At 42.4% G+C, this 120,956-nt stretch overlaps 2 protein-coding genes and 1 pseudogene across 8 annotated transcripts; 2 read left to right on the top strand and 1 right to left on the bottom strand.

The window, feature by feature from the left end:
- Nucleotides 1-21,407: 21,407 nt before the first annotated feature.
- On the bottom strand, nucleotides 21,408-79,530 carry TAF4B (TATA-box binding protein associated factor 4b). 4 transcript variants are annotated; one of them, XM_082234804.1, is made up of 15 exons: nucleotides 79,326-79,530; nucleotides 62,270-62,418; nucleotides 61,196-61,300; nucleotides 59,995-60,162; nucleotides 59,784-59,906; nucleotides 58,309-58,398; nucleotides 57,012-57,668; nucleotides 54,558-54,690; nucleotides 52,521-52,626; nucleotides 47,576-47,745; nucleotides 44,580-44,710; nucleotides 43,341-43,466; nucleotides 41,206-41,262; nucleotides 32,448-32,555; nucleotides 21,408-23,023 (listed from the first exon to the last, which is right to left on the bottom strand). In XM_082234804.1, the coding sequence occupies exons 2-15, from the start codon at nucleotides 62,381-62,383 to the stop codon at nucleotides 22,880-22,882; spliced, it is 2,232 nt and encodes a 743-aa protein (XP_082090930.1). In that variant the 5' UTR covers nucleotides 62,384-62,418; nucleotides 79,326-79,530; the 3' UTR covers nucleotides 21,408-22,879. The 4 variants fall into 4 exon arrangements, with proteins under 4 accessions (XP_082090930.1, XP_082090929.1, XP_082090928.1 ...); XM_082234803.1 differs by lacking the exon at nucleotides 79,326-79,530 and adding an exon at nucleotides 74,164-74,521; XM_082234802.1 differs by lacking the exon at nucleotides 79,326-79,530 and adding an exon at nucleotides 71,603-71,970.
- LOC309539059 (malignant T-cell-amplified sequence 1 pseudogene) lies at nucleotides 72,436-75,349 on the top strand (annotated as a pseudogene). Its single transcript, XR_014224541.1, has 2 exons — nucleotides 72,436-72,593; nucleotides 74,544-75,349. The product of XR_014224541.1 is annotated as a malignant T-cell-amplified sequence 1 pseudogene (transcript).
- A 5,922-nt stretch (nucleotides 79,531-85,452) lies between the features above and the next one.
- SS18 (SS18 subunit of BAF chromatin remodeling complex) lies at nucleotides 85,453-109,110 on the top strand. 3 transcript variants are annotated; one of them, XM_082234840.1, is made up of 11 exons: nucleotides 85,453-85,590; nucleotides 88,413-88,489; nucleotides 89,771-89,855; nucleotides 95,376-95,529; nucleotides 96,847-97,068; nucleotides 97,961-98,128; nucleotides 98,954-99,058; nucleotides 101,315-101,407; nucleotides 102,113-102,229; nucleotides 105,938-106,071; nucleotides 107,485-109,110. In XM_082234840.1, exons 1-11 carry the CDS (start codon nucleotides 85,522-85,524, stop codon nucleotides 107,509-107,511), a joined length of 1,251 nt encoding a protein of 416 aa, XP_082090966.1. In that variant the 5' UTR covers nucleotides 85,453-85,521; the 3' UTR covers nucleotides 107,512-109,110. The 3 variants fall into 3 exon arrangements, with proteins under 3 accessions (XP_082090966.1, XP_082090964.1, XP_082090965.1); XM_082234838.1 differs by lacking the exon at nucleotides 101,315-101,407; XM_082234839.1 differs by lacking the exons at nucleotides 98,954-99,058; nucleotides 101,315-101,407.
- The last annotated feature ends 11,846 nt before the right edge of the window (nucleotides 109,111-120,956 follow it).

Genomic DNA, 120,956 nt, shown 5'->3' with positions numbered 1-120,956 from the left:
CTACATCAGGTGTCAGGAACCTTTGGTCCTACAAATGTCACATCAATGGCTACTAGCCACAATGACTACATCCTGCTTTCAGTATGTCAGATTCTCCTTCCAATATTTCTGATACACCTTTAAGTACCAGCTTCTGGTAATCGCAAGTAGGTAGAGTGTTGTCATGCTCCTGTCCTGCTCGAGGGCAGCCATTGCGAGAAAAGGATGCTGGATTAAGTAAGCCTTTGGTTGCTACTATGTTCTTATGCTAGAAGCAGCCCAGGTAGGTTTTGGGTAGGTTCTTGTTTGACGGCACTGATGCCAGTGGGTCAAGCAGCAACAGTCACTTGGGTGTGCTGTTAAGGGTGAGTGTGTGAATGCAGAACCTGGAGATTATAATACGTTGAAGCTTGGAGGATGAAGTGAGGAGCCTTTAACGTGTTTTACTAATGCGCAAGCAGTAAACTTATCCACACTGGGTTGCTACCTGACAGGTCTAGTAAGTATGTAGTTGGGAAGAAGCACCAATTGCACATGAAACCAACAGATGGAACCAGCATTCACTGCTGAAGTTGTATCAAAGAACAGCTTGATTCTTCAAGGAAACGTAGTTATTGCTGGTCTCCTTTTAATGTTATACTAAGTTTGGTTTTGCATTTGCAAGCAGATGCTAAATAGTTTTGAATACACCTTCTTAAAAGTTGCCTTTGTAGTATATATTTTTGTCTTATGATGACCAGTTCGCCAAAAAGAGTGCGTGCTTTGAATTGGATTAAATATGGGGGAGAAACCCCCATGACTGCAATATTGACAATTGTTCAAATTATATTTTTATTTTTGTTTAGAAGCTAAAACCAATTACTTCATTCTGTCATTCCTGTCCTGGAGAATTCTATATTATGAATTATTTCTATTGGACAACTGGTATTTGAATGCAGACATTCTTGCTGCCTGAGGTTTATTTACAGTGGAAATGAAACCAAGAAACCTTCAAGGCCCTCAGGCCAGTTGATTTTCTCAGACTTCAATGTGAGTGGTTTATTATTTCTTGAGGGACTGGAGGGATCACCAGTACCAAGATCAATACTTTGCATTAAGGTTTTCTGTTATCTTTGGCTATTTCCTCACTGATCTGGTTACCCAGGCCTCAAAAAAACAAACAAGCACAAACCTGGACATGTTGGATCAGATGTTCTGTATTTAAGGCTGAAACTGTTTCTGCTTCAAATACAGTCTCATTCTTGCATTTGCAATGCAAGATGTCATGGGAAGAGGTGGGGAAGCTGGCTGGTTTGTTGTTTGTAAGGGAAGAGAATCCATAGCCCAGGGCACAGCATCTATCTACATTTTCCTACAAACTAACAGCTAGCCTTTGTTGATTTGTATGCTAGCTATTATTTAACATCAGGTTGCATAATTGTATTGTGTGACTTTTGCAGGGACCATGTGTGCTCTTCAACAAAAGGGAGAGCGAATGGTTGTGTGTAATTAACTCTTGGACTTACAATCAGGAATCAAAAAGTCAGGGATATTGAATGCCAGACTGAGTACTCTCTGGCATTTAAGGTAGAACTATGTTTTATATATGGGATGTGGGTGGCGCTGTGGGTTAAACCACAGAGCCTAGGGCTTGCCAATCAGAAGGTTGGCGGTTCGAATCCCCGTGACGAGGTGAGCTCCTGTTGCTCGGTTCCTGCTCCTGCCAACCTAGCAGTTCGAAAGCATGTCAAAGTGCAAGTAGATAAATAGGTACTGCTCTGGCGGGAAGGTAAATGGCATTTCCGTGCGCTGCTCTGGTTCGCCAGAAGTGGCTTAGTCATGCTGGCCACATGACCCGGAAGCTGTACGCCAGCTCCCTTGGCCAATAAAGGGAGATGAGTGTCACAACCCCAGAGTCGGCCACGACTGGACCTAATGGTCAGGGGTCCCTTTACCTTTACGTTTTATATGAGAACACAGGAAGCTGCCTTATAGACTCAGATAAGCCGTTAATCTAGTTTGGTATTGTCTACACTGACTGGCTGTGGTCCTCCATGCCAGGAATTGAACTTTGGTTCTTTCATGTGCAAAGTTTACCCTCCTCCTCCTTAAATTCTAGTTCAACTTACTGATGCCTTGACCTCATAAAGGTTTATATTTCCCTGCCGCTGCTTCTTATCATTGTCCTACTGCCTACAGGAAAATGCATACCATTATAGTGTCAAGGCTAAGTTGAACTAGACTGGAGGAAGGGAAATTCTCAGCAAGGCTGCTGTTCAGGATGCCAGCTCATCTCTTTGCAGTGTGTACTTGTGCCACATGTGTCCCTACGATTTAATGTAATGACTTGTGGTGTGTAGCGTTGTTGTTTTTACCATACCATGTTCAGGGGAGTTTTTAATATTTAACACTGTATTGTTTTTAACACTTGATTGGGAGCTGCCCAGAGTGGCTGGGGAAACTCAGCCAGATGGGCAGGGTATAAATAATAAATTATTATTATTATATCCCAAATTTCAGAAACTAGTGCTCCCCTAAAAGATGGACTACATGCTCAGTATACTTGTTTGGAAAGAACCCTCAGTGGGTCTAGTCTCTATGCATCATAAATATTGCATTCTTGAGGCCACTCTTGTTTGGGGGCTTGCGCTAGGATGGAAAATTTGTCCTGAAGATTTATCATAACAGGGGTGAGTTCTTGTCTGCAAGCACCAAGCCAGTGGGCAACTATATTAGAGTTGCTATCCTGAGCAGATGGTGGACTGGAGCAAGAGAGCTATGTAAAAATAAAAAAGAAAGAAAAGTCTCTGTAGTCTGAGCCGGGGAAGATGACAAATGAGCTACCCTGTAATACAAAAAGGGTACTCTATTATGTTGTTTGTCAGCATTAGTTTTCCAGAGGAAAATCTGGACTGTTGGGATGCCTGGTCTTGCCTAGTCACTGGTACAAACAGCCTGTGATTTATAGGCTTACAACATGTTAATTGTCTTTCCTAGCACATTCTGCATGTGGCCAGCGGTTCATTTAAAGGCGAGCTGGGCACATCAGTTCTGTGCAGGGCCAGATTTAGGTTTGATGAGGCCCTAAGCTACTGAAGGTAATTGGGCCCTTTATATGTCCGGCTGTCCTTTGTCAACAACAAATTGTCGCTGTTTTTGTGTTGAATATATATGGTAATTTATGGACCTAATAGGTATCTAAAGCCATTTGCACACACAGAATGTAGGCACCCTATATATATAGCAATGAGCAAACCAGTGATATTTTAGGGAGCAGGCTAGCAGGCGGGGCCCATTGCTTACATCATAGGAGCCTACACAACACAAAACATTGTTGCTGTATGTAGGTTTTTATTTGTTTTTTATCTTATATTTTGGAAATGTACATCGTTTTTTCCCTTTAAATTTTTTTGGGGGCCCCCAAGAGAGTGGGGCCCTAAGCTATAGCTTGTTTAGCTTATACGTAAATCCGGCACTGGTTCTGTGCAACACTCTCATTTTTTGTTGTTTTTTATTTGAGGAATATGTTTTCCTTCATGTGGTTGATAGAGCAGAATTGAACATGATGCAAGAATAGCTATCTGGTGGGGTTCCTTCTTTCCCAAAGACCTACATCTGCTACAGTCCTTCCTAATAATCATTTATTTGACCTTATTGAGCAAAATAGAACAAAATAGAACTGGAGTGACTCTGCATGCCCACGTTATCACTGAATGCGTTACGCGGCTTCCTGTTTATGTCTTAATAATAAATTAATTAATAAATACACTGGTCTACAGACCATTGCGGAAACAGTGGCTTCAACTGGAACCAAAGACTGAAATCCAAGTGCCTCTCCTAAGGCTGCCGAGATGGTCATAGCAGTGTCTGGATTAGAGTCTGGCAAGCTACTTGGCTGCTTTGATTGCTTTTGGGAAGCATGTATTAGCACATTTGCTCCTGTTTTACTCCCTTTTCAGCATAGTATATTTTAAAACAGGTAGTATTTGCAGGTCCAAGTCAAAAGATCAAGAAATGGTAACACAAAGGGAGTTGCTTCATAATTAGCATTAATACCAAGTGCATTTTTGCATAACAGAAATTTAGAAAAGGATTGTCATTTCATGGGTGTGGGGTTTAATCGTGGTGTGTGAGGGGATGTGTTGAGTGCAATATGTTTTGTTCTTTAGACATTTGATTCTTCAAATCCGTATTCAAGTTGCACTCTTAAGAAGGTATCTATTACTCCTGTACTGGGAGAATTCTCATTTCAAGGCCCAGCCAGTGAACATTTTACTTAGTAGTATTTTTTTTTTAATAAATAGATGTAGTTTACATGACCCACATTAAAATACTATTCAAGAAGCAAACCATTTTTGTCTTAGAGACAAGACTACTACCACACACACAAACACAAAAAGACCCTCTCCTGGTGCATTATTGATCATTAAAAGTTAAAGCCACAAAGCTTGCAGCGTTATCAAGCAATATCTACTAAATCCTGGAAGCATGGAAGATAACTGAAATGTAATCTACTGCAAAGCAGCTCCGCTAGTGATGGATAGCGAAACAGAAGCAGGACTAATGAAAAATTAATGAAAACAGTTAGTTCCATAAGAAAAATGATCTGTTTTCTCCCACCTTTGTATCGATTTTAACTGCCCCTGTAATTGGAAGTGTATAATTTTGTCCTAAGGTAAATATGAAAGGGATTGGGGTGGGGGTGTTAGGTGAGCATATCATTCTGGATGCATTGCTGACATACTTTCAGCTAGAAAAACAAAGCATTTTCCTTAGGATGTTGAGGCCTCATGTGACTTGAGTCTTCAAGCGCCTTTCCCCCACCCCTCCGCCCCTGTTCAGGCAAACTGCCATGTGTTTGCCTGAAGCCACTTACTGCTTGATCAGTGGACTCTGAACATTTTGTGAGTATGTAGAAAAATATTTAGCAGAAATCTATTCCATGTAATGTTTGTGTGTCTGTGTCCAACATGTCTTGTGCATTGGGGGGTTAGTTTCCGATTGATCTTCATAATGCCACAAATGTTCCCTCAAGTCATGTTTACATTTCAAAATGTTGCACAAGATGGATGAATGTACAATAAACAGGTTGCAGAAAGACATCAGGACCTAGAAAAGACTTGCAGTAGCTCAGCATCATTGCTGGAGTACAGAAAATGTCCTAGGGTGAGGGCAGAATCTTGGCCACATCAATTTTCAGGGGTGGACTTGGGTAATATAGCAGCCTGAGCAAGGACAAAAGTGACTTCTGGTCCCCCCCCCCCCCGGTTCTTAAATTCCCTTTCACTGCACACTTACGGTAATTTTATCTCTCCTAGATTCTCTATCATTTTTGCTCTGTAACAATCTCTTGTTTTCAAGCAGAAACTCAATCTAAGCCTGCCAATGAATTGGTAATATTACAATGTTCATATAAGTAGTCTCTATAAATATTCTACTCTCTTGAATATTTGATCTGTATAGTCTTGGAATCTTGCTGTTAATCTTGCTAGTTCAGCATATTCTGACATTTTACTTGGCTAGTCTAGCTTTGTGGGCGTGGAGTCCCCTTTCCATATTTTAGCAATAACGATCCTAGCTGCTTCTACCACATACATATTTTCCTTAATCTTTTTGGGATTTCATTATTAATTATGCCTAGTAGGAAGGCTTCAGTCTCCAAGGAGCTCGAACGCATGACCTGTTTCAAGACGCAGCTAAACCAGAAGTCCGAAACTGTCTTTTAGTCCAACACTCCACCCTAATATTTCTTATTTTCATGCGCCCCCCCCCCACTTGCAGCAACTCAATTGCCCATCTGACTGGGGCTTAACTTTGAGTAGGTACCTGTAAATAGGGTTTAAAAACTTATTTTGTGCCCCCTTGGCTCACGTCATGTGGGGAAACCACCTTCACTGTCCTAAATCCAGCACTGCCATATTACATAGAATGCTGCTATAATCCATATATTGCTTCATCTTTATTTAAGATCACTTTTGAGAGTAGATGCACATGGCTCTTAATGAACATCAGCCATTGGGGGGGGGGGATTGCGCACCATGGCTCAAATTGTGTTTACTCTTTGAAAAATGAGATTATCCAGCACATATTTTCTTGCTGCGTCTTCTTATATGTAGGGTGCAAAACTTTGCTAGCCTCATGTGAAGCCATATAACTGAATGAGTAACATTACATTCCAATGTATTAAAACATACCCTGGGAATGCACGGGTCTATGAATTTAAAAGGGGGCAAATAACTTTTTCCATTTGTAATATTCCAGTTAGCTTCACTCTGGGTGCTTTTTGATAGACTTTAATATTTGGTTTAAACACTATCTCAGCCTATGCAAGGGTATCTCGTAGCTTTGCAAGGAGAACCGTTTCTTAATCTTAAAAATGAATTGCCTCAATCTGGCAATTTGACACAAATTGTTTTACAAGAATGCTACCAGCCCCAAACATCCCTTCCTGGGGAGAGGCCTGATGAAAATCCAGTTAAAGCGCACACTAAATCCGTGAGTAATTAATTCATTAATCACACAAGACAATTAGTGCTTTCACCCCGAGTATATGCTTATTCTTTGCAAGCCCAGGAAGGAACAAGACGGATCCATCTACAGCTAGAGGTATGTGACACGTCTCTAAACTATGGTCTAAACCTGTGGCCTTATTTACACTTCTGCTTTAATTCAACGATGAGCTGTTTCCCTAATCATGCTGCTTTGTCAAAAGTTTGTTTGCTTTTCCAAATGTCACCACGCTTGAGGCTAGTCAGTAGGTAGAGGCTTTGCTGAAACACCAGCATACCCTGGATGCAGCTGTGCCTCAGATTCCTGCAAGCTACTCCACCTGTTCTTGAGAGCCCTCCCTAACTCCTCTGTTAAGTGAGGGGTGGGCACCTGCACCTTGAGATGGATGACACCACAGGTTTATTTCTACTCAGTGTCAAATTTTCTCAGGTGCTTTTATGAGTCTCTTCTGTCCTGTTTCTGCATTAGTTTTCAGATCCATTTTTTTAAAAAAGTATTTAGATAATGTATGTTATTTCTAAATGTATTTTATTTCAAAATATGCATTTTTACATATGCTTCCTACCTGCCTTAGTTTCGTACTGTATTGGAAAATTTGGAAACTGAAGGATAGTTGTGTTCCATTCAATGTAACAATAGTCTGAAAGATGTGGATTAGTTTATTTGCTTAAAAATGCAGACTGAACTAATTTTCTTCCACTCCTACTTACCTAACTCATAGGCTCTGCCATAGAGACTCCTCTAATTCCAGGACCAGCGTGATGTAACAGGTCTTCCCTAATGACTACATTTGGGGTGATGTTGGGCCAGCCACTATGTATCAATGCTATTGTGAAGATAAAGGAGGCAGGGGGAGAGAGATGTCCTGTGATCCTTGGAGGAAGACTGGGATCTCAATCCATGAGGGCCTGTGATTTCTCATTTATTGGGGGAAATGCCCCATTCAGCCATTCTTTGAAATACTTTTCCTGTTACTGTTTAATAAATAAAATGGCTTTCAGGTACATCCAGGTGTTCAAACAAGTTCTGGATCAAATTAAGCTCTGTTCCGAGGGGGGGGGAGCGATAGTAATTTGGTATGTGTCCTCAAAAGGACTTTTCCATCCCACATGGACCAACAATGCATCAAAATAAAATGGCAGTAGGAAATGTCAAAAGGTGAAATATGTCACCTCAGGATAAATGACGGCAACACATAAATTGTACGTATTCCTTCACTATACTCTGCAATCTGGAAATTGTATCAATATCATCTGATCCTTTTCAGGAGAGATGCCAGGACCTGAAACCAGGACAGATGCTCTCCAAACTGCGACAGGTCAAAAAATAAGTTACCTTTAATTACAACACACAGAGAGAGATGAATTAATGTGTTATATGACAAATACCATGCTTTTCTCCCAAAGAAAATATTGCGCTTGGTTTTGTCACAAAAGGGATATTTGTTTTGCTGCCATCTACCAGAGCTGGTTGGATAGTGTTCTCGAAGCTACCAGCATGGGTTTGACCAAACTGCGGGAGGCAGTGGAAGACAGGAGGGCCTGGCGTGCTCTAGTCCATGGGGTCACGAAGAGTCAGACACGACTAAACGACTAAACAACAGCAACAACCAGAGCTTGACTTTAAAGGCTGAAGTATGGGCTGAGTGCAAGAAACAATGCAGGGGGAAAGGCTCTTGAATCTGATGCCACACCTCCAAACTCTTTTTTTTTTAAAGCGTATGTGACGATCTTTAAGCAGAGGCTTGACAACCATATGTCAGGAGTGCTCTGATGGTGTTTCCTGCTTGGCAGGGGGTTGGACTCGATGGCCCTTGTGGTCTCTTCCAACTCTATGATTCTATGATTCTATGACTCCTGCTCTCACCTTCATCTCCACCCTGCATGCATCTCTGCCATCTCCCAGTCATTGCAGCTCTCTCTCCACCACTCCTTTTTCCTGCATCACTCCATCTCTCTCTTCCCACTCTTGCCTTTGGGCTCTTTTTCCACACCACTCCCTCTGCATGGAATGACCTGCCCGTCTTGCTCCACAAAGCTTCCCTTCCTCAATCACTCCTCAGGCATCTCTCCCAGCCTTCTTTGCCCCCATCTGCTTCTATATAATCAGGGCTGCTCAACCTCTTAAAAAAAAGTAAAGGGGGAGAAACCCCAAAGATTTTCTTTTAATGAGAACCATGTTTTGCTTGCTACATCAATGAAGGCCCAGGATTGTCTAACATGGGTTTCATTTACATTTCTTTGTTGACAGATTGCAGCTGTAACCCAGACTTCATGGTCTGAGTTGTTGTATTTGAAATATATTGTAAGCCATTGCAAGGGTACAAATTCTCCCATCAAACAATACAGGGCTGAGTAGTGTTGGCTTCTACATTGTCAGTGGCAACCGAGCCACATCTGCAGCTTCTACTTAAAGTACTTTTATGCTGCTTTAACTGAGAGAATTCTGGGAGCTGTTGTTCCTTAAGGGTCAAGACTTTTTCCACATGTAAGGGGATTTTTTTAATTAAAAAAGGAAGAAAACAGGAAAGATCTCTACAATTAAGTAGTATATAAAGTTTATTATTAAAAAAATCAAATGGCAAACAAAGGCTTGCAGAGGAAAAAACAAGTCAGGATTCTAGATTTCATTCATTACGTGTTGACATCAAAGCATTGTCCTCATGGGCTGGCTATGGCTCTCTAGGGTTGCAGCCAGCCTTCCTCAGCCGCACCAGAGATTCTCTATTCCTGAGCTACAACCCTGCCACCTCAAAGAGGACTTTGGCTCCATGTCCAACATACTACATAATACCAAAGAAATCAGATGCTTTTTCTTTCACTGTAAGAAATACAGATTGTTGTCTGTGGTTCATGATCTTCTGAATATTTGAATATACTCAGGGCTTTTTTTTAAAAGCCATAATTTGCTGGAACTTGGGTCTGACACCTCTCAGGTGTGTGCCATTGCCATGATAAGAGACCAAGGGAAGCATTCATAGTGAGCTCCGGCCCCTCTTTTTCTAGAGAAATAACACTGGGTATACTGTGTCTTTTCATAAGTAAAGGCAGATGTGTTGGGTTCTCAGAAAACAATCCACAAAGTTTCTATGATGGCACCATACCTTGTTCAGGGTATTCACAAGTGTGTGCCAGCTTTGGCACTCTCCAGGGCTCTTCCTCAACTAGATGAGAAACAAAGGAGGGGTTTGCTTGTGGGCAACAGGGACAGAAAACCTGGTGTCCAAATCTGGATCTCGTAATAGTCTTAAGATAGAATGTGGGTGGAGGCAGCAGACATTCAAATAAGGCCCTTTTACATGCTCTGCAGGTATCAGCTTGCACCAAGGCCTACTGGCAAGCAGCACGGCTGATGGTTCTTTCAGAGCACTTTATCCGTTATGCTGAAAAAAGTAATATTAAATGAGTTAGCAGCAGCATCTGCGTTTTCTCCATCTGGCTTTCCACAGAGCAGACTGAATTGACCCCCGTGTGGAAAACTTGTAGCCTGACATGCTTCCTGGCCAGGGTTTGGTCTCCACGCCAATTATTGTAGCAGCTCCTTTAGGCTAGGCTTGTTTCATGAAGCTTCATCTCTTTAAAAGGCCCTCGTTGCACAAACAAAGCAGCGCTCCTGTTCCCGGATCATTTTGAAACCTCTAACAGTACATCTGAAATAATCCAGGAACACCAATTTGCTGCAGAGCTGAGAATTTGCATCTTGCTAATAAAACATTTACAGTGGGGGGGGGACAAACAAACAAACAAACGGCTGGAGAAGGAGAGGTTTGGAGAGAGGAGGGGGAGAATATATCAGCCTGAGATAAGAAATCTGGGGCAGAAAAGGACACACACCAATTACTGCAGCTTGCACATGCATCTGCCAGCTGAAACCGGTTTCACTGGCAGTTGCCCAAGGACAAACGCCACAGGGCTGCTGACTCTCTGATGCCCTTTGGTGGTATGCCTGGGTAAACCAGACTTTAAAAAAAAAACTCCAAAAAGGGGGTTTGGCATGAAGGGAAGATAGAGCTGTGCTCTTTAATGCCAGCTTCAGATCCTTGTGTTCTCCAAGCATCAATTAAAAATGCCTCAGTCTTGTTCTGCTTGCTTGCCAGAGGACAGGGTGGAATTTGCTTTCTTTCCATAACTCCTCAGATTGCTTTTTACAAGAGCAAAAGTTAGCATTTGCCTGCAGCATGGTAGAGAGAGGGAGAGAAAGGCGGGGGACCCCTGTTTTCCCTCGTTCTTTCAGGCTATTTACCCCCCTCTCTGTTTCTCCTTACAGAGAAGTAAAGGTATTTGATGTGTTGGCTTGGAGAGGCACTGCAAAGGGCGGGAAGTGCGGTTAATTTGCAGTGTTTTTCTCAACAGCACCAGCTCTTTCCTGAGGAGTTTGCTCTAATAGCTGAGGCATGTCTGTGGGAATCACGCTGAAGCTGTGAACTAAAGTGTAGGTGTGGGGTGTGGGGGCCTCTTCCAACCTGCCCTCAAAAATCATATCTCATTAACCGTGCATAACAGAGGAAGCTCTACACTGCCGTCATTTTACATATTTTGGGCTACAGCTGCCCGAGGCAAATGTTTTTAGGCTATTTCATAAAGCTGTCAGGCCAACATGCCTGCTTTTGTTTGAAGGAGGAATGCAAAAATAATCTCTGGTGCATCTCTATTTTGCTAAAGGAGAGGGGGGGAGCAGGGAGGCAAAAGAACATCATGCTTTAAAAAAAAAGTTGCTTAAAAAGGTTGTCGGTATTTTGGTTCTGTTCATTAAACCATACATTTGTGGTATGCCAAGCTCAGTAAGCCTGGCCTCAAGAGTTTTACACACAAACACACACACACATGTACGTGTGTGTGTTGTCTACAGTGGCACCTCAGTTACAGACACTTCAGGTTACAGACGCTTCAGGTTACAGACTCCGCTAACCCGGAAGTAGTACCTCAGATTAAAAACTTTGCTTCAGGATGAGAACAGAAATCACACAGTGATGGTGTGGTGGCCGTGGGAGGCCCCATTAGCTAAAGTGGTACCTCAGGTTAAGAACAGTTTCAGGTTAAGAAAGGACCTCCAGAATAAATTAAGTTCTTAACCTGAGGTACCACTGTATATCTTTTTTCTCTCTTTTCTGCTTCACGCCATGACATCTGCATTCACAGTGTAAAAGGTGAGGAGGGACATAGGGTGGCCTGTTAATTTCCTCACTTTAGTATCATTTAGGAAAGAGAAAATGGTTTGCTAATAACAATGCACACAAGTATATTCCTCGAGTTTCTCCTGCTAAGCACAGGTCAGTTATTGCCACTGCTAGGCTCACCACCGCTCTTGTTACTAAGTGGTTACACTAGAACACAGTGGGCCAACGTATAGCCGAAGGGCTGCATGTAGCTTTCAAGGTCTTTTGGGCGCCCCTCAGCAACATGTGACATACCCTCATGCCACCTTCCCAAAGCTAGTTGGAGACATAAGATGAAGGAGCCTCAGGTTGCTTGGGAAGGACCTGAGGGAGGAGGAACCTTAGAGAGCTGTGGGAAGGAGGACTTTCAGTCCTCGCAACTGCCAGATGGGAAGAGTTACTGTACTCACTAGGCTTGAGTGGTTTTGTTTCTTTAAATAAACACCTTGTGAGTTCTTCCTGACCTGCTGATACCCGCCCTGACATGAACATACCTAATTTGATTTTTCTGGTAAAAAAACAAAACGTCAACAGTAACAGCTATCTTTCAATTCCCCAAATGCAATTCTCCAGCCCCAAATGCATGAAAATAAAATAAAAATGCATTGCATTGGGCAAAATTGCATACAAATGTATGTATATTAGGAGGAATTTGCAGTAAAAATTCTGATGAATTTTCATGAGGACTCAGGTTAAAAAAACAAAACCTGATATGAAAATATGAAGACCTGAAATTACATTTGGAAAAAGGAGAAAGCAAAATGGACATTTGCCTATTCCAGGCTACAAATTAACACTTATCACAAAGGTTTTCAGGGAGGTGGGTAAGAAAATAGATTTGATGGAAAAGAGCAGAGAGGAAGGTTTAAAAGACCTAACAATGGCAATAGCCTCAGGGTTCTATTGTAAGGAGTGGGGCCTACCTACAACAAAATGTTGCTTTGTGGTGTTGTCTTGGTTTAGAATGCCAGCCAGCCATGCTCACTCCTAGTCTACTCCATTACAATTCCTGTTATTTGTTTTCACCTCTCTGGCTGGCTCTGCGCACTCATTGGCCTGTTTAATTCTAACCCCCTTCCCAAAGGTGGTGTTTTAGTCAGTTAGCTAGTCAGTTAGTCAGTTTTTGGTACTTCTGCAAAACCCTGAGTCCACCCCAAAAAAACCCTCCCTCTTCTGTATGGGTGGTGCCATTTTGGCTCCATGAATGGTCCACACTCAACGTAAGTGTGCTATTCATGTGTGGCAAGGCTAGGCAACACAGGGTGCTCCAGCAAGCTATAGGCACCTCATTCCTGAGGGAAAGGATTGAACCTTACCTCTTGCTTAAGAGGGCAACTGGCATGTTAAGAGTTTGCAGGTTGCTTACCTTTTTTACGGTAACAGAGCCAGGATCACGCTTTCCTCTTCCGAGTTCTCACACCCTGCATCCCCAACTGGATTGTGCTGGCTCTTCCCCACGACTGGTTCCCAGCAAGGCTTAGGGCTACCCTGTGTTCCTGCTTGCTGTCCTTTTCTGTCTGATGGGTTGCAAAGACAGCGGGCCCAGGGGCTTGCCTCAGGCTTTCCTTCTTAGGGGAAACAGCTCCTACCACTTTAATGATAGCTTTCTACCTTACAGCTCTTCTCTCTCCCACCCCACGCCCCACTTTGAAGTTGCACATCATGCACAGCCATTTAAATTAGCTGGAGGAAGAGCTGAAACAATTCAATATTTTAGGGCCTTGCAGACAATTCACGGGTCTGTTGGGCTTGTGGGCATTAGCACTGGTGCCCACTATTAAGTATTATGTCTGCTATGAAGAGGGACCTTTAGCCACTGCCCACAAAACAGGATTACGACAGGGACATGGAACCTCTCACCCTCTGGATGTTGTGGGATTAAACCTGCCATTGGCCATGCTGGCTGCCTCTGATTGGATATGGAGTTCAACATCTGGAGGACCACAGCTTCCCCACCCCTCTCATAATACATAAGTGCAGGTGGTGGCTGGATTTGGCCCTAGCCTTCACAGACTCTAGCTAAAAGTGCTCCCCAGAAAGAAGATCTATTGGAGCGCTTGGCATTATTTCAGCTTCTCTCTTTTCTTTCCTCCATCTCTCATTTTTCCACACTTTCCTTTAATGGTGGCACTTCTCATGCCAAAAATCAAGCGAGCGTATATCTAATCGACTTATTAAAAGTAAACCTAAAGCAGCACTCAATGTGGCACAGTTTCCCTAAAATGTTGGCAGCTGTTTTTCTTGGGGGGTGGGGGTGGATTTGAACTGAACCATACAAAAATATTAGACGTGCACTTTGGAATGTTGGATGATAACATTGTTAATGTATATGTTAAAGGGAACGCAAGTTGATGTACATAACAACCAGCCATTGTGCACATTCACCCGACCTCATGGACATGCACATTTGCGATCTGCAATCATCATCTGAGGCCCTTCTTTGTGTTGCCCCCCCCAGAGTTCCAGAGGGTAGCAACACAAGAACAGGCCTTTACCGCAGTGGCCCCCCACTTGTGGAATGCTCATCCCAGGCAACAGGCAAAAACATTTCTCTTCAACCAGGCCTTTGGCTGATTAATACTCTACAGCCTTTTAAATGTGTTTGGAGGAGTGGGCATTTTTGTTTTATTTTTGTACTATCTCTGCTTATATTCTGAATTTTTATCTTGTGAACTTCCCTGAGATCTTCAGATGAAGGGTGGTATATGAATTTAATTTATATATAATTTGCTAGCCATTCAGTAGACTTCAGTAAGAGCAATCATGAACACTGCATGTTTACAGAGGGGACCATAACAAGAACAGCCAGGTACACAAATACAGCATCTCTGCAATTAAAACGGCTGGGAAAGCCATCAGTCCCCATTCCCAGCTGCTCAGCTACAGCCACAGTTCATACCTCGTTTCCCAACCTGAGTGCATATGCAACAAAGGGCAGCCATTAATCTCTTGGCAACATTTTCCACACAGAAAGTGACAGCTCTTGCTGGCACAAAGCCAAGGGAAGGCCTACATACAAATATGCTTTATTTACAACCCTTAAGCATAAATAGAGATCAGTCTCCTATCACCTCTTGCAAAAGCAACCTTGCACCTACTTCCAGACTGCATAAGACTAAAAGCATGCTACCACCTTCAAAATCTATATAAAGTCATCAGCTGGAAACATGCATCAGTACATAGGAACATGCTAAATGATTTGGGTGGAGATTGTTAAGAAGGGAATGTTGGCAAACATCCTGCTGTATCTGTACATCTGCACTTCTGCTTCTGTACATCATTCCATATGTATCACTAACTAAGGACATGGGAGAAATTAGATTCAGTTCACATTTGAAGATGAGTTTATCCAATTGGCACTTCCCAAAACAATATGTGGACAGCAACACACCTATCCCTCGAAACTCACACTTCTCTGAATTTTGCAATTCAGTTCTCCAGCTGAATCATGTTTAAAAACGCATATATTAGGGGGAAAGTGTGCATAAAGATGACTATAGTCACAAAAATAACATATTAAAATGCACTGTATTGGAGAAAATGGCTTGAAAAAATATGTCATCAAAATGGAAAGATTTGTTTGAGTAGAAAATTGCACTAAAATCCATCAGTATACACACACACACAAATTGCTAATTGCTGCAGGAATGTGGAAAACTGGGTTTAAGATGAGCAAAATAAGAAATGGAGAGAACCAAAATTGGATAGATCCTTCCATCTCTGTTCACTACTTTTCTGGATGCTTTCTATTCTCAGTGTGTTGCACAGTGTTTCCCCAACACAGCAGGAGGCAGAGTGAAACAGAGACAAGCGATAAAACGGTCCCCATCTTCTTCCAACTGAGGTTGCTAACACCTAGGAAAGATGCCACCCCACATCCCTTTATGCTGCTTTTTAAGCGCTCGCGGCCCATGGATGCCTTGCTAGCCACTATCACATCCATGATAGCGAACATTCACCTTGTATACCAACATTCCTCTAGCATACAAGGACACCTATAAATATGAGTCTAATCAAGATTGCAGAAGTACGTTTATGTCACTAGGGTGGGAGGGAATCTAGTTTTTTCTCATTGCTTATCTAGGTTGCTGGCTACATACAGAGCTACTTGGAAAAAACGTACATCATGTGATGGTCCATCTAATGCCCAATATATGTACAGTGGTACCTCCGGTTGTGCACGGGATCCATTCTGGAGCTCCAGTTGGATACCGAGGAGTTTGCAACTGGAGGTGCCTCTTCTGCGCATGCAGCGAAACCTGGAAAAATACTTCCAGGTTTGCAGCATTCACATCCTGAAGGATACACAACCAGAGATGTACGTATCCAGAGTGTATCCAGACTGTAGCATCCTTGCTTCACAAATTCCTTAGAGCTATGGAGAATCCTTGTTGCTGAACTCCAACTCCCATCATCCCCAGCAAGCTTGGCCAATGGCCTGGGGGTGATAGGACTTGTAGTCAACAATAATTGGCTGCCCACCCCTTGCCATAGTAGGTCATGATCAGCCCCATTTTACAGACTAGAAGAGGGAGCTGGACCGTGATTTGCCCAAGACCGTGGCAGAGTCATGTGCACATTAACTACAATAGCTGCACCGCGTTCTCACAGCTGAATTTGCTTGGTGAGGCTCAGCCCCTCAAAGCTCTAGCAGAGCAGTGCTCTCGCACAACCCAGAGTGTGCAAATTAAAATGTGCTCCCACAGAAGAATCATTAACTTTGTGTCGTTAGGGACCTGAGGGAGATAGGAAAAGATTTTTGCTGGTGGCAAAGTTTCCAGCGTTAGCTAATGAATGTTTATAAAGTACTTTGCATATATAGTACCTTTTATCAGAGGATCTCCAAGTATTAGATTTATCTAGGAGGCCTCAGGCCTAGGCACACTCACACACAAGCTGCACACAGCTAAGGTGGTTCACACCGGGTTTTAAATTTTGATCACATCTTTGTATTATATGCAAAGGGCATTTCGTTGTAGTTGAGAGGCAAGCCGTACTAACAGGACGACAAAAAAAATGGAACAAAAGCATTTTGCCAAGGAAGTGAAAGGAAGAGGAAGAGAGTGATAAGTGGCTGTATCAGGTGTGCTGATAGCTGGAGCAGAGGGTCAGATAGCACAGGAATGCTGAAGCTCCTCTTCCCCCCAAAGCACTTCTTTGCCAAAGGGGAGGAGAGCAACACACCTGATTTGTCCTTCAAATAGTCACACGCTGCAGACTCGGCTCCTGCCTTGCAGACTAGCAAGTCAGGCATTTCTTTCCCAATGACCCTGTGTAATGGCAGAGATGCAGTGCTCTCTGTTCTAGAGTCAATATGCTGCTACATTAAAGAACCATCAGCGGGAAATGCAGAAACAAGAAGATGGAAGGTAGAAACACCCTGCAGGATTAATGCTGGAAGGTTCCAGCAAAACAGAATCACCAGCAGCTACAGAATTCAGTTTTAAAGGGCCATGCCTTACTGCCTCCAACTGTGAAGGCAGAACACAGCCACCGTGGCTAGTAGCCATTGTTTTGGGGAATATGCTTCTGTGCTTCATTAACTTTGATATTACTGTAGCCTCAATTTAGGGCTAAGAATTTGGTTAAAACAAATTGGTTATATAAATTTTAATATGCCAATAGTGTGTATTACTAGCTTTATTCTATGTGCGACTTTTGAGGGCCAAACTAGATTTTTGGTTTTTTTTGTTTAAATACCTTCATCCTTAAAAAGAAAGAAAAACAGAATCCTAAGGCAGCTTTCAGCCTGTTAAACTAAATTAAAATGCATCCCTTATCTCGGTTGTTATTAGTGAAGAAGCCACCACGTTCCTTTATGAAAATCCCCCATAAAACAGTAGTTTGACCACAAGTTGTGCAGAAATGTAGTAAGACACAAAACACTTAGCATTTCCTCATGGCATATCATACTCAAAATGGTAAAAATATAAATAAATGCAACTGCATGTGGGACAGCAGCGAGGATGATCAGTTTGGATGTGGGAAACCCAGGTTCCGTTCAGACCACATAGAACCTAAGCTAAGCTACTTTACAAGACAGAAAGTGGCTGAGAAACTAAGAGGCAGCTCAGAGCTCCTGGAGGATGGGCAGAATTACAAGTTAAGAAAAATAAAGCTCCCAGAATGAGGTCTAGCTTGGCATGCTTACATTCTGGAAGCTGCCTCTGGGTGCTCTTTGCCTTTGTGCTTCTCATTCAGGCAATAAGCAGTCTTTATACAAATGCTTGTCCCCTTCCAGGCCATCAACACCTCGGCTGTACCTTACCTGTGACAGAGGAAGAGAGTGGTTGGCACACAAGTGAAACTTCTGCTGGTCCCCTTCCTTTACAGCATCCAGAATCTTGGAGGAAGCAGATGCTGAAGTCTTGTGTCATAGGCTGCTACAATAAATCTGGCTGGGAATGAGCTACCACCAGGGCCGTCTTAAGCATATCCCGTGCCATGGTGCAAAGATCTCTCTGGTGCCCCCCCCTTCCCAGAGTTGACCATTTTTTAGGGCTGGAGGAGGCAGGCAGCGGCTGGAGGGCAGCTCCTCTGGCAGGGAAGAGGCAGAGGCTGGACGCAGCACCTCCTGGCTCAACCAGCTGCTGTAGGAAGCACACCGAGCGAGTGGCCTGCGCTGAGCAAGTGAGCGAGGGCACGTGCGCCGCTCTCGCCAAGCATCGGCTCAATTTTTTTCCCTTTTAACCTTCTGGCACCCTGCAGAATTCGGCACCTGCAGGCTAAAAGGGAAAAAACCGAGCCAACGCTCGCTCAGCGCGCTCATTCGGTGTTCCCCGGACTCACACCTGGCGCCCTCCTGAACTTGGCACCCTGGCGCCTCGCACCACTAGCCTCAATGGGTAAGACGGGCCTGGCTACTACACTATTAGCCTTGCCACTGTCAAAGCTCAGCTGCTGGAGATTTCTGAGGCAATGGCAAGTAAGGAATACTTTGCATAAAGACTAGAGCCTAGCAATGCTTGGAAGACACTCCATTTTGGAGAGGCATGGTGCACCCCACATTGCAGTCTGTATTTTTGAGCTTATTCTGCACTCCTCAATCCCAAGCTTCTTCTTCAAAGGTCACCTCAATGACTACAACAGATCTCAGTAGCTTTAACTGTTTCCCCACGTGAGTTCCCCAGATTAACCCCCTTTGTACATTTTTCCAGCCAAGATACTACCTCTGCTGTCTTCATCTCCTACTAGTGGGTAGGCTTCCCTTGCTTGTAAGGGGATTTTCAAACCTCTTTCTTGAGTTAACCAGGGTTGGGGACCAGTCCTCAACTAGGAACACCAGGTTTTTACTGTAGTTTCAGTAGCATCAGAAGTATTTAAATGTTCCACTCAGCTCCACTCAAAGAGCTTTCCGCAAGTCTGAGGAGGAGAGGAAAAAAAACAATATTTGACTTGGAATTTAAAGCAACCATTTCCAAGTTTGGTAGCAATATGCCACTTCTTCCTAAGGGATAGGTTTATAGAGTCCCCAAGGGCTTCACATAAAAAAAACCAAAAACTGCAGCAATAGTTGTTTTCGGATATCCATCATTGGGTATCCTCAGGCAATGAAAACACCAAGATGTTTTGCAGAAGAAGAAAGGTCACAGGAATCAGAAAACAAGTCCCTTTAAATAGGATTTTATGCATTCAGAGCTATTCCTGCACAAACCTAGTACCATATTTAGGACAAAGGTTGCAAGCCTACACATATAATTTGCTCATTCATTCATACCTTGCCTTTCCCACCTGTAAAGAAGGGCTCAAAGTGGTTCACAGAAAGCATAGATTTAATGAGCAACCTATTTTTAAAAAAATACAAAAGCAGGTGAGAGAAATAGAAACATACTAGGGAACACATCCTATTGAGCACTGGGATTTTCTGAGTACCAAGGCATAGGATTCTGCTGCAACTGTTAAACTTGGGCATGAACAAATTAAGCTGACACCACAAAATGGTTGATTCAAAGGGCCAAGTGTAGGATCTTCCAAGTTCATCCAGCTGCTCTCCCATTAAAGAAACAAATCTCAGCTGCTGGACTATCCAATCGAAGCAAGCAAGCTCATTTTCTCATCTAACAGTTCCCTTTTCAAAACTTGTTTTATATCTACACCTAATGGATTTGTAGAAGCTCCTAACATTAAGAAACACTAGCTGACCACAGGACCAACCCTCTGGCTATAGCAAGGAACCCATAACAATGTCAGCTAATAAAGAGATTTTGGGAATCTTTGTAGTCATCCTATTCAGACCCAAGCAAATCAAGTCCCAGGACCTCCAAATGAAAGTTACTGTTGTTATTGGAGGTAAGTTTAGCTGCTTAAATTGCAGCATCAAGGAGTAAACTAGTTATCCCTATCTGAACAACCTGTCAGTCCACAATTTAAAAGGTTTGATAATTAACAAAATTACCACCAGGAAAGGACTTGGACCAAGCCCAAACATAATCAGTGGAAACAACTGGTGTTTTGAGATACACCTCTGACCCAAGATGATTGGTTTCCTCCAATATCTGGTAGTTACGCTACATTAAAATCAGAGTCACAGAGGCTTTTTGCACTGGTGGTACCAGTGTTGTGGAATGTCCTCCTTTCAGAAATACAGGCGGCCTTATTGGTAGGGGCATTTTTCTGAATCTTGAAGACAGACCTGTTTTGATAAACATTCCCCTGAACTTGAACATTATGATCTTGTTTTAACCCCTATACTTTTAGCAGGTTTGTTTCACTGTATATTGTGGGTGCTTTTAATGCTTTGATGGAACTGTATCCATATGTAATTTAAATACGGTCCCACCAAAACGTTAAGAACATCCACAAGAAGAATTTAAAAAACTAGATCAGAATGTTCACGTTCAGGGGAATGATATCCCTAGGAGTACAGAGTTGGGAGTCAAGAAGAATTTGGAGGATCGCTGATTCCCCGTCCCTGACATAATGGATTACCTACTCACAAAGAACAACTGGAAGGTTAGAAGGGCCAATAGTGCAGAGCTGCAGCAAACAGCCTTTGTCAATGAGTACCTTCAGGGCTCACAGGGCACAATTTCACACAGCACACTTGCCCACCTCTATTGCAATGTTTGGGGATTACTGGCTTGGCTTACGATGTGATAAGGTGACAGAAGACATGCTTAATTCCTCCTTTCTCTTGGGCTTCCATGGGAGGAAGGCTATGATATACACCGGTTCTCATTAATAATGACAAATCAAACTAGATGTGTGGGGCAGTCATATAAGTTCACAAATGGCAACACTCATCTACCCTTATCTTACGGTGTTCTGCTGCTTTCAAGCCATTTTTCTGCAGCTCAGTTCCAATACCAAAGGTGAGCTAGGTAAAGAGATAATTGCATAAAGCCCTTACAGGCCTAGTTTGAGGGTACATGGTGCAGTTACCTTGCAGAAGCTAAGCAGGTCTGAGTCTGGTCAGGGCCTGGATGAGAGACTGCCTGGGGGAGAGGGAGTTCCTTGATGAGAGGCAGGATATAAATGTAATTAAATGGGATGGGGGAGAGGGAAGAAAGGCCGGTTTCACTTCTCACACATGCACTTGAGGAAAAAGACCCCAACTCCCACCTTACATGTGAACAGTGCAGACAAAAATGCTTAACACAAGCTATATGCAAATATTGAGCTATATTCTTGAAGTATTCTCTGCTATTGCGGACATTCTGCTTTGATGTGCTGACAGCTAGCTCTTCATGACAACAGTGCTGGATGCAATAATGCCATCTCTGGTGTTTGATGGAGTAAATACTCATTAACATTTTTAATAAAATAGTTATTTTAATGCAGTATTTAAAATAATTTTAAACATCTGTCAGTAAGACTGAATACACAACCAGGGAAATGCTGTACTTTACATAAATAGTAAAGCTATGCATTTTATTATATAATTATCTTTCTTCTTCTTTCTGCCTTATCCCACCAGTATCTTGCTGACATTTCACACACACAAATAATTCACTGTGTAGGTTTAACTAACTTAGTTCAGTTTTTCTAACAGAGAAACTAACTAGATTAGAGCCTCTCAACATTCTGCAGTAGTCCTGGTGTCTTAAGTTAGACGGTTTCCCCAATTTGTAAGGTGGCATACCCAAAAGCTTTGAAAGCCTTTAAAAATAAAGACTTTAATGGTAAAGACATTCAGCTGCTATCTCTTACCCATCCCAGTATACACCCAATGTTATACATTATGTGCACAGGGTAGTGCAGAATTTGTAGAAAAGTGCAAAAGGTGTCTTCATATGGCTCTCCACAACCAACTTCTTCTGGAGTGATTCACTGCAGGCAAACAAGCAGGCTCTCTTTAAAGTCCACCAGAACTATCACTTCAGCTCCTGGCAGAGTTTTGTGCTTTCCCACAAAATGCCACAGCAGAATTTTTCTATTAATCAGATTTCCGAATCGCATCCAAACTTCCAGTTTAAGATCAAATCCCTGATAATTATATGTCTGCTCTTCGATTCCCATAATGTAGGAAGCAGGAGATCAAATAGTTATATTCTATACTTTACATAAAGCAGTGCAAGAGCCTCCAAGATAGTTCCCTGCTTTAAAGTCTTGCACAGATGCAAAACCGAACGCATCCAAAGTCATTGTTATGCTGGAAATGGAATGGAAAGGGCAATCGGCCTGTGTTAAGTGTTCCACCGGATTTGCCTTTCAGATTTTGGCAACTACATTTCCAAAAGCTGCTCGCCCGAACTCTTACAGTTCCAGCTTGCTTCATCCGTCCAGTAGTACTGGCAGCACAAGCCATGCCACTGGGAAGTCCCCCTTTCTTTGGAGGCAATAGATTGCAGATCTCACTTTGGCACTTCTTTGGCTTGCTCCCAAGTGGTTTCTCTTCCAGCTAGCTATAGCGAACTCTAAAAACTAGGACAGCTAGCAAGGTTGAATCCTGTAGGCAACACACTAGCAAGCTGCTTGCTTGCTGGTTTGTGATTAAATACATTCGTCATACCACCCTTCCCCAACTGCAGCATTACAAGGCACAATATTCATGGGATAATATTGCAGATTGAAATACTGACGCAAGTGTCGCTTTTACTGAACTTTGCAGGCTCCTGAAGCCTTCTGTCTCCAGTGCATTCAGGCAGCATACATATTTCTAGTAACCACCCAGTAGACTGTTCTAGGTGGTTCCCTTCGTTTAAGAAAAAAGGAAAAGGAAACAGGTGATCACTGTAAACCAAGGTTTCAAGATAGTGCAAACAGGTGTTCTTTGGCAACAAATGCTGGCAAGCCAAAACGCAAACTGCCTAGCCGTTACTTCAGAAGAGCTCGGTACAAGGCTAGAGAGTGCTTCAGCTCTTTTTCTTGTTCCATACAGAATATCAAGTCCCTGAGGCAGATGCGTGTTATTCGTGGATGAAGATTTGGTTTCGCAAGGCCGGGTGATCTGTTTAAGCCCTAGAACAGGAGAAAGGAGAGAAAAGGTGAGTAGTCATTAAAAATAAATAAAACTCACTGTACAACGTGCAACCACAATAGGATCTTATACTGCATGAGCTTCACCCCTCATTATTTGCCCTAACTTTAGAGGTCTCCCATGCAAGCGATTGCTTGATGGGGCACAGCTGTCTTTGAAGGAAACACATGCAATTCAGTATGCTGAGACCCGTTTCTCAAAGAATTGTGTTCAGAGTCTTCAGGAAAAAATAGGATAAAGCTCTGAAATGGCCTTGTCCCGAATATCCGAAAGGAGACCTCAAAAAATTCCACCCCAGCCTTAAGATAATAATAATAATGATGATGATAAATTTTATTTGTATGCCGCCCTCCCCAGCTGAAGCCGGGCTCAGAGCAGCTAACAACAGTAAAACGATAAAACATTCTAAAATCATTTCATTATAAAATTAATTCCAAACAAATTAATGGCAATCATTGGGTTAGAAGGTCTGTGAGGATTGCCAAAGGAGGGAGTCAGGCTGTGCCCTGGCCAAAGGCCTGGTGGAACAGCTCTGTCTTGCAGGCCCTGCGGAAAGATGTCAAGTTCCGCAGGGCCCTGGTCTCTCGTGACAAAGCGTTCCCCCAGATCGGAGCTACAGCCGAAAAAGACCTGGCTCTGGTTGAGCCCAGCCTAACCTCTCTGTGGCCTGGGACCTTCAAGATGTTTTCGTTTGAAGACCGTAAGTTCCTCTATTGGATCTATTGGAGAGGTCCCATTATCAATACCCAGATGTTTAAGGCGTGACAGCCCATGTGCTGCTCCTCCATTGGTAGCATATGGAACTTTCCTAGGGGTCATGGGGTAGCCAGAGCCTCTTTCATTTTTAGGAGAACAGCAAACACCTTCTTAGGCTTCATGTCAAGCTATCTCACACTGCTTTTAAAACTGACCATATAACCTTAGTATATGGTTTCATTATTGCTTGTCTGGGACAACCCTGTCAGATGGGCAGCATATAAAATGTTATTATTAACATTAGCCGCTTTAAGTGGGACAGAAATATTTTTTTATTTAATCCAAACCACCTTAAGGATATAGAACAAAAGAATTTTAGACTTGTTTAGAAAGTAGGGAAACAATACAAGCCAACACATTTAAACACTTGGCAATTGCCATGAAGTATACCCATAGGAAGTGCTACGGCTACTACTTTGACATCAGCAAACAGACTTAAGTTGATACCTGCTTTCTCTCCCAAAAGAAAGACTATTTCTCCCACTAACATGATAAAAGACAACACCAGCTGAAAACTGAAATAAGAATGCCATCGTTTTGAAGCTTTCCATTTGTTCAGTAGCTTGGAACAAAATAGGCATGGGAGAAATATCGTAGCCATGTACAGGGAGAGAGAGAGGTCCCTCTTGTCTTGGTAAGACACAAAAGGGTCACAGTTCAAAGTAAGACAACCCCTTATGGGGAGGGGAAGCGGGGGGGGCTAGCTTTGTAGCACAGCTGCCACTACAGGGTTGAAGAGGAGGTCACTCCAACAGGATGCAGCAGAAAGCTCAAGGCATTATTACAAATGAAACAAGCCTCAGGGGATTCCTCAGCAATCCAATAGCCATGTCCTTCAGAAGTCAAATAACTTTAGGGAGGGGAAAGTATTTACTTTCTAAACAGAGACCAGTTTAGAGGGCTTAAAACTGAGCATTCACACACAAACCTGTTCATTCTCATGTAGCCCTTTGAAAAACAAAGTGTAAAGGACAAAAACCTCAAAATTCCCCATGAGCAATCTCCATATCTGGATCCATCTCTCCACCCTTGAGAACAGTCATAGCTTGAGCCCATGTAAGGTTTACTCAAGATGTTCGAGATCAGTGGGGCTTCCTTGTGGGTTAGTGTGCAATGCAAGGATGGGGAATCTTTTCAACCTGAGGGCAAGCATGAGGGGGTTGTTTTCGATTTTCTTAAACCAGTACAACGTATGTGGATTATGGGTTTTGCCATATTCACAAAAGAGCACACATATTTATGTATGCTTATAATCATATGCAAATCTACATCCTCCCTTGCGTGGGGTGAAGGTGACAAACATAAATTAGAAGCCAAGTGCAAGCAAGCAATGTTTCTGACAAAACAGTAATAATTGCATTTCCAGACTAGAAAGGACTTCACCTGTTCAATTTCTGCCTGCCACACAGCGGTTCAAAGCACAAGAGACCTGCTCTCCCCCAATGCCAACCCTAAACCATGCAAACAATTCTCTTGATTTTCTCTGTAGATTAAGATAATGGAGAAAGACTGCCTGCCCTAGTTCTTCGCAGTTACTCAATACACGGCATAATTTCTGAAGCATATGTTACACCATTTGCTCCGAAACCTCTTCCACTGCTTCCATGTTTGAAGGTGCTGGCTGCAATTACTTAGGGATTAAAATAAGTCACTCTGTTGTAAATCTGAGGAGAGTGTCTGAACATGTACATACATGCCGTAAACCAGTCCCAGCATAATTTAACTTGACTCTCCCTGTCATCTCAAGTTTTTACTGACCATATAACCCTTGGTTATTATATCTGTCCTGCTTTTTGTGTTGCCTTCATTTTAACCTCTCTTTCACAGGCCCAATAAGTAGACTACTCATACCACTGGAGACAAGGTTGCCCAGTAATTTACATATCTTCCCCATGTATTCTCTTCTGTTCAAAGTACAGTGGTACCTCGAGATAAGAACTTAATTAGTTCCGGAGGTCCGTTCTTAACCTGAAACTGTTCTTAACCTGAAGCACCACTTTAGCTAATGGGGCCTCCTGCTGTGGCCGCACCACTGCTGCACGATTTCTGTTCTCATCCTGAAGCAAAGTTCTTAACCAGAGATAATATTTCTGGGTTAGTGGTGTCTGTAACCTGAAACTTATGTAACCTGAAACTTATGTAACCCGAGGTACCACTGTACTGAATTTGTAGCATTCACGTGTTGTCTCACAAAGCACAAATATAAGCAGCGTCTTTTTTGTGATGAAACAGAGTACCATCGCCTCTTTTTTTACTGGCCATGAGTGTCGGTTAAGGTTAAGTGAAGTTTTCCTCCAACATCTATTTAACCAAGCAACACTTGAGTCTTAGGGAACTTTCCCAAGGCAACAGATTTGAGCTTCTCCCACACTGGGTGTGGAGTTGTTTAAACTTTGTCAGGATGAGCCGGTCATTTTTATGATTATTTTGTATTGTCTTTCTTTTATATTATGTTTTATTGTACTTCTAAATGTTGATGCATACACCCCCAATATTTTATATGAGTGGCAGTCTAGAAATATTTTTATGAAATAGATAAATATGATAACTTAATCAAATGCACACAATAGCCCATATAGCTTTTAGCTTACATGTAGAATTTGGAAACAGATGTTCAAACTGAACTCTAAATGGAAGATTGGCATAAAATCTGGGAGACTTATCCAAGCCTTTCATTATGTGCCAAAATAAAAGAACTGTCATGCAAAATCCTATCTAGGGCTCCCCCCCCCCCAATAATATACAAAACCAGATTGGTCTCTGGTTTAAGCTGGTATGCGTGTTATGTTTTTTAGATGCTTTAATTGCTTTAAAATGTTTTTAGATTGTTTAAAGTATGTTTTCATTTCACTTTAAATTGTATTGTTTAACATTTTGATGTTTGTTGCTCTGGCCTCCTTTGGGCGGCAGGGTAGGATACAAATTTAATAAATAAAAGTGTACTTTTCCACATTGTGAGAATGTGAAGCTGTAGCAAGGTTTTCGTTTTTCCTGCTGCTGTATATGAAAGCTGATGAGTCGTATCACAGACACCATCCTCCCTTGAATCCAGCCTACAATTTGCTGCATTCTTTTAATAGTTAGCATGACAAATACAAAGTTAACTGACGTTAGTAATAATGTTACATGGTTGATGGACTAAGCTAATCATCACTGGTCCAAGAAATACTCAAGGGGCAGAAATGAAGGGGAAATCTGGGGGCGTCCTATGGGGCGAATGCAGGCTTTCGCTGAAGCTTGGTGAGCGAGAGGGGTCTGTGCGCACCGACCCCTCTTGCTCTCCAGGCTTCAGGAAGACATCCGCAGCCTAGGCAGCCCTGCAGGAGGTTCCGCAGGGCTGTCTAGGCTGTGGATAGCAGCCTGCTTCCCGGAGCACTGGGCGCGCTGAAAGCAGAGCGCCCGGCGCTACGGGAACGCATCCGCAGCCTAGGCAACCCTGCGGGAGATCCCACAGGGCTGTCTAGGCTGCGGATAGCAGCCTGCCGCCCGGCACGAGGGGCGCCCTGAAGCAGAGCGCCCCTCGCGCCGGGCAGACATCCGCAGGGTGGGGAGCCCTGCAGGAGTTCCCCGCAGAGCTCCCCACGGTTTGGATAGCAGCCTGCCACCCGGTGCACGAGGCGCAGAGCGCCCCACGCGCTGGGCAGACATCGGCCAGCCCCAAAAGCTTGGGGGACAGCAGGAAGGCGCAGCGCCGCCATCCTGCTGTTCCTCAACCTGTTTCGGTTTCCCCGACCTGGTTTTGGGGGGGGAAATAAAGGGAATTTTTTTTCCCTTTATTTCCCCCAAAAAAACTAGGTGTGTCCTATGGGACGGAGCGTCCTATGGGATGAAAAATATGGTATATAATGTTTTCTTATGCATGTACAATACGTACATGTAATGAAGTCACGCCAGGTAAGAGATCCACCTTTGTTTCTCATTTACCGTTGGCAGATAAGCTTGAGTTAGCCAAACAGTGGAATTTCTTTCACTCTCCCCATCAAGTCAATTGAAGAATATTCTCATGAGAAATCTATGCAGCAAGCTTTGGCCAAATGAAACAATACAAAAAAAGCTCAACAGCTTTTGTGTCTGGATTTTTAACTTTTTGAAATATGACAACCTTATGCTGTGCTGCATTTTGTTTTTTGAAAAAGTTTTAAACCTACACTGGCTTTTTAAAAATATAAAATAAAACCAGTAGAAATCACATGTAAGACAACTCCCTTTAAGGTTTTTATTAGCCAATGCATGGTTAGGAATTCACAATGAAACCAGCCCGCAGCACCACTGTGAGATGCTCCATCAATGTGCCATATTGAACACTTTGAAAGAACTTCAGTTGACCTTCTATTTCTTACTGGGATGAAAAAGTCTCCAAGACAGCTCTCTGACAGTAAAATAAGTAAATTAAAATACTATACAGCACTTTTGATTTTTAAAAAGGAGAATGAGAACTCTTGGGACACCTCATGGCATGACAGACATGTTTTCACTTGAACAATTTAGGAATAAATGTGTATGTTTATGATCCAATTATCTTCACTCATGCTGGAACTTCACTAAACTGTCAAAGATCTGCAAGAGACTAGGTATTAATATTCTGTTGTGTAGCTTTCCTCCCCCAACTTACATTGTGACATTTCTACAAGTCCTTTCAAATGTAACCAACAGAGTGTTTTACATATTGAGACAAATTACTGGAAATGTAGTGTCAGTTTACTCATGATTATGCCCAAGATTCATGCTTACATGTCACTATCTGTGGCTGCATCAGATCCTTAATCTGTACCTGGAGGTAACAAATACTGTACAAAATGTGTCATGTTAACTTAATAGATGATTATTAAACTGAAATATTCTGGCTCTTTGCCACATCATTTTAGGCAATATATCATCAACTAAATTATAAAACTCTTGACCCTTCACATGTCATCAACGTTTGTGTTATCAATATGTTTAGCCCAGAGCTACAATACAATTAGTCATTTAAATTGCAGATATCTTTCACACAAGAAAATAATTAAGTTCATCTCTGTACAGGAATGGCATTCTATGGGCCTGTGAGCTGCACTGCTTAAACCTATAAATGGCAGCCTAGAATATTTTAGCCAATTTACAGGCAAACATCTGACGTCGTGAGTGTGGCCCAAACTGACAACCTTCTACGAAATTCAGAGATAAAACTGAAACTCCACCATCCACTGACAGATGTGACATACAACACATTTGTTGCTTCCTAGTCTCTTCCAATGAGACCACCGTGTCTCAGTTACAGAGAGTCCCAAGATGCACAAAGCACTTACAATTGAGGGGGCTCAGTCAGAATGCAAGTCAAGGCAGCTGACAAGCTTCTGAACCAGGAGTAAGGAATCTGCAATCCTCCAGCAGCTGTTGGACTACGATTCCTATCAGCCCAGCCAGCATGCCCTACGGTCAAGGATGATGGAGCAGCAGTAGGTTCCTGCCCTAGAATATACATTTGTCTGCACAATTAGCTGAAAGTCAGTCAATTTGTGCATTATTCCACAACCACGAGAGTCAGCACTCAAGGGGGCTCGAACTGTTACGAAGACACAAGTTTCTTTCTAGCTACCCTGTGCCTGTGTTAAGGAGTACAGAACATTAGCTCCACAATCATGGCAACAACCTGGTTGTCCCCATAGTTTTTGCCAAGGCACCAGTAGTGTCAGGTATGGTGCACACACTGGTACCGAAGAGATAGCTATCAACCCTATTTCACATAGATATGAACAACTAGGCACAGTGCTGCAAATGTAATTTTTGAAGAATCAAATCGAAAGGTAAATCTTGCATCAAACCTCTAATCTTCAGGAGAAGAGTGTCCAGGCTTATGCAGTCAATATGGCAGCATCAAGACAGAACAGGGTACTCATAGGAACCCTGGGATTGGAACGTCACCACCAACTAATGTTCTATATGTGGCAATGAATGGCAAGACTTCCTTGGACAGAGTTTAATTGCTTTCACAGGAAAGTGCCAAAGAGAAGTCTGGAAAAAGTGACCTGGCCCTCAGGTAATAATGGCAGCCTTCCCAGGAGATGTCCACCCAAAACACTTGGCACGTTGGGAAGGGCATGAGCCACATAAACTAGTTCACTCCCCCCCCCCAAAAAAAAGATGCTTTAGCTATCCATATAACTGTATATATATGAATTAAATGCATGCTTCTGGTGCATTACCACTAGTTTTATTTAATACTTCTAGAAAGATAAATAACTGGAAACGGTCAGATGTGTGTCAAACTGCTTAAGCTCTTTGACATTTAACAGCTTTAGAAAATAAGTATCTTTGCACTCGATGGATATAGTTCTACATATTTAAATTAGACATGTTTTCTCAAAATATGCTTTTGGTGATTCCTAGTGTGTACAGGCCCCCAAGCCATATTCTTCCATTTCAAGGCCATCCTTTCATCTCTGAACAGAACACTGTTTACTCATCAGGATGTTTTGCTTTCCTTGTTATGCGTATACTGCAAGCATTCTGCTTCTATAAAAAAAAAGATTTCTCAGAGATTATTTGATTTAAAAACGACTTTATAGTCATAACTCTTCAGATCCATTTACAATACACCTCACCATTTCTAAACCCCAGCAAAGAACCAGAGCACTTCAACACTGGTTGGAAAAAACTGCTTAGCGGCTGGACCCTTTAGCACTCTAATATCCGACAAACAAAAAAGGAATTTGCACAGGAAGTCCCAGCATCTATGTAAAAGATTAAGGCTCCCAGTGATTTGTGTACTGTAAATAATGTTACAACACATGCCACTCTTCCTCTCATGGTTAGAAATCTAAGCCTCTGCAGCATGGGCTGGCAAATATTGGTGGCAATATTCTCCCACTCCCATATCTAGTGATATTAAAGTTATGGCCTGTCTCAAATTACTTGGCAAAATTATATTCAAGAAAGCAGGCCCCATCACTCTCAAATATTCACCTTGGGTCATGTTACTTTTTTTGTAGGTAAATACCAAAATATATTCTTCATGCACCTAAAACTGTTAAGTCTTAATGCAACATTGTGAGCTGCAGTTGGTTGTCTCTCCCTGTTGAAAGTCCACTCTGGCCAACCTGGATTAATTTCTGTAGTGCAGGGATAGGGGTCCTGCATGCCTCCAGATGTTGTTGGACTCCAGCTCCCATAGGTCCTTTCCAGTGTGACCAAAGGCCAGGATGGTGGGAGTTGGAGTCCATCAACATCTACAGGTCCCCCACCTCTGCTATGTTTGGAGCATCACTCATAGGTGCTTAGAAACCAAATGTGACTTGCTACATATTTTATAGACACCCTTATAAAGATGCAAAGTGTAGGCATAGCATGCCTTAATGAGTGCTTCCCTTTATGTTGCACAAAATGTTGGATGCTATTGTTCTGATGTATAACTCTATTGCCACTGGCATTTTCATCTAGTGTTATGTAGGGTTACAGCACAAGTGTTTAATAAGGTAGGAACAGCATCAGTGACAGCAAGAATATGTCTAAGGGGCAGCCATTATATTATCCTCTAGAATTATAGAAAAGTAAAAGCTAAGAATAATTACTACCTTGCTCTGCTGTAGCCTTCACCTACTTAATAGTAAACACCATGATTTACCTAATGAAAGCCGAATGGTTAAGGGAGGGACCTGGGAAAGTTGTTATACCAAGCTCATGATTTTAAATCTTTTAGCAGTAATTAAGGTAGATAAAAGCTCATTCTACAGGCTGCAAGAAGATAGCCACTAATTTATTAAAATTTCAAGGCACACACCCAAGCTCAAAGGCAAGATAATATCCCTGTTGGTGGACTGATTCACTTTTGTTGGCTAGTCAAAATTTTATTCCACCATACTTGCCCTGAGAAGCAAAGTATCATACCAGAGCTCACTTGTCCCCTGAACATCCTTAAAATTCTGGGCAACATTGTTAGGGAACAGCCATTGGTTTTGAACATCCCGCGTGGGTGTCCTCCATTCGCAGTCCAACCTCATCGGGAGTACGCCATGTTAGCAAAGGCAAATAGGTATTTCAATTTAACTTTCTTTGAAATAGCTGGCTAGTTTTATAATGGGGGGGAATGTATTCAGATGATCATTCTTGCTTTTTTTAAATATCCATTTTATATCAAGACTTAACAGCAACCAAAATAGTTAGGCAGAAGAAGAGTTCTCAACTGACGGAAACCCAGGAACTTTCCATTCACCATCATGCAGAAGCAGGTGGGATAACAAGAGCAAATGGATTTTCTTTCATTATTCGGGAACTTAGAGAGAGAGAGAGAGAGAGAGAGAGAGAGAGAGAGAGAGATGAGATTCAGGATGAGAGTTCTGAAATGCTGAGAGACATCCAAGATAGGTGGGAAAAGACTTGAGGCTTGCCTTAGCTATCATCCAAATGATGCCCATGACATTTGCACAACCACAGCCAACGGAAAAGACACTAGCCACCCTTGTCCTCATGCTACGTTTTACTACAGGAGTAGTAAAAGACCATTCCTTTTCAGAACACAACTCATAATCATGCAGAACTTCTCTGGATGCCAAGAGGCTGCTTCATTGCCGATAAAACTGATAAATATCAAGTCGCATGAAATTCCAACAATATACAAAACAGAAACACAGTTCAGCTGGAAGCTATTAAACCAAGAAGGGTTACTGCATGTACCTCCAGTCCGGATGAATCCAGTGGCCTCTTTTTTCTTGGCCCAATGGCTGCCAGAGCTGCATGGTTAGCCTCCATTTGCTGCATTTGTGCAAGTTCTAATTGCTGCAACTAATTTAGGAAGAAAAGAGGAAGTTATGAGTAGGTTGGTCTGCAGTACCCTGAAAGTCACCGCTCAACTTGAGTCAGTTAGTCTTAGCCTTGGCCAGTCTTCTACAATTAGAAATTCATGAACCGAGCGTGTTTTTGTTTGCTTGTTCTCCCATTTGTATAGCAATTAAAAGGTTCAACAAGAAGCATATTTAGGGACATCATTCTATAGGTCAGTATACATTTGTTTTGAAAAAAACCCATACTTCATTGGGACATTTGCCATTTAAGAAAGTATGTAATAATCTCTTTAAAATTAACCATCCCATTCTCCATTTCCTTTATTAAAAATACAATTTATTCTGAAAGAATCTATAATACTATTTTAGCTTATGTTTCCTCCGTCTTGCAGGAAGCAGTTTTGATTTATGAATATTTACCTAAACCTCATTCTGGCTGCTATTTGTAATAGGCTGAGATGGCTAGAGGTTGGTACTCTGTAGCCACCGCATACATCTCTTAGCACCAGGTCACAAATACATACATGCAAGATACTTGAGAACTCTGCACTGTGACAAGATCCAAATATATGAATCACTTCTACTGAGAAGTATTGCACAGGAGGTATCAAGTTCCAACCTGTTAAATCTGCCATGGCCAATTCATAAAAATAAGTTTACTGCATGTTGCAGACAGTCAGTTGTGCTATGTGAACCAGCCCCCATATGCCTTTACACCCCAAACAACTGCCTTGAGGGATTAATTCAGCTATAGCAGCTTACAGCAGGAATAGCTACATGCACTCCCGATGTTGTTGCAACTGCCATCAGCCCTGGCCAACATGGCCAATTGCCAGCGAGTATGGGAGCTGGGAATCCAAAACATCTGGAGAACCACAGGATAGATATGTTACTTATCCCTTAACCAGATGAAGCAATGTCCCACCAAGTCTCAAGACTAGTACTCTATAGACTTCTCAACACTACTATATATTTGCTCAGAAGGGACAAGTCTTGAGATCAGAAGCCAGCCAGAAAGCATTTCAAGCCCATTTTCCCTTCTTCGATTTTTCCATCTGCTACAAGTACAAAGATTTTTTAAAAAAACCTGTGTAAAGATCAAATTGCTATGAAAACGTTGCAGAAATTGTAAAATGGTCTTTGTTGCTGCTGGCCTTTTTAATAATAATATATAGGTTTTTTAAAAGTCTGGTCTTGAAGCAGTCAGGAGTTTCTAGGTGACACAATAACCATTTTAGTTAATCTGACCTGAAGCACAAATAAAGTGGAGGCACATTTTTTTTAAGCCCTTCCCAATGGTGAAATGGCATTTGCAGCATAGCTGTAATCACATGAAGCAATTTTTAAGAAGGGGAAACTGCTCTGTTCTCCTGTTCAGTTTTAAGAAAAGATTTCCTTACCATCTCACAGAAATTGGATTTTTCCACTTTCATAAAACTTGCAGACACACACACACCACCACCACATTTCAGTACAAGTAGGAATAGCAAGTATTTTAGTTTAGGAAGAAGTACATTGACTTGTTGCTTTTGACGGTGCATGCTTAAACTCTCCAGATGCTAGACAGTCGATGGTCACTTGAACTATTGTTTTATTTTGCCCATGCACCAGGGCATTCTGAATACTTAATGTGCTTTAATAAACAGAAAACATTATTTACTTCACTATGGTACAGAGAAAGCATTATCCACCTGATAGGTACAGAAATAATATATTCCAGAGGGCAGTGAAGGCCCCAAACAGCCTTCAAGTGCCATTTTACATTCAGGGGAAGCTTGTTTGAAACCTTTTGCCCTCATAGGCTCAAAATTTAGCCAGCAGAATTCCTCTCCATGTTGCCCTTCCAACAGGAGATGCAAATGCAACTAAATTATCCAATGACTGTTGCACCTATTGCCACCTGTCATGCCATTTGATAGGTAAAACGAGTGACATTAGTTCAGGTCAGATGCAATGGGAAACTAATCTCTCATGGCATGAATGAGACATGGAAAGTTTCAGGCTTGTATGCGCTTCCCTCTTGTCTCATCTACTTGAACTTTCAATCCCGATTTTGAACTGTGCAGTTTTACATGGTGTGCAAATCTGACTTGGTGCATTCTCATGTGGGACAGCAAACAGCCCACAAAAAGAACAACTGCAGTTGAGAGTTTATAGAAACAAAGGCTACTATGTGGCTTTCATGGACTGATGGAAGGTTTTATTGTAACATGTATACCTACTTTATTCTCCAAACTGAGAACTGTGTTAAGTCTGGGTGTCACATTTTAAGGAGGCCTTGGGGGAAGTACCTGTAGTGTGTCCAATAGGCAACCAGGACAAAAGGCTTGGAAACCATGTCCATAATGAACTGTTCAAAGAACTGAGTATGTTTAGCTTGAAGAGAGTATAACGGAGAAACAGGATAGTGGCCTTCAAATATATCAGGCACGTCCAACCTAAAGTTGGTTGCAATCTACCAACAAGTATCAAAAACTGGCAGTGATCTACCACCCTCCAAAGTCATTTAAGTTAAATAAATAAATGGATCTTTATTTCACAAATATAGTAGCTATGTTTGGATATCATTACGACAGATCCAAATAGTTACTAGATGGACAAGTAACTAAACAAGTGAGAAAAGTCAAACTATATTTTTATATTAGTTTGCACAGATCTGAGGAGCCAGGTTCTCTCTCTCTCTCCCTCTCTCTCTCTCTCTCTGTGTGTGTGTGTTAACTCTTTCCCTTCTGAGTTGCTTCCTTCCTTGCTCCGTGATTCTCCTTCGCTGCTTCTCTCCCCGCCCCCATCAAAGGGAGCCTTCCCAAGCAGCTCCTCCTTGTGGCTCTGGCAGCCGCCCCCTTCCCCCATCAAGAAAGCCAGGCTAAACCCACCTCCCCTCTTCCAGCAGCATCACACAGACCTCCCCCCACCTCCCTCATGCCTCCCTCCATCTCCCCACATGCGCTGCTCAGAGAAAGGCCCTGCGATCGACCAGAAACAACCTCGCGGTCCACCGAGGTCTCGCAATTGACGTGTTGTACATGGCTGAAATATATGAAGACCTGTCACACAGAAGATTGAGCAGACTTGTTCTCTGGTGCTCCAGAAGAGCAGTGCTAGAAATAATAGGTGGAAATTGCAGGGAAGGTGATTTTGGCTAAGCGTTAGGAGAAACTTCCTAATAGCAACAGCTGCCCCACTAACAGTGGAACAAACTGTCTTGGGAGTTGGTGGGCTCTCCTTTGCTGGAGGTGCTTAAGGCAAAAGTGGGCAGGCATCCATCAGGGATGCTGTAGGTCCTGCTTTTAGGCAGGGGGTTGGACTAGATCTCCAAAGTCCCTTCTAGCTCAACCATTCTTAAAAAAAAACAAAACACCACACACAAAAAAACCAAACAAATACACAAGATGAAAAATGCAATAAAACCAAACACCATTTTACAGCCTATAGTATTCACGTATGGACTCTGCAATCTTCCTGCTCTCTTTTAGACCTTTGTTGTCAAAAAGTTCAACTTACTGTCTAGCACAGTGTTTCCCAAACTTGGGTCTCCAGCTGTTTTTGGACTACAGTTCCCATCATCCCTGACCACTGGGTCCTGCTAGGTAGGGGTGGTGGGAGTTGTAATCCAAAAACAGCTGGAGACCCAAGTTTGGGAAACACTGGCTTAGCAGCTTTTCCTGTTCCTGGTTTATTTTTAAAAAATGATGTATTCAGCCACCAGCTTCTCAAATTACTTCTTTGCTTGCTTCAGTTTATGCTCATTTATGAGAATTTCCCCCCTCATTTGGATAAGACTTTATTTTTTAAGGAACCCTTCTTCCCATTTATAGCTTCCTTGACCTTGGCATTTATGCCTGCTTGAATCCTCTTGGCAGTTGTTCATCACCATTCTAGTCTGTAGTACTACTGCAGTGATTTAAAAGAAACTTCAAAGCTGCCTGAAGAGGTCTGACCCACCTGACCCACCCCTTCAACTTCCTTTTAACTAATCCCCTTATTTGAGAAGTTTCATCTTTTGAAGGCAGATGCAAGTGCTGAAATTTCCAAGCAACTTTCCCCTTACATATTGTGGCCACTTTTCCCAAGTGGTCCAGCAACACTTAAACACTGTATCATGGGTAGGCAAACAAAGGCCTGGGGGCTGGATCCGGCCTAATCACCTTCTAAATCCAGCCTGCGGATGGTCTGGGAATCAGCGTGTTTTTACATGAGTAGAATGTGTGATTTTATTTAAAATGCATCTCTGGGTTATTTGTGGGGTATAGGAATTTGTTCTCTCATATATATATATGTGTGTGTGTGTGTGTGTGTGTGTGTATGTATATGTATATATGTATATATATATATATGGTAAAGGTACCCCTGCCCGTACGGGAGAGTCTTGCCAGACTCTAGGGTTGTGCGCTCATCTCACTCTATAGGCCGGGAGCCAGCGCTGTCCGCAGACACTTCCGGGTCACGTGGCCAGCGTGACAAGCTGCATCTGGCGAGCCAGCGCAGCACATGGAACGCCGTTTACCTTCCCGCTTGTAAGCGGTCCCTATTTATCTACTTGCACTTTGACGTGCTTTCGAACTGCTAGGTTGGCAGGCGCTGGGACCGAACGACGGGAGCGCACCCCGCCGTGGGGATTCGAACCGCCGGCCATGCGATCGGCAAGTCCTAGGCGCTGAGGTTTTACCCACAGCGCCACCCGCGTCCCATATATATATATATATATATATATATATATATATATATATATATGCTTTCGTAGATTTTCACGGGTACAGGAATGCAGGTTCTGGTGTCTTCGGGTGTCTTCCCGTGTAAGAGTCGGGGTGTCTGGGCGACGTTTCGACGAGGTCTCACTCGTCATCTTCAGGCTGGTGCTTTCGGCTTCTTGTTACTGGAACAGAGCAGAATCTGGTGTTTGAGTTTCTATAAATACTGTTGAGGGGTGTGGTGTATAGCCTCCAACGTTCTGGGCAGAGAGGAAGTTCCTAGATTAGTGTGCCTTTTCTTCTTTTGTTCCTTAATTACTTGAGGGATATCTTGAGTGATTTCATGAGTGATATTCTGAATACCACTGGGTGGGTCATTAAGTGTAGATTAGTTGCTAAAGCTTTCGTGTCTTGACCTCTTGAGCTTGTGAAGAGTTTTTCTGAGAAGATGGCTGTGCTGCATTTAGTTGTGCTCTGGCTTGGCTTCGTGTATAGGGGCGAGCTGTGATTTTGTGCCTTGTGCCAGCCAGATCTGTGTAGGGATTGCAGGGGGGTGCAGCATCCGGAGGTGCCACTATAGTTTGGCTACTGGATGGAGTCTGTAATATGTCTGTGGAGAGGGTCTGGGTTTGGGTCTGGTGTGGTTGATTGGTGACGGCGTTCTGTGTGCCTCTGGTTCTGGTGTCGGTTTTTGTGGGGAGGGCTAATTTCCAGATGTCTGGCAGGCGGGACGTGTCGTCACGCTTGTTCATGTTGTGAGGGTGTTTCTCTATCTCGATGGCTTCCATGATTATTCTCTTGTGGTGATGTTCCATGTTAAAGAGTAATTTGGAATCTGCAAAATTAATTTCGTGTCCTGTTTCTTTCATGTGTTGGAAAAGAGAGGAAGTTTTTTCTTCTTTTTTGACGGCATTCTTGTGTTCTGCGATACGTGCATTTATTCGTCTGTTTGTTTGTCCAATGTACGTGGCTGGGCAGACTTTGCAGGGTATTTCATAGACCCCTTGGTTTTCAAGCTGGATTTTGTCTTTTGGGTTTCTGAGGATATTGGCTATTTTTTGGTTGGTGCAGAAGGCTGTTTTGATATTGTGTTTATGGAGGATTTTGCTGATTTTGTCTGTAGTGCCCTTGATATAAGGAAGGAGGGCCATGCCATTGTTTTCTTCTGTGTCTTGGTTTTTGGGGGGTGTTTCTTTTTGGATTAGCTTCGTAACCCTGTTTTTCTGGTATCCATTGGCGATTAACACATTTGAGAGATTCTGTAACTCAGTTGTCAAGTGGTCTTTGTCAGCCAGGCGTTTGGTTCTGGAGATGAGAGTCTTGGCTACGGAGTTTATTTGTGCAGGGTGGTGGTGTGATTGTGCATGTAAGTAGCGGTTGGTGTGTGTTTTTTTCCGGTAGATAGTGTGTCCTAGGGAGCCATCAGGTTTTTTGTAGATTAGGACGTCAAGAAAGGGGAGTTGGTTGTTGTCTTCTATTTCCATAGTGAATTGTATTTTGGGGTGTAGGCTGTTGAGATGTGTGAGGAAGCTATCTAGTTTTTCTTTCCCGTGTGGCCAAATTACAAAGGTGTCGTCAACATATCTGAGCCAAAGTTTGGGTTTGTGTTCTGACTTGTCTAAAGCATTGGTTTCAAAGTGTTCCATGTACAAATTTGTGATGACCGGTGAGAGGGGTGATCCCATAGGTGCTCCTTCTATCTGTTTGTATCTTTGTCCATTGTGGATGAAGTACGTGTTGGTTAGGCAGTGGTTGGTCAGGTCCAGGATGTATTTGGGGGGGTTGTATTTGTTTTGGATGGCTGTCAAGGCTTCATTAATGGGTACTTGAGTGAAGAGAGATACAACATCGAAGCTCACAAGAAGGTCATCGGGATGTAGGTATTGCTTCTTTATTGTTTCTATGAACTGGAAGGAGTTAGTAACGTGTGAAGCGATGGATTCTGCATAGGGCTGAAGTTGCTTAGCGAGAAATTTAGCGAGATTTTGTAGAGGTGAGCCTATGGAGCTGACTATTGGTCTGAGTGGTGTTCCTTCTTTGTGTATCTTGGGGAGACCGTAGAGTTTGGGGCATCTGGATGATTATATATATAGTCCAGCCCCCCACAAGGTCTGTGGGAAAACATTTGCTGACCCCATCACTACATCCTGGGTACTGCATGATATTAGGTTAACACCTTGCCTCTTGCCTCCATGAGGAATGAACCAGAGTGACTCCTCCGGTTGAATGTGCTTCTGGTATGGGCATGAGTATACGTAACTGAAATGGCATATTACTTTATTTATTATTCCCATTTCCTCCCCTGGTGCTGAATTTTGCATTGTAAGCTCTTTGGGGCAGGCAGCTCACCTTTTGCACTCTAAAGCACTACTGAAGACTAATGGAGTTATGTATAAGGAAATCAAAACATTTCCATAACTGGGCGATGCACCATTCTTAAGTCACTCCTCCCCACAAGGTTTAGGGTAGTAAAGTGCACAACTAAAGGTAAATATCCATTAAGAGTATCTTATAGGGAACTGCTGTCTTGATAGCAAAACTTAGAGGGGCAGAGACTAAGTAGCATTAGGCAAGTAACAGTGGTAAGTTGTAAGTAACATGCATATTTTGATGTATAACGTCAATCCCTCTCAAAGCGCCTAAGGAAACCTTCTGATGCAGAGGGTCCAAATTCCCTCACTCAGCCTTGCATTCTGTGGGCATTCCTTTACTTTGGTTGGAGTCTGGTGCATAGATGCCGAGACCATTTCACGGGATTGCCATTTGTACTGCCTCTCCTCCTACATTAATCCAAACAACGAGGGCCCTTTAAAGCATTCATAAATAACCTGCTGCTGCTGCTACTACTATTGGCACTTAGAAGCCAACCGTAGCAATGTTAAGCAACAACAAATTTGATAGTTCAAGAGGCACAGTTAAGAAAAAGATTGCTCAGGAAAAAAACAAAACCACTCATTTACCACAGAGATCCTTAAAAATGGCATGGAATCAGTCAAGTAACTATAGAAACCAATTTCTTCAGCTCTGTATCACACATCTCACACCTCAATTGTCTTTATTATTGTCTGCTGTCAGATCCTTAATCAGAAATGTGAACAGGCTTGATTTATTCAGCGGGGAAAAGAATCTGTAGGTCAAGTAAAAAAAAAAAATCTCACTCACACAGTCTTCAACCTTAGGTATTTTCATTTAATTCTGTTCCCAGTAGCTCTGGGGGCAACTCCAGTGAGATCCAATATTAAGGCTCAATTAAAATAAGCTCCAATTAGTGGAGCTTTTTTCTCTCCGGCTAGAAAAGTCAGGAAATGGATATTGGGAAATGTAAAAAGTCAGCTACTGAGAGGAGGCTGCAGCAGACATAAATGAACTTATTTGTTGATTTCTGCAGTTGCTATGCAGAGGCCTCTGGGAGTAAAAGCTTAACCAGTCTAAGCTATAAACTAAAACCCCTGCAGCTAAACATGAACTGCGTGAAACAAGGGCTCCATTCCAGAACAGAAAACTGCTGGGCCCAGAAAATTAAAAGCCAGAGGCGTTTTCCATTTAAAACTAAATCCCAGTACCGCCTCCCAGCCAAAGAATTATAAGCAGTATCAGATTTACAAAACGAACAATTACCCTGGAAAAATGTAGCCTATTGTACGGTCCCAGATGCTAAATCTCAAAGTCTCTTTTTCCCCCCCTAATCCCACATTATATTCCTACCAAACACACTGCTGTATAGTTTAGGCCTGTCTAGAAATAGTTCTTTGTAAACTATGAAAATAAAATGTTAAGAGCTCATAATTCATTGACCTCATTTGAAGTGCTGCCCTTGCCTGTAGCAGTTCCTGTCCTTCCCCAAGGCCTCTGCAAATGGTATGCAACAGCAAAATAAACCCTGACCTAATTGCCAGGAGAGGAGGGCTGCCAACCTTCCCTCAGAACACAAAGGCAAAGCGTGGGGACTTGAAAAAGTCATACCTCTTTTGCTTTCTGCTTTAATCGCAGCTGCTCCGGATCTTCTTTATTGGTACGGCTCTATCAAAAAGGAAAGGAAAAGAAAAGGGGGGAGGGAGAGGAAGAGAAAGAAAGACGTTTAATAGAAATTACTAGCACCCAAACACAACATTATCTTTAAATATTTAATAAGTTACAATTTTCTCTTCTGATTGGAAATCTTAGCTGCAGGGAATGAATGCCTCAAGCCAGATTGGCTCTCTCTCACACACACAGATACACACACACACACGAAAAAACCCCTCTCTTCATCAGGGACTGCTGCCTCCATTCTAGCCCAGAGGAAGCTTGAACTAAAAATGATGCTAACATTGTCAGTCAGGTCCAGCCTAGGCGTGATGATGTTCATGTCAGCAACAGACACTTGGGAAAATGAGAAAAGCAGCAAGGAGGGAGATAAAAAGATCCGGCACCATATTTGATGGGCGTGCAGAAGGCCTCCTTAAGTAGCCTATTTTTTCAGTTCCTATATTGGGCCATTTTAAAATAGGTCATTTGCAAGAGTTATAATAGGTTACATTTAATAGGTCCCAGGCAGCTACCAGTGGATCATCCGGTAGAGGAAGGAAAGACTTCAAGGTCCATTAGCAAATTGGCGTAACCTTGGAGCTCCTAGCTCAGTGCATAAGCAACTTGCTGAAGGCCACACAAAGCTCAGTCAGCCCCTGAAATCTAATGTGGGATAATAGGAATGTACCCTTTAAGTTAATTCTAAGGCATGTATGGGGAACCTCAGGCCTGGGGGGGCCCAAAGGTGGCCTCTTCAGTCCTCTATCTGGCCCTCAAAACTCAGTCCAGGAAACAGCCATTTCCCCAGGCCACGCTGCTCACCAGCCCTACTTCATACCTTCTCCTTGAGAGTTTTTGCCTGGCTGGAATCTGTCCTTGAACTCTGCTTGCTTCGTCGGAGGATAGGGAAAGGGGTGCGTGTGTGTGAGAGAACTGCCCTACTGTACAAAGGTAAAATTCATATTTGTTGCACCATTGACCTGTGGTTCCAGGAAGGTTGCCAATCCTTGCAAATCATAGCTAGAATTCACCTGTCCCAAGATACAGTCTCCTGCCCAGTAGTTTGAAGGGCTAGAGTTACATCTTCATCAGACCCAAGTTAGACACACTGAACGCTATATAAAGAGATAACTTCCTGCACTTCTATGCTTGGCTACTGCATTCTGCACAGACCCATGAACATGCAATATGGAGGTCTCTGGCAAGAGGTACCAGCTGCCAAAAACTGAGAAATCTGGTGGGAGATGACTGAAGTGGTTTAAGAAATGGAAGCAGAAGTGTTCTCTAGTTGCTGCTCATCCATTTTTGTCTTCAACATGAAGCAACAACAAATAATAATAGAAAGATAGGCTACGAACTCCCCACCCTCTTAGTTCTAATTTTTGAGTGTTTGGCTTTGTACTATTTCTGTTTTTAGCAAGAGCATCATTCAGTAAATGGTCTAGAGCCATACAGCCCAGACATAGGCTTATTACCAACAACTCTGAAATAGTGATAAGTAGTAATATAACCAAAGTGTATGACGTTTTCCTATTTGCTTTTAACATCCATCTTATTTTTTTCTATGGGGTATCTTTCCTACGCATTTCAAGTGTCAAGGGGACCCACTGGCACCATACAAAAACACACAAATGCAAGAAGTGTCCGTAGATTACAACAGGTTTGGACTCAGCAGCCCTGTTTAGGGAAGTTTTTAATGTTTGAAGTTTGATCGTGTTTTTAATATTCTGTTGGGAGCCACCCAGAGTGGCGGGGACACCCAGCCAGATAGGCAGGGCATAAATACAATACAATACAATAAAAATTATTATAGAAAATATTGGAAGGATAGAGAGTTGTAGTCCGCTGTTGCGGAAATTTTTTGCCAGAGTTCGAACCTTTTTGGTAAACCTTGGGATCCACAGAGTCCATGAGAACCCCTCTGAATCCCTTCTCTGAGGTCCAACTTCTCAAGGTACCCAATTACTGTAAAATACCCATCTCCTACATGGATGTGCTTGTATAGTTCTTTCAGCTGCAGCAAACTGGCAGCATCTAGGTCTAGGAATATTTAGCTGCCGTAAGTCTTCTGCAAATAACAATTCTCTCACCTTGGCTGCCCGCAGCAACACCTCTCTCTCTTCTTCATCCTTCCTCTGCTTCTCGATCTGGTCCAACTGCTCAAGAAACCGAAGCTGGGCCCTTGTATCACTAGTTATTGTGTACTTGTCATTCCCCTAAAAAGTGGGGGGGGGAGGAGAGAATTTATGGTTGTTTTAAAATACAACATGGACCACTGGCCCCAACCTAGATGTTAAAAGCAAGTCAGCTTGCATTAACGTAATACACAAGTTTAAAATAAATTCAATGCACATTTGCTTACCAAGATTGCATCTGCTTATTTTATTATTTATTAAATTTAAATTCCATTAAGAGCTGCTTTCCTCCAAAGCGTTTCCAGATTTTCAGTTAGCTTATCTATACTAGCTATTAAAACCAGCCATTCGCTCCAACCCTCCCCTCCACAAAAAACAACCACCATTTTTGCCTATGTCCAGTTTCAAGCTTCCGAGCTCAGAAAACAGGCCCAGCACTGAACTAAATTGATGCCTGAAGACACTTAAAGGCAGGGAAGGATGGGGGCATATAATTGGAAGCATGGTGTACCTCAGTGACAGGCGTGCATGCTTGGGTTTGTAGACAGTCCCCAGGAGGAATCTTTGGAAACTCTAGTTAAGAAAGAAGCCTGGAACTGCTGCCCATTAAAGCAGACATAAAGGTAAAGGTAAAGGGACCCATGACTATTAAGTCCAGTCATGACCAACTCTGGGGTTGCGGCGCTCATCTCGCTTTACTGGCCAAGGGAGCCGGTGTACAGCTTCCGGGTCATGTGGCCAGCATGACTAAGCCGCTTCTGCCGAATCAGCGCAGCACACGGAAATGCCGTTTACCTTCCGCCGGAACGGTACCTACTTATCGATGTGCTTTCGAACTGCTAAGTTGGCAGGAGCAGGGACAGAGCAACGGGCGTTCACCCCGTTGCGGGGATTCGAACCGCCAACTTTCTGATCTTCTTGATCTAAAGCGGACATACACTGGACTAAATGAACCAGTAGGTGGAATTGGTATGTGGTAGCTTTCTTCTGGTTATTGCCATTTCCATGACTGCATTTTATTCTTACAACCTAATAGCCTAGAACCTCCTGCATCCATGAGGAAGCATACTTTAAGGCAGATTTTAGATATAGGATGCCAATACAACTACTTTTTTAATTTTTAATTTTTTAAAAAACCACTGACTGGAACAAGACTGTTAGGAGACCAAGAAGCTTAATGATTATTTCCTTTACCTTACAGGTCATCGTACGATGCTGAGCAATTACAGTTAGTTTCTCCAGAAGCCCTCTTAATCTCTCTTGTGTAGCATGGGAGATCAAGTTCAGAACATCTGAATTAACTTCCGTAATGTCATGGCTTTTACCTGTGGAGGCAGAGAAAATCCATTACGTGTTTTAGTACTAGCTGATAATTGAAATAATTAGCACAGCAGGCATTCTGTTCCCCCTGGAAGTCATACCCATTATGAATAAAGGTTTGGGAGATTGTGATTTTCCTGGTAAAGCCACAACTTCAAAGATCTTAGACATTACATTAATAAAACCTAGCCTACAGCTTCAGAAAATAGACATTGTTTCACTTAGCCCCTAGAATCACTTTCCTTGCAAGGTCATTTATAGGACAAAGTTAATAAGAATACAGAAATCAAGCCTTGTGGTTGGGAGAAGGGAAGTAGTAGTAGCTGTAGAAATTAGTGCCATATTTGGTTAATTTCAGTAATTAAAAAAAACACAAAACCACACGCACAGTTACGTTTTGCCCTGTTTTGACACAGTGCTTGTTAAATCTTGACATGTTAATGAACTGAGAAGCTTTTCGCAACATACTGGGCCTTTTTCATACTCCAGTCCAGCCAACAGCATATGGCAGCTTGACCCAGCGTCTCAAGGCAACAGCTTGGAAAACAGCTAAGTCCAATAGGGCGTTAAAGCGGCCCCCTTTCCTCTTCACCCATAACTGCAGCTTGCCTGGGTGAGCTCTGCTTCTCTCTCGTTCTGCATCCCTTCACTCCCCCTAATATTTTCAGAGCAATGGCACAGAGGCAGATTGCTTTAAGGAAAGCTGCTTGAACCCTACCACTAAGGCTAAGCATCTTCTTTGCAGTGCTCTGCAGTAGCGCATGTAACTAATGAAGGCTTCCTCTGGTTGACAACAGACCCTGCTTTCAGCACAGGCTTCGTAAGGTGTAGCAGCTGCCCAGGCAATTCAGTGCCATGGAAGCAAAATTACTATTAAATGCAGACCCAAAGGCGTTTTCCTGAACCTGCACTCTCTCCCCTTCAGAGATTTGAGAACTTAAAACAACAAGTATACTAATGCAGAAAAGGCATATTTCATGCCAAGAATAAAATGTACCCTCAAAATAGGTGTGCAAGGGGTTGCTGGCTGTTATCACGAACCTCAGCAGAGACTAAGACAAGCTACTGTTTTAATATTAAAATGGTCACCTTTTACATTAAGTTGTTTATGGGCAGAAAGCATATTCCAACATTTGGTTTAGGCTGCACTTTACACTTATGCAAAGCAGCTTCAGTGTTGGTAGCTTGCAAACATTTGCTGAAGTTAAGATGTTGAGATTTAGGGAAACAAAGAAAACTAGGATTTGTTTAGAGCAGAGATGGCAGATTTGCAACCCTTGGGCCAAATGCAGCCTCCAAAGCAATTCTGTTTGGCCCCTGGTGGCCACGCTAAATTTTAAACCAAGGTGTGTGCCCAAGTTTCATCCATGAAGGACAATGAAAAATGCTACTTGTACAGTATTAAATTCACACTTCTAATGTTTGACTCTTTGGGTTTTGCATGCAGAGTCCCTGTTACTAAACAGCGTCTGTGCTCTATATCTGAAACACTTGCAGCTAGATGATTTAGGGTTTGTAGGACCTAGCCACCTAACTTCAGTTTGTGGCCATATGCTTCTGCCATTCTCCTTCCTCTGGCTGAGGCCATTTTGGGGCAGGGGAGAAAAGCTGGGAATCCAAGTCAAGATGGTTTTGGAACAGACTTTCACATGACATAACCCCTTTCCGGGAGCAATCTGTGGCCAAGACACACCTGCACCTTCTACCCCCACCCCAACCATAGGTGAAAGGTGCAAACACTCAAAAAGATGTTTAAGGGGAAGACGACCCTAGAACATCCCCTCCTATTTAATTGTACCAATAGTGGGAGTTGCCTTAAGCACTGCTGTTGGGCCTCTCTGTTGTCTGGCTGATGAGTTGGGCACTATCCTTCTCATAGCTGCTTGGTCAAATGGCCCCAGAAGCCTATGCACCAGTGCAAAGAGCTCATGGAACATCTCTCTGATCTACTGCTTCAAAGATGTATTGCTGGCCTGCTCAGAAATAGAACAAAACTCTCAAACATCTCATCAGTAAAAGGATTTCACAAATGGGAAACCACCACCTAGAAGGCCCTGTCAGCAATAAATATCAACTGGGTGCCACCAACAAATCAGGTCTCTGTTGATTATAGGTCCAAGATGGCTTGCAGCCCGAGCCACATAGGGCTGTGTATGCGGTATTTAACACACTAAACAGAGTCCAGTAGGTTATCACAGCACTTTCAGGACTGATGACAGTCACATTGTGTTGCCTCACTGAACTAGCAGCTGCATTCTGCACCAGTGGCAACTTCCAGACAGTCTTCAAGGGCAGTCCCACAGAAAGCACATTGCTGTAGTCAAGATGGGAGGTCAACAGAGCATGGACAGCTGTAGCCAGGTTATCCCAGTCCCTAAACAGCCATAAAACACTCCTAGCCACACAGACTGCACTTGGGGATGCAGTGACAGGCTGGAATCTATAGGTACTCCCAGGCTGCAAACCTGTTCCTGCAGGGTGAATGAAGCCCTTGCAAGAACAGGTCATCCACCCAATTCCCATGTTTCTTGCTTCAAGATTTCTTGGGCAGGGGTTGAAGTCTTTGACTGCATGTGTTAACAAAACAGATGTGTGTTAACTATACATTAGCACTGAGTAGTAAAGACTGCAAAGCACTGGCCAAAATCTATAGTTTCCCATTTTTAAAATTAATATTGCTTCATAATCTCACTTTTAGTGCTGCTGCAATCCAAGCTAATTTGCTATTTAAAAATTTGGCTGCTTAAATACAAGTTCCGTAACTCATTACAGAGCAACGCCAGTACATTCAGGAAAGAGGTGGTGTCAAAGTTAAGATTTATGCAGCCTGTTTTGCATTCTGAAGTATTCCCCCCCCCCAATTTTCTCACCCATTTCTAGGATCTTCTTCTGCAGTGCATCTGATGAAAGGAAGAGTTCTTCTGGACAAGACCGGATAATTGCGCCGATTGCTTGAGATTTCGAACCGAATATGCATGCACTCTCTTCACTCAAGTTGACCCCAGCCATAGAAGTCACATCGTTGATGTCATCTTCATCTCTATAAGCAAAAATTTCTATTATATTTTGTATTTGGTTATAAAGGCAAACTGTTCTATTAAATACTGTGCTTACCAACATGGCTGTAGGTCCTGTCACTAACCAGGCTGCTTTATTTCTTTGATCTGCACTAGCTAGAATTTAGCATTGCAAGTTCAATGTTTAGGTAAACCTGGCAACTTTGGCATCGTTTTCTACAAATGACATAGGCGGGAAAGTGAATGCTCCTGAGAAAGTCGTCACTGACCATGATTAGAAGTTTGAGGGCTGAGTGAGACATTAAAAACAACAACAACTGAAGAGACTTTGTGGGTAGGGAGATTAGGATCAGAGAAGCAAGTGGGGACGTCCTTGTAAAGAATTCAAAATTCCGCAGAGGGAAAACTCTTGGGAAAATGGCAATTTGCAGCACTGAAGTTCAACCCCATTTAGAACAGGTAACTGATTTATTGCCTGGACATGAGAACCACTTGCCCACAAAAACGCTCTCTTGCTAGGGCTTAAACTCAGTTTGTTGCCCCCCCCCATACAGCCCACAACTGCAGCCACACACAGCCGCTCTTGATTAGATATTGTAGAGAAACAGAGCTGTGTGCCACCAACATACTGATAACACATGGCTCCATATCCCCCGATGCCTGCTTCCAATGGGTTCATATAGATGTTAAATAGCACTGGGGAACAAGAGAGTTCCCTGCAGCACCTCATAACAAATGTCACGGGCCTGATGAACACCCCCCCCCCATACCACTCTTTGGAACTGATGCTGCAGGTAGCATGAATCGGCATAAAACAATGTTCCTGACACCTATGTCACACAGCCAGTTCAGGTCCATGGTTGATGGTATCAAAAGCCACAGAGAAATCAAGCAAAAGCACAAAGGTTGCACTCTGCTTGTTGCTCTCCCTTCAGGGAGACCAAGGTTGATTTCATCCCAACATCAGGTCTGAAACCAGACCCTAAAATGGGATCAGACTATCGGTTGTATCCAATAATGCCTGCAGCTGCTCTGCCACAACCAGCCAATGACTACCACAGACTAGGGAATCCAGGGCGAGCTTTTTTATATATATAGCAGTGGACACAGCACCGGCTCCTTCAAGGTAGGCCCAATACTTTAAGCTTGCCAAGAGCAAGATCGCATAGAAAAATAAGCACAGTCAAGTCAGAAAAGTATTTAATCTTTTCGTTTAAAAATTAAGGTTATCAAAGAAATGAAGGAGCAACAAGGACTTGAACCTGTCTATGTAATGGTTAAAAGAACTTTACTACAACAACAAAATGAGTAACAAGGGTATATTTCAACATGAGTTCAATTGTCCAATTAACCTAATATTTAAGAGAACTTGATAAGCAAGCTGGGGCCATTCTAGTTCATTCTAGTAGAGCATTTGATATGGTACCACAAGGAAAAATACTTTCAGCAAGCAAAAAAAGAGTTACAAGTATTGAAAAAAAAGAAGTGGGATTTTGTTGGGATTGGTCTTGAACCCATTTGTTCATATTTTAGTGAACATGGTATTAAAAATGCACTTAAGGGTCAGCTGAGTAACATGCTCAAGATTAGGGGGTGGCATGAATTGATCTTTTCACTAGGACCTAGCAAGCAGGTATGCTTGGGACCGAATCCCCAGGATCAGACTGACTGCCAACATCAATAATATTTCCTCCTGTGGTAGTTATGGATTATCCACAGAAACCATTAATATTGGGACATTTATTTTGTCAATTACAGAAGTTGCTTCTCTACTTAAGCATTTTATTAGTTTGGCTCATAACTATGTCTTTAAGTGTGGAGTACACTGATCTAATCAAACTTTCCAATTGAAGCAAGTCCCTCCTGGTTTTCTCATTTAGTATATCTCATTTAGTAAACTTTTCAATGAAGAAACACACAAAAACCTGACAAACAAGTCTTTAGCACCCTCTGCTGTTCAAATACTGGCCCTGCACTTTTCACTATTTTAATTACACAATTGTTCTAAAAATAAGGACAGGCTTGAGCTAAAGCCTGTAAGATGCCAGCCAGAGGCTGCTAATCAAAATCTGCATGGAGCAATTTAAAATTTAATCTAGGATTAGGTTGGTAGCAGCTACATACTCATCTGTGTTCATTGTCTTTCTTTATATTTAAGAAAGCTCTCACACAGGTAAAAAGCTAAATTAAGACATCTGGACAAAAGTAAAATTGTTCCAGCTTTAGGATGAAGGATTTCAGATTGCTATTCTTTTTACTGAAGTGTGATGCTGCAAAAACAATGGCTCCCAAATGCTGTTCACCATGGACCACTTGAAAATTGCAACAGGTCTTGGTGGACCAACTTAATGTTTTTTTCTGCATGTTGTAGCGATTTTAATGCGCTGTGCTAGGTGCTGCATGATTTTGATCATATTTTTATTACCCATATATTGTATGCTATTGCATTACAATTTGAATTCTGTAGAATTCAAATTGTAACACAATGTAAGAAATGAAACCAAGAAATAGCAATACAATGAATATGAATATTTAACGTGATGTAAGCACTACCTTCCACATTCAACCACAGACACCCTATGTACCATGTGAATGAAGCTCTATGTGATCCACAGATCAGAGTTTGGGGAAAGCATTAAGTCCCCCAAGCCCCAAGTACATAGTCTCTTGTAGGTAGTGTAACTTCCAGCTAGAATCTGCAGACAGAGATAGTGAAATAATCTTCCTTAACAGTCATGAATTATCACAGTTATCTTTCAGTTTTAATTATATGGTAGAAGTTCAATAGAGCATTTGATGCTGCTAACTGCTGGGATATCAGACCTTATGCTACAACTTAGAAGTAGTAGTGAGAACAGAAACTTCCTGCACTACAGCTAAAGCAGCTACCCTAACCTTCCACATTTGGAGGGGGAAAGCTCCCTTGCTACAGTCTTTTGCCATAGTATAAAAGGTAAAGGGACCCCTGACCATTAGGTCCAGTTGTGACCGACTCTAGGGTTGCGGCGCTCATCTCGCTTTATTGGCCGAGGGAGCCGGCGTACGGCTTCTGGGTCATGTGGCCAGCATGACTAAGCCGCTTCTGGTGAACCAGAGCAGCGCACGGAAACAACGTTTACCTTCCCACTGGAGCGGTACCTATCTACTTGCACTTTGACGTGCTTTTGAAATGCTAGGTTAGCAAGAGCAGGGACCAAGTAATGGGAACTCACCCCACTGCGGGGATTCAAACCGCCGACCTTCTGATTGGCAAGTCCTAGGCTCTGCAGTTTAACCCACAGCGCCACCTGCATCCCTGCCATAGTATACTAGCACTAAATTAGTAGCTCTCACATCTTATACCTACGGCCCTCCACCAGATATTGCCAGAGTCTTAGGGCCTATATTACTGGGCCTAACTTATGTGCATTGAAGTGTCTAAAACTTAGCTGAATGCCATACTTATGCCCTACGGCCCCAGCGAGCATGGCTAATGGTCAGGGATGGCAGGAGTTGTAGTCCCAACAACATCTGAGCAGCCAAAGGTTCCCCTTCTGCACAAGATGCCACTGACATCCTTGCCTCCCTCCCCAAACCCAAAACATTTTATGCATGGCACAGACTTCTACTAAATCCTTGTGCTATTACACCAAAAGGTAGCACAGCACTAGTTTAAGGGGACAGGCTACAGCCCAATAAAGGAAGGGGCCAAGGTCTTCTGGAGTGACTTTTTGCCCCAAGAGTGGACTACACTAATGTGTCAACTTCTGAGCCTTCTATGCAACAGAAATCTGAAAGGGATTTTCGTTCCAGTTACTGGCCACATTCAAATGATTTTTCAGGGTGATGAAAACAAATACAGCTTCTTTTCCAACAATCACAGACAACTAGACACATCTGATTTCAATTGAAATGTGTTAATAAATCTCAAGTCTGTATTAAACCCTAAGATTCAGCTAACAGGTATGATACCCTTCTGAACCCTACAAAAAAGCTGCTGGGCTACTTAAAAGGAATAGAGTTTGCTGACTTAGAATTAGCTTAAATCTAATATAGTATATATGACTACCTCAAACCCCAACAGAATAACTAAGAAAAATATAGTATGTAGAGTTATTAATGAAGCTGACTTATTTTCATCAAGGAACAGTGAAATGCAATCTTTGTTCATAATTTATGGAATAATGTTATATTACAATTACTTTTTCTTTAAGTGTTCTAACAAGAATTGACTGAATTATCTAATTTCATTAATATTTTTTAGAATATTAAGTGTGCAATTAAAATCCGCTCACGTATACTTTACAATGTATCATTTGTTCAAGCATTTTATTCATATTGCTTAGGATAAAGCAATCTCAAATCCAAAGAAAACTCTTTAAAATATGTGAAGTTTTAGTTCCCACAGACTTAAATTGTATTTTCCTTCAGTGAGGTAGCAATACTGATATTTTGCAATGTGCGAATTCCTTTAATGAGTTGGACAGTTAGAAGACAGGATAAGGAGTTCAAAATAAAAGAACTAGGATTAGCAGCTAGATAAATAAAAGCCTGGACTTCAGGAGCATATAACCCAATCAAGCTCTGGAATGTAAATATCTGAAACAGCTGTCAGGGCAAATTTTAGACTTTTCCTTTCATTAGCACTAAAACATCAGAACCAAGGAAGCAAAAACTCCCATCAGAAATCTTAAATATTTATTTAGGCATCACTCGATTCTCTGTGGCTGTTTGCTTCCCACCCCACCCCACCCCACACCCCGCCTCCCAGCCAGGCTTTTGCATAGTACACAAACTTCCGACTTTGTTTATTTTTTACCTGAAGGATTTTGTTCCGTTCTCCCTTATTTTATTTCTCTGAACAGGAGATGCTTGAAGCGACAGGATTTTGTTTCCTGGCAGGGTAATTTGTTTCACAACAGAACCTAAAAAAAAAAAAAAAAAAGATGAACAATCCGTAGCAGAAAGCAAAATCCTTAATGACATTCAGCGCACAGCACACCCAAGAACAGATATCTGGAGAGACTGTGTCCAGGATTTTTTTCTGTTTTTTTTTTTAAATGAAAGCTGCATATTTGCTTCAAGGTCAAAATGCAGTTCCCATACACATTATCTGCTCAAGTTATTTTATCAGGACATGGACACCTGGACAACTGTGCTATAGCCAAGAATATTCCAACATCAAAGGTATCTGTAACTGTTGCCTTTAACAAAGGCTGCTCCCTCTTGTAATTAAGACAACTCTCCAAGTGATTTTCAAGACAACTGCTTTTAGCACAGTTAATACATTTGCTGTGCAAGGTCCAGGCAAAGGTTGTGGATGGGTCAATGGATAGTACTGTGCCAATATTCAAGAGGTAGCATCTATCACTGGGAAAATGCACTTCTGGTATTCAGGATATCATGAGAAAGCTTAGGGGAAATGGTACAAGCCTGGGCAAACTGCTCCTCCTCAAAACTCCTGGCCACCTTCTAGTGTGGCCAAGAAGACAGAACAGAAGCTTTTGCTTATTCACAGTGTAGTGTTACATCTTAGCCCTAAAATGGTTAATGTTATAGATGGTTTGTAACGGAAAGTAGAGCTTTGAACTCCTTGTTGAGAGGAGGGGAACTTCAGGAGCCCGAGGCTCATCCGGGTTCATTCCTATCATCATAAAACCATCATGATAGCCAAAGCTCAGCTATCATAAACAAATACTGGAATTTGTTTTTCCATGTATCATGGCACCTATTATTTACATAGTCATAGTTCAGACTTTCGTAAAAACATCAAACTGGTATACAACATTTAGGAATACAATCCACACATTCATAAAAACATTAAAAACCAACAACAAATACTGAAAGGTTAAAAAGAGATAATTCATATTAAAAACATAGTTTTCAAAAGACATTGGAAAATAGCAAGAAATGGTTCCTCTGAATCTCTACTGGACGTGAGTTCTACATGTCTGGAACTGCCACATGCAAGGTCTGGCTCATAGTAAAGGCCAAAGAAACATCAGAGGTAAGTGGAACCACTAGAAGTTCCTCATCAGAGGATCTCAGTGATCCAGATGGAACATAGAATCAGACAAACTCTTAATGTATTTTTGGCCCAAGTTGTTTACAACTTTGAGCCTGGAAAATTGGCAACAAGTGCCGGTTTCTTAGCAGCTGAGTAACATGTTGCAATTAACTACAGTGTGCAACATTAACAGAGATGCCCAAGCCTACCGTATCCCCGTTTAAATCATTTTTGTGAACCTGGTGACTTCAGAGTTGAATTACTGCAACCAAGCAACTCTATGTGGGGCTTTCTTTGTGCTTCACCCAGAAACTGCTGTTATGAATATAGCTGCAGTTCACTTGCTAACAGGAATGAGAATCTGTCAGCATGCAACACCCCTGCTCAGAGATCTGCAGTAGTTGTCATTTTCTTAACTGGCCAAGTTCAAGGTGTTACTATTGGTATATAAAGCCCTTAATGACTAGGGAGCAGTTCACTTCCATGATCACCACTCAACCACTTTGATATGTGGAACTGGCGCCATTACAGGTGCCACATAATACTAGTTCCACAGCTGTAAGAAAACAAACTTTGGACACTTTGGAATTCCCTGTTTATTGACATCAGACAAAACATTGAGCTGTACCACTGAAATGAAGGACACCCACCAAGCAGAGAGATACATTTTGTAAAGTGGAAACAGCATGGTGTGCACTTTGTGGTTCAAATCAATTTTTATTTCATTTTATTTATTTATTGAATTTATATACTGCCCTATACCCAGAGGTCTCAAGGCAGTTCACAGAAAGCTATCCAAGCTATGGTTTGGGCATGAGGTCTGAAATCAGCCAGATAACTTAACTGTACCTGCAGGAAGCTGACTAGACTGGATCAAAGTGTTTAATGGCATTTTTTCACCTGATTTGTTCACAGCATGGAGTGAAGCCTGTTCGAGTGTGACCACTTTTTTCAAGATACTTCCTGAAGGCTGCTGGACTATCTGGAAAAGTTACACATAAAAGTACTCAGCACACATTGCAAACGTAAACAGTCACAATATTAGATCAAGTTAGTCATGCACATGAAAGTGCGACACTTGCATCAGGGCTGACCAAGTCATCCAAGATCAAGCTTGTAAACGACATTAGCATGTCAAATGGCTTTAAGAAGTCTGACTGCACTCCCCCCTCTTTCAGCAATTATGGGTACAATCATATTGGCAGGGCACGTGCTTTGTGAGCATTCCAATATAAACTTATTTACACACTTAAAAGACACCGATAGAACCACTGCTCAGTGTTCTCCCTTCTATCAGAGGTGCCAAAGTTTGCAATATGGAACAGGCCCTTCCCAGTGGCACCAATGAGATTATGAAACTTTCTCCCCTTGGTCTTTCCTGTTTAGGACAGCTGGAATTTGCTTCAGAAAGGATTTGTGGATCTAGTGAATTTATGAACTTGTGTCAAACCGCTGGTGCTCCTCTTCAATTTTTTTACTGTTTTATTGGCTGTTTGATGTTGGTTTAAACACATGAAACTGCTTTGGGGATAATGTCAAAAAGCAGGATGAAATTATCTTAAATAAATCTGTTTGATCATAAAATGAGATCAAAGCTACCTACTGCTACGACTCAAAAGGGCAAATATCAGAAGCCATTTTGCCATGGCTCACAGTTAAAGACATTATGTACCCCCAATGTTTTACAAGACTAAAAGTGCCTTCTAACCTCTCCTGCTCCCATATATTCAACAGCTTTCCATAATACAAACAAGTCTGATGCAGGGGTTCTGTGGTGAAGTTTGAATGGTGTGAACTTTATGCCAAAAGCAGGAAATGCTTAACCCCACCCCAAACGTGAAAAAATAAAAAATCAGGGTAAAACTTCCATTTCCATGGGAGGAAATTAGATTCTTCCCAGTGACATGAACCTCTAGAAATAAGAACTAGATGGGCATTTTAAAACTGCCAAGCGAAATATTGATGTTTTCTTCAACTTTGGATCTCCAGCTGGACTACAGATCCCATCATCTGCTGTCACTTAGCCCTAACTCTCAGGAATTAAAGCTGCAGTTCCGCAGCGTCTAAGGATCCCAAGGATGAAGAGCACCAATTCTAGAGACAGAACAGTCCAGAAAATGTTATAGATCAGACAGAAAAAACACCCCTGTCCTTAAGAGGCCCTATCTGATACCTAATAATGGAGCTCTTCACACACTGTGTATGTACACAATTTGCAGCACTGCAAATTTAATAACCTAAGAAAAGTCTGCTGGATCAGGCCAATGGCCCATCTTGTGTAATATCCTGTTCTTGCAGTAGCCAAGAAGCAGATGCCTGTGGGAAATGCACAAGGAGGAACTGAGCACTCTCCTCTCCTGCAGTTTCTAGCACACTGCTTCCAACCGTGGAGGCACAACACAGCCATCACAGTTAGTAGCCACTGGTAGCCACTGAATTGGCCTGAAGCTCCTTTAAAGACATCCAAGATGGTAGCCATCACTGCCTCCCACAGGAGCAAGTACCATAGCTTAACTATGTGCTGCATGAAGTAGTGCTTTCTTTTATCTTTCTGTGAAAGGTTTCCTGCTCTCCTTATCAAACAGAAAATAACTGCATGGTAACTTTAACATCTCCTTCAGTTGGCAGATCAGGGAAAAAAGGAATATCCAACAACAGTACCTATGGTGACTTCAAATGAGACAGACTTAGCAGTGGGGAGCTGAGTCAACCATCACCATTCAACATTTGTACAGCCCTTGAACATTCAAAGTATGTAACAAAGTCTTTAATCCGTACAATAACCCAGTAAAGTAGACCATATCCCCCCAAACTGTATTATGGGAATGAGGCCGAGATATAATGGTCTGTCTACGGTCAAGTACACAGAATGGGTGAACTGTGCAAACACACACCCAGTTCAAGTATTCATGCTCAGTAAAGTTCTGGTATTGGAATGCTTATTTTACATTGCCAAATACCTAGAAAGCTGCTCTGTTTAGCATCTGCCAGAGTTTTATTCATGGGGATGGGTGCTAAACGTTCCTGATTCTTTGAGTGGACTACTATCAGACAGATATATTCCTCAATGTTGCTTAGTACTCACATATCTCCATACTGCCCCTTTCCTCATATATTAACCTTTTAAAATGGACATCTCAGGTGTCAAGTTATGCAAGGTACGTAAGGGGCAAATGCACAAGTGCCATTTTAATTATTTGCTGATAAACTGCCTTTGAATTGCTGGCTCAGCTGAACTGCTAAGGTTAGCAAACTTCAGAGCTTTACAGATCAAGAGCAAGATAAACTTATCAACTGCTTTACCTTTACAGCCTGTGACGTCTGAGCTGAATGGGAAAGGACAGAACTGGGATGGACAACTCTGATAGTGATTGGTTTCCCAGCAACTGGCATTATGGATTGGAGAGACGCGGTCACTGCTGTTGTAGCAGTTGCTGCAGCAGTAGTCAAGGTTGGCTTCAGAGCTTGTAGAGATGTTGCTGCAGCAGAAGATGGCGGCTTTACAGAACTAGGAGCAGCAAATGCAGGTGATGACGACATTGCAGGGGCATGGACTGGTTTCACAACCTGGAGAGAAGTGGTACCAGTTGCCACCATTGCAGTGGAGGAGACTGGATGTACAGCTCTCACAGTAGTCGGTTTAGTGGAGGGAACGGGACTGGCACCTTGAAGGGAGAGTGTCCCTGACAAAACAGGAGTGGTCTGAACAAGCTGAAGAGAACCAGATCCTCTTGTCACTCCTGATGTACAGAGGACTGGGCCTGAAGTCTGCTGGGAGGGTATCCCCGTCGGAATTTTAAGAGAGGTCACAGTCACAGGAGTGCTGGCAGCAGGTACCAAAGAAGCGGATGATGCTGTGCTACAAATAGGAGGAGCTGTTTGTGGTCCTGATTGTTGAAGACACTGCCGTATAAAGGCCTGTGCGTCAGGCATTAATTGCCGTAAGGCAAGCATACTTTTCTACGCAAGGAAGAAAGCAACAGAAAAAAATTAAGATCCTGCATTTTCCTTCCACCATTGACACTGCACTGTGTCTCATTGAACAGTATCAATGTCACCGCTAAAACATTAAAAAGATAACTAGCAGACCAGCTAAACAATACAGATTATCACATCTGATCGTCGAGGAAGCTTCCTAAAGTTCAGGCTGTTTGCCTTTGCAATCATTAACAAATCTGCACTTTGACAGGAGACTTAAGCACACTGGACAACATCCCAGACACATTTCTGAAGTTGGTCCTGAAGTCCTGCTCTTGTTGCATGTGTGAGAGCCACAAGAACCTGAATGGGCAGGAAGTTTCCCCTGAATGGGTAGAGGTTACCCAAATGGTACATGCAGGTTTGTGCCAGCTAGCCTCACACTAGATGGTCCAATATCACAGACATGGGGGTCCCATTTCTTATCAAGACACCATGGAGGCATGGACAGAATTTCACTGGAAGGGCTCACTTTCCCACACCAACCACTTCATGTTGAGTCCCAGTGTGTTTTGCTTTACAGATTAATTCTCCTGACATTTCAAAACAACCTTTCACCCAACCATTAAGGACCATCACCACTTTGATACTTAAAATGGGGAGCAAATTCATTTAGACATACCTTGAGAAAAGGGAGAAGATAGGGCTGAGGGGAAGACTTTAGCTCAATGTACAGTTTTCTAGTAAATTCTTCTGGTTCCATTTTGGCTTCCTAGATAGGAAAGGAAATGGTTGCACAAATGTAACGTGTCGTTTCTCCAGATGTGCCTAAACTGAACCCACCACTAACTTTCTAGTACTAACAATTTCATACACTGAATATTCTATTCAACAATTAAATTGAAGAAAGTGTACAGTATCAGCAGGCTCCCAAAAGGAATCTAAGATGAATTCTTCACTGGTTAAGAACCAGCAACTGTGGGCAATAAGTTAGATTTCTAAGTTTTTACTACAAACTTGGAAATGCACCAAGGTAGTAAAAAAATTGTGCAATATTTCTGCCACATGACTAGAGAGACAGACTGCAGAAGGTCAAATTTCTACTAGTTTGTATCCAGAAGCAGCTAATTTGTACTTGCTGCATGTGTTACCATAACAGGCAGTACAGTGGTGCCTCGCAACACGAAAATAATTCGTTCCGCGAGTCTTTTCATATCGCGATGTTTTTAGTCCTGCGAAGCACGGTCCGTCGCAACTGCGCCTCTTCAAGCGGCTTAAAAAAAAAAGTGCAAGATGTTTTCGGTTTGCAAAGCAAGCCCATAGGGAAATTCGTCTAGCGAAGCACTGCAAAAACGGAAAACCCTTTCGTCTAGCGAGTTTTTCGTCTTGCAAGGCATTCGTCTTGCGGGGAACCACTGTATTTAACTTGCCTATTCTGAACATGCTCAGGAAAAGCAAAAACAGAGCTACAGAAGCATTGCCATGTCATACACTCTACACCAATCACTCTGTAAAAAAGAATGGGATCAACTTCTGGAAATTATGACACTCCAACATTAATGAGCATGCTGCAGAAGCCTAAAAGCTTTGCAAATGCTAGATATGCCATTTCCCGGACCTATCTGGGGTTCGACCATTGGAAATAGAGTCTGTGCGGAATTTCCAAAAATCACTAAAAATGTCCAAGAAAACCCAGACGTATGGCAACTCATGTCGGATTTTTCACTTTTTAAAATAGGTCAACCCTATATGCAAACTCATTTTGCAACCAAGACTTCCCTGTTTAAGGCACATGCATATCTAAACATGATATAGAAAAACTTATTGGGGGAAAAGGAGCCTTTCATTGTTTGAGAGGTCTGCAAGAGTGGCTCACATTATGGTGTGCCTGAGAATCCTGCATCCCCTCTGAATGTTGTCCCAGTACTCAAGCTAGGACTGGAACATTGGCCTGCAGCCAGGCTGTCTGATGACTGGGATCCTTGCCTTATGCCATGCCCCACTGTGCACTGTAGCCAATGACGTTGTGGCCTCTAGTATGCCCCCATGTACTTAATCCATCCCGTACTTCACACCTTATTTCCTGTGTGCACACAAATCACTTCTGAGTAAATACATTTAGGATCAGGGCACAAATACTTGCAGATGAACTTTTACCAACAGACTTTGTACCAGGTTCTTCACATTCTGCCCCATTTCAGGTGCTTGAGGCCCACTGGATGCCAGTTTTATTAGTGTTGCTAGGAAGCTTTTGCACTTTTCCACATTTTCCAGCATTTCCTGATAGGAAGCCAAAAGAGTAAATTAACTTCTGTTCAGTTCTGAAATACTGGGAAAGGTAGGCAATCTTAGACTACTTTGCACTTACTTTAGAGATGCTGGCCTGTGCTACTGTCCTACTTTCTGTGTCAGGGACTGGCTTTGTAGCAAGAGAGAGCACAGAACAATCAGAAACAGGAGGCTTTGCCACTGGTCCGGTAATCAAAGACTTTGCAGCCACAACTGTGGTGTTGCTATTATTTGTTGATGCTATTGACTGGAAGAAATTAAACATTTAAGTAGCTAGATTCAATTCTGACAGGAAAAAGCAAAACCAAAGCTGCTACATTAATATTAGCATCAGGAAGGCACCTTTGTTCTACTGGTGTTGGTGTCTACTACCCTCCAACACAACTTTCCAACAATGTCTCCCATTCACACTTTTAGGAGAAAGCAAACAGATACACATAACATCATGCATGCAGATTAGCTCATGTGAACCTACATTTAGATTTAGCAATAACGATTTTGTCTGACAGATAGTAATCCTAACAACCGTGCACATTTCCATCAACCACCAGAAGCTGAGAATGACCATCACTGAAGAGAGCTCATAAAGCATTGTGTTTAGAGGTATTTATTGCTTTATTGCAATTAATGCTTTATTGCAGTCAGATTCAGGCATTAGACACTACCATAGGCCGGGGAATAAGGATGACTAACCCAATCCATACGGCAACTTGAATGAGGCAGATGACTAGGGAGGGGGGCAGTTTTCCTATTCCTCAGTATGTTTTGAGTTACATTGGCAAGTGCACCATTAAGGTAAAGGTAAAGGGACCCCTGACCATTAGGTCCAGTTGTGACCGACTTTGGGGTTGCAGCCCTCATCTCGCTTTATTGGCCGAGGGAGCCGGCATACAGCTTCCAGGTCATGTGGCCAGCATGACTAAGCCGCTTCTGGCAAACCAGAAGCGCGGAAACACCATTTACCTTCCCGCCGGAGCAGTACCTATTTATCTACTTGCACTTTGATGTGCTTTTGAACTGCTAGGTTGGCAGGAGAAGGAATGAGCAATGGGAGCTCACCCCATCGCGGGGATTCGAACCGCCGACCTTCTGATCGGCAAGTCCTAGGCTCTATGGTTTAACCCACAGCACCACCCGCATCCCACAAAGTGCACCATTGGGTACATGTAAAAATTTTAGAAAGATACACGCAGCATGATTTATAAAGCTACCTTGCCATTTATTAGATTTGTGACTCATTGGGCTAAAATGTTTAAGTGCCAGAAAATAACAAGTCATACCTGGATTACAGCAGGCTTCTTAACATTTGAATTAACAGAAGGTGTTGTCCAAGTCACTGTTGTATGAGGAGCAGCTGATACTTTCAGTACTTGAGTTCCAGAATTCTTTCAGAAAGGTGATAGAAAATATATTGTTAGGTAAAAGCCTCAAAATGAAATCTAGGGTAAGTGGGCAAGCACCATTTCCTTCTAACTGGACACATCAGTGTTATCTGCCCCAATTCAAGTAGGCTGGGCAAAAGTCTTTTCTGAACAGGAAGATGCAAACAATGCAGAAGAGGATCCAGTAGCATGCCAAGTAGAGAAGGCTTCTTTCTATGGATAGGCAGAAATGCTATGACTTAAGAAGCATTTCAGGCTATGACTGTTCAAGTGTTTTTATTTCTAAGTATTGAAATTTTCCCATCCATGTAGTAACAGTGATAGCTGGTATGAGCAAGTTGAATGCAGAGGAAAGAACAGAAAATCACTGTACTATATAGGCAATTAAGGCTTGCTTAACATTTTAAAGGGACGCGGGTGGCGCTGTGGGCTAAAGCCTCAACGCCTAGGGCTTGCCGATCGAAAGGTCGGCGGTTCGAATCCCCGCGGCGGGGTGCGCTCCCGCTGTTCGGTCCCAGCGCCTGCCCACCTAGCAGTTCGAAAGCACCCCCGGGTGCAAGTAGATAAATAGGTACCGCTTACCAGCGGGAAGGTAAACGGCGTTCCGTGTGCGGCTCTGGCTCGCCAGAGCAGCGATGTCACGCTGGCCACGTGACCCGGAAGTGTCCCCGGACAGTGCTGGCCCCCGGCCAATAAATGTGAGATGGGCGCACAAACCCCACAGTCTGTCAAGACTGGCCCGTTCGGGCAGGGGTACCTTTACCTTTACCTTTAACATTTTAAAGTTATTTAATCTCCTACTTATGAGCAAGTGGTGCCAGCAGAAAATGGAAATGATTCCTGCATCTAGACTAGATTCACTTCACTGCTGCACCCACATCCCTGAGAAAGACATACACTGACCCAAGTCCTGTGAAAAGCTATAGCAGCAGAAGAAACACACAACAAAACTGCTATTACAGACGTATTTACCTGTACAGTCTGTATTTTGACTGTAGGTGCATTTGCAGGCAATGATTGTCGTACAATTGGGTTCTTTTGGGCCTGGCTTTGAACTTGAGCAAGTGCTTGTTGGGACAGCAGCATCAGCTGTCCAGTGTTGCTTCTGACAAGAACCGTTCCTGCAGGAAAGAAGATACTATCAGATCCTTCTACTGCACATTCTTAAGAGCAAGTACATGAATCTGAGTTTGTATAGTCCAGGGGTCTGCAACCTGCGGCTCCGGAGCCGCATGTGGCTCTTTTACATCTTTGCTGCGGCTCCGGGGCGGATACTAGCGAGGGGAGGAGGCGCATTGTGCGCCCCGACACTCCTCACTGTGGCAGGCGCTGTACTGGCTGTGACGTCGCATGGGGGCGGTCCGTGCATTAGTCACGCACCGTCCTGACGTCACCTTCCCGCCCGCTGACAGATCGTGGCTCCTGAGATATATTTGTTTTAAATGTCGCAATGGTTTTGCGGCTCCCAGTTGTTGTTTTTTCTTCAGAAACGGGTCCAAGTGGCTCTTTTTGTCTTAAAGGTTGCAGACCCCTGGTATAGTCCAAACTTTTAAGCAAGAAATCGGCAGAATAAACAGTACATGAATTATGCAATATTACAGTGCTTCTATAGTACTGCACACTTCCCTTCTAGGCTCCTCTGTTTAAACAGCAGACTACTACATTCCTGCTGTGCTCCAGTTAGTGTTATGACAGACGTAGCTTATTGTTTGACCTTTTAAAAATCCATCAAACATATTTAAGAATAAATTCTGAATTGGTTTAGTTTAGTCATGCATCTCTGCTCTCGCAGCTTGCAATATAGAAATGTTAAGACACGCCACACCACAATGTTAGTCCTGCTTTTGGCAACGGCTTCTGTGTTAAATATTTTTTAATTACACGTATTTATAGCCCTCCCCCTTTCACTCAGGGGTCCGAGGGCAGGGTACAAACACTTAAAAACCACAAATATATAAAATCAACACAAAACAATCATGAACGAAATCAAACGGCAACAACAACAAAATGAAAATGCAGCCAGGAGAAACAAATCAAATGCACCTCACACCCAGCCCCAAAGGCCTGGACAAAGGTGTGTTTTCACCTGCCTTTGAAAAGGCCAAAATGTTGGAGCATGATGCACCCAAGGGGAGGTCCTACCATACTTAAAAAATAATTGTCATAGTCTTGATAGACAATGTTGTGTGACTGCACACTTCTGAGACCACCTATGTGTTTCTTTTTAGGCAAGAAATCTCATGCTTGATATTCTTCACCAGACAAGGTTCATTGTAAAAAAAAAGGTGAGGGCCTTCTTTTGCTCAAATCAGGAATTTTTAATTAGATACACAACTCTAGAATCTAACATTTTAATACCGATTTTAAGGCACTTATCCACGTTTATGATATTAAAGTAGTAAGGGGAAGTCTGCCTCATAGGCACACACCCCTCCCCAGAGAGCCAGTGTGGTGTAGTGGTTAAGAGCGGTAGACTCGTAATCTGGTGAACCGGATTCGCGTCTCCGCTCCTCCACATGCAGCTGCTGGGTGACCTTGGGCCAGTCATGCTTCTCTGAAGTCTCTCAGCCCCACTCACCTCACAGAGTGTTTGTTGTGGGGGAGGAAAGGAAAGCAGAATGTTAGCCGCTTTGAGACTCCTTCGGGTAGTGATAAAGCAGGATATCAAATCCAAACTCCTCTTCTTAATCCTACTTCCACAAACTATTCACCGCTGGAACAGGGGCATGTTGCCAACAACAGGATTTAACCCAGCCCTAGTGCCCATTAGCTGATATCACAAACCCCACATTTGGGGGAAATGGCCTTGCAGGCCAAGATTGTCCTATGGCAAATGTTCCCCACCCCTGCTAAATATACTTTTTAATAAGGCTTCCAACTCATCCATAAAAGGGCCAAGAAACCATGCAGAAAGGTATGTTCCTCCTTTCCACATAGGGGCGGTGAGCGTTTAAAGTTACCGTACAATAATTTCAGGAGTAATAGCTGGGTACTTGTTAAATCCTCTAAATGGTAGGTGCCGTTAGAGAACAAGAAGTTAGAGAGCTGAAAGTGCTGCTCTATTGTCACCTCTAACCAAGGCAGCTTGAAAACCAACATGAAACCTTGTGAAGCTTGTTTGTTTCTAAAGAGAGTGGTATGGCTGTCTATTACAACGCCATCAAGTGATCCTTCTTTCAAAACCCTCATTAACTCTAGGGAGAAACAACTGTCTCAAAGCTCTTGACACCCCCACCAACGCTTCCCTCAGCTATTCTGCAGGTAGCAAGTCGAGAGCCTAACAAAGGCCAGCCTTTGATATCTTCTCTCAGCTACAGACCACTGCTAGAGAAAAGGTTTAATTGGTATGTGTAGTTCCAAGTTGGGGGGAGGAAGAAGGACCCGGGACAGCCTGGAAGGATAAACTAGAGCACAAGTAACAGAAGAGAAGGCAGAAGAAAGAAAAGAGGAGGGGGACTGGTAAACATACGTGGAAACTCTGCAGAACCAGAGCAGCACACGGAAATGCCATTTACCTTCCCGCCGCAGTGGTACCTGTTTATCTACTTGTACTTTGATGTGCTTTCGAACTGCTAGGTTGGCAGGAGCAAGGACCAGGCAACGGGAGCTCACCCCGTTGCGGGGATTCGAACCACCGACCTTCTGATCGGCAAGTCCTAGGTTCTGTGGTTTAACCCACAGCGCCACCCGAGTCCCTCAAAAAAAAAAAAAAGAGTAGCAGTAGATAAAAAGAGGAAGTAAGAAACATCCAAGTGTTTCCAACCATCAGCAACTCCCAAAGATGTGGGTAAAGAAGTGCTGGGTACAGGAGTATCAATGAAGGCAAAATTACAAATTAGGGGTCTCATGCTCATCTGCAATTTGCAAGCCTGAAACTGCAATCCTAAACACACATGTCTAAATAAACTTACAGTGCAAGCTGACACTTATTCATAAGTATGCATGCACAGGACCTAGCTGTAAAAACACATACACACACCAAAAATGCTTTGACATCTCAGTACAAAATGCACAATCTACATAGGGTATAGATTGCCTGGGTGCCACAAAGCTTTGGTGCCTTTGTTCTACTTTCTACCCTACATTTATTTTTCACTTGTATACATGGGCTGCATAAAAGGCCAAGAGGCACTTTTTGCATCATGTGTCCAAATGTTCTTAAGAATGAAGCATATGGCTCTGCAATAGTTATAATCCTGTCCGCTAACTGCAACATAGTTGTACAACACTGCCATCTAATGGTGCAGCTAGTTAAGTGTGTGTTTTCCCTTCATGAAATTCTAAGCATATATCACAAGTGTCTGAGAACATGGATTATCTAGCGCTAGTCTACAACACTTGCCCACATTTGAATACCTGCCTGGAAAAACAATTCTAGGGTTGAACCAAAACAAGCGCTCTGTGTGGTGGCCTGATGTCTGTTGCCTTAGAACAGCTGCATAGCAGGCTGGGTGCCCCTGAGCATAGAAAGGAAGGGCACATCTGGAAGAATCCCAAGAACAGGTAAGCAACACATTACCTGAAGAAAACCTATTTGCTACTTCTCTCCACAGGAGGCAGTGTTTGGTAATGGCAACAAAAGTGTGACTGCGCAGGTACCCTGGCTATTGCTATCTTGCTCACCAGCTTTGAAAATCTTTCTAATAACTGCTAAACTCACCCACCCACCCCAAACCAGGAATTATCTGAACAGAACTATTTGTGCAGTAGTTTGTATATACTTCTGCTTTGGTTTTCAAAGCAAAAAGCTATTATTGAGCCAGAGAACTTAAGATCAATTTTAATATTTCCCTCTGTTGCCTCCACTTACCCATTCCTGCATTTTAGACAGGCATGGGGAAGAATAACTACGAAAGTAAGTTGGGGAGCACACTCAGGTCCTCAAAACACAACCCAGTAAAATGCTACTGAGTGGCTTAATCAGCTGAGACCTCTACAAAGGCACTTATGACAAGTTCCCTTTGAATGCTAAAGGCCGAAAGTTCAATGGTTCCCATCGTAAGATTTGGGAAATTAGATGGGGTGGGTTTTGTTTTGTTTTTAGAAATTGGGAAATTCTTAATTGGGTAAATTTCCTATGCATCAGAAAACTTTCTGAAACCCTTGAGAAAGCCCCTAATATTTTAGCCTTTCCTCATAGCAGAAAGGTCAGACCCCACATTCTTAAAAATGTGAAATTAAGGTTTTTCTGCTACAACTTACATCACTTTACACTTGCTTACACGTAATTGCATTTGCCATTCTACCACCCATTCACTACATTTGGACAGATCATTTAGAGCTCTTCACAACCCATTTGTTTTACCCACCCTGAACAAATTAGTGCCATCAGCAAACTTGGCTACCCTGCCCCTGCTCAAGGGCAACCTTTGCCCAACCTGGTGCTCTCAGGTGTAGACTATGATGCCCATCACCCCCCGCAGCCTCACTGGCTGCAGCTGATGTGAGGAGAGGTCCAGTTCAAGTATCTAGAGGGCACCAGGTTGGGGAATGTTGCTCTCTAGGGCCTGGCTCATAAGCTTCCACAATTTTGCTGTTTCAGAGCACCAGCCTTTGCTGACTACAAAGCAGAAAATGTTACTTCCCAATTCTTCAGCCAAGTTCAAGCACAGTTACCTTAGTGAGTAATGACAATAGTGTGGAAGAACCCCCATTCCCAGTGCAGAATGCACATAAGTTCTTTCAGTACATTATTAATCCTGTATAGTAAATACAACTTTCTCAATAGCAGGCCCCTCCACAACTCTGGAATACCCTGGTCTCTGAGGTGCAATCAGTACCAATGACAACAGACTTTTGACAGCATGTAAAAAGTGACTTTTCAATCAAGCATTTGGCTAAAGTGGTGCCGGTGTACAGTGGTGCCCCGCAAGACGAATGCCTCGCAAGACGGAAAACTCGCTAGACGAAAGAGTTTTCCGTTTTGGAGGTGCTTCGCAAAACAAATCTCCTATGGGCTTGCTTCGCAAGACGAAAATGTCTTGCAAGTTCCTGCTGGTTTTTTTCCCTTCCCCCCCCCCTTTTTCTAAGCCGCTAAGCCGCTTATCAGCTGATCCGATCAGCAGATAAGCCACTAAAAGCCGCTAATAGCGCTAATCCGTCAATGGGCTTGCTTCGCAAGACGAAAAAACCGCTAGACAAAGAGAATCACAGAATGGATTCTTTTCGTCTTGCGAGGCACCACTGTATTTGATGATTTAGTAAGTTGCAGTTTAAAGAAATACTGCTTTATTGTGTTTGTGTGCGCAACTGTATGAACAATGAATAATGGTAGTATTTTAAATAAACATCCTACTGACTTTGTGAAATTATTATTCGTGTGTGACTAAACGTCTGTGTTTGATCAGAGGCTCTTCTTGAAGGTTGCCTTGAGCCTTTTGAGACACAGGGCACACTTGCAGCAACTTTTCATCTTGTATGCTGCTGTCCTCTTCCCCCCCCCCTCACCCATTCATTTCTTTCTGTGATGACACAACACTCTTGACACTCCCTGTAAGATAGTTAAGAGAGTTGCAGCTCTAGCCTGTACTAATAGTTGCCACCAGCATTTTAGACATCCCCAGTCTAGACCCAGGGAAATCCTGATCTGCAGTGTTTTTTAAGGGGAAGGGGCAAACTGCATCCAACTCCCCAGAGCAGTCAAGCACATGTGCTATTCAGCCAACTGTTTACAAAAGGAGTCAAAAGAAGCAAGTTGCAGAAACAGTAGCAAACAGAAAGCAAGAAAAAGTAGCGACCAAACAGAAAACAGTAGCAAACAAAGAAAAAACAAAACCAGTAATTTCTAGACAACCTTGCTGATACAATTTCTAATTTGGTTTCAGCAACTTGATACATCCAGCCTTATAGTTAAGCACTAGCCTGCTGGTGGACCATATGCTGCTCATTACAGACTTTACTGTGGGTCACATGGACTTTACAGTGCAGTGGAGCGTCTACCCAATATTATATTTTACCCTCTTTTTTGGCACTATTGCAGAATCCCATTTTTATTAATTGACAAGTTTAGCTGATTTTAAAATGCAAGACTAAAACGATGCCCCCAATTAATCAGAATGATTTGTCTTAAATGTACTAATACTATCAGCATTATGGAAGAGGCATTATTCCCTAGTAGAAGGGGATGATTCTTCCACGATAATGACTACTGTAGTTCATGCTTGCATCTAAACAAAAATTTCTTCAAGAAATAGAGAGTGCATGTAGGTAATTGTCCTAGTCCTCACATAAGTCACTTTTAATGCCAAAGCACAGTAAGTAGATTTCATCCTATGCTATCCCTAGAGATGCATGTACAGGTTCTTACTTGTCTGCCACTCTCTGGATTTTTGTTAAGACACAGAGGGAGACTGCAGATGCATAAATTCATGCTGCCAATTTAAACTGTTGTAGAAAGCATGACAAAATCTGGAAACCATCAGCACAGTTGGGTTACATAATTGCATTTTGTCTGGAATAAAGGAAATCACCGTGGTAGACAGGCAAAGGTAGCGACAAGGACAAACAAGCTTTGCCTATGTATGGCAATCCATTGAGGCTGAGCATTCAAGGATGTCTCGCTCATGTGGGTTGCAATATCAGCTACTGTTTTCAAGGCAGTGCAATCTTAGAAAAACAAAAAATATTATGGCTATGTCCAACAGTGATGTGGGACTTTCTGGAAAATTTTGAATCAGATGATGCCTCTTCGACCTAAATTGATGGTTTGATGTATCACGCTTAACTACATTATTAAAAAAGAAGAAAAAAGGAGCTCCATGTTAATTTAACATGCTGTATCATATCAACTCTTTCCAGCAGCTCAAAATAGATGAACAGAAATATTTGATTAAGAACCTGTTATGTTTCAATAAAAATAATGAGAGTTTTGACTGTATTTAAATGCTTGTAAACACTATTCTATAGCAGCCTCTATTCCCTGGAACTCCCTTCCATAGGAAAGCCATATGGTACATTGTTTGATTTTCTAGGAGGGCAGTTAATTTTTTTTCTGTTTGGACCAGCTCTTGCAGCCCTCATTATTTGGGGTGCTGTGAATTTCTGTACACATGGGATTTTGTTTCTTCTCCTTCCCTAATGCACCCCTGCAAAAAAAAAAAAAACACAAATCTGCTCTGGAGGGTCACGCAAAACCCTCTAGAGCTGATTTTGAGGGTGTACATGGACTGCAGAGAAATAAGAAGTTCAACTGCATGTCCAGAAATCTGAGTGAGCAGATATGCAGCTTTTGATACAGCTCCAAAATATTTTAAGATGTTACAATTCACACACATTAGACTTGAGGGGGAAAATTAAGGTGTCGAATACTCATTTTAGCATGCTAGAATACCTGTTTGCATAAGTAATTGTGTTTTCTTGAGAACAGTCATAAGAAATCACGACTTTGGTTGCACATTTTACTAGCATTATTATTCATTCTAGCTGCCTAGCTCAGCATGTATTTTTTCATGCAGCTACTCTCATGAAACAATGAATTTCTAAAACTGAAAACATTATGTAGAAACATAGTGGTGATATTTTTTCCAGCAAATTCTCCCTATCACTGATGCCTTCAGTAATGCTCAGATGTTGTCAGTGAAGACACTACAGGTTGCCTTGATGTAACAAGTCATCCTTAACACAGCTAGTAGCAGGGGCAAACAGCAACAATTAATACTTGGATAATATGGTAAGGTACATTTTTCAACTTGTTACTTGCTCTGGGCCTGCAGCCACTCTATCAGTCAATGGCACTCATGGCAAGTAATGTTTGTTGTGACAAAGTTTGTGTGTGACCAACAATAGCCCTGCCACCACTATGCAGGAGTTTTTTCTGCCATGGGGTCACGAAGAGTCGGACACGACTAAACGACTAAACAACAAAGTGTTAAAATGTATATGAAACAAATGAGGAGGAAATAAGCTGCAGCTGCTCTGGAGTCTACCAACCTGTGCCCTTCCTTCAACAGATACATTGGCACAGATTCAAAATTAGGGCAGGAAAATCAGTGCATTGCCGTGTTTCCTCAAAAAGACAAGGAGCACCATGACATATAGATAACTACCGACTCCAAGGTCACCCACACTCAGTTTGAACTGCAGGATCTCCTAGGGTGATCATTCCCTTTCATGCATACCAAGGGAGCAAGGAACAAGACTGAAACTTACCAAGTTGCTCCTGATTTCATGACATATGTTGTTGGTGACAAGAAAGAGCAATATCTGAACAGGCCCCTACAGTGGCACTCCTGCCAGGGGTGCTAATTAGATAACTATTTTTGTATTGTCACATTTGCTACACAGAAATTCTGCCATACCAAAGTCTAACAGCTAATATTTCTGTTTGTTCCAACTCCTAATATTCTCTCATTTTAACACCTACCACCTGCACCTGTCAAGTAATGAAGATGTCTGGGTAAATGAGAGCAGTATCAATTTCTCAAAAAGATAGAACTTTAATTAGAAAAATATGATACCAACTCAAAGCTGAAGCTAGCTTCAAAACACATTTTAATCGCACAAGTTATCAAAACTTCGACATTAAAAGCTTGGGTGTCAAAACGTTTTGAAAAACTTTTGCAAGTATATTACAACTTTGCAAGCGGGCAGGGAGAAGAGAAGGAAACTAAGCCTACCTCAGGCAGGCAAAAAAGTTCATTTCGGTTTATTATATGTGGCACAAGCATAACTTAGATAAGCAATTTCAGTGGAATCATTTCACACAAATATGCAGTTGTGTGAGTGCACTGGGAACTTTTAAGTTACTGATCTGCGATTAGAAAGTGAAACTTTAAAGGGCTTACAATACTAACTTTCTCCCTTCTATGATAGTCTATGTCACACTTCTAGAACATAAAAAAGTTCACTTATATTGAGTCAGTGTGTTTCCATATAAAGACTTAATGCTGTGAACCATACAGTACAGATACTGCAGATGGGTTGCTGGCAACATTTTTTTTTAAAAGTCCTATCTGATTTTCCCAAGGAATTTGCATTGAATGCGGGGGGAGGGGGAGGCAGGGATACAGGCTGGCATTTTGGTGCCATCAACATTCAGTGGGCAGGTGCTGCGAAAGATCAGAAGGCGTAATGAAGGCTACTCCGTCCCCCCGCCCATAGCAAGAATTGAACCTGGGACCGTCTGCATGAGAATCGCGAAGCAATCGGCCCTGCTCTCATGTTTGGAAGGCTCATCCCACCCTGATGCCCACAACTCGCCACTAGTTCCCTGAAGACTTGACCCGTTAGCTGAGAACAAAACAAAACTTGGGGGCGCCTGGCATCATCCAACAGGAGCGCTGCCAGGCAAGGGAGAAGGCAACTCACCCGGCGGGATCTGGAAGCTCGCAGGTAGCTGTATCGTCACCGTCTGCGGGGCTTTGGGGGCTCCGGGCTGAGGGGTCGGCAGCCTGGTCCCCGCGCCGGGCGGAGGCGCCCCTTTGCCCGCCGCGGGAGCAGACGCCGCCCGGGGCTGCTGGGCAACAGAAGGAGGGACTCTGCTGAGGGGAACTTCGGCGTTCAAGGCGGGCGGCGCGGCGGGCGGCGCAGCCGGGGCCTCGCGGAGCCCCCCGGTCCCATTCAAGGCGGCGGCGGCGGCGGTGGTGGCGGGGCCGGCCGCCAAGGCTGCGAGCTCAGGAGAAGACCCAGAGGGCAGGACCCTCCCCGGCGCGGCTGCTCCCGGGGTCGTCATGGCGGACAGGAGCCTGGCGGAGAGTCCGAGCGAGTCCACAGCATAGCAGCCTCCGAGGGGGCCCAGGAGCCGGCGAAGCTTCCGCAGCTGACGATGCGGCAAAAGCAGCGGCAGAGTCCCCTGCGAAACAAGCTGCCTCCGAGGCTGCACCGCTCGCGGACCAAGCAAGAGTTAGGGACAGGGCTGCAGAAGACACATGGTCACGCAGCCGCTGCCGGCTTCTCCTCAGAGGCGCGCACGTGTAGCGCCAGGCACTTCTCGCCTGAAGGCTCCAGCCAGGACAGCGGCGCACGCGAGCCGGCAACGCCCTACGGAGCCCCGCGCCGCCTCCAAGACCCGCCCCGAGGAACAGCCCCCAAGCGGCTCCGCTCTCCGTTAGCCATGTTTATATAGCCACGCGGTGCTCCCCGGCGCACGCGCCCTGGCTCTCCTGGAGGCTCATTGGCTACACCGGGCAACCTCGGCTGGGCGGCGTCGCTCGGCGTCACGCAGAGAGAACGGACCCCCGCGCCGCTGAAGAACGCCGGAGGCGGAAAGTTATTGGGGAAATCGAAAGCACTTGGTGGCTTTCTCTCTCTTACACCCAAACACCCTCACTCACCGAAGGCTCACGTTGCATTCGAGGAAGTAAGTGGAGTTGGTAATGCCAACAAAATGCCTATAATTTTGGGATTTGTACTTTTTAAATGAAGAACATAGGTTTGCTTTGGGGTGGTGTTTTCTTTAAATTGATATTACTTGGGGAGTCGGCGTAGTGCACATCCACAGGCACCCCTGCAGCCTTGTAAAGAAGCACCCCAAAAGTTGCTAGCATGCAAAGAAGAAGCTGCTTTTTACTAGGAGGAGTGAATAACAGCAGCTTGCTGTTTTTCCGTACAGAGTACAAAGGAAGGAAATGGAGCTCTAACCTTCCACCACCCACCTGCTCACTTTTCTGCATAAAATTTCCTGCACCGAGCTGCATGCATTTCCTTGTTACTTCCAGGCTAGTGGTTCAATACAAGTCTACTGTATTAGGGCTACTCTTAACAAAGTAGTTAGCGGTTTTCAATGTTTGCCATGAGGCTTAAAAAATAAGCAGGGTGCATCCTTCTGAGGACAGGCAGGCTGTTCTGATTTGTTGCAGACATTTATAGATTAATGAAACGATTCTTAAATGTGCTCATTTTGCTTTTTTAAAAACATAAGCATGGATGTGGTTTTGAGAGAGCGAAAACTGTCAGGCAGTGCAATTTTATGCTGCCACTTTACTAGCTGCTGCAACAACTAAAGTGGCACATTATATCACTGTAAGTGGGGCAGAGCTGTGCATTTGCAGAGACTGTTTGACCACCTACCACTGAACTCTCTTGTGATGCCTGTGTTTATAATCACACTGACTTGATTTTTACTGGATTTTTACTTATTTATTTTGGTCACTAGCCATTCTTGTTGCTCCTCAACAAACTGCTGGATGCAGGTGGTGCTGTGGGTTAAACCACAAAGCCTAGGACCTGACTATCAGAAGGTCGTGGTTCAAATCCCCGCGACGGGGTGAGCTCCCATTGCTCGGTCCCTGCTCCTGCCGACCTAGCAGTTCGAAAGCACGTCAAAATGCAAGTAGATAAATAGGTACCGCTCCAGCAGGAAGGTAAACGGCGTTTCCGTGCGCTGCTCTGGTTTGCCAGAAGTGGCTTAGTCATGCTGGCCACATGACCCGGATGCTATATGCCGGCTCCCTCGGCCAATAAAGCAAGATGAGCGCCGCAACCTCAGAGTCGGTCACAACTGGACCTAATGGTCAGAGGTCCCTTTACCTTTTTAGGAGGGAGTCTTAGTTATCTCAGTGGGACTTACTTCCCCACAAATTATGCCCAAAGTAGCTTACAGCATTTCACAATTCAAAATAAATCTTAGAAACATTTAGAAATAACGTTAATTTTGCAAATAAATACAAAAAATAAATCCATTCAATGCTGCTGCTTCTTTGGCAATCACTCATAGCCGAGTAAACAATACAAATATGGTAACCTAGTTTAGCAGCTTCAAATTAAACAGAAGAGAGAATAATCCCTAATTCAGAAATAAGAAAGTAGATCATATGTTGCAGACAATGCACTTGTATCCAATAGTGTGGTTCTGAGACTTCATCTTTAAACATCCAGAATCTCCACCCCATCTCTCACCTGGCTTTCACCCAGAGGGGCCTTATGCTCACCATTATTGTGGGCTTTCGCTTTCCTTCCACACTCCCCCATCCATAAAGGTATGTTCTTCCAGTCTGGAAATCTCAAACAAAGTTTCAGTATTGTGATGACCTCCAAAGTAGTGGACCTTTTAGCCTTCCTCAAGTTAAAAGTTAAGGGTAACAATGGAGAAACATGATTTAAAGGACAAGTTTTTCAAAGAAAAATAAGCAGTTTCAACATTACCAGGAAAAACTACCCTTAAGCATTTTAGAACATTGCCAATTCTGTGTCTGTGGTTCATGCTGTTCATCATCTTATGCAGACCCAGTGTGTTAGTAATTTAATCCTTAAATATTTCCTATTACTGTGATCGGTTAACACAGTCTAGCATTTTTCTGCTTATCTGCAGCTGCCAATTCCTAATCAACAAGTAGAAATGGTGGCGTGGGCTTGAGAGTGGGAACAGGGTCTGCGTGGGAGTTGCTGCTGCTGCTGCTGTTAGTCGCTGGCCTTCCAGGCCCTTGGTTCTTAGTGCTCTCGCAGAAACCCCGCCAAGATGTTCAAAAAATTTGATGAAAAGGAGAATGTGTCCAACTGCATCCAGCTAAAAACGTCTGTTATTAAAGGCATTAAGAACCAGCTGATAGACCAGTTTCCTGGGATCGAACCATGGCTAAACCAAATTATGCCAAAGAAAGACCCTATGAAGATAGTACGTTGCCATGAACATATAGAAGTCCTCACAGTAAATGGAGAATTGTTGTTCTTCAGGCAAAGGGAAGGACCATTTTATCCCACGCTCAGATTACTTCATAAATATCCGTTCATCCTACCACATCAACAAGTTGATAAAGGAGCCATTAAATTTGTACTTAGTGGAGCAAATATCATGTGCCCTGGTCTGACGTCTCCAGGAGCTAAACTTTATCCTGCTGCTGCTGATACAATTGTGGCAATAATGGCCGAAGGAAAGCAACATGCCCTGTGTGTTGGAGTCATGAAGATGTCAGCAGAGGATATTGAGAAGGTCAACAAAGGAATTGGCATTGAGAATATCCACTATTTGAATGATGGTCTCTGGCATATGAAGACGTATAAGTGAAGAAGCAGGAAGAATCCATTGCCTCTCAGCTGGGCCTGTTTTTAATTCTTCTTTTAAAAAGTGTGGCTAAATGTAAACTTTGTGGTGATGTTAAATAAATCAAATGAATGCTGGGGGGAAAACAAGTAGAAATGGCATGTGAATAAAAGTTTTTCGTCAAACAACTTTAGTAATTCTTCAAAAGAATTGCTGTTATTGTGTTCAGATGATATGCTGTTTAACTTATAGTCTCCTGCTGAATTGAAATTCAGTATATTGTTTTCCATCTGTCTGAAGTGCTCAAGACTGGTGAATTCCCTTTCAACAATATGAGTCCCTTGGTCTGAGCTACTCAGGAAAAGCAATTACAATATAATTGTAGGTGTTTTTCCCCCCTCTTCGCTTGTGCAGTGCACCTAAATTCTTTTTAATGAGAAAAAAACAAAACATACAAGTTTTATGCAGCTTTGGGACATCATGAACATGTCACAGTTACTATTCAATTATTGAAAATGGAATTGGAATCAAGCACCAATATTGAGAAGTGTAAGTAAACCATACCATGATCATTTTTTTAGGTTTGTGTAAGAAGCTTGGGTTTTACATGTTGCTTTGTCCAACAGAAATATAAAGGTGATAAGAAATAGGGACTCTTTTAAAACACAAGCAATAAGCCAACCTGTAAGTGAATTGACAAATCCAATTTAGTTGCTTTTGCTGTATGAATTTTTTATAAGCCTATCCATGCTCCTTAGAGAGTTTGAAAAATTATGACATCCATTTAATGGTGATTCCTAGGGAATATTCATGCAACTATTTTTTTGAAGATACACAGGCTTCATCTGGTCTTCAAGCCAGCCCCCCCCCCCCCAAATCTGCAGCTCCTCCACCCCACACTTCATGGGGCTGCCTTTAAAGACAGTTCAGAAGCTTTCGCTGGTACAGAATGCAACAGCACAGCACAGATATTGGCAAGAGCCAAATTGGTCATGGGGAACCTGTGGCTCTCCAGATCTTTCTAGACTGCAGCTCTTGTCATCTGGGTCCATTGGCAATGGTGTCGGGGGCCAATGATAGTTGGAGTCTAACAACATCTGAAGTGCCACAGGTTCCACATTCTTGGGCTAAATGGTGCCTGCACTGATAACCTCAAGGCTTGATTACCATAATGTACTTTATGTGGGGCTACCCGTGTATTTCAGAGGGACACGGGTGGTGCTGTGGGTTAAACCACAGAGCCTAGGGCTTGCCAATCAGAAGGTCGGCGGTTCGAATCCCTGTGACGGGGTGAGCTCCCGTTGCTCAGTCCCAGCTCCTGCCAACATAGCAGTTCAAAAGCACCTCAAAATGCAAGTAGATAAATAGGTACCACTCCAGCGGGAAGGTAAACGGTGTTTCTGTGCGCTGCTCTGGCTCGCCAGAAGCAGCTTAGTCATGCTGGCCACATGACCCGGAAGCTGTACGCAGGCTCCCTCGGCCAATAAAGCGAGATGAGTGCAGCAACCCCAGAGTCGGTCATGACTGGACATAATGGTCAGGGGTCCCTCTCCTTTACCTTTACCTACCCGTGTATTTCAACCAGAAGCTTTAACTAGAGTGGAATGCAGTAGCCAGACTGCTCAAAGGAGCAGATTACTGGTAACAAGTTACCCCATTGTATTATTGCTCTGTATTAAGGTTCTCCAAGACAACTGCCTTGCAACAGCCCCCCCCCCTTCTCTAGTACTGGACACAGCATGGATTGCTGTGGTAAATTTCTGTTTGTTTCCTCTAAATCACCAGGCCCAGACAAAATGAATGTGATTACATATCTCAGTTGTCCAAAGTTTATAAGACTCAGGATGCTGGTGTGCAACAGCCTTTGCCAACCTCATGCCCTCCAGTAGTTTTTGGAAATTTTTATCAGTCTCATCCTTTATAGCCATGTTGGCTGAGGCTGATGGCAGCTGTAAGCTGTAAGCTGTAAGCATCACGAGGGCAGCAGATTGAGGAAGGCCGTTGTGCACCAAGCAAAATTTATTACCAGTAAATGAAACTTCTCAACATCTTTCCTCACTTACCGCCGTTAAGTTAGTATGCTTGTTCAGAGGATAGTAATACATTCTGATGAAATATATATAATAAAATGGCCGATTGTATCTTTTATTAGGATCTTTTGATCCTAAGAGCTCTCAGGGTGCAATCCTATACACACTTATCTTGGATTAAGGCCTGTTGAACTCAGCGGGGCTTCCTTCTGAGTAGATCCATGTAGGATTGTAGTGCACTTTACCTTGAGCTCAGTGGGAGTTACTTCCAAGTAAACGTGATTAGGATCAGACTGCACATTACGTAGATCTATGGCCAGACTTGTCTCAGTTCAGAAGAACCAAAATTATTGACTGCATGAAGAAAAACAAGCGAATTGACACAGAAGCGGATGCTACTCACAGCTTGTATTAACAAAATAGTTCACATGCTTCAAGTGAGGAAACTGCTCCCCACTCCTAAAAATTCTGTGTATGTGCCATATTTTTCCATTTAATTTTCTTATGCCTTGAGTATATCTTTCCCACTGTGGCAGATGCACAGAAGCAATCATGAGAGCTGCAGTATGTTTTCCCTGAAATATTAATTGTAAAAACTATTCTTCAGAATTGTATGTTAACAAAACTGATTGTCACACTGTGGAAATTAGGATGGTAATTTCCCCCTAAATAATACACAAAATTATGTTTTCATATGCTTTCCCAGAACCCTTTCATACCCATAATGTTCTCAATATGGGGCTTCTTACAGTATATTATAAATTAGCATCAATTACTATAGCTCACAGCATTGTCAGTCTAGAGACAGAGACAACAGAAGTCACATAACGTTGTACCACCAGATGCTAGGGGACACCTTGTGCACTTCATGAATTTTCAATTGAAAGGCACAGTTGCCAGTTAGAATAATTTATATCAATTCTATACAGGTGTAGTTTGTTTAGCTCCTATTTAGCCAATCACTCATAACCATAATAGCTGTTTTGTTGCATCAAAGCAAATGCTAGGGTTTCCTGTTGTTGTTTTGCCACACTGTGAAGCCTAATATACAACTGATACATGGTTTCATGATTTGAGGTGGAGAAAGCAAGTAAATTTTATAGGGGTTATTGGCTGATTCCTAATTGGTCCCAAGACAGGAGCGAGCTAGCAGTAAATCACACCGAGAAAGTTGGAGTTAACTCTTTATTAGCAAAAACAGGATCTACACAGGAGTGTCAGGCCTAATGAGTACAGCAACTCATTTCTGGCAGGACTTGCCCCCATGAAGCAGTTGCTAAGACTGCAAGTTCCCGCTTCCCCACAGCTCCCTAAGTCCCCTCCTCTCCAGGGTTTTCCCCAAGCAATCTGACACAGCAACTGTGTGTAGCTAACATCTCCTCCACCCCTTTTCATGGCTCTCCTGGTTCTGGGAGACATGGGGGGACGGGGACGTGAGAGGAATTTGTTGCAGCAGGAGGGGAAGACACTCATGCCTCTTCAACGGTTGGACTCATCTTCTGGCCTCCTCTCTGCCACAGGCTCCCCCAGCTCACTAAGTCCTGTTACCATCTTCAGCTTCTGACACCTCCTCCTCCCAGGCTTCTCCCTCTTCTCTCTCTGACCACTCATTGTCATCCCAGCACCAGTCCCCGGACTCTGAGCCTCCTTCCTTTTGGGGGTTCCCCAGCTGGTTCCTCCTACCATTCCTCTTTATCCAACCAGTCCATGATATCCCATGATTCTTTGCGCCAGACCATTCCAAAACACACTGAGTTGAATCCAGATTTGAGGTTGTATTCAACACTGTTGTTCCGCTTGCATAATAGGCTTTTGCTTGCACGATGGAATTTCCTTGTCCTCTCTTCTGCAGCCCCCACCCGTTCACTCTCAAAATGTTTTTCCACATGGTTGAGAAACCCTATAGAACAGTTTTGTAGGTCCTTGAGGAGAGGTGAGGAAGAAGTCCCACTGCACAAGCAGAAGTCTTGAACAAGTAGAACGGCAGCATTGAATACAACTAGTGCTATTTTTCTAGAAAAAGAAGTGCTGGAACTCACCATGAACATCTCCCTCGTTCTCTTAGAATGGCAATGGCACCCACCTGAGCGTTGTCAGAACTGAGTTCTGGCTGAGAAAAAGCCCTTAGTTTATTGCGCTTGGTGACCATTGAAATCAGCTGGGCACATTAATAACTTAAGTCCCGGAGATTTCTGTCTCCTAGATTTGAACAGACATATCCAGATGACTCCATGCTCCAGAAGAATGGCTGGAAAGGGAGGGGAGATGTAGAGAAATGCCAAAATAAAAGGCTACAGAAAGAATCATCTCATTATCTGGACAAGTCGCTTCTTGTACACAGTAAGAAGCTATTTTAAAATGTCCCCAGGGTTGCAAGTGAGTATTGCTCATAGAAATAAACTCAGAAATCCAAGATTGGGAGCCAGTGTGTACTCACACAAAAGACTGCACAAAAGACCTCAACAAGGAAAATATTTTTTTCTGCGAGGTTGAGATATTTTTAATATTACCATTTCAGAACTCAGTTTTGAGTCTATTCTTTAATGTAGAGATTTGTCTGTTTGTCATATGTAGAATGTGGAAGGGTATTTCTGGCAGATGGCATCTGTCATATCTGTTATATGTCTTTTGCACCTAGTTGCTACATCTTGGGGTTCCAGTAAAAAGTAAAGTTGATCCAAAAGTCTGCCTACCCCTAACATAGTTGGTAGCAATCAACAAGAATGTCACTGGAGATAGGAGCAAACATTAAACAACATTTGTGCATGCATCTACAAAGCAACCTCATCGGTCTGAAAATTCTGTACACATAATCTGAGCCTGAGAAAACCTTCTAAGGAAAGTGACACACTCATATTGTAATACAGTCAAGCCTGAAGAGTAAACACACAAATTTGTATTCGAAACTACACACTATAGTGACATATCTAGCAGCCACTATTATGATGATGATTTATTAGTCACATAACATAAGCACACCACTGTCACACAATCCTAAGGAATGAAGGAATCCCCATTTAGGATCTGTGAGCAGTGATTAGTGATTTACATGGACCAAGTCTTCAGCACTTCTCTTTTGCAAAGAGAATCCCATGGCAGCTTTTCCCAATCTGCTGCCCCCCAGTTGTTTCGGACACCAACTCTCATCAGCCTCTGCAAACATGTCCTGTGATCAGGGATGATGAGAGCTGTAGTTCAGAACATCTGGAAGATGCCAGGTTGGGGAAGACTGCTCCATGGTATTCATTACATGACAAGGGCACAATACAAATCACATGCTTCAGAAGTCACCCTATGAAATCAGCAGCAGTAGGTGGCTTGTGATGTAAGCAGTATGGAAAGAGCCCAGTTCCCAACCCTGAATCACGCACAACAAGCTAATATATGTTAGAACAACCTTCGGTCCCCAAATGTTGTTGGACTACAACTCCCATAATCTCTGACTACTGGTCCTGCTAGCTAGGGATGATGTCTTGAATGGAGGCAATCTAAAAAGATGTGTCATTGGAGCATGGGAGGATAACAAAGGTTCACTTCAGAGTTGGTGTCTTCTGCTGGGATGAACTCGAGCCAGATTTTGTTCTGGGTTGCTAATGGAGGCAGAGGAGAGGCACTGACAAGGTGTGAAGTTTCCCTCTCATGAAAGCAAGCAAGTGTAGCATAGCAGTCTGGGAAATGGATTCACGTACCTTTTCAACCATAAAACTCAATGACCTGGTTTGAACACCATGGTAAGCCACAGTGTCTTACTGACACCACTAACTCCATCTCACTAACCTGGGGGGCCTGCGAGTCTGTGGTTTGCCTCGGGTGCCAAAATGTGTTGGGCTGGCCGTGGACATCACATACACCACCACAAGCCCTTTGGAGAAAAGAAGACATACAAATGTGACTAAGAACGTAGAGCCTGCTGGATCAGGTGATGTCACAGCATCCCACCCTGGCATTGGCCAGCCAGATGCCTGTGGAAAACCTGCAAGCAGCATTCAAGTACAAGAGCACTCTAGCCTTGATTGATACATAGAATTGATTGATACATGAATTGTAGAAAAGAAGAGAAAAGAAAGAAAACCTAGGTAGATTTTAAGACTTGGGGGAAGTTAGGCACAACACTGCTGTATTTTTTATTTTATTTATGTATGCATCCTTATGAGTAGGAGACTCCCTTTCAAGAAATAAAGTCAGGCCTTTGGAAGATTTTGTCACTAGGACTGTGCCACTTGTTCCCATTAGTGCTGACTGGTGAACGTGGCATGTATTTTTTATTCTAAAATATTTATATTTGCAAACTAACATGTCACAGAACAGAATCAAAATTTAGCATCGCCGTGACTGTCTCTTGTTTCATTATTATCTCTCTGGAAGAGATCTCAAACACCGATGCCCTGGCAAATGTGCTGTGTTGCTTGGTAAGTTCGTTTTTATATTGAGACACAGGGGCTCATATTTCAAGTGTTACTCTCTGAATATTCCACCCAATAACAAATGCAAATCATAAATGTCAGTGCTGAAAAAGCTGGGCAAGACAAAAGAAACCAATAAATGGAATAAACTCAGGGCATATTTCCCTGTTCAGAAAATCCCCCCAATGCAGTAAAACAGCATCATAAGGAAAGTACATCATCTCACCCTACAAAGTTGCTCTCGTGAGCCAAGCTATGGCACCTCATTATCTGTTAAGCCAGTGACTATGGGCACAACCCAGAGAAAGTCAGGAACAAAATCCAAAATGGATTTGGATGCCAATCAAATTATTTGTAATGGGGAGGCTGATTAGTGATGATTTCTATACCACTTTATATATTTAAAATATATCTAAGAACTGTAGCAAACAACTGAAGCAACAACAAACAACTTAAACAAAATATTACAAAAATAAAGTTACATATAAAAATGTTACAGTAATATAAAGTTACTAATATTGATGTATTTTATATATATAACTAACTTTGTACTACTGTAACATTTTTATATGTAACTCTGTATTTTTGTCAATCAATTCATTTACCTTCTGACACACCCTCCCTCTCAGGCTCTGGGTTCTTGCCCAGGGTCCAAACAAACTTTCAGCTCACCCACAAAAGTCTCACAATGAAAAGAGTTCCTGGAAACAGCAGACATCACCCTAGTCTCTCACTCTAGATTTGCTTTTTATGGGCAGGTCCAAGTTGGATGGTACATCCTTAGGCTGCCCACAGCTGTGTCCCATTCAGCTGCACTCTCCACACCCAGTTCAAGTACAGCAGGTTAGTTGAGTGGTCCAGGGGTCCAGAGGATGGAGAAAGGGCCCTCCTCCACTGACAGCTCTTTCCTCACCCTTTGTCTCCTCCTCCTCCAGATGCTGGTTGAGCAAGTGGTAGCTCAATTGCTTTAAATATACCTGTCAGGTTCTGTGCCTGTGTGGCTTTCCTCAGCAATTTCTGTTTCCCTGGGGATGCCACGTGTCCTCTTTTTCCAGGACACACACTCTTTTTCAGGGGTAAAATTTGAGACAAATCGCATTTAGAGCCAGTGTGGTGTAGTGGTTAAGAGTGGTGGACTTGTAATCTGGTGAACCGGGTTCGCATCTCCGCTCCTCCACATGCAGCTGCTGGGTGACCTTGGGCTAGTCACACTTCTCTGAAGTCTCTCAGCCCCACTCACCTCACAGAGTGTTTGTTGTGGGGGAGGAAGGGAAAGGAGAATGTTAGCCGCTTTGAGACTCCTTCGGGTAGTGATAAAGCGGGATATAAAATCCAAACTCCTCCTCTTCCTCCTCCTCTTCTTCTTTAGTTGCTTTGAATGACCATCACAGCACCCTCCTTTTTGCTATGCAAATTAAGGCAACAGGACAAACTGTAGTCTGTGGATGCCCTTCCACCTTTCTGCAACCTATGATACCACTGGCCATGAAGACTTGGTGGCACAGCTGCAGAAACTAACAGACATTCAGATGATCAGAATCAAATTGTTCTTCTGGGTTCCTAACCAGGACATCACAGAATGTAACAATGATAACTGCACCTTCTCTGTTGGGTGCAACATGGTTCAATTTCAGAATGTTTACCATTCAACATCTATATATGAGGCTGTTGGCAACATTCTGCAGACTAGAGGCACAGTATTGGTAATGTCTTTACAGTCTTTCTAGTCTTGAAGTCAGACTGCTGCAATGCAGTCTTTGCCAGTGTGAGAGCCAGTGTGGTGTAGTGGTTAAGAGCGGTAGATTCGTAATCTGGGAAACCGGGTTCCCGTCTCCGCTCCTCCACATGCAGCTGCTGGGTGACCTTGGGCTTGTCACACTTCTTTGAAGTCTCTCAGCCCCACTCACCTCACAGTGTTTGTTGTGGGGGAGGAAGGGAAAGGAGAATGTTAGCCACTTTGAGACTCCTTAGACTTAGAGTAGTGATAAAGTGGGATATCAAATCCAAACTCTTCTTCTTCTTCTTTGCATGGCCAGCTGTAATACTATTAATAAGTACAGTAAAAACAGGAATATACTTGCAGAATTGATAACTGACTACTCAGTGTGAATTTATTGCCTTAAATTAAAGCAAGTGAAACTGTTTTGAAAGCTGTAGCTTAAACAGGATAATTGTTCTGTCTCCTGCTTTTTACCCTGACATTTGCCAAAACTCATGACTTAATTATTTTTATCTATTCTATAAAATTTGTTGTTTTTTTGTATGATGCATGTGGAGATGCAAAATTTCCCCCTCCCCATTCCTTTTTTGATTCTAAAATGAATATAATGAAGTACCAATGGAAAGTAATCAGGTAGAAGCAGAGGAAAACCTCCCAAAATAAGGGCTGGAAGCAGTTGTTTGCTGGGTGAGGCACCTTACCACAAGTAGCAGTTTTCAGGTTACCAACTTATAAATCAGTTCCTGTAGCTGGGAAAATGTTACTTGTGGCACCAGAACATAATGGGACATGGACCTGGGCATTTTCCCTTGTTGCCCTTAAACTTTGGAATATCCATCCTTCTGTCATATGTGAAGCATCATCAACTATTTGCTTTGGACATCTTATAAAAACTAAACAAGAAATCCTTGTAAGCTGCTGAAAGAACAGGTGGAATTTAAGTATTTTTTGGTGTGTGTATATTATTGTGGTAGAGCTATTTCTTTTAACAGCACCCTGGCTGGTAGAAATATACAGAAGTTTCCCTTATAATTGTGATTCCAAGGCAGAAAAGGCTTCAACTCCTAATCTTCTACCTGGCACAAGAGCCTCGCCAGAAAATATCTGGCAACCCTAGGCGCACAACAAGAAGTTCAGCTTCAGTTGCTGACTTGGCAGGCTGTGCCAAAAAAAAAAGTGGGGGGGGGGAGAGGGTTGGCAACCCTGACTCGCACCAATGTATTTGAATAATTATTAATAATAATTTTATTATTTGTACCCTGCCCATCCGGGTGGCTTCCAACAAAATATAAAAAATTATAAAACCTCAAAAACATTAATTCAATTTCTTAAAATGTAAAACAACATTGTAAAATGTAAAATAATTGTAAAACAACAATAGCAACCTCAAGGCGGTTTACAAAAATAAAATTCACAACTATACTTTAAAACCCCCCCACAAAATATGGCATGTGTGTTTCAAATTAATCCCGCGCCCTTTCAAGCCAAGAAGGAAACAGTGCATTGAAGGAGACAGTAAAGATCCCACTTGAAACGGGACTGAGGGTTTCGCTTAGACGTGCTTTGCCGCACGAGCTGGAAGCTTGCTTTGCTTCTCGCGACTTGAAAGGGAAACGCCAGGCTCAGAAAAGAGTGGGCTGGACCAATGATGCGAGGAAATGGGGGGGGGGGAGGAGGCAGGGGCGGGAATAGACCAACAGAGAACTTCTCTCCCGACCGCCCCCTCCTCTGGGGCTGTAACATTTGTCATCGCTCGAAGGAGGTCGGGTAGGAACGTACCATTATCGCAGCAAAGGGGTGCTCTCGCTAACAGTCATCACGGGCGCATTTTCCGGACGGCAACGGGGACCGTTCCGTTTGATAACGGAGCTACGGGGGGTTGAGTCGAAAGCAGCGCCGCGCCGCCGGGGCACGGTGGCGCCCGATGTCGCCGTTGGCCATGACGTTGCTCCGTGCCCTCCCCTGTTTTGAGAGTGGCGATGGCTCGGCCCAACGGGTAACCGCTTCCTCCTCCACAGCTCGCTGCTGTTCTTCCCAGGGCTTTGCCGCTGCTGTCGCCGCTGTGGCCTCAGAGGCGGGAGGGGGCAGGAAGGAGGAGGAGGAGCGGGGAGCCGCCGCGGTGCGCGCCGAGGCCCGTCTTCGCGCGGGGGCCCAAGATGTCGGTGGCGTTCGCAGCCCCCAGGCAGCGGGGGAAGGGCGAGATCACGCCGGCTGCCATCCAGAAGGTGGGCTGAGGGGCCTAGGCCGGGCCAGGCTGCCGAAGCCGGGGCTGGGGCTCATTACAGGGGGGGCGGGTGAGGGAGGTCGGCACACCGGCTCGCGCCTGGGGCTGCTCGGGACGTTGGGAGCCCCCAAAAGTAGTCCTTAACCGCTTTAATGTGGCGCTTTCCCTGTCTCTTTCCTTGCCCCAACACCTCCCCGTTCAATGGAGGGGTTGCAGTTGTGGCAGCCCTGCGAGGTAGGCCGCTATTGTGACTTCCCCTATGAAGGGGTTGGCGGGAGGGGTAGGGTGGAGGTGACTTGAATATCCAACACAGAGTTGCACCGACTTTCCACTTTGAATAGTAGTAGTAATAGTAATAATAATAATAATAATAATAATAATAATAATAATAATAATAATTTATACCCCGCCCATCTGGCTGGATTTCCCCAGCTACTCTGGGCAGCTTCCAGCAAAATCATTCATCAAATATTAAAAGTTTCCCTAAACAGGACTGCCTTCAGATGTCTTCTAAAAATCAGTAGTAGTAGTATTGTGACTTGCATTCGTCGAGATAAGCAGTGTGGTTGTAGTAGTGGGTTTAAAAGTGTGGGATTAGGACCTGGGAGACCAGGGTTCAAATGCCCACTCCGTCTTGATGGCCTCTGGGTGGCCTTGGGCCAGTCACTGCTTCTCAGCTCAGCCGAACTCAATAGGGTTATTTGAGGGTGGGTGGGGGTTAAATGAGGAAGGGGGGAACCATGGCATGCCACTTGAAGGCCCTGAAGGTAGGGTATAAATAAAATAAATAATAATAAAATGTTGGAAATCGGGAAAGCTCAAGCAGCGGCCCCAAACAACATAATCATGGAGTGGAAGGGAAGCGTAGAGCTAAATGGATTATAGGGGAGGGGAAGGAGGAGTGCATTAGCTGGAATTGCTCAAGAAATTGCAGAAAATCTTGTTACATGCATGTGAAAATGTCAGAGATGACCCACTAATTATAAGTGATTCTCTCTCCTACCTCTCCTCCCCACCCCGAAGGCCCACAGCATCCAGCATGTTGCTAACTCATGATCTACTGAGGTGGGGGGGGAGCACAAATCATTATTTACTGAGTAATATAAGAGCAGGCATTCAGGATTAACGCAGTGGTGAAGGCAGAGTATAAGAGAAATCATAGCTCTTACCTACTGTTTCAGTATGAAATTGGGGAACAGTTGAAATTAAAAGTACTTGCATCTGGAGGTGTATGTTTCAGCTGAAGTACTTTTACAGTAAGTTAAGTAGTTTAGAAGAGTGAAGATTTTAAAGAGTTGCTGTAAGTTAAATTGTTATGCTTCAGGGGAAATGATGGAAAAGGAGGGTGGGCTGGTTATGGATAGGTTAGTAATAGGGTATGGGACTGTTAAGATGCTAAAGATATATTTGTGATGCAAAAGTACTGTTGAAAACTTGAGAAACCTGATGGTGGAAACACTTGCAGAACTGGAAAGATCACTGTGGAAAGCATATAGATGTTACGGTTTCTGGTGTTGCTTAATTCATGGCAGTGGTAGTTAACTAAGAATTTGATGGTCTGCATTCTTTTGCAGACATTGAGGCTACAGTTTTAACACCAGTTCATTGAAGTCCCAGAACTGTTTCTAAATGGCTGAACTAGAGGTTACATTTCTTTTTGGGCATGGTGGATTTTTCAAACCATACAGTTTCATCTAAAGTCACATCCTCCCCATCTGCAATTTGGAACTAATAAGACTGATCTATCAGTGGTGGTCTCACAATTACAATAAGATAATATATGTGAAGTACTTTCATTTGCTCAAACTGGTGCTTAAGTATTGATTCTGTTTAAGTAAACTACACAATTTTAAGTTCTATATTATCTCTGGTAGCTAACTTCTTAGGTGCAGAATCAAGAATTTGATGCTTTTAACTAACTGAAGTAATAGTAGTTATAGTAGAATTTTTTTTGTCTTTATAGTGACTGCATAAGACAAGAAAAATGAAGTGAAAGCAGAAATTCCTATTTTTTTTCCTTCTAAAAATTATGAGTAAATAATTATTATGGGGGTGGGGAGGGAAAGGAATAATCTATGTATGACTAGGAAAGTAAAGTGTTTTACTGCTTCAAAATACCTACCGTAATTGCCCACACTTATTCAAATGAAGCTTCTTTGATTTTAGGTTGTCTGACTTTTCTAATTCTGTCATTCTTAATACCACTATTCAAGTTTGAGTATGCTTAAGATTGTGGTAGAACTTGAAGTTCTTGATAGCTAAAAGGGACACTGGGAAAATCAGTTACATAGTTGCTGTACCCTCCCCCTTATTGAGGAAAAAGTACAACAGATAAATAGTGGTGGTAATGAAGCTGAACTCTGGATTCCACAAGAGGGACCAAGAAAGTTTATGATCTGGGTTGAAAAGAAGAAGAAGAGGAGGAGTTTGGATTTGATATCCCGCCTTTCACTCCCTTTCAGGAGTCTCAAAGCGGCTAACATTCTCCTTTCCTTTCCTCCCCCACAACAAACACTCTGTGAGGTGAGTGGGGCTGAGAGACTTCACAGAAGTGTGACTGGCCCAAGGTCACCCAGCAGCTGCATGTGGAGGAGCGGAGACACGAACCCGGTTTCCCAGATTACGTGACTACCGCTCTTAACCACTACACCAAAATCTAGCTCCAGTTGAGATCAGTAATCCTGTTGCCATGATAGGCAGCGACTCTGAAAGGAGGAAAAGGTCTTTTGCTAAACTTTCAAAAAGAAAAGAGATTCGGAAGAATAGAGTTCAGTGGGTGCTTGAATGGATTGACCTTATTGAGAATCTGTTTTATTATTACAGATGTTGGATGAAAACAACCATCTCATTCAGTGTATAATGGACTACCAGAACAAAGGCAAAACTTCAGAGTGCTCTCAGTAAGTTAATTACCTGAATGTAATTCATGTTCACTCTTGCCATGTTCACTTTAACCATGCTCTAAAATAATGTGCTGTGCGTACAGAACAGGTTTTTCAGGTGCACAAAACACATTATGCAAGCAAGTGCATAATCTCTAACTTCTGCTTATATAGCATTATTGTATAGTATTGGTTGGTACAAGTAATATTTTTTTCTGTTCAGTTAGCTTGTTAGTATATCTCAGACATGTCCAACCGGTCAATTGTGATCAACCAGTAGATCACGGGAGTAATCCTGGTCAATTGCGGAAATGTTGTCGCCTCCTGGCGCTGGGTCCCGCCACAGCAGGAAATGCCGGGCTGGACGGGATGCGCAAGGGATGTTGCCCAGCCTGGCCGTGGCAGCTACAAGACCCAGCGCGGGGGGCAACATTCCTTGTCTGCTTCCCTGCCCGCCGGCCTGGCTGCTGTAGCAGCCCCGGCACTGGGTCCCTTTGACACTGAGGGGAAAGGTGGGAGGGGAAGGAGGGAGGGCAAGTGTGATCGGGATCCACATCAGCAGTGTGGCTCCCTTTGACGGAGGGAGGAGGGGGAAGGAGGGATCAGGATCCGCATCAACTGTGCAGCTCCCTTTGACAGGGAGGGAGGAGAGAGAAAGGGCTGGCTGGGGTGAGGGAGAAGCCGACTGGCTTCTCAGAGAGAGACCTTTTGCCTCCCCTTCCTCCCCCCCCCCCATTTAACCCCCGCATCCAGTTAGCCACCTCCTTCCACACACGCACCCCACGCACACTCCTCACCCCTCCAATGACAATGGGTAGATCACTGCCAGTTTTTTATACTGGGAGTGGATCGCAGTCTCTTGAAAGTTGGACGTGCCTGGTATATCTGTTTTGTGACAAGCACATACATATGTGTGGGCCATCATGGTGTAAAATTTTGAATAGGCAAGTTAAGACAATGGTGTGGTCCCTACACCCAGCATTACCCATAAGACCTCATTCAACTATCAACCATCTACACAGGAATGTACTTCGGATATGTGGGAATACGGCTTTTAAGAGCTTTAAGATGTCAGAAGCAGCACCTAGAAGTGGTGCCTAAAACTAATTAATAGCCATTGTGTGGAGACCAAAATTTGAGTATTCTACACCAATTCCTGTTTCTGAGTTGTTTTTAAGTGTAGCCCAGTACAAAGTCTTCATAAGAGGCTGCCATTAGAATAGCTACATGGCAGTTTTTGACAGTAGTGACATGAGAATCTTTAACCTTAAACTGTAAACATACTCTGCTTTTTTATAGTTATCAGCAATTGTTGCATACAAACTTGGTCTACCTAGCCACAATAGCAGACTCCAATCAAAATATGCAATCTATACTGCCACCAGTAAGTACCTTGTAAAGACAATTGTGTGTGCTCTTTCTAATGTAAAAATGTACCTAAAGAAAAGTTTAATCACAAATATCTGTACTAATTTTTCTGCATGGCATCTTCTACCTTGTAACAAACATCTCTGCCCCATATATCTCTATTTGCAGTATATTACTAAAATAGAACCTTGTGAATAACACTTGCTTGATTTCATTGAAAAGGCTGTAATTCTTAATACAGGATCAGTCATAATTAAAATCAGCCCAATTCAAAGTGCTGATTTTGACTTATAAAGTCTTAAATGGCTCAGGACCGCAGTACCTGAAAGACTGCCTCTCCCCATATAAACGTCCCAGATTTTTTGTGTGCTTCATCCATGTGAGATCTGAAGGGTGGCAACATGAGAACGGGCCTTCTCTGTAGCGGCTCTCCATTTGTAGAATGCTGTCCCCAGGGAGATTTGATTAGCACCTTCACTATATGTTTTTAGGCGACAGGCAAAAACGTTCCTTTGGCTGATTATTATTCCACAGCCTTTTAAATGTGTATGTGGGAAGGGGGATTCTGGTTTTGCTGTTTCGTTTTACTTATTTTTATCCTGTGAACTGCCCTGAGATCTTATGATAAAGAACAGTATATAAATATAATAAATAAAATAAATAATTAGATTGTACCTTGACTATTTTAGCACAGATTACCAAGTCTCTTTATGGATATGGTACAGTGATACATTTTGTTTTTAAAATACTAACTCCATGCGACTAATTCTTCCAGTTGCTGAAGGGCATAAGGACATAAGAAGAGTCTGCTGGATCAGGCCAAAGGTCTAATCCTCTTTTGAAGCTATCCTAGTTTGGTGGCCATCACTGACTCTTGTGGGAGTGAATTCCATATCTTAATGTTGTAAAGAAGTACTTTCTTTTGGCCTGTATTTTCCCTGAGTTCTAGTGTTACAAGAAAGAGAGAGAGAAATCTTTCTCTATCCATTTTCTCTATACTATACTTAACTTCATACAGCTCTATCTTCTCTAAACTAAATAGGTGCAAAGGTTATAATCTTCCCTCAGACGAGTTGCTCCATCAGCTTGATTATTTTGTTTTCCCTTTTCTGATGCAGTTTGGGATCTCATGTTAGGGTAAAGCTAAATTCAAAGGTGCCCATTTTTTGCTTGCGTGAGAGGTTGCATAACTACTTGCACAAGTGGAAGCATGATAATTGCTATAGAATCTACTTTGCATAGCATTGCATGAGCTGTAATACAACTTCTTCTGCAAGCACTTGCAGCTATTTTCCTTCCACCCACAGTTATTTGGAGCCAACCCATTTAATGCAACTTACCCTAATATTCTATTGGTTGAAAATGCCACTTAACACACTAGGGTTGTGTCCTATGGTTTCATAGTACCACATCACAAACCTTTGGAAATTCAGCCTTACCAAGAGTCGTTAACCAAAAACACATCACTGTTTTCTGTTACCTCCATACTAGTTTTTGTTGCTGACGTCCCCAACACACCCTTTTCTTTACAGCACAGTGCAGCACCATCAACATTGTCTCCCCACTACCCCCTCTTTTTCAAAAAAATATTTTCTGTGGTGGCAGCAGCACCACTGCAGCAAACTTCTCTGGAACCTTGGTTCTTAGAGAAGACCAAAAGCCATTAACGAGATCCAGCCTTTCTGCGCAAGAATGCCTGTGGTGGTACTGCAGTTTGCTAGAGTGGCTTAGAAGGACTTTTAGAACACAAAAAGTAAGCTTTAGAATTGTTAAAGTCTATCTAGCTGCTGTGGTCAACCAAACACCTAAGCACCTTCGCCAAATGCCTGGCTTTGTGAAGGAGCTCTTTTTCCATTCTCAAGAAACTCCCAGGCCAGATAGGGATGTAGAGATGGTGGTTAGCTAGCTGCCATGGATGAAAACCAGACTTGACTTCCACACAAAGTGATGCCTCCACACACCAGCAGCTGGAGCCATTGCGTTCATAGGTAGCAGGCTGGGCTGGCGAGGGGCACATTTTTAGCGAGTGCCTGACTTGGGCAACTGCTGGTGCCAGACCTGTTGTAATTGGGAGGTGGCTGAAATGGTGCCCTCTAGATGCTGTTGGAGTGCCACTCGCATCAGACTAGAGCATTGGTCATGCTGGCTTGGGCAGTTGATGGGAATTGTAGCCCAAAGCTTCTGAAGAGTACCAGGTTGGCTATTTTTGTTATTCATAATAAATTTGAACTTTATCCAAATACAGCTTGGAAGACTAATTAGGTTGGCTTCTATTCTCCACCTATAAACTGAGCGGGAGAGGAACTTGGACTGTCCCTTCCTCCCACCCTCTTAAATATGCTGCTCTGGCAGGGAAGAAAGGATACTATTGTGGCTGCATGCCAGCTGCACGGTGTTCTAGGAATTCTAGTTTTGCAGTGTTGAGAAAGTTGCACTACACAGTGCTTCTTGCATCTGCCGTGCACCCATAGCAAAACACTAGATGACTCTACCTCCCCTTGCTGTTGCCACAATTCTTTTTGTGCGGTGGGTGGGAAGAGATGGATAGATGAGTGGGAAGGGAAGGGGTTGTTGGGCGATCCAAGTTCTTTCTACATTTTAGGAGAACAGTTTTTTAAGACAAATTCCAAGCCTGGCATGGGGAATTTGCCCATCTCTGCTTGCAACCACCTGAAATCTTTCTTGTACCTAGAGTTAAAAAATACGCTTATTGCAAAAGAATTAGAAGTTAGGCAATAAAGAGACAATGGATGAAAGAGTGGAAGAAATGTACAGGCTAGGGCTTTTAAAAAATAGCTGAACACCTAAAGAAGAAAACTGAAAATAGATTCCTTTATACTTACCTGTTTTTCTTTATCGACTTCTTGAAGCAAACAAATTATTTGTTCAGCCATGTCCTCTGGGAAAACCTTACTAATATTCTTCAAACTTAAACATTCTGCTAATGTCTGAAAGAATAGTTGTCTTGACACTTTTATGCAGATGTTTTTCTTAATATAACTTATTTAACATCCATAAAAGTTATAGCCTGCTTATTTAGTGTTTTTAGATGCCTTAGCTTTTTGAAAATTGGATCCAAACATATTTTTCCTTAAGCATGAATGACTGTATTTATTGCATGGTTATTACCCATGTAAACCAAGTATGATTTTAAAAATGTTTAAAAAATCTTTATCCTATACTAGTAAAAGGTAAAGGTACCCCTGCCCATACGGGCCAGTCTTGACAGACTCTAGGGTTGTCTTGACAGACTCTAGGGTTGATACTTCTGGGTCACGTGGCCAGCGTGACGAAGCTGCTCTGGCAAACCGGCACCAGAGCAGCACACGGAAACGCCATTTACCTTCCCGCTATAAAGCGGTACCTATTTATCTACTTGCACTTAAGGGTGCTTTCGAACTGCTAGGTGGGCAGGAGCTGGGACTGAATGATGGGAGCTCACCCCGCCGCGGGGATTCGAATCGCCGACCATGCGATCGGCAAGTCCTAGGCGCTGAGGTTTTACCCACAGCGCCACCTGCGTCCCTATTTATCCTATACTAGAAGTTCTCTATTTAAAAGAATTGACATGTACTGAATTGATGCAAGTTTCAGAATCTTGTTTCTCTTGTTCCTGTATTTATCTACACACATTTAGTTCCAGTGTCTTAGTTAAAAGTGAAACTCATAGTTTCTTTCCTGTTCTGTCTGCTGCTGGTAATTCAGTAACCCACTCCCTGACTTTCATGATCTGATAGTGGGTACCAAGGAAACTTCAACTCTTTAGGTAAAGAAGTACACTTAATAATCTTGTTTGTGAAAGATGTGTAAGTTTGAAACCTCAGTCCTGAACTTAGCTGTTCCACAAGAATGGCTATATAGTTTGTTCAGGTCTAATATGCATTTTAGAAATTAAACTTAGGAACAAAGGAATCTGCCTTTTACTGAGTCAGAGCATTGATCTATTTAGCTCAGCACTGTCTGCTCTGACTGGCAGCAGTTCATCAGGGTTTCAGGCAGGGGACCTTTCAGGATTTTCCCAGGATGGAGCTAACACAGACAATCACGTCTTTCCAGAAGTCTGCCACTATAGGGCATGACTAGATTACATGTTTCACTGCCACCCCTGGTGTGCCGCATTGACAACATATGTCTTTGGGTACAAGATGCTTCAGGTAGATGTGGTGAAAAAAGAATAGTTTTGGTGGATTAGGTATAATAGAAGATCCAACAAACAAAATTTAACAGTTTGCTACTGTCTCAAGTGTATAGGGCAGTCCAGCTGTCTTTGCATCCCTCGCATTGGCCATCCACATCACATTTCCCATTACCCAGTAGGTTTTTTTAAAAGGTAAGAGTGTGTGGGTTTTGAATAGTTTACCGAGGGTATGTGGTCCCCCTGGGTTCAGAGGCACTTAAAGCTGATGGGCCAAAACCAGAAACTAAAAAGTATTAAAATTGCAAATACTGCCATTCTGCTGCAAACGGCAGGGCAGAAAGTCTTCCTCTCTAGGCTTAGCTTTTTTTTTTTTAGCATGGTGACTCCCACCACCACTTATCATTTCCACTGCACCATCATGCCCCCTGTATATACAGGGTTTACACCAGATGGTAAGTTTCCCCTGGGAATAGTGTCTCATGATTACTTCACAGGTCTGTTTACACAGCTGTATGATAAGAGCCTTCCCTGTTCGTGGGAGATTCTCATGGGAAGTATGATGGGTCGTCTGTCCTTTGAAGTTCCCTTCTTTGACTTTCCTGGAGGAGACTGCCATGCATTTATATACCTTTATTTTGCTTTCCCTCTAAACTTTTGCATTAAGCCTTTTGTTGATGTAATAGGGGAGTTGATCTTTGAAGATTTTCTCTGTAATTCTGCATACCACCTCACACACCTCTTCAACCCTCCGGAGCAGATTTTCAGGTGGTTGGAAGTAGAGAGGGGAATCAGCAAAAATTGCCTGCTTCCTCTTCTTGGAGTGCAATAGAATGCTCTTCCCTGAGCAGAATCATAGAATTGTAGAGTTGGAAGGGATGACAAATGTCATCAAGTCTATCCCCCTGCAGTGCAGGAATCTTTTTGCCCAACTTAGGACTCAAACCCACAACCTTACAATTAAGAGTCTCATGCTCCCCACAGGCACCCTGAAGTCAGGTAGTTCACCTCCCTGCCGCGCAGAAATCTCAACTAAAGCATCCATGACAGATGGCCATTCAAACTGCTTAGAAACCAGCACCTTCCTAGGGAGTCCAGCACCTTCCTAGGGAGTCTGTTTTCATATTCAACATTAAAGTAAAATCCTGAATTTATTTTGTAGCAGGTACAGATAAAAAGGTTGACATTTTAAATAAACAGCCTGAATTGTGAGGAGAAAGTCTGTGCTGAATAGTCATACTGGAAGATAGTGCTGTGCTGCAAAGTCTTACCAGTTATTGAGGGAAGTTGAATATATCAGGAGAAGCAAGGCACATGCTGAAGAACTTGGTTAATGTACCACATGTATATGACGGGTATTTATTGTACTAACTTCTTCTGTTTCATTAAATTGTCTTTCAGCCACCCACACAGAATATGCCAATGGGTCCAGGAGGAATGAGTCAGAGCGGCCCTCCCCCACCTCCACGTTCTCACAATATGGGTTCAGATGGTATGGTAGGTGGGGGCCCTCCTGCACCACACATGCAGAACCAGATGAACGGCCAGATGCCTGGTAAGTTTTTTCTCCAAGAAGACATTAACACCAGGGTTGCTCAGCAACTGAAACAACATGTGGGCTCAAGGGATAGAAGATTGTTGATGACAAAACTGCTTTGAATGCCCCCTGAGTACAAGCTCTCTAAGTTTGTTAGCTACAGAGCTATGTGACCTGTATTCTGTGTTTATCAGGCTGCCCTTGGGCTTTGATGTAGCTGACACACAGCATTCCTCTGAACAGAACTGGCTAAATTTAGTCTGTCTGAAACCATACAGTTACAGCTGTGTTTAGAAGGCTTTCTGAAGAAAGGTATTGGCCTGTGGTTGAATAAATTCTCACTGAAAGATTATCTCATGCTATCACATCTAAGTTAGTGTGATATGTAAGAGGTGAAGCTGATGGAAAAGTCACTTAGACAGAAAATCTAATTTCTACTAATCTTCTGTATGGTACAATGGCGGGGGGAGGGCTGTATATCAAGCAAGTTGTGTACAATACCTCAACATGATTTTTTCCGTTCTAAACTTGAAGTCAAGTTTTTATTACAGAATAAAAGTGTGTGACATGTCAGTGCTTGCAGGATAAAAGCAAAACAGTATTCCATGTTTTTATCAGTTTTATTAGGCTGTATTTTTCTGGGGAAAGATTGGCAATAGCACACAAAATGTCATTGAAGAAGGAATGCCCACCATTAGTTATTTTTTCATCAAAGAGACCCTACTGTTTGAATACCATAACACCACAAGAAAAGCCATGCTGGATCAGACCAAAGGCCCATCTAGTTAAGCATCTTGTTCTCACAGTGGCCAACCGGATTACTGTGCGAAGCTTGCAAGCAGGATGTGCAAACAACAGCATTCCCTCCACTTGTAGCTGGTATACGGAGGCATATTGCCTCCAAGGATGGAGGAGAATGCAGCCATTGATGGTCCTATACACCATGAATTTGTCTAATGCTCTTTTAAAGCCATCCAAGTTGGTGGCTATCGCTACATCTTGTGTCAACAAATTCCATTGTTTAACCATACCACTGTTTTAACCATTTCGGGTATTAATTAAAATGTTTCAAATCTGTATAAACGTGACTTTGGGTCATCAATAGAGTGCTACATTCAGCATATACAAAGCTTTAGTCAATGTAGGAAATGCTAACAGTGATGCAAAACGTTATTTCTTTAGTATGACTAAATATGCAGAAAATTTCAGTCTTCTAAGTGTGTTGTGTTTAAGTGACAAACCTTATTGAGCAGCCTAGATGATTTCTAAATGAGCATCATAGCTCTGTGATTGTGTGTTTCAAGACATTAATATAGAAATTATTTTTCTTCAAAGGACCTAATCACATGCCTATGCAGGGGCCTGGACCGAACCAGCTCAACATGACAAACAGTTCCATGAACATGCCTTCAAATAGTCATGGGTCCATGGGAGGTTATAATCATTCAGTGCCATCCTCTCAAAGCATGCCTGGACAGAATCAGATGACAATGAGCCAAGGACAGCCTATGGCAAACTATGGTCCTAGACCAAATATAACCATGCAACCAAATCAAGGTAAATGAATAAATTTCTACTCTTTATTATTATTATTTTATTATTTCTATTTAATTAATTTGTATGCCACCCTTCATCTGAAGATCTCAGGGTGGTTCACAGCATAAAATTCCTCCTTTTCATCAAATAAGATAAAATGATTTCAAGGTGTTTATTTGGAACTGAGTTATGCTATTGAAAAGTAGAAAAGTAGATCTTTACTTGTTGAAAATGTCTGAAAAATAGGGGTTTTTTATCAGTTAAGAGTTCAGAAAAGCAGAGCCAGACAGAGCAGCTGTGAATCCAAGCAACTTGGATTTTCCACAGTTTGCCACACAGTGAAAACAAGGTTTCTGTGAACAACTGTTTAAATCATAGCAGGTTTTAGTCTGTAGGTAGGAAGAAGTAGAGTTGGCACACCACTGTGATTATAATAAAGAGAAAAGGTACCTAAAATTATATGTTGACAGGTTTTCCAAGTCTTTCACACAGAGGACCTGAAGCAGGGTTTTAGCAAATTGTTAAAGCAAACACAAGGTTGTGTTGCAGGAAATCTTAGATTATAGTCTTCAAGATCCTGTACTATGCTAGGTCAGCTGAAGCCAATGAAACTTTTCTGGCATATTCAACACTTTACAGTATAAGGTTTGTCCATCCTTCTTTTTGAGCAGGTTCTGCCTATCCCTATCTGTTTTTGTCTATTAACTACTATATTTTGTATATTAGTCTTAAACTACTTTTTGTTTATCTTGTAGAAAATGATTTGCAAGACATTTTGTGTTTCTGGTGCCCCAAAATTGTTATTTGTCAAAGCTGATAATTAGAAAAGTTAATGTTTCTTTTTGTTTGTCTTGAATGTAGGTTATAGTTAGAATGAATGCATAAAATTTTGCTATGGCTTTTCTCACTGTAGGCCCAATGATGCACCAGCAGCCGCCTTCACAACAGTATAACATGCCCCAGGGAGGTGGGCAACATTATCAGGGACAGCAGCCACCAATGGCAATGATGGGTCAAGTTAACCAAGGAAACCATATGATAGGACAGAGGCAGATTCCTCCATACAGACCACCACAGCAAGGTAAGATTCAAAGTTGCCAATTTTACCACTTGATTAATTAACACATAAGAAAAACTTTCATCTGATTTTCTTACCGATATCCTGTTCTATCTATATTCTTGACATACATTCTGTATTTATCTAAACTTTGCAGAGAAGGCCACAAAAGTTTATAGTACACAATTTTACGTGTGCACCCGCCTGCTCTGTTTATCATTTCAGGCCTAAAAGAGTTAGCTTTTGCAAAGCTTTTCTGCCTCAGAACATGAAGGCAAATCCCCAAACAAGTGGCTATTTCCAATCCTGTACTATTATGTTTTCCCCAAAATAGTACTTGAAGCCAAAAGGTCACTATTTTGGAATTAAATGTTGAAACCTATATTTTTCTGTTCTATTTTTTTTTAATCAAAAGTTATATAAAAAGATAAAACTTCACTTAAATCTATGTTCAGTATATGGAATACTGTACAATCTGTACTAATGTAGAGTGGAATTGACAAGTTGCACACTAGACAAGATGAGATGGTTTTCAACAACTATCTACTTTTTCTTTTCTTTTTTAAAGAGCAACAAGTATGTATATATATATACATATATAGATATTGTCTTTCTGTTTTTAGAAATTTATATTCGCATCATCTTGGGTATATAATTCAGTCAAGTTACCGTATATATATAATACATACCTGTTTAGTCACAAAGCATTAAGTATGCTTTCTGAAACACAGTGACACGGGTGGGGGAAGTCTTAGATGAGGACTGTTTCTCATAGTAAACTGAGAAATTAGTGAGCGTGCTAACAGAGAAAATAAGTTATTTACATATTGACTGGTTGTGGTTTTTCAGGCCCACCACAGCAGTACTCAGGCCAGGAAGACTATTATGGGGACCAATACAGTCATGGTGGACAAGGTCCTCCAGAAGGCATGAACCAGCAATATTACCCTGATGGTAATTTCTCATAATATTAATTTTCCCATTTTACATACCTGCCCATTACCAGTTATATATAAAGCTATTTGATGAACAACTTTTAGCAACTGATCACTAGAACACTTCTTATATTTACTAAAGCTTTTAAGTTCAGTAATCTGAAACCCTACGGATAACTTTATTTTACAGCTCACTCAAAGTATAAACTTTGTAACTTCAGTTCTAGTGCCCAGATACAGATTTTATCAAAATTCCCTCTTTTGGCTCAAGATATATTAAATTCTTCACTGTTTGTAGGACACTTGGTGCAGTCATGTACTATGCCTGCTTTTCAATATCATTTTGCTTATAAAAAGAAATTTTAAAGCTCAATACTTAAGAGCTGTTAACAAAACAACCAATATGCTTTCAAAGTATTCTCTCTCTGTGTGTTTTAAAGAGCAAGCTGCAGTTGCAATTACTTTGGCCCAGTTCGTGGCTGCATTCTATGCTTCTGTTGCAGAATTCGAGATAACTCCATTTTTCCTTTTAACATCTGATATTGGAAATCACATAATTTTGGGAAGTACAAATTCTGGCTCTTAGCATTGTAAAATTTTCTCTTAAATTAGAAATTCTTATCGTATATTATAGGGAAATGCAAGGATGTTCCTCAGGAAATGAAATTTTTAAATTCAATTTTAATGTATGGTAGTAAAGGCAAATTAAAAATATATTGATGGATTCATTGCTACTGTAAGAGCTAACATGACACTTTGTACATTAATTTGTGGCACACAATATAATATCTTTTTCAGAGCAACTATTTGTTGCAAATTAATTGTGTGGTGAGTTTTTTAACGTGTGCAGATAGAATTTGCTGGTATTTTACCACATTTTTATCATTCATCACCATCATATTCATGGTTTACTTAATCCACATATCAGGAAATCAGATTTCCACACCCCTAATTATGGTTCAAGTTAGAGCCAGTTTTGTAACATGTAAAAGTATGGTAAGGCAGAGTCACACAAAAGCACTCTTTCAAATTCTATCAATTACTGCTACAACTTCCCCCTTGGAAGTCATACTGTGTCTTATCTGGCTGCTAGATGTTATGCACAAGGCCAAACCAAAAGTGTAAGCTGCCAAGATAACGTAAACTATAGAGTGGCTTATAAATGGTATAAAATACATAAAATTATGTTTTCAGCTGTGGCATAGGTAACTTTTGTGAACATTTTCGAAAGGCCATTTGCAGCTAGATGAATTAGAGCCACTATGTTCTGCTCTGTTCTTTTCTGTTTGGCAAATGCAAGAGTTGTCTTGTATAACATGATCTGCAAATCATGCCTTTAATTATGAAAAGGCATTTTTAACTGACAAAAAGTAGCAGGATATGGAATATGCAGTTGATTAAAATTTGGGATGCCTATAATCAGGAATGATTTTATATACAGATAGTAGCCACAAAAGTTGAAAGCATTTTGAAAAATGTAGTACTACTTTTTAACTAAAAGAAGCATATTATTACTGACCATGGTCAATATTACTTAATGAAGTAGATTTCTAATTACAAGCAGGAGAAATATGTGAGAACTTAAAGCAAGCATCAGGTAGGATGTTTCTTTTACCAACTGGATCCTAATGGCAGGTGTCCATAGCATTTACGCATTGCGCTTATACGATAAAGGAGAATTTGGAAGGAAAGCTGTCCTTTCGCTTGTGTCCCGTCCCCCCCCCCAAAAAAAAGGATTGCTGTGGATAATAGTTACATTGGGGCAGGGGAAGATAAGTATTATTTTTTAGATATGCCATACAAAAAAAAGCAATGAAGTTTTTTGGAAGTTCATTGTAGTGTATGCTGCTTTTAGCAGCATATGCTTTTGAATTGGAAATCAGTAGAACAGGTGGATGATAATTGGTTTCTTTGTTCATTCTAATTAAATTCAGGTTATTTACATGTGAAAGGACTAAATGCTTTTTTTAAAAAAAAGACAAAAGTACTCCCCACCCCCACCCCCCACCCCCCACCCCACAACAAAGATGATCAGAAGCTTAAGACTATCCCTCACTGTGATGTTGCTAGAACTACTTCATTAGCTGACTTTTTCATATCACGTGTTAATTCCGTATAAAAGGAAATCCTATTGGTAAATCCTTCTAAATCAATTTGAAGGTTCTTTTTAATGTATTTCCAGCTGACACTGATTTTTCAGTAAGATGAAAACTTCTTAGGATTTTCACTCAGAGGCCATTAACGTTTCTTCCTGTCTCTTGTCGAATTGATGTAGGTCATAGTGATTACGGTTATCAGCAACCGTCGTATCCTGAACAAGGCTACGATAGGCCTTATGAGGATTCCTCCCAACATTACTACGAAGGAGGTATCTATATACCTTCACACACACATGCACACATACATTCCTTTTCCTCTTCCCTTCCACAAAGGAACGAAATCTTGCACAACATAACCTATTTCCTGCCCATGCAAAACTCTTGTAGACTACTAGTCGCTGGCTGTTGAGAACTGCAGGGAACTTGAAGCATTCAAAATAGTTTCTTGCAACATCTAAACCTTAATTTGTCATTTCTAACAGCAGTAAAATGACTAAAACACCGTTAGCATCTATTCAAATCGTACCTTTTTATTTAAACATAAATCCATTGGTCCAGTTGTATATTTTGTGTGTATGTGTACATACAAATATAGTGCCATTAGGAAACAGCTTGCTGATTTGTGTAGCTAGTTTGTGCTCTGTAGCTGTCTTTAATTTTGTCCTTTTTTATTTATTTAGCATAGTCATGGCATTATCAAGTCATGACATCACGTTCCAGTAAACTTAATGCTCATTTGGCAGAGATGCTGAAAAATGCTGCAGTTTAGCCTTGCAAAATCTGGCTTTAACTGCAGTTTGTTTGGCCTAATTCCTTCTGTTTTGGTTTGTTTGTTTTCTTGGTTTTGTTCGGTTTTTGAGATCAAGACTGGATTTTCATTTTGTTTTTGTGGTGTTCACTGTGCATATTAAAACAAGTGGGGAAAGAACTAGAAAAAGTGCCTTTAACTGTCCTTGCTTAACCTCATGTTTCAGGAAACGCGCAATATGCTCAGCAGCAAGAAGCCTACCAAGCACCGCCTCAGCAGCAAGGCTATCAACAGCAGCAGTATCCAGGCCAGCAAGGTTACCCTGGGCAGCAGCAAGGTTATGGTGAGTAAATATATAGTCAGGGGTATATAACCTATGGCCCTATATAGTTGAGCTTCAACTCCCATGAGCCTTGGCCATCATGGCCAATGGTCAGAGAGGATGGGGGGTGAAATCCAGCCATTTTTGGAAGGCTACAGTTTCCCCATTACAGTGCTTTCTGCTTTTAGTTTACTCCTTTATCCTTTTGTAGCTGTCTGTGGAACCAAAATGTCAATTTACCAGCAGCAATAGAGCATTTATGCACCAACAGTCACAGAAGGTTCAAATCCACAGGCAGTTTATAAAGCAGGATTATACACACACTCCCCATGTGGCTATGGGGAGAGGATGGGGAGTTTTCACTTCTGTTATTAAACTAACCAGTAAATCATATGCCTTGAAAAATTTGTTTTCAAATAACACTTCTCCACTCTGTTAAAAGTAACATTTGAAAGCAGCAGTTTCAAAATCATTTTTGACATCCTTTGGCTCAGTTCCCTTCCTACACAGTAATTGGGAAGGACGTAGGTAGAATATGCCTAATACACACATTTGAATTGCCATTATTTGAAAGTTAGTCTTGTTTATTTCTGTATAACTTCCAAGTGAAATAAACTCAAGATCACAGCCTTCACGTTAATTTAAAACAATATTTTTGGTCTCCTATAAATTCTGAAATTGAAACAGACTGTGATAGAGTGCATTTGTGTGTTTTATCTTTTGCTTTTATTCAAATTGAGCAACTCTCAAAATCAGTGTTGCTGGGGTGCTAGTTTTTCTAATTTCAGCATCTCTTAATATTTTCTACAGCTTTAATCTGTTTCGTACATAAATAGAAAGATCAGTGCCTAACCTTGCTCTGAACCATTTTGCAATATGAAGCAAACATAATATAGATATTTTCATCCTCATTGAATAACTGCCTAAGATGCAGACTGCAATCTGTGCACGCAAACTGAAGGTCACTGAAGTGAAGCTTCTGTGAACAAATTTCTGCCTGGTTAAGGAATTCATTGGGTTGTATCCAATGCAATATTCGTACAAGGATGCTTATATAAAGGGAATTCTGAAACATCCCCTTCCCACTGCAGCCCCTTTCACCCTTGAAAAACTTTTCCCAAGACAAAGGCATCAGATGCCATTGGGGGCGCTGACAGAGAATTGGGTAGAGGTAACTTGCACTCTCCCAAGAGTGGCTGGTTTGGTGTGGAGCTGCCCTCCTAACACAGCTGTCACTGCCGTCTTACCTGAACAATGCTAGGGCAGGGTGGGACCATTGGACTGACACTGCCAGTGTGCCTGCACAGCCCTGCCCCTGCAGCATCTAGGTATGTGGCAGCAGTACCCACCCAGCTGTTGTCTCCTGCTCTTTCCGATATCCAGCCTCCCACTGCAGCCCTCTTGCTCCATTTGCCAGGCCTCAGGAAATGCTTTTCAGGGGCTGCAGTAGAAAGGAGAGAGTGGGGAAGCATCCTTTTGTTCTTACAGCATTGAATGGACCCAACTGGTAACAGTCAGTGTTGCCTATTAAACATGAGACTGCCTCAATTATACCAGATCTAAAAGTAAGGGTGTTGTTAGTAAATTTTTATACCATCCTACATCCAAAGATCACAGGGTGGTTTACAGTATAAAGTTGTAAGTCAAGGATGATGGGAGTTGTAGTTCAGAAACATCTGGAAAAACAGATTCCCACCATCCCTGAATACCAGCTGAAGCAGATGCTGCTGCGGAAGACCAGTACGTTCTTAAACTCAACTTTAGATAGCCTTTATAGTGTGACTGCTATATAATAAACATTGGTCAGCATCCAGACTACTGCAGTACTAGTACTTTGTGCCCAAGAAGGCTTTTAGCAGGTGTTCCTTGAACACCAGTCTTTCCTTCCACATTGCTGGCACCATGTCTAGTTTTGAAACAGATGGGACTTCCAAGCGTAGTTTGTGATACGGCATGAGAGTTTGCTGTTCAGAGGAAAGTTGTCAGACATCACGCTGAGCATCCATTTAGGTTTCTTAAGGTACACCATTGAAGTGATATCCTCTATAAGGCAAGTAGGACAAAGTGAGCAAATCTGTCATCTCTGGAAAGCCTTCCCTCTACAGCCCTTGTTGTTGCATTGGCAAGCAGTGTTCAGTAGTGTACTTACATTCATTGTGAGACTTGAATTTTAACTTAATTCCTAGCTGCTGGATTCCATCCTAAACAGCATTCTCTTTTAAACAAGCCAATAACATAGTATTATTTGAAATGTTAATATTACTGTATTTGAGAGAGACTAGATAAATCAGTGATCTGACCCAGTATGGAGGCCAAGTACTGTGGATGTAAACCACACGTTTGCAGCTTTTGTTGAACAGACTTCTTTAAGCAGTATGTATTTTTTTCCCTCGGTAGAGCAAAGAGGATATTGGAAGGTATCGATGTCTTTCACCAGTGCAAAATGACAAATGTGTCAGCTTGTAGATACATACTCACTATATGATATGTAACAAATATGCTTCCTAGTGTTGGATCAAGTTAAGTTAATAACTGCGTAAATAGACTTGGCTATATACTAGAGTTCCCCTACTGATTTTTAGATATTCATAGCTCTTTTAGTTTAATTGGATCCTGCAGAGTCTTTATAGGAGGCATCAAAGAATTTGGACACTAGATCCCAACAGCTTTGTTCTAATGTTTTTCCCCAATTGTAGAACAAAGAGATTCCGCCACCAAAAGCTATTGAAAAGGCGGATAGATTGGAAAGTGACAAGTAAAGCTTTGAAAAGAGTTTCTTCACTTGTCTTTGGTGGGCATCTATCCGCTAGGCTCATACCCACACTCTTACTGGTTGCCAGAAATAAAAAACAACAGGGTGTATTTATTAAGGGGGGGGAGTGTTGTATTCTTTGTACTTTTTCCAGAGTTTAAACAGAGGGACATGGTAATTATAATTTGGCCTTGTTAAGTCACTGCTATGAGCTCAGCTTAACAAAATTGTCATGTTTGTAAAAGAAGAAAGATAACCATATAAAATGACTTGTATCTTTCAAATCTGGATAGGATAGCAGAAATCATTCTTGCAAACCTGGAGTTATAATATTATGCAAGGAAGAGTCATGAACTTTATATGATTCATGAGGAAAGGTTGCATCATTTAGGCCTTGTTTAGAGAAAAGGTGAATAAGAAGGGACATGATAGAGGTGTAAAATTATGTGCGGTGTGGATAAAGTGGATAGAGAAAAGTTTGTCTTCCTTTCACATATTAGTAGAATTCAAGAGTATCCAATGAAGCTGATTGTTGGAAGATTCAGGACAGACAAAAGTATTTCACATTGTTTTGAGCTACAGAATTATCTCACTTAAAAGGTAGTGATGACCACTAACTTGAATAACTTGTAAAGACGATTATACAAGTTTATGGAGAGAAAGGCTAGCAATGGCTACTAACCACAATGACTGTTTTTTTACCTCCACTGATGGAGGCAGTAAGCCTCTGAATGCCCATTTTTGGGAATCCCATGCAGGGAAAGTGCTGTTGCACCCAGTCCTGCCTACTGCTTTCCCCATGGCATCTAGTTGGAAATGTGAGAATGGGATGCTGGATTAGAGGGCCCAGTGGTGTGATCAACAGCCTGTTCTGACTTTTTGAAAGAAATGGTTTGATTATTATGATTTGTTTCTGACTTTGTAGTTTTAATGTTTGAGTTGATCCTTGTTCAGTTTTGCTCTATAAAATATTTCAGGTCCTTCTCAAAATGCTCCAGGCCCTCAGTATTCCGGTTATCCCCAAGGGCAAGGGCAGCAGTACGGAGGATATCGGCCTACGCAGCCTGGGCCCCCACAACCACCACAACAGAGGCCTTATGGATATGACCAGGTGCAGTTTTTGTATTCCCATTTTCATATTTTAGCTTTCAATTTGTCATTTCAGGTACAAATTATTACACATTTCAGTTTTCAGTCTTTGCAGGCTTATAGTTTATCCTCTTTAGCCCTCTCTGAAGGAACAAATTGGCTACAGCTAATCTGACAAAACTGATGTTTAGTGAATTTACTGAAAGTCAAATTCTAAAACAAAATTCAAGGTTAGTGTGCATTATTGGTCTCTAACAAATGCTCAGCTGTGCAGTGTGCCATGTAACCCTCTGTCCTGCAGTGTATGCAGGTTGGTTTAATGCAACACCATAAAAACTTCCCTTCTAGCTTTATCTGTCTTCTGACTTTTATAATATTTCCAGGCCACAGAGAATCAAGAGGTGGAACTCTGCTGTTTTATTTATTTAAAAATCATTTCTAGTCAGCTTTTACAAAACACTCAAAGTGGCCTGAGTAAAATTAAGAATACAATTTCACTAAAACAATAAATTTAATTTAGCTACTGGGCTTTGGTGCTGTTCTTAGATACAGGTTGTATCCAACTTGCATTTTACTCAGTGTTTACACATTGAAATTAATCAATTAAGTTAGTCATGTTCATTAATTTCAACTTACTCAGAATAAACCCATTGAAATTAATGGACACTAAGAGTTATGCCCCTCCTGCCAACCTAGCAGTTTGAAAGCATGTCAAAGTGCAAGTAGGTAAATAGGTACCGCTCCGGCGGGAAGGTAAACGGCGTTTCCATGCGCTGCTCTGGTTCACCAGAAGCAGCTTAGTCATGCTGGCCACATGACCCAGAAGCTGTACGCCGGCTCCCTTGGCCAATAAAGCAAGATGAGCACCGCAACCCCAGAGTCGGCCAAGACTGGACCTAATGGTCAGGGGTCCCTTTACCTTTACCTAAGTTATGCCCATTAATTTCACTAGGTCTGCTCTGAGTGAAACTTAGTTGAATACATCCCACAGGGGCTACTAATAGAAATACTTTATTGTCACTGTACCACTTGTTTACAGCAAGATTAATTATTTATATTTTAATATATTTATATACTGTATTTTTGTTTTAATTGTAAGCCACTGTAGGAACACTGTAGTTTTGAAGGTGCAGGGTTTAAATATGGTGAACAGATTCAATCTGCTGGTTTTGTTGGAATGCCAGAACAATAAGTTAAAGTCTGAAGGTCTTTATTGCCAGTTCTAGTTTCTAAGAAAATCGATAGCGTCAAGTTTACAATTGAAATTTTGAAACATATCCCATTTGCCATTACTTTAGCTTTAGAAGAAGTGAAAATTCAGGGGTATGTGCAAGTCTTATGACTTTGGGACATATTCCAGGTGTGTTATTTTGTTCTAGGAAAATAAGGAAACCAACAGTATATTTACATTCATTCTCTCCCTCTCTCTTCTTAGGGGCAGTATGGAAACTACCAACAATGAAAGAAAAACAAAAATCAGGAAATAACCAGTAAATTTTAGCAGCTGTATTGCTCTTCAGTATTGTGGACATCTCCTTTTGAAGAGAATATTCTAGTCTATCTAGTTTGGGAAACAAGAGAAACAGAAGAAAAAACAACCCTGCATTGTTGATAAATGGCTGCTTTTCAGTATATTGCCTGTCTGGACTAGTTTATAAACAAAAGTGATAGTCTTTCTAAAATAATTTTGCATCTGTACTCTAGATGGCAATATTGGACAGAGAATACTCAATTTTTCAAGGAGCTTAGAACTGTACATCAAACAAACTGTTACAAGCTGAAATGTGTGAACAGCATTGTATGTTTATGAAGGTTAAGGGAATTTGATATTTTTCCACAGATTCTTTTGTAAGGGGAAGGGGAAAATTTTTACAGCAGCAATATTTTATATATTATGTTTTTCATATGGAATATGCAAGGCAGTACACTACGCACTGGGCAAGGTCAGAAACCCATATAGATTGGCACATGATGCATTCTTTATTGTGTTAGTCTCATTGTTGTATGAGAGAGAGGTGCTCAACATACATTCTTGACAGACTGGTATGCAGAATTAATACCCCATCTATTTAATGACAGGATGATCATGGACAATAACACAGTCTAGTATAAAGAATTAATTTTTAAATATTTTGTGCAAAGCTCTTTTGTAAAAATGGTTTCTAGCAGTGGCAATTTTCTGTAATATTATTATTTTGGTAACAGGAAAATGTTCAGATTGGATTTGTAAGTGTCTTGTAATGGTTTCACATAAATCAAGCTGTGATCTTTTTCTGATTGCAGTAACAAGGAATTTTAAAAAGTGTTCATTTAACCTGGCTTGAATATACAAAGTATTTAAAAACAAATTATAGATAGGTCGACATGTATTTTATTTCATAAGTGTATTTAACTTTTAGTAGGATCATTTCTATGTAACAAAAATAGTATAGGCACTTTTGTAAAACCCTTGTCTAAACTTTATCATATGAGAGTTAAGAAAGAAGGCATTTGTTGTTTTATGTCCATTTTCGTACTGGTTAATATGAGACCAAGACCAAGTTCTAGTGAGGTTTTTTAAAATGCCAAACTCCATTGTGAACTGCATTAATTTTTAGTGTTGCGTGTGAGTTAGCCATCACTTGGATTAACAGCAGAGCCATAGAGAACACAAAACTGTTTGAGATCAACCTGCAATTGTTTGCTCAGGTGCATCACCATAGAGTGTGTTGCACAGAAATACATGCATTTAGGCTGTCTTGGTAAATATTTTTAAAAATATAACTAAAATTGGCCCAGGAGTTAGATATGTTTATTATGTGTTGCTATATTTTTACATGATAAGCTGTACCTGAATGCATAAGACAAAAAGATGCATTCATAATTTTAAATTCAGAACAAATTTCTTTTTTATATTGGTTGCAAATTAAAATCAAGTTTTGAACTGAAAATGTGAGGAACATAGGTATGAACTAAATGCTTCTAGGTTCTGTGCCAATTTCCCACCACTGTGTACTTCATTGCTATTTAAAACTCTCCTCCATCAACTCTTAACAGAAGAATAAATTATTTGTGATTTTAATTTTTTCATTTGCTCCTTTAAAGTAGATCTGTTTCACTCTGATATTTCATTTGCAAGCATTGCTGCAGTTTTTTATTTTGTAGTTGTTGGTGCAGGATAACCAAATAGTATTTGTATTCTAGAACTTTATCAAAATTCTCTTCCCATAGCCAAGTTAATTAGAATTAACTGTTCAGTAATCAGTATGTTGTTGTGCGTAGGCTGTTTGTTACAAAATTCTCTCTGAAAATGATGGTCCATGAGACTATAATCAAGATGACTGAATTAGATAAATGAGTTGAGACAAAAAAACATGCTGAACCCAACCTGCTATAGATATGTTATCTCATTTAAAATAAGCTCAACTGACATTAAGAAATAATTTGTCTTTCCAGCGGATCTTCTGTTGTCTTACTCTCATTTTTAATGGAAACTAAAATTGCAGTTTTAATAAGCAGAATTTCCTCCAGGGTTTCTCTCCAAGGGAATAATGCATTTTCAAGGTTTAATTGTTTTATAACGGTCCTATTTTGTAAAAGTTTTTAATTGGTGGTGACAAACATTACCTTATTCCTATGATATTGTGTTAAAACAACAACTTAAGAGATCGCTTCCCTTTGATTATTGGCATTTTGTTTAATGTATTTTGAAATCTAAACGAAGTAAAATACCAAGAGAGAAGAATACTGCAAAATGACAAGTGTGATAAACGGTTGATGCAAGTGGCTATTCTTTAGCAAATGAAAATCCAACCCAAAATTTTCTGCCAGGATTGGCAGAAAAATATAAATTACATAATTATGGGCAGAGGAAATCAATAGTGGTATATAATTGGGGGGGGGGGTGTTCAACAGAAGTACATTATTTACACCTGAATTTTTAGGGATATGTATTATATATACAGCAACTAGGACTGATGCAACTTGGGAGTCCAAGAATATCTGGGGGACACTAGGTTGACTAACTTGGTTTTATACAATCATGTATACACACATGCACACACAGAATGAAGTTGATGTAACATGGTATCCTATGTTAAGAATAGGATTTCACCATTCTGTTGTAGTGAAGTGAATTCTAGTGTGCTATACTGGTGATTTTTATATTTATCAATATAGATTGTCAAAAGGCCTTTGATAAAGTCCCTTGCCAAAAAAAATATAAAATTGGAATAAAAGCAATGAAGGAAGATTAGGATTTTGCATAAAACAGAGGAATTAGTGGGAAAAAAGATAATTGAAATGTACTACTAGTCTATATAATTACTGGTTTCTAGTGTCATTTGTTGAAATTTTATCCACAGTTTGGGTTGTAGGGCTATAGTAAGTTATTCCCAGCCTTCCCTATTGGAACGTTCTTTTCCCATGTTGTCACCAAACCTTTGGTGATTTCCTGAACACTTAAACTTAACAGTGCCCACAGTGGAGCAAGGATAGGGAAGAAAACTTCACTGAAACAGAGTTGTAATTAAGTAACGGGATGCAAAGATAATTAGGAACTTAATACAGGTAAAATCATAAGAGGGACTGGATGCAGTAATCATATCTGACCTGATTGGTGGCTTTCATCACTGGGAAGAGATGTAGAAGATTGTGCTGGTTATGAATGCTTGGCTGTGATCTACAGTATAGATCAGGGGTGTCAAACTCAAATTCATCAGGGGCCGCATCAGCAGTTTGGTCACCCTCAAAGGGCCGGTTGTATCTATAGGACTCAATATGCGCTCAATATAAAAACAAGTGGAAGTTTCCTGAATGCATGTAAAGTGGAGGTTTCCTGTGTAGAATGGCTGGCACCGCTAGAGGGCAGACGTTCTCTGGCTTGTAGGCTGCTGTGCATGCGCTGTAGAGGCGGCTTTCTTGTGTCAAAAAAAAAAAAGCAAGAATAAAAGGTGAAGGCTGGCGGCCGGTGGTGGCTACACGGGCCACATGACGAGGTCTGGCGGGCCGGATTCGGCCCGCGGGCCTTGTGTTTGACACCCGTGGTATAGATCATGAAACCATATTGGTTTCCTAGATTCTCTAGGAACTTCAAAGAAATTTGCCCCAAAGGCTGCAAATGCCCATCTTGCACCTCCTTTGTTTCTGTAGTCAAGGTCCCTGCTCACTAGCAAGTGCTACAAAAGCCAATATACTCACCAGTCTAGCTCAGAATTGGGGAACTTGTAGCCCTCCAGTTGTTGCAGCTCCCATCAGCCCTCGCTGAAATAGCCTGTAACTTCCATCACCTCTGACCATTGGCTAGCAACATCTGGAGGGCAACAAGTTTCCCCTCCTGCTGCATCTTGTAGTCCTTCCTTAAGTCCAGCAGCTGTGTATGATTGTCTTTGTTTGAAGGGGCATGACTCCTTGTTTGAGCACTTTGTGTGTCTGTAATCGTCCTGTAGAGGTATCCCACTTGATAGTAAGATTCTGGACTTTTGTACAGCTAACTTTTCTATCAATTTTTGTGCTAGCCACTCTGCTTTGGGGGTCTCAGGTACTGAGGTCCAGGGCACTAGTATGAATTCTTTGCATGGTGTCTGGCACTTGTTCTCAGACCTGGCAGACACAGTTGATGCACTTCTCCCTCTTTGCATGACAGTGGGTAGTTTCAGTGCCATTCCTGTTCATAGCTAAAATCTGCCCCATCGCACCACACTTTGGGGTGCCCATATTCTAAGGCTCTCACCTAGGTGCCTCCTTCCATGCAAGATATTCTACAAATCCAAATGAAAGATTCCTTTTGCATAAATAATAAGGCAAACGAGTGCTTCCTACCTACCTTTTCCTTGGTACTCTTGCTTCCTAGTACGTTTGGATAATGGGCTTCCACTTTCAGGCTCAGGTCTCCCACTACTATTGAGCAGCCAGACTCATTCCACTTGGAACTCCTAAGGAGTTAATCTCTCCAGGGCTCTTGAAAGTTCTGCCAGAAACAAAACCGTACAGGAAATAAGCACATTAAAAAGGTCTTCTGGAGATATCTGGTAATAATGAGGTCAGCCTGAGACTGATCATGAGATACTGCATAGTTTCGCCAAAAAGGACCTACCATGGTTTGGGCAGGAAAGCAGTCTTTCTTGTTCAAAGCAACATTTCTCTATGGGTAAACATGCTTTGGAGTTGTGTTGCTAGTAACCTCCACATATAAATTAATGTACATGGAGGGGTGGTTTGTTATATATATATATATATATATATCCATTCCTCCAGCATCTACAACAGCTGCTGTCTCAGAGAGTTCCAGGAGCTAGGAGCTGTTACTACCATCTGCTCAGTGAAGCCTACAAGATGCAAGGAACATCCTATTCCATAAAGAGGACATAAGAGAAACTCTTACCAAAACAGAGTAAAATTATTTCCTAGTTTTACTCTGCAAACCTTTGAAAACTATTCCAAATAAATAGAATGGCCAGGCAGGTAGAGTGCTTTCTCAATGTTAACCAGCTTTCTAAACTAAACAAATTTCTTATGCTATACAAATTGTGGAAGTCATTTCCCCTCCCCCTTTCACTGGTAGATTTCCAAATGGACCTGGTTAAGCCATTGAATGGGTGTAAGAACCACCATGTGATCAAAGTGTCTATCACTACAAACCTGTGGTTTTGGAGCTATTTGTGATTGACTTTTCACATATTCTGTCTTCTAGTTTAGTGATATGATGGTGGTGGTGATGATAATATCATTACAGCTCTGCAGATCAAAAACACTGAGATGACCTCGAAATAGATGCTTCCCATTGTAACGGTTTCCAGTGCTGGTCTGCCTCAGCAAAAGCAGCAGATGTGTGGTACCTTCAAAGGCCAACAAAATTATTATGGCATGACCTTTCATGGAGTACAATCTAGTTCATCAAATGCATGAAGTCTTAGCTTCAGGTGCAGCCATATACCAGTAGTTGTGTGTATAATGAATGAAATGAAACACAGCACAGACAACTGCTATTCAAAGTGGTCATTCACAGTTCTTAGCCTAGTTTAGTAACTGCCGTTGTGCCACTGATTAGGAAAAAAAATTCTTGAAGCACCTGAAGCAAAGTTACAGTGTAGGAGAGAAAGAAACCCAAAATGCTGTGGTGCCTTCAAGACTTGTTGATATATTTTGACATAAGATTTTACAGGTAACAGCTTACTCTTTCATGAAGTAGCAGTCAGAAAATAATAGAAGGACTGATTTAATGGACTGGATTCTGAGAAAGTGTTTTCAGTGACCCAAGCTGACCATACTTGCTCTGGATCCAACCAGAGGCATGGGACCCACACTGGAATCTCACATGCTTCACTGATGAACATAAAACCCATAAAAGAGTGGTGGCTACTTAGCCAATCTCACATATTTGTCCAGTCTCAAGCTGCATGGGGAACCAGTCCCAAATCTGACACAGACTTTAACTGGAGAATTTGCCCTCAACAGAAACATGGGTAAGCTCTAAGACCCATATGTTAACTTGATGCTGTGCTTTGTGGGGCTTCTTGGGTTGGAGAAAAATGTTCTACAAAACAGTTATAATGCACAGATTTAGTGTTTCTTAATGGGATTTCTGAGGCCCATAAGTAAAGAAAAATGTCCAATTTTTGAACCCCTAGGAATATAGTTCCCCAAGAAAACATTTAAGCTGCTACATAGCAAAGCACTGAAGAGCGAGACTAAATTCAAAAGAAGATCATGGCTCTCTGTCTTTAAAAAGAAGGGAAAATCCTGATTTGCATTACTCTTTATTTCTGTATTTCCCTCTTCACCACCTCCACAGCAGGTATGCCTGTTTTAATCCATACAAGTTAGTACTTAGTCTTCACTCCCACATAAACACAATCATTTTGCAAACATGTTCTAATATTAATTACCCCCTTGGCACTAAAAGTCAGGATTTCCTGATGTAGCCCACTAATGTAAAATGCATTAGTGCAAATGCTGTCTCCAAGAGTTTAGATTTAGATTCTCTTAAATAAACAGTGATTACTTCCCTCCTCCTCGCTCTCTCTAAAGGGGGGGGGGGAGATCTATACTATTATCTGATCCAAAAGTCTAGTTTCTCAAACAAAACTTCTGCCAACCATCACCTTTGATCTTTTTAAAAAAAGTTTTAAAAACAATTCAATATCTAGAGAGAAAATTGTATTTGGCTTCTCTTAAAAAAGGTGGTCTCAAGTTTTGAAGTCTTCCAAAGGTCATCTGGTTGGCCACTGTGAGAACAGGATGCTAGACTAAGTACGGGCCTTTGATCTGATCCTGCAGTGCTGTTCTTATGTTCATCTTAGATAAAATGGACTGTAGGAAGAAAAGGCTTCAAGTTGAGACTGTAGGGGTTGGAACGAGACACATCTGCCCACTCCAAGTCGCCATATAAATGTGTCCTCACTGTCATGGGATTAAACTTCCAAATTTATTTTTACAGTCAAGTGGGGTGCATCAGAGCATTTCTGTAATGTTCAACAACTTAATGCAATTTTTAAAATAATATAACTTTTAAACAGTATACATAGAAAGATGCATACAAGTAATTTACTCGTCAAGATCAAATGACAATCTAACAGACTGAGATTCTGCAATGTATTATGTTCATTAATTTTATTACTTGCGAATTTCTAAAGCCCTGGTTTACAGGCCTACTCAACTCTTTATAATCAATGCTCTGTGACCATATAGATCCATCTATAATCATGCAAAAGACTGCAGCCATGCAGAAAGCTTCCAGAGACTTCCAAGGTATTTTGATACCCAGTGATAGCACAAATATTGCAGTTTGATACAGATTTCCACTATTCTTTTGCCCTTTGACAAGCTCACCAGCAACATAGATGACTTGCTCCCATAAAACTACACTTCTAGGCTGTAATGATTTATTTTTAATGGTTTTTTTAAATGCAGACATGATATTTAAGGAAAGTGTTTAAATGAGTTCCCTTTTCCTCCTTCTCATTTGGGCAACAGAAACAGTGTGCAAGGCTAGAGTTGGGTGCAGCCAGAAACAGCGTCTGTCTGCACAGGTGAATAACTGTCTTAAAGTGTGTGTGTGTGTGTGTATTCCTTTCCCATTTGAGTTGTGTTTTTTTGTGTTATTTTTAGTCCGATCATACGCAGGAGAGGGAGCCGATGGTGCCAAAGCTCAGATTAGAAATGGAAAGCAAAGCCGGAACTGCTCTGAAAATCAGTAGGTGCTCAGATACTACTGTGCCGAGTGTCATAGAAATGCCTATTAAAGCACCATCTTCATGCTCGGAAGAGCAGAACGAAGCAGTTAAAACCTTGGGCTCTGCCAATTTCCCCCATAGTTTTTGTATGAAAATAATATTTAAGCTGAGTTCTACAGTTCCAGATACTGCTTCTTTCTCGGAGCGAGGTGGGTGCGGGCAATGTTTTGCTCGTGGGGCAAGCGGCACGCACACCGAGATGTGCCTGCAATGGCAGCACTTTCAGGCAGGAGGGCCACGAGAATAGAGAGATCTTTCCTACCAAACCTTCAGAATAAGAATAGAAGGCTGCCTGAACTCTCAATGGAGAGCTTAAAGGGAGAGTGAGTGGAAGAATGATTGGCAGCAGGAATCGTGGGTGGCATCGGAGTGAATGATAGCTCGAAAGCATTGAGGAGGAGGAGGACAGTTAGGAAACAGCTGGACATTGAGAGGAGACTGTCTTCAGGGTTAGTGAGCAGGATCCAAGAGAGAGGAAGGATTGATTAAAAGGCCAGTGTTCTAGATAGCTGTTGAAGAGGAGTGCTGGTTGTCAAGCTAAGGCGTTTCAGAACCATTATTTCTTATTTTATCAAATTGCTATATCTTTTAGGTGCTATTTTCTATTATAAATACGTTCAATGCTTTTAAATATCTGAAGGTGCTCTGGTCTGGAGGATTCTGGGAGAGCATATTGCACCCCCTGAGCTGGCTTTCTTTTACATAGACCAAACTATACCTGAGTCCTGCTGCTCTCTGTAACTCAGTATGTGGTGGTAGCAGGTCATCTGGGACAGTTTTAAGGTAATTCTGTATTTCATAGGGCACCTAAATGGCTGACCAAGTGGCCTCCAGTGACCAGGACCCTGTAGAGGACTTCTGGAATATCACAGAAGGTGAAACAATGGCTCTTTAAATATTAGCAAGTAAAGGCACGAAACAGATGCTCACTGGAGAAAGGTCCGTCCGGAAGAGATGCTTCAATGGAACACAAGGGGCAGCCAATCTGCTCTAACAGAACTGTGGCTGGGTGTATGTTTGCACAGAGGATAAGTGACACGGCTGGTTCAAAGGGATCTGCCTGCCTTGAAATGACCACGACACTGCAAATGGCTTCTGCCACCCACAGCAGATAGCAACAGCTGGATGATTATAGTAGTTGGCATCTATATTCCGTGTTCAGACACATTCACTTTTATTTAGCTATGCGTTCGAAAGAGAGTGGGAGAGAAGAATTATAAGTGGTTACGGGCTCATATTTTAAGTACTGCATCATTTGTCTACTAGGACTAGAAAAAGCTGAATAAATAGGGCAGATTGAGCTCCAGAAGGTTGTGGTGCGACCAAGCTTGGCTCAGCCCAGAGACATTTTGGTTGCAGGATCCAGCACAGCAATATCTTGTCCCTCATGTTGTCTATATGAAATGGCTTGGAGAAATCATTAGTGGATTGTGGGTGAAGTGTAATTGGTATGTGAGAGACTCCCAGCTCTAGGTTCCTCTAGGTTCTCTTTTTTAAACTGATTATGGCGAGGCAGTGAAAATCCTGAACAGTGAAAGTCATAGTAGAGCTTCTGCACTGCATGCAGAAGGTCTCTGGTTCAATCCCTGGCATCTCCAGATCGGACTGGGAAGTCCCCTGCCAGAAACTCTTGAGAGCAACTGCCTGTCCTTGACTAGCTGGACCAGTGGTCTGACTCAGTATAAGGTACCTTCCTATGTTCCTATACCAGAAGTTATTTATGGACAGAATGAAGGCTAATAAATTCAGTCTGGACATGGTACAGTTGATGAACTGAGTTGAGGAAGACTGAGTTGATCCTATCAGCATCTCATCTTAAGCTCATGCTTCTCAAACATTTTGAAGTGGAGCCCACCTGAAAATTTACTCAACCTTCCAGTACCCACTTATAAATTTACTTTCACTTTTCAAAACATGACACAGACACTGTTAGTGGGTGGTTCTCTGGTCCAGAAAAGTGGAGTGCAGCTGGTTTGGAGTTTCAATCAAGTGCCCTCAGACCACACTCTAGCTACCTATCTGACTGCTATGAAGAATCACTTTTTGTGGTACAGGACTAAAAGTGAAAAGTCTGGAAACTCATCAAAGGATAAATTTGGTATAGTATGTTAAGATTAAATAAGTATTTTTCTTGGCCTCTTGTAGAAAAAGGGTATGAAATGGTTCTTATTTCTTATTACACTAAGGTATCCTCCACAGTCAACAGATAGCCAAGGAATAAGAAACCTTCCACTAAGGATTTAAAACAAAATATGTTTATTCGCCCTCAACATAGACCATGCAGTAATAGCATACATTGGCCCAGATTGCAACAATTCAATCTGCCAGCTCTTAAAACAGTTTTTCCCCCTTATAGAAAAAAATGGTATTCCCATTATCAGATTATCATCCACCATCTGCTGTATAGATTCTACAGCATTCTCTGAATGTATGCTTTGTGAGGATCAAAAAGCTCCACATTAAAACTGTAAATAGCAATAAAATAATAGTACTTGGTAGTAACCCCCCCAAAAAAACCTGGCAGTGCCAACCCCTCTGTCTTTGAACTATAAACTATACTTCACAATTTTACCCTTTGATGACCGACTACTATAGAAACTCGAGAGCCAGCCAAGTGCAGCAGGATCACATTTTTAATGGGGGCAAAAAAGAAAAGCACACCTTGATATGTATTTGTTGAGCACTGGGTCAAGACTAAGTTCACTTCCATTTGGGTGTATTTTTTCCAGATCGCAGGACTATTAATTTAATAAACCAGATGTGACAGTCACATGGAACTTATGCGTAGTCCACATGCTCTTTTACAGACATCTGTATATGGGAAGGATGACATGGCCAAGCTCTGCCTGTGGTTCTTATAAGGGCATCAGAAGATCCCTGCTGAATTAAACCAAAGACCAACTAGCCCAGCATCCTGTTCTCGTAGTGGCCAACCAGATGACTATGGGAAGCCCACAAGCTAGACGTAAGTGCAAGGGTGGTCTCTGTACTTGTGATTCCCAGCAGCCAGTCATAGAGGCATATTGTCTCCAACTGTGGAGGAAAGACATAGCTTCCTTGTCTAGTAGCCATTGATAGCCCTATCCTCCATGGGATCGGCATTCTTTATCAACTTCTTGATATTGCAATGGCTGTTTTACATATATGAGTCACACTTTATTGTAGCACTCCTTCATTTGTATGGTGCCTATAATGTCCCAGGCTTTATGAAATAAAATAAACTATTCGGAAGACTCTTTATCATGTTATATTTGATTGAAATGTAGCTTGATAGGCTGTGGTTACACATTTACAATCAAAACAGACATATTTATTTTATTTGCTTACCTAAAAATTTTCTATCTTCGGTCCAGCAGGACTCCCAGAACAGCTTGTGGAGAAAATGTAAAACAAGGAAAAAACCAAAAATCAATAAAACAATATAATACATTCCTCAATGCAGCAAGAAGCATTCTAGCATTAAAACAGAACTTTACACTAATAGTCCTGAAAGAGTAAAACACTCCACACTGCATGCTGAAAAGAAATTGGACTTGGCAGCCAGTAAGTAGGACCGGACCAGACATAACATTAGGCACAAGGTGGGCAATGCCTCAGGTGGCAGATGCTGGGGAGGCGGGGGTGAGTGGTGGCAATGCATTAGGGAAGACAAGGCTATGTGTGCCATGTGGCTTGTCATTTGTCCCCTAAGCCAGTGTTTCCCAACCACTGTTCCGTGGCATACTAGTGTGCCGCGAGATGTTGCCTGGTGTGCCACGGGAAAAATTAAAAAATTCAAAAGATATTTTTTTAAGCCAAATTTTCGATTGGGGCGCCGTCACTAGATGACCCCTGGGGTTCCCTCCCTCCCTCCCGCTCTGCGCCTCCCTCCTCCTCCTCCGGGGAGGCCCTTCCTGGCTCTCGGCCAAGGCTTGGCGGCTGCCACTCACTCACTCGCTCGCCCACCCGTCCCTCCATCCCTGCACCCGGCCTCTCCCCCTCCGTCCCCGGCACAGGGGCTGCCGGGATTCGTAGTCCCCTCGCCCTTGGGCTCCGCGCCCGCGCGGGGTGCGCGAACTACGTTTCCCAGCGTGGCCTGGCGGGCCGGGCGTTTTGTTTGAAGCACTCTTCTCCCGGCCATGGAATGAGCGCGGCGGCGGTGGCGGCTGGGCGGGCAGGGGCTCTTCCGCGCAGACCCCGCGCAGCCTGCCTGCACCCCCGCGGAGATCAGGCAGCAGGATGGAGCCCGGGGATCGCGGCGGAGGTGGAGGCTGCCCCCCAGGTAGGGCTGCGTCGGGGGGGTGTTATTTTTGCAATGCTGCATCCGCGCCGGAGGGGACGCATCGGACCGCGGGGAGACCCCTTGGCGGGCGTGCAAGGCAATGCATGTTGGGGCTGGAACTTAACAGGTTAAGTTTTTCCCATGATGCCACACCATTCTGACGTCAGTTTTCGAAGCTGGGAGGAGATTGGGAGGAGTTTTGCCATTCTCACTCTATGCTGTGAGGGGAAAGGAGCAGTCTTATAATGGCTGCAAGCAGTCCTGGTTTTTCCGGAGATATGTTGGAATAAACGGCTGTAAATAGACAAACCTGTACTCTGTGTGTTTGTCTGGAAACTAAGTCAAGCTACGGGACAGTTTTACACCGCTGTGTGAAACTCTGCTGAGGCGTGACGGAGAGCTACGGAGCAGAAGTGTGCCGGGCGGCCATAAATCGCTAATTGAGGTTCGCAAATCAATTAGCGGGTGTCACGGCTGACCTACAAAGTGCAAGAGGTTATGGGTAACCTAAATCACCGATCGTAAAACTGTCACTGAAGGCTGCCGAAAGCTTTGATCTGCGGTGTAGAGCAGAGAAGCATGGCAGGAGGCGGAGGCCGGAATTTAAGGCAAGCGGCTAGTTGAAAGACGCAAAGGTTTGCCTGTGCTGTGTTGCTGCGGAGTTCGAGAGCAGCAGGAAATCGTCTCTCCGGACGGGGTGCTGGATAAGCTGTGAGTAAGCTTGGGGACCCTTGGGAGAACGGAAGACAATGGCAGGCAGCCAGGTCTTGGAGGACATTCCGTCTGGAAAGCTCACTCTAAGAAGTTGAGCAAGGGCTGTCTGGGGATGTACTGCTGCGTTTGCTGTGAAGCTTCAGCAGGAGGCCAGAGCCCTGGGGAAGGAATACAAAAGCCTAGAGATGGCTGTAGCCCCTGTTCCTGATGTTTTAGCCTCAAGGAGCGCTGGTGAGCAGGTCGGGGGGGGGGCGAATTCCAAAGGCAAGTTTAAGAAGCCTGCTGGAATGAGATGGCGGTTCAGAGGGGGCAAAGCTGGCAAGGAGTGCTTTTCCGGAAGAAGGAGAAGGAGGCCAGCTGGGAGGAGCCCCAGGCAGTGTTTTTCCACTGGAGTTCGTCGTTGCTACGTGTGTAATGCAGCGGGACATCTGCGTCGAGATTGCCCCCACCGGAGCAGAGAGGCAAGGCAGGACGTTGTCAAGGACACTTCTCATGGGAATCAGTCGGGTTTCCATGGCAACCGGTCTGGAAAAACAACCAGGCGTGGGACTGAGGCTGGTGGACGTGCCAGGTGCCAGGAAGAGACTTATCAAATAACAGCTAGTCTGGCGCTGTTTGAAGACAGCTGTGGGACGGAGGAGCTAAGTTTTGTTATTGACTCTGCAGCTAATCGCAATTTGATTCCAGAGACACCTGCTGTTGAGAGGTGGGATTGCAAGG

Source organism: Podarcis vaucheri, assembly GCF_965113315.1.
Source record: "Podarcis vaucheri genome assembly, chromosome: 8".
Lineage (NCBI taxonomy): Eukaryota > Metazoa > Chordata > Lepidosauria > Squamata > Lacertidae > Podarcis > Podarcis vaucheri.
The sequence above is the reverse complement of the archived record's forward strand: the minus strand, read 5'-3'. Positions and strand labels throughout refer to the sequence as shown.

Coding starts and splice junctions, on each gene's coding strand:
- TAF4B (XM_082234802.1), bottom strand. CDS start 71,966: ATGACGACCCCGGGAGCAGCCGCGCCGGGGAGGGTCCTGCCCTCTGGG. Junction 60,163..61,195: donor AGAAGCCTGCTGTAATCCAG/GTATGACTTGTT, acceptor AATTTCTTCCAG/TCAATAGCATCAACAAATAA. Junction 59,907..59,994: donor CACAGGCCAGCATCTCTAAA/GTAAGTGCAAAG, acceptor GCTTCCTATCAG/GAAATGCTGGAAAATGTGGA.
- SS18 (XM_082234840.1), top strand. CDS start 85,522: ATGTCGGTGGCGTTCGCAGCCCCCAGGCAGCGGGGGAAGGGCGAGATC. Junction 99,059..101,314: donor CCAGCAATATTACCCTGATG/GTAATTTCTCAT, acceptor GAATTGATGTAG/GTCATAGTGATTACGGTTAT. Junction 106,072..107,484: donor GGCCTTATGGATATGACCAG/GTGCAGTTTTTG, acceptor CTCTCTTCTTAG/GGGCAGTATGGAAACTACCA.